The sequence below is a fragment of the Miniopterus natalensis genome, chromosome 1 (genome assembly GCF_054644295.1).
Source record: "Miniopterus natalensis isolate mMinNat1 chromosome 1, mMinNat1.hap1, whole genome shotgun sequence".
Classification (NCBI taxonomy): domain Eukaryota; kingdom Metazoa; phylum Chordata; class Mammalia; order Chiroptera; family Miniopteridae; genus Miniopterus; species Miniopterus natalensis.
Window position 1 is genome coordinate 972,084 of NC_142081.1, and position 141,723 is coordinate 1,113,806.

The following is a 141,723-nucleotide window of genomic DNA, read 5'->3' on the forward strand; positions in this document are numbered from 1 at the left end:
CCCTGCACACAGTGACAATGCCGTGGGCTCTCTGCACACCAGGAGGGCCTCCCACCCATAGTGGCTTCAGACAATGAGTGGGATGATGCCACAGTCACCAGGGCACAAGCGGACCCTCAGTTCCGACATAATCGAGGACTCGGGAGGTCTGGGCAGGACCATCAACCAGGAGCAATGACCTCAGAGAGCGGGACAGGGGACGGGCTCAGGGTGTGTTGTGTTTGGGAGTGAGGGCTGGTGGGTTCCCTGTGTGAAGCAGGGGCAACCAGAGATGGTTCCCCCTCTGCTCTGTCTCCCTCTGCACAGCCTCCTGACAGCCTTGTCCCCACGGACCACTTGCAACCTCTGGACTTAATTCCCTCCGGTAGCTCTCTCAGGAACCTCCCCTGTGCGTCTCTATCATGCCCTTTTCGATGATCATTTCCATTTTATTATATTTCACGTTAAATTTTCTAGGAGCCTAATCTAATGAAAAATACTGACTATATTCTCAAGTACTTAACATTGTAGAGTCCAATTTAATGCATTAATATTCAGACTGAGCCTCAGCCCCAAGCAAGAAAGGCTGCTCTGGCGGGTCAGAGGTTAGGAGGTCAGAGCTCAGGGACCTTAGGTGGTCCATCCAATTTTGCTCTAGTGTCTCCACTGCCATCTCCATTCATAACTGGGCTCCCTGAGGTCAGGCCCAGGAGGATGACCCAGCTCCTCCCTCCAGGACCTGAGCTGATGGGGATCTGAGAGGACACCCACCTGTCACCATGGCCCCACCATGGACTCCCCTCCAGCCATTGAAAGGGAAGCCACCTAATTCAGGCCCTGCCTCCCAGGGAGAGGGAGAGGGAGAGGTCACTCCTGACCAGCTCGAACCCTGTTACTCATGGGTGTGTTATGGCTACTGACAAGTGTCTGTTATAACTGCTCCCCAATAGGATGTTCTCTGATTCCTGACATGAGATCCCAGGGGAGGGTTTCTAAGGCCAGTGAACTTGGGGATTGTTGAGGGACAGAAGGTGGACAATGGTATCAAAAGCATGGGTCCTGTCATCCTGTGTCACTCAGATTCCCCTCACCACTCAGATTTCCTCTGTCACTTGATAGACTTCTGTGCCCAACAGAGACTTCAGTTGTACCTCCCAGATCTCAGTGAACCTGACTCACCTTAGCTACCCTAGGACCACCTCACAGGTGATGCACAACCTTCTCCATTGTAGTGAGAACTCTGGGGCCACAGCTGGATACAGCCCTGAAGTGTGGGTAACACTGGAATACAAGGGCTCATTGAGGCTCTCAACACATACAAGGAGTTCTGCTCTCTCACGGGGCAGGTGCAGCTGTGTCAGGAGTAGTTTCAGGGGAGCAATGGGAGCCAATGGGAGGATCAGAGCCTTGAGGCTGTGTCACTGTTACCAGATGTGGTCTCATCAACAAACCCCAAACCTCCTATAATTCTGTATTTAATGGGTGAAAAGCTACCAGGGCAACCAAATGCCCTAGAAACTTGTCACCTGCACTGAGTTACTGTCTTATCTGTAGGTTCTCCCCTGAGCTCTCTATATAGCAGGAAGACATGCAAATAAGGCCCTTGTGGCCATAAAAACCAGCCAGGCCCCGACCCTGCAGCTCTGGGACAGGAGCCCAGCCCCGGGATCCCCAGCTGTTCTCATTCCCTGATCAGGACTGAACACAGACCACTCACCATGGGGCTTGATCTCAGCTGGGTTTTCCTTGTTACTATTTTAAGAGGCAATTTATGGAGAACAAGAGACACGGAGTGTGGGAGTGGACATGAGTGAGAGAAACAGTGGACGTGTGAGAGTTTCCTGACCAGGACGTCTTTGTGTTTGCAGGTGTCCAGGGTGAGGTGCAGCTGGTGGCGTCTGGGGGAGCCGTGGTGAAGCCTGGGGGGTCTCTGACACTCTCCTGTGCAGCCTCTGGATTCACCTTCAGTAGCTATGGCATGGACTGGGTCCGCCAGGCTCCAGGGAAGGGGCTGGAGTGGGTCTCAGCTATTAGTAATACTGGTGGTAGCACATACTATGCAGACTCTGTGAAGGGCCGATTCACCATCTCCAGAGACAACGCCAAGAACACGCTGTATCTGCAAATGAACAGCCTGAAATCTGAGGACTCGGCCGTGTATTTCTGTGCGAGGGACACAGTGAGGGGAGGTCAGTGTGAGCCAAGACAAAAATCTTGCTGCGGGAGAGTCTACTGCCGCCAACTACACTCGGGCCCTGAGCACAAGGACCCTCCAGGAGCAGGTGCAGTGGGCGGTTTGGGCTGTTTCCTGGCTGGTTTCCTCTTCAGGTCACAGTTTCCCTCAGTAAACTCTGTGGATTCCTGATCCTGCAGTTTCCTCTGAGGTCTGTCATCTAGAAATGTCTGTTGTAAACAGAGACGACTTTCTTGCATGGACAATAGGCAGAGTGTCTTCTTTCAGGGACTCGTTTCCCCAAATGAAATTAATCGTGAAATCCTCTGACCACTGTCACCTAAACCAAACAGGGGGCTTTGCTGACTCCCCAGAGCAGCTCAGCCCCTCACAGCTCAGGGTCCCAACTATCCAGCAGCAGAACACGTGGGTTCAGGACAGCAGGCACCTGAGGGGTGTGAACAGAAAGCTAGAGAAGAAAAACCGGGTGGTGACACTCATTGACCTGTCGTCATGCTCACAGCACCAAGACTAGGCGACATCAGGCAGAGGGAGGGGGACCCAGGACAACATGGTGCAAATGTCCAGGTTTAGGACAAACCCACAACCAAGGGACAGGATGTTTATCACGTACAGAGTTTAAATCCCTGGGAAGCACAGGGAAGGCCCTTCAGCAAGTCAGGGGGGCTCTCGTGGAGCCTGGAGAGGGGACTGACTCAGGGCTTTGACCTTGGCGAGGTGGTGGGGAGGGAGGAATTCTGCTCCCAGGGGCTGGTGTGCTTTCATCTCCCCAGGACATCTACAGAGGAGACCCCACCTTTCTTATCAGATTCCCAACTAGGGCAGACGGAGAAGAGGGCGGTATGAGCCATCAGTTGTGAGCACTCACAGGAGAAGGAAAATAGAGTCTGGCTACAAATTTCAATGAACGATTATAAAAATAAGCAAAAATTGAGATAATGGCTCATTATGTGTGTACAATACAAGGTCTACAGAACATGAGAAAAATGCTAATAAATAAGTAAATGATGATGATGGTGATTATGACGGTGATGATGCTGATGATGATGGCAATGATGATGGTGATGATGGTGATGATGATGATGATGGTGATGATGATGATGGTGATGATGGTGATGATGGTGATGATGGTGATGATGATGAGGACACTGTTGGACTGAGACACAGGCTCTGGCCCAATAATATCATGACCCATCCTACAGAAACACAATGACCTTACGTCCTCTTGGGAGGGGTGTCCCTTCTTCCCTCTTTGAGTTGAGAGATTCATAAGCGAGACCCCGATGAATTATGCTCCTGGGTGACCCATAAAGAGACCATGTGAGTAATGACCCCAACGATACCCAAGTGCTATTCCCTTAGACCTGTGGAGTTGTCACCTTGTAGACAGAGACACTGTGAGGATGAGTGTAGATAACAGGGAATCTCATTCCCACCAGTTTGCAATGACCATTCCTTATGTCACTAGGTCCCATCCTGCAGCATCATTAACGTTTTTATTTCTAAGCAGCTCCTGTTCATAATTTTTCAGGGATTTCCTAGGATGAAATAAGTTGTCTCCATCCTGCCCTGTGCTTCCTTCTGGGTTGTCACTGGAAGAGGTGCTAAACCCATAGGTCCAGTAACACTTTTTCCATGAGAACCAGGCATATTTCTCTTGTGTGATTCAAAACAAGTCCACCATCCTCCCTTCACCCAGTTCCAAAGTCACGTCCAGATTTATGGGTACTTTTCTAGCAGCCTCCACTCTGGTAGGGATGGGTTCCTGGAGGCGCTCAGGACACCAGGGGCGCACTGGAACCACCACTCTATGTTTCAGCTTCAGCAGCATCTGCAGGTGGTGTTTAAGGCTGATTCCTCTGAGGGCTCATAGCTTCCTCTCCTTAGAACAGTCTCTACAAGAGTCTCTAGACCTGTGAATCTCTGGCTACCACTGATGGCTCTGCATTTCAACAGTTTTACTATATTAGCAGCAAAGTCCTCACATGAAACACAGGGGACATATCCTGTTTGTAGGAACTAAAATGCAGAGGGCGAGGTCAAGGTGATGTAGGAGTAGGTGCACCTTTCTCTCAGCTGCTCCCCGAACCAAGTGGGAATGACCACAGAATGGGGATCAATCACCATGAATTACCAACTACAGACTCTCTGAAGAGGAGACTTTTAACCAAGAATTGGGAGCAGGAGCCACCTCAGGATTGGAAGGAAGTCCTGACAGCTGAAAGGGGTTGGCCCTGCTCCCATGGGAGACAGGCTGGGATTTCCAAGGGATATATTAGGACAGAGGTTCCCCCTGAGAGGTCTGGAACCGTGACCCAAAAATATGCCACAGCCCAGCTCACCAGAGCTGAGACTAGGCACCCACATAGCGCCCAGCTGTGAAATGCTGTAGGGCTTCCCTCTGCCCATGGAATGAAGGGTCTGGGGTTGAATTACCTGTCAAGGCCTTCTACCTTGGTTGCAGTCTGGATCCCAGGTCCAGGTTGTCTGTGGGAGACAATTAATTGTTGTGTCTCTTTCACATGGATGATTCCATCTCTCTCTCTCTCACTTCCACTGTCTCTGAAAAGCAATGGAAAAAATAACTTCATGTAAGGATTTATAAAAAAGAAAACACTGGAAGGAATAAAAAGTAGGTTGGATGCAGCACAGGATTGTATCAGGAATTTGAATGAAAGGGTAGAAAACATGTACAATCGCAGAAGCAAAAAACATAAACATTTTAAAAGAATGAGGTAGTTTAAGGGAACTTTGGGAATCATTAAATAAAACAATATCCACATCATAGAAATTCCAGCAGGAGAACACAGAGACCAAGTGATTGAGAACAGATTTGATGAAATAATGACAAGAACTTTCCTAACTAGCTGAAGGGGAAAGACACACAAATCCAGGAAGCACACAGAGTCCCAAAGAAGACGAACCCAAATAGGTTCACACCAGGACACCGCACAATTACAGTGTCAAAGGTTGAGAACAAGGAGAGGATTTTAAAAGAGGGAAGAGAAAAGCAGTTACTTCCCCACAAGGCAGCTCCCACTGGACTGTCAGCACATTTCTCAAGAGAAACATTTCAGGCCAGAAGAGACAGGCAGGAAATATTGAAAGTGATGGAAAGGGCCCCTCGTTGACCAAGCTTCCGTCAGGCCCCTCGGAATCTCTTCCCAACTAGGCTGCAACCTCTGCACATTAAGGTCCAGCTTTGCACAGCCCAATATTAGCAAGAACCCTGGGAGGTTGGTTTGGCTAGAAACCCCTGCACTTAGTATATGATCACCCTGGATGCCTCATTGGGTCCCCACCCAGCAACACCCCAGGTGACGGGGAATCACCCTGGCCTGTCTTCAGCAAGAAGCCTGTCAGGAGGATTGACCAGTCCTCTCACCCCTGCTGGTCCCTTAGTACTTTTCCATCCACTGACCCCACCCTGCTCCCCAACCCTGATTCCAACATGTCCTTGTTGTATTCAGAGTTGGCCCCTGTCTCTCCTACAGAAAATCTCCATGGAACATCCCTGAACCCAGGCTGCCTTCTTGTTCATGAATATCTGTGAGAATGGAGGTTTCCTTCAGCACTCCTCCCACTGAGAGCCTCAGCCGATTATGAAACACATCAGTCCTGCCTGCCCCCTCCGCCCCAGCCCGAGATATACCCACCACAGGTTGGCGTCTAGGTGATCACTTCAGACCACGTCCACCTGGGAGGTGAGAATCAGTCCCAAGCAGAATTCACCTAGATTCTAATGGGGGTGTCCTTCTGCCAGGACCAGTCTGGGTGAGAGTGTCACCTTCCCTCTGGGGAGGCTCAGACCAGCACCTCTCCCTGAGCCCTGGAACTTCTGGTTAAGAACCATCAGAAGTGTCACCTGGAGGGCAGGGCAGTTAATATGCAAACCCATGTTGGGGCACCATCAGTTTAAATCTTGGGTCCCCCTCCACAGTGCAGTGTCCCTCCCCACCCAGCTGGGTCCTCAGCTGTGTCCCTCACTGTCCTCGTACAGGATGGGCTCTCCCACCATCCTCACTAAGCTCCTGGCTGTCCTCCCAAGCAAGTCACAGGCCACGTTTTGGGGTCACAGAGGAGAGAGGGCAGGAGGCAGCCCTGACCTGAGTCATGCTCTCCCACACAGGTGTCTGCGCCCAGGTGCAGCTGGTGCCGTCTGGGGCATAAACGAAAAGACTTGGGGAGTCTCTGAGGATCTCCTGCAGGGCTTCTGGGTACAGCTTCACCAGCTACTGGGTCAGCTGGGTGGGCCAGTCACCTGGGAAGAGCCTGGAGTGGATGGGAATGATCTGTCCTGGTGACTCGCACACAAGATACAGCCCTCCTTCCAAGGCCAGGTCAGCATCTCCACAGACAACTCCATCAGCACCAGGTACCCGCAGTGGAGGAGACTGAAGGCGAGTGACCCAGCCGGGCATTACTGTGGGAGGGACACAGTGAGGGGAAGGCTGTGTGAGCCCAGACGGCTGTGAAGTCTGCAGTAAAGAGAACCAAGATTCTCAGGGGGACAACAGGCAGAGTCTCAGACACTCTTGTGTCCAAATGACAATTAATCATCAAATCTTCTACCCACAACACCTAAATCTAACAGGAGGCTCTGATGACTGCACCCTGCAGCTCATCTCCACACATCTGAGGGTCCCAACCAGACAGAAGCAGGAAACCTGGGTGCTGGAGAGAGGGTACCGAGGGATGTGATCCCAAAGCTAGAGAAGAGAGGTCGTGGAGGTGACGGTCCTGACTTGGCATCATGCTCACACCACCAAGAGAAGGTGACACCAGGTAGAGGCAGAGGGACCCACCCTCCTGGGGAATGGTTGTCTAGGCTGATGATGTCACACACACAGAAGGACGAGTCAAAGATTTATCAGTTCATGGGGGTGCTGATGAGAGAGTACAGGCTGTTCAGCAGGAAATGGTTGGATTCGCCAGGTGATGACACTGGTTCTGGTTTTCCCTGTGGATCAGGAGTGGAGACCAAGTGGGTCCTATTCACAGGGTGCATGTGTGTGGTTTGTATGTCCCACCTGCAGGACACAAGGGGTTCCCCACTTTCTCTTCAGATTTCACACGTGTGCAGGAGATGGAAGAGGGGTGAACCCTGACGTGTCAGCATCAGCCATCAAGAGATAGGGCCTGACTACTTATGCCTCTTAAGACCCAGAAAACATGTGGTGATGATGGTGATGATGATGGTGATAGTGATGATGGTGATGGTGATGGTGCTAATGAAGATGATGGTGATGGTGATGATCTTGATGGTGATGATGAAGATGATGGTGATGATGAAGATGATGGTGATGGTGATGATGGTGATGATGAAGATGATGGTGATGGTGATGATGGTGAAGATGGTGATGGTGATGATGATGATGATAATGGTGATGATGAAGATGATAGCCGGAGACAGGGGCCCTGCACAATGACATGATCATCTCTCTTACAGACACACCATCATCGTGGTTCCTCCGGTGACGCTCTTGCACATGGGTGTGCTATTGCTATTAAACAGTGTCTGTTATCACTACTCCCCAAGAGGCTGATGTCTCATTCCTGACATGAGGACCCATGGGAGGGCTTCTATGGCCAGTGAACCTAGGGGATGTCCTCTGAACAGCAGGTCCATAGTGCTCATGCTGGAAAGGACCCGACAGGCAGCTGGATGAATGGAGGGGTCTCTAGACCTCTGTGGGCCTTGCAGGAAAATGGGCTCTCATGAACCCTGGGTGCTGAGGATGCACTGAGCTCATGTCCCACATGAGGACGTGGGTTAGGGGCATGTCTAAAGTTTAGGTTTTATGTCCATGCTTTGAAAATATATTTTAACACATTTTTATTCATTTCAGAGGGAGAAAGAGAGAGGGAGAGAGAGAAAGAAACATCAATGATGAGAGAGAGTCACTGAAGGGCTGCCCCTGAGACGCCCCCTACTGGGAATCGAGTCTGCGACCAGGACATGTGGTCCTGTCAAGAATCAAACCACGAACTCCTGGTTCATAGGTGGACACTCAACACCTGAGCCACACCAGCCGCACTGAGAATATTTTTATTACATGTAGATTCAACAAAACAGTTATCTAAACACTATAGAAAGACACACCTGTCCTCTTTTCACAATAAACTCTCAGAATTCTAATAACCAAACTGGCCAACACCTGGCTGTTATCAACTTAACTCCTATCAGCATGACATTGACTGAATTTACACTGCAAAGTCCTCCATCTCCTAGAGGAGTAATTAACCTGAAGTTCGAGCAACCTCACTGATTATAGGTATCCTGACTTAAATTTATTTCACTAATTATTGATTTTATTATTTTCTAGAAGGATATTCATAACTAGGCAGAGAGACCCCCCTGTAAATGTCCTTCTGGTTCTTGGAAACACACAGCCCTCCATGACCTCCATAAATCTCTCTAACTTCTCAGTGTCTCTGGGTCCCCAGGATAGAAAAGCATCTAATCAACACTCAGTCTTGTTTGTCTCCTTGAAGGTCAGGAAGCCAGAGATGCTCAGGGCCAGGGAAACCAACACACCACGTACACGGAGTCCACTCTCCAAGACCTGCAGCCTGAGGTCTCTTTCCCAGGAAGGTGCTTGTCTCCAGCCCTGAAGTGTGGCTAACACCAGAAGACAGACTTTCATTCTTCCTTTCATTAAATACATGGGCTTCTGCACCCTCATTGGAAGGACCCCTATCTGCCCTTAAGATGGCTTAGTGGAGCAGCAGGGGCCAGTGTGGAGGGGCCCAACCAGATACTCAACTCACTGGTACCACATATGGTCTGTTGGACAAGAATAAACCCTTGGAATTCTTTATTTAGTTAATTAAAATCTCCCAGGGACATCCCAAGCCACACGACACTCTCATCCGCACAGAGGAACTGCCCTTTCTGTATGTTCCAGCCCAGAAATGCTCATATGGAAGAAGGACATGCAAATAGGGCCCCTCTGCTCATGAAAAGCAGCCCAGCCCCGACCCTGCAGCTCTGGGACAGGAGCCCAGCCCCGGGATCCCCAGCTGTTCTCATTCCCTGATCAGGACTGAACACAGACCACTCACCATGGGGCTTGGGCTCACATGGGTTTTCCTTGTTGCTATTTTAAGAGGTAATTTGTGGAGAACAAGAGACACTGAGTGTGGGAGTGGACATGAGTGAGAGAAACAGGGAACGTCTGAGAGTTTCCTGACCAGGACGTCTTTGTGTTTGCAGGTGTCCAGGGTGAGGTGCAGCTGGTGGAGTCTGGGGGAGCCGTGGTGAAGCCTGGGGGGTCTCTGAGACACTCCTGTGTAGCCTCTGGATTCACCTTCAGTAGCTATGACATGCACTGCGTCGGCCAGGCTCCAGGGAAGGGGCTGGAGTGGGTCTCACGCATTAGTAATACTGGTGGTAGAACCTGCCCCTCCCCACCTGCAGGCTCATCCAGGCCATTTCAAGGGGCTTTTCTATGCAAGTGGCCTTTCTACCATCATCCTCAGGACTTTCCTAAACCTCTCAAACAAGCACCAGCAGCAGTCCCCATACACCTTGATAAGTGGCCCCAGGCCTGTCGCTAGTGGCAGCTGCATTGGTTGATAGCTTGGCCTCAACTGGACACCTCCAAGCCCAGCACAAGCACCAGCCATATAGGGCCTGATGTGGAGCTCATGCTGGGTGGTCCTGGGCAAGGCACAGACACAGGCTGACTTTCCGCCTCCCGGGAGGCCCCAGAGACAGTGCACCTGGTGGTCAGACTCGACCACGCTGGATTACTGCCCTGCCACATCCACGAGTGACACTCAAGGAGCCCACTTGGTGATCACCAAAGCTCCACTGAAGTAATCCTGCTCCATGGGGGTGTCTCTAGTGCAGCAGCTGGCCCTCACACCCGGTTGGCCTGGGGGTCAGTTCCTCCCAGTGATGCCAACAGCAACCAAGGCTCAACTACAGTAGGACACTGCACACGGCCCACACAGGGCAGCACCTAGAAGGCCCAGCTCAGGGGACTGGGGAGGCTGAGCCACTGGGCCCTACAGGACACCTACTGCACACAGCCACTCTACCAATTCCAGGAGACACAGCAGCTCTACTTAATACATAGAAACAAATACCCAGAAGCAGCCAAAATGTGGAGGCAAAGAAACATGTCACAAAGGGAAGAGCAGAAGAAATCTCCAGAAGAGGACCTAAATGAGATAGAGCCAAGCAAGCCCTAGGGGAATTCAGAACAGTGGTTATAAGGATGCTCCGGGACCTGAGTGAGACCATTAAGGAAACTAGTGAGACCATCGGTCACATAATAAAGCACCAGTCAGAAGGGAAGGCCACAGGACTGAGAGGAAGAATAATTTACGGGAATCGAGACCAGAGCAGAGGACACTGAGAATCCCATCAGCAATTTGGAACATGAGGAACCAGAAAACACCACCCAGAAGAGCAAGAAGAACAAATCCAGGAACGCGAAGGTGGTAGGAGGGGTCTCGGGGACAACTACAAGGGGTCCTACCTTCCCCTGTAACACTGTGTGAGGGACACAGTGAGGGGAGGTCAGCGTGAGCCAGACACAAGCCTCCCTGAGGGACTGAGGGGGGCCGGGGTGCAAGAGGTTTGAGAACACCGGGGGGTGCTCAGGAGACAGAGATAAGAGCATGCAGCCCAGGAGTAGGTGCAGGAGAGGTGAAGTCCTGGGTCCCTGTTGACTCAGCAGCTTCCTCGGCTTCTGAATTTTGCTCCTCGATCTTGTCCAGAGCCATGGTCGGGACACAGAACAGAAGACTCAGCACCAAACTGCTGGTCAATCTCAAAGAAGGTGACAGGCCTTGGGGGCCATAGTCCCAGCTCCCTGCACACAGTGACAATGCCGTGGGCTCTCTGCACACCAGGAGGGCCTCCCACCCTTAGTGGCTTCAGACAATGAGTGTGATAATGCCACAGTCACCAGGGGACAAGAGGACCCTCAGTTCCGACATAATTGAGGACTCAGGAGGTTCCGGCGGGCCCATCAATCAGGAGAAATGACCTCAGAGAGCAGGACAGGGGACTGGCTCAGGTTGTGTTGTGTCAGCGAGTGAGGGCTGGTGGGGTCCCTGTGTGGAGCAGGGGCAACCAGAGATGGTTCCCCCTGTAGTCTGTCTCCCTCTGCACAGCCTCCTGACAGCCTTGTCCCCACGGACCACCTGCAACCTCTGGACTTAATTCCCTCCGGTAGCTCTCTCAGGAAACTCCTCTGTGCGTCTCTATCACGCCCTTTTCTGTGATCATTTCCATTTGATTATATCTCATGTTAAATTTTCTAGGAGCCTAATCTAATGAAAAATACTGGCTATATTCTCAAGTAATTAACACTCTAAAGTATAATTTAATGCATTAACATGCAGACTGAGCGTGCAGCCCCAAGCAAGAAAGGCTGCTCTGCCAGGTCAGAGGTCAGGAGTTCAGAGCTCAGTGACCCGAGGTGGTCCGTCCAATGCTGCTCCAGTGTCTGAAGTGCCATCTCCATTCATAACTGAGCTTCCTGAGGTTGGGCCCCACAGGCTGAACCAGCTTCTCCCTCCAGGACCTGAGCTGATGGGGATCTGACAGGACACCCACTTGTCACCATAGTCCCACCATGGGCTCCCCTCCAGCCATTGAAAGGGAAGCCACCTAATTCAGGCCCCACCTCCCAGGGAGAGGGAGAGGGAGAGGTCACTCCTGACCAGCTCGGACCCTGTTACTCATGGGTGTGCTATTGCTACTGGCTAGTGTCTGTTATAACTACTCCCCAATAGGATGTTGTCTGATTCCTGACATGAGATCCCAGGGGAGGGATTCTAAGGCCAGTGAACTTGGGGATTGTTGAGGGACAGAAGGTGGACAATGGTATCAAAAGCATGGGTCCTGTTATCCTGTGTCACTCAGATTCCCCTCATCACTCAGATTTCTTCTGTCACTTGATAGTGGCCCAGAGCCCAACAGAGACTTCAGTTGTACCTCCCAGACCTCAGTGAACCTGACTCACCTTAGCTGACCTAGGACCACCTCACAGGTGATGCACAACCTTCTCCATTGTAGTGAGGACTCTGGGGCCACAGCTGGATACAATCCCGAAGGGTGGGTAACACTGGAATACAGGGGTTCATTGAGGCTCTCAACACATACAAGGAGTTCTGCTCTCTCACGGGGCAGGTGCAGCTGTGTCAGGAGTAGTTTCAAGGGTCAATGACAAAGACAGAATTTTACATGCAGCAAGAGAAAAGCAGTTAATTACCTACAAGGCAGCCTCCATAAGGCTGTCAGCAGATCTCTCAAGAGAAACATTTCTGGGCAGAAGAGACTGGCACGAAATATGCAAAGCTATTGCATTTATCTTGACCTAGACACACCTGCTCATGACGGAGCTACTTCTACATCCCCAGGTTAGGAAACTGGTTTCCATCAGGGTCTAGAGGAGAAACACAGCACATGAGGTAGTGCAGCTACCCCTGAAGGTCATGGCCCGGACGCTCTGCCTGTGCCTCTATGGTTCATGCTTCTGTGTCCCAGGGGCCCACACAGACCCTCCACTCTCCCCAGAAATTGATCACCTGCTCTGGGTTCACACTCTGGTCTTAATTCATCCTCTGAACACTTTGTAGAGAAATAGTGTCAGGTGCAGTTTCCCGTCCCCTGAACATGAGCCGCCTGCACTTTTCATTCTTCCTCTGGGTTTGAGGGATGATTTCTCATCTTTTCATTACTGGAGACTCTAAAAGCCATCCCTCATTTTAAACACCTCACTTTTTCTTTAATGGCATTTTCTCTCCTGATTGTTTTTACAGGTCTCTTGGAGGCTTTGAGGGCAGTGAGGAGGTCAGAGGACAGGACATCAGGAGTAATTTTTACAGACATGCACAAAAGGACATGTCACAGACTAGGATGTGTCCTTAATGTCAGGGTCCAACCACAGAGCTGCCTTTATAGCAGAAGGACATGCAAATAGGGGCCCCTCTGCTCATAAAAACCAGCCCAGCCCCAACCCTGCAGCTTGTGGACAGGAGCCCAGACCCGGGATCCCCAGCTGTTCTCATTCCCTGATCAGGACTGAACACAGACCACTCGCCGTGGGGCTTGGGCTCAGCTGGGTTTTCCTTCTTGCTTTTTTAAGAGGTAATTTATGGGGGACAAGAGACATCGAGTGTGTGAGTGGACACGAGTGAGAGAAACAGTGGATGTGTGAGAGTTTCCTGACCAGGACGTCTTTGTGTTTGCAGGAGTCCAGACTGAGGTGCAGCTGGTGGAGTCTGGGGGAGCCGTGGTGAAGCCTGGGGGGTCTCTGAGAGTCTCCTGTGCATCCTCTGGATTCACCTTCAGTAGCTACTACATGCACTGGGTCCGCCAGGCTCCAGGGAAGGGGCTGGAGTGGGTGGCAACAGTGAGTAGCCCAACTGGAAAAAATCAGTGGTACCAGCCAAGGAAGATTCACAGTCTCCAGGGACAACCCTACAAGCACAATCTCTTTTAAAATGAACAGCCTGAGACCCGAGGACTCGGCCATGTATTTCTTTGCAGCAGACACAGGGAGGGGAGGTCAGTGTGAACCACACACAACCCTCCCTGCAACCTCTGGAGACCGGGCTGAGCACCCAATCGGGACACCAGGGGGCGCTCAGGACCCGCAGGCTCTGTGCTGCACCCACAGGACCAGGGGCAGGTCATGTTTGTGGCTCATTTCTCCCAAGGTCCCGGTTCCTCTCCATAGGACATTTCCTCCAAGAGTCTCTACACCTGTCTCTCTGTGCCTACCACTGATGGCTTTGTTTTTTAATAGATTTACTCCACTGGAAGAAACATTTATTCGTGTAAACAGACAGTGTATCTTAGGGAGGAAGAAAAATCCAGACGGCTTGGGGAGCCCAGGAAACCGTCAGATACCATGGAAGTGTGTCCACAAGAGGAAGACCTTGTGTAAACCCCCTGCAGTTCCCGAAGGCCCCACAAATGCCTCGGAGGTGGCTGGAGCCAGGACCTTCCTCCAGGTGACTCCTGTCTCCCAGCAGTGGCCCTGCCTTGGTGCCACTGCCAAGCTCAGCCAAGGTCTGGGGGTCGGGCACAGCTGTGTCCCCAGCACAAACCACAGCTGCGGCCTGTCCCTTGTGCTGCTGGAGCTGGAGGTGAGGGAGGTCCATTCTCGGGACTACGACACTTTATGAATTCTATACCAGGGAGCGTGTTCGAGTTCATTCTCTTGGATGGCATGTGATACAAACACGTGGTCTGCACACACCATTATTTCAGCACTTACTACACTCTCTGAAGGTCAACAGTTATATTTCTCTGTTCCCATAATAGGTGCTAAATCAGGAATTTAAATGTGACATTGCAGATTGGTACAAAGTCTAAAAAATAAATGAAGTATTCATCAAAAACTCTAAGCGGAGGAAAGCTCGTGTCCAAATGGATTCAAGGATGAATTCTACACACACTTCAGAGAAAATCAACTACCTTCTCAGACAGTCCCTCTTGACCACTTCCAAGAAATGCAGGAACAGGGAAGGATTCCAAACTCATCGGCTCAGAGGGCATTTCAGAAGCTGGAGGAAGCAGGGAGGGTGTGTTTCAAATGAGCAGAGTCCAGTTCTCCCACCTGAGAGGGTGACTCTGGGTCTCGGGAAATCATCTCAGGTGAACATGGTCAGTCCGGCTCCAGGTCCCATTAGAGACCAAATCTCAGGTCACCAGAGATGGGTCCACCTCTGCTCTGTCTCCCTCTGCACAGCCTCCTGACAGCCTTGTCCCAACTGACCACCTGCAACCTCTGGACTTAATTCCCTCCGGTAGCTCTCTCGGGAACCTCCCGTGTGCATCTCTATCACGCCCTTTCCTGTGATCATTTCTATTGGATTATATTTCATGTTAAATTTTCTAGGAGCTTAATCTAATGAAACATACTGTCTAACCTCTCAAGTACTTAACATTGTAAAGTGCAATTTAATGCATTAATATTCAGACTGAGACTGCAGCCCCAAGCAAGGAAGGCTACTCTGCTGGGTCAGAGGTCAAGAGGTCAAAGCTCAGTGACGTGAGGTGGTCCATCCAATGCTGCTCTAGTGTCTCCAGTGCCATCTCTGTTCATATCTGGGTTTCCTGAGGTTGGGCCCAGAGGCTGACCCAGATCCTCCCTCCAGGACTTGAGTTGATAGGATCTTACAGGACACCCACCTGTCACCATGGCCCCACCATGGACACCCCTCCAACCATGGAAAGGGAAGCCACCTAATTCAGCCCCCGCCTCCCAGGGAGAGGGAAAGGGAGAGGTCTCTCCTGACCAGCATGAACCCTGTTACTCATGGGTGTGCTATGGCTACTGGCAAGTGTGTTATGACTACTCCCAATAGGATGTTCTCTGATTCCTGACATGAGATCCCAGGGAAGGGCTTCTAAGGCCAGTGAACTTGGGGATTGTTGAGGGACAGGAGGTGGACAATGGTATCAAGAGCAGGGGTCCTGTCATCCTGTGTCACTCAGGTTCCCCTCATCACTCAGATTTCTTGGGTCACTTGATAGACTTCTGTGCCCAACAGAGACTTCAGTTGTACCTCCCAGATCTCAGTGAACCTGACTCACCTTAGCTGACCTACGACCACCTCACAGGTGATGCACAACCTTCTCCATGGCAGTGAGGACTCTGGGGCCACAGCTGGATACAGCCCTTAAGTGTGAGTAACACTGGAATACAGGGGGGCTCATTGAGGATCTCAACATATACAAGGGGTTCTGCTCCCTCACGGAGCAGGTGCAGCTGTGTCAGGAGTAGGTTTAGGGGAGCAATGGGAGCCAGTGGCAGGATCAGAGCCTTGAGCCTGGGTCACTGTTACTGGATGTGGTCTCATCAACAAACCCCAAACCTCCTATAATTCTGTATTTAGTGGGTGAAAAGCTACCAGGGCAACCAAATGCCCTAGAAACCTCTCACCTGCACTGAGTTACTGACTTATCTGTAGGTTCACCCCTGAGCTCTCTATATAGCAGGAGGACATGCAAAAAGGGCCCCCTCTGGTCATAAAAACCAGCCCAGCCCTGAATCTGCAGCTCTGGGACAGGAGCCCAACCCAGGGATCCCCAGCTGTTCTCATTCCCTGATCAGGACTGAACACAGACCAGTCACCATGTGGCCTGGGTTCAGCTGGGTTTTCCTTGTTGCTATTTTAAGAGGCAATTTATGGAGAACAAGAGACACTGAGTGTGGGAGTGGACATGAGTGAGAGAAACAGTGGACGTGTGATAGTTTCCTGACCAGGACATCTTTGTGTTTGCAGGTGTCCAGGGTGAGGTGCAGCTGGTGGAGTCTGGGGGAGCCGTGGTGAAGCCTGGGGGGTCTCTGAGACTCTCCTGTGCAGCCTCTGGATTCACCTTCAGTAGCTATGCCATGAGCTGGGTCCGCCAGACTCCAGGGAAGGGGTTGGAGTGGGTCTGTCTAATTTATCCTGATGGAAGTAGCACATACTATGCAGACTCTGTGAAGGGCCGATTCACCACCTCCATAGACAACGCCAAGAACACGCTGTATCTGCAAATGAACAACCTGAAATCTGAGGACTCAGGCGTGTATTTCTGTTAGAGAGACACAGTGAGGGGAGTTCAGTGTGAGCCAAACACAAACCTCCCTGCAGGAGACAGGAGGCTGGGCTGCAGGGGACCCCCAGGACACCAGGTGGCGCTCACTGCCTCAGACTCTGTCTCAGTTTCAGGAGCAGCTGCAGGTGGAGTTTCTGGCTGTTTCCTCTGAGGGCTCAGGGCTTCCTCTCCACACAACAGTCTCTCCAGAGTCTCCAGACCTGTGCTCTGTGCCTACCCCCAATGGGTCTGCATTTAAAGTAGTTATTAGTTTAGTAGAAACGTTCTCACGTGCAGAAAAGGATTGTATCACTTGTGGGAGAGAAAACTGCAAAAGGGTTGGTGAACCTGGGGAAGCCGTCAGCCCACAATCAAAGTCGGTCCACAAAAAGTGGGACTTGCCTTAAGCTCCCTGCATTTCTCGACCTCCCAACAAATGGGTCACAGATTTCTTCACTCTGTGTTCCCTTCCAATGACGCCTGGGTCTCCCAGCCATGGCCCTGCCTTAGTGTCACTTTCAAGCTCAGACATGGTCTGTGGGTCGGGCACAGCTGTGTCTGCAGCACAAACCACCTTGGAATTCAGAGACCAGCAGCTGGGACATGTTCTCTGTGCTCCCTGGAGATGGAGGCCAGGGAGGTGCATTCTCAACACTAAGTCATTTTATGAAATCTCTGTAAGAAAGTGTGATTTTAGTTTATTCTCTTGGATGGTTTATAAAATAAGCATGTGGTCGGCAAACAACTGTAATTTCCTCCTTGGACCCAAATACATTGTCCCTTAACTCTGTGGGTGTCCTGGCTGAGTTTTGCCTCTCACAGGAGGAATTGCTAAATGTGCTGAGAACTCTTGTTCCCATGTCCAGCATGTTCCCTTAATACCCAGAAATCTTGAGGGGAATGACTTTGTCCCCTTTTGAGAAAATCCCTCCAACTTCAGGGGGAAGAGCAGACATGCAGTTGCTGAGTCTCAGGTAGGAGCTGGTCCTGCCCACCTCAGAGCCTGCAGAGACCAGCCCCTGGCTGCAGTTCACAGAGGCAGGTCTTTCCCTAGGCGGGGACCTCTATTGGTTCCCAAGTCAGTTCATGTTGCTCAGGTCGACCTGAGGCGTCCAGACTTAGGACACCTGTTAGGGTTTCACTGCTCAGTCCAGGTGTGTCCATGTGGGAATTACAATGCCCTGTCCACACCCTGTGAAGATCAACAGTTGTATTTCTCAGTCCATAATTTGGTGTTTAAATTAAGAATTTGCCCCTGACATTCCTAGATGGGTTCATGTTTATTTAAACAATTGAAGTATTAATCTAAACCTGTCAACAAGAAAATCCCATGTTCAAGTGGATACAAGAGTAAATTCTAGCCAAATTTCACAGAACAAATAGTATTGTCTCAGTCAGTTCTTCTCAAACACGTCCAAGACTTTCAAGAAGACAAAAGTCTTTCTAATTATTTTATTGAGGTGACCACTACACTCCTACCAAAGCCAAATAAGAGCAATCAAAAATTGACAGGCCATGTCCCTGATGAGCATAAATGCAAAAATCCTCAATGATACTAGGAAACTCAACAGGCCTTTGGAGGGTCATTCACCATGATCAGTGCGTCATCCTCCAGGAAGGCAAGGACGGTGCAACCCAGGGAACCAGTAAATGTGCCACAGCTCATCCCCAGCATGAAGGACTAACTGTATCAGCATATAAATAAATGGCAATGGATTATATTAAAGCCTCTTTATGATCAAAATTCAAAATGCGTTACATAGAGAAGTGAGGAACCTCCGTATAGTAAATGGTACATTGGAAAAGAAAACAGTTAGCATTGTGTGTGGGGAGCCCTTGTGGCCCCAGGCACGGAGGAGCTGCCTGGGTGAGCTGCAGATGTGCCCTACTGCTTCCTGACCCGGTCCTTGTGGCACCAAGGGGATACCGATTTAGCTTGTGGCCATGTATTCCAGAAAGGCTTTTCAGGATGCTGTCCCAGCCTGAAGGATCAAAGGGCAGTCAAGCCACACACCTAGCCTAGGACAATCCTCCCCAAAAGGTCCCATTAGAAGCCGAGACAAAGATAGTTAATAAGATCTGAGCTCCTGCTGGAGGCAAGATATTTACTCTCAAGAGCATTCATAGGGGCAAGGTAAAGGAATGCAGGGCAGGGTGCTATTTAGCATAATCGACAGTGTCTGTATAAACTGAGCTGGGAAATAAACTCGGGGCTGGCAGCTGGCAGGAGTCACGAGCTGCAGCCCTCCCGATCCCATCTTTTTCGTGTCTGTCTTTTCTTCATCCTCACCCCTTCCTCAGGACCGTTAGACTCTGCCGGCGGGCTCCGGCAATTGTGCTACACAGAGAAAATTTCAAAGCAATTCTTGTAACATGAAGAGCAACACTAGGGCACCCCAGTAACTGCTTCTATTCCACAAGCTGCATATCGTTGTCAGAATAATTAGATTTTTAAAAAAGTAGAATAGACAGTGTCTAAATCAGAGAGGAGCAGAACAAAATATCACTTCCCATCGGTACGCAGATGACATGATCTTACATGTAGAAAACCCTGGAGATTGCACCAGGAGATTCACAGAACTAGAGAGTGAGCCCAGGAGAGATGGGAGCTATGAGGTCAGCACACACGGGGCTGGTGCCCTGCACACTCCCCACAGTGTCTCATGACTCTAGGGAACATGTGGGGCTATTTCAGAGGAAAGTGAGGAGAGGAAACTTGAACTGGTCACACAACAAGGAGAGTCAGAGGCGAATGGAGCAGGAACCCTGGATGGTGTGTCCTCAGTCTGGGTTAAGCCCCCATTCGTGATCCCAGGTGGCTTCCCACAGTGTTGCCCTGAGTCAGGCCCCTGTTCCAGTTCCCTCCCATCATGTGGGGACATGGAGACAGGGTTCCCCGGGTCCCATGCAGACAGCAAGGTTTCCAGTACTAACATTCTCATTGCTCACAAATCATTACCCACATCTTCACCCAAACACACCTGTCATGACAAAGCTACTTCTCCATTCCCAGGGAAGGAAACTGGCTCCCATCAGGGTCCAGAGGAGAAACACAGCACATGAGGCAGTGCAGCTGCTACACAGTCAGCACCGACCCCTGAAGGTCATGGCCCGGGGGCTCTGCCTGTGTCTCTAGGGTTCATGCTTCTGTGTCCCAGGGGCCCACACAGACCCTCCACTCTCCCCAGCACTTGTCCACCGCCTCTGGGTTCACAATCTGGTCTTGATTCATCCTCTGAACACTTTGAGGGAAATAGTGTCAGATGGGGCTCCCGTCCCTTGAACATCAACACCCTGAACTTTCACTTCTTCCTCTGGCTGTGATGGTTGATTTCTCCTATGTCATTACTGTTGAATCTGAAAAGCATCTCTCATTTCAAACTATTCTCCACTCTCTTTATGACAATTTTCTTTCCTGGGAATTTGTACAGGTCTCTGGAAGCAGCTAAGTGCAATGAGAATTGCACAGGCCCAGATGTGGGCCCTAGTTCTTAGCAGACATGCACAATTGGACATGTCACACTCTTAGACAATGTCCTTCATGTCAGTGTCCAACCCAAGAGTCCCTACATAGCAAGATGACGTGCAAATAAGGCCCCTCTGGTCATAAAAACCAGCCCAGCCCCGACCCTGCAGCTCTGGGACAGGAACCCAGCCCCGGGATCCCCAGCTGTTCTCATTCCCTGATCAGGACTGAACACAGACCACTCACCATGGGGCTTGGGCTCAGCTGGGTTTTCCTTGTTGCTATTTTAGGAGGTAATTTATGGAGAACAAGAGACACTGAGAGTGTGAGTGGACATGAGTGAGAGAAAGAGTGGACGTGTGAGTTTCCTGACCAGAAATTCTTTGTGTTTGCAGGTGTCCAGGGTGAGGTGCAGTTGGTGGCGTCTGGGGGAGCCGTGGTGAAGCCTGGGGGGTCTCTGAGACTCTCCTGTGCAGCCTCTGGATTCACCTTCAGTAGCAGGGATATGAGCTGGGTCTGCCAGGCTCCAGGGAAGGGGCTGGAGTGGGTCTCGTACATTAATCCTGGTGGAAGTAGCACATCCTATGCAGACTCTGTGAAGGGCCGATTCACCATCTCCAGAGACAATGCCAAGAACACGCTGTATCTGCAAATGAACAGCCTGAAATCTGAGGACTCAGTCGCGTATTTCTGTGCAGCAGACAAAAGGAGGGGAGGTCAGTGTGAACCACACACAACCCTCCCTGCAGCCACTGGAGACAGGGCTGAGCACCCAATCAGGACACCAGGGGGCGCTCAGGACCCGCAGGCTCTGTGCTGCACCCACAGCACCAGGGGCAGGTGGTGTTTGTGGCTCATTTCTCCCCAGGTCCCGGTTCCTCTCCATAGGACATTTCCTCCAAGAGTCTCTACACCTGTCTCTCTGTGGCTACCACTGATGGCTTTGTATTTTAATAGATTTACTCCATTGGTAGAAACATTTATTCGTGTAAACAGACAGTGTATCTTAGGGAGGAAGAAAAATCCAGGGGGCTTGGGGAGCCCAGGAAACCGTCAGATATGATCGAATGTGTCCACAAGAGGACGACCTTGTGTAAACCCCCTGCAGTTCCTGAAGGCCCCACAAATGCCTCGGAGGTGGCTGGAGCCAGGACCTTCCTTCAGGTGACTCCTGTCTCCCAGCAGTGGCCCTGCCTTGGTGCCACTGCCCAGCTCAGCCAAGGTCTGGGGGTCGGGCACAGCTGTGTCCCCAGCACAAACCACAGTGGACGTCAGAGACCAGCAGCTGGGGCCTGTCCCTTGTGCTGCTGGAGCTGGAGGTGAGGGAGGCCCATTCTCGGGACTACGACACTTTATGAATTCTATACCAGGGAGCGTGTTCGAGTTCATTCTCTTGGATGGCATGTGATACAAACACGTGGTCTGCACACACCATTATTTCAGCACTTACTACACTCTCTGAAGGTCAACACTTGTATTTCTCTGTCCCCTTAATAGGTGCTAATATAGGAATTTGAATCTGACATTGCAGATTGGTATAAACTCTATAAAATAAATGAAGTACTGATCAAAAACTCTAAGCGGAGGAAAGGTCGTGTCCAAATGGATTCAAGGGTGAGTTCTACACACACTTCAGAGAAAATAAACTACCTCCTCAGACAGTCCTTCTTGACCACTTCCAAGAAATGCAGGAAGAGGGAAGGATTCCAAACTCATCGGCTCAGAGGGCACTTCAGAAGCTGCAGGAAGCAGGGAGAGTGTGTTTCAAATGAGCAGAGTCCAGTTCTCCCACCTGAGAGGGTGACTCTGGTTCTCGGGGAATCGTCTCAGAAGAACACGGTCAGTCCGGCTCCAGGTCCCATTAGAGACCAAATCTCAGGTCACCAGAGATGGTTCCCCCTATGCTCTGTCTCCGTCTGCACAGCCTCCTGACAGCCTTGTCCCAACTGACCACGTGCAACCTCTGGACTTAATTCCCTCAGTAGCTCTCTCAGGAGCCTCCCTGTGCGTCTCTATCACACCCTTTACTGTGATCATTTCTATCTGAGTATAATTCATGTTAAATTTTCTAGGAGCCTAATCTAATTGAACATACTGGCTAAACTCTCAAGTAATTAACTTTGTAAAGTCCAATTTAATGCATTAATATTCAGACTGGGCCTGCAGCCCCAAGCAAGGAAGGCTGCTCTGCGGGGTCACAGGTCAGAAGGTCAGAATTCAGTGACCTGAAGTGGTCCATCCAATGTTTCTCTAATGTCTTCAGTGTCTTCTCCGTCCATATCTGGGCTTCCAGAGGTTGGGACCAGAGGCTGACCCAGCTCCTCTTTCCAGGACCTGAGCTGATCAGGATCTGACAGGACACCCACCTGTCACCATGGCCCCACCTTGGGCTCCCCTCCAGGCACTGAAAAGGAAGCCACCTAATTCAGGCCCCACCTCCCAGGGAGAGAGGAGAGGTCACTCTTGACCACAACTGACATTCTTGGTCATGGATGTGCTATTGCTCTTGGTTGTTGTCTGTTATCACTACTCCCCAAAAGGCTGAAGTCTGATTCCTGACATGAGATCCCACAGAAGGGCTTCTGGGCCAGTGAACCTGGGGGTTCTTGTGGACAGGAGATGCACAAAGGGAACAGACCATTAGTCCTGTCATCCTGTGCCACTCAGATTTCCCTCATCACTCAAATTTCTTGTGTCACTTGACAGTGGCCCAGAGCCCAAGGGAGGCTTCAGTTATACCTCCCAGATCTCAGTGAACCGGACTCACCTTAGCTGACCTAGGACCACCTCACAGGTGATGCAAAACCTTCTACATTGTAGTGAGGACTCTAACACTACAGGTAGATACAGACTTGAAGTGTAAGTAACACTGGAATACAGGGGCTCATTGAGGCTCTTATTATACTCAAGGGGTCCTGTACCCTCCCTCAATGGGCTGGTCCTGCTCTGTCCAGAGGATGGTTTCCGGAAGCACTGGGGGCTACTGGGGAAGATCAGAGCCTTGATGCTGGGTCGCAGTTACTAGATGTGGTCTCATCAACAAACCCCAAATCTCTCTATAATTTGTGTTTGGTGAGTGGAAAGCTCCCATGGCAAAGAAATACCCTGGAACAGTCTCACCTATACTGAGGTACTGACTCTCCATAGGCTCAGCCCAACACCCTCTATATAGTAGGGCGACATGCAAATAGGGCCCCCTCTACTCATAAAAAACAGCCCAGCCCCGACCCTGCAGCTCTGGGACAGGAGCCCAGCCCCGGGATCCCCAGCTGTTCTCATTCCCTGATCAGGACTGAACACAGACCAGTCACCATGGGGTTTGGGCTCAGTTGGGTTTTCCTTGTTGCTATTTTAAGAGGTAATTTATGGAGAACAAGAGACACTGAGTGTGTGAGTGGACACAAGTGAGAGAAACAGTGGACATGTGAGAGTTTCCTGACCAGGACGTCTTTGTGTTTGCAGGTGTCCAGGGTGAGGTGCAGCTGGTGGAGTCCGGGGGAGCCGTGGTGAAGCCTGGGGGGTCTCTGAGACTCTCCTGTGCAGCCTCTGGATTCACCTTCAGTAGCTATGACATGAGCTGGGTCTGCCAGGCTCCAGGGAAGGGGCTGGAGTGGGTCTCATACATTAGTTTTGGTGGTGGTAGCACATACTATGCAGCCTCTGTGAAGGGCCGATTCACCATCTCCAGAAAAAATGCCAAGAACACATTCTATCTGCAAATGAACAGCCTGAAATCTGAGGACTCGGCCGTGTATTTCTGTGTGAAAGACACGGTGAGGGGAGGTCAATGTGAGCCAGACACAAACCTCCCTGCAGGAGACAGTAGGCTGGGCTGCAGGGGGCCCCCAGGACACCAGGGGGCGCTCAAGGCCTCAGACTCTGTCTCAGCTTCAGAAGCAGCTGCAGGTGGAGTTTCTGGCTATTTCCTCCCAGGGCTCAGGGCTTCCTCTCTGCACAACAGTCTCTCCATAGTCTCCACACCTGTGGCTCTGTGCCTATCCCTGATGGGTCTCCATTGGAAGTATTTATTAGTTTAGTAGAAATATTGTCACGTGCAGAAAGGGAGTGTATCACTTGTGGGGAGAAAATTGCAGAGGGTTTGGTAAGCCTGGGAAACCATCAGCCCACAGTCAAAGTCTGTCCACGAAAAGTGGGACTTGCCTAATGCTCCCTGCACTTCAGGACCTCCCAACACATGGGTCACAGATTTCTTCACTCTGTGTTTCCCTCAGATTTCACCTGGGTCTCCCAGCCATGGCCCTGCCTTAGTGTCCCTGCCGAGCTCAGCCATGGTCTGGGGGTTGGGCACAGCTGTGTCTGCAGCACAAACCACCTTGGATTTCAGAGACCTGCAGCTGGGACATGTTCTCTGTGCTCCCTGGCGATGGAGGCAAATGAGGTACATACTCAGGACTAAGTCATTTTGTGAAATCTCTGTAAGAAAGTGTGGTTTTAGTTCATTGTCTTGGATGGGACAAGAAACAAGTGTGTGGTCTGCTAACTAGTGTAATTTCCACATTGATCCCAAGTACATTGTCCCTTAACTCTGTGGGTGTCCTGGCTGAGTGTTGCCTCTCACAGGAGGAACTTTTAAATGTGCTGAGAAGACTTGCTCCCATTTCCATCTGGTTCCCTCCATGCCCAGAAATCTTGAGGAGAATGACTTTGTCCCCTCTTCAGAAAATCCCTCCATCTTTAGGGGGAAGAGCAGACATGCATTTGCTGAGTCTCAGGTGGGAGCTGGTCCTGCCCACCTCAGAGCCTGCAGAGACCAGCCCCTGGCTGCAGTTCACAGAGGCAGGTCTTTCCCTGGGCAGGGACCTCGAGCTGCTCCCCTGTAGGTTCATGTTGCTCAGGTCGACCTGAGGGGTGCAGACTTAAGACACCTGTTAGGGGGTCACTGCTCAGTCCTGTGGTGTGCATGTGGGAATTACAATTACCCTGTGAAGATCAACAGTTGTGTTTCTCTGTCCATTATTTTGTTGCTTAAATTAAGAATTTACCCTGACATTCCTAGATGTGTTTGTATTTATTTAAATGATTGAAGTATTCATCCAAACCTGTCCACAAGAAAACTCCACGTTCGAGTGGCTACAAGGGTAAATTCTACCAAATTTCACAAAACAAATAGTGTTGTCTCAATCGCTTCTTCTCAAACACTTGCAAAATTTTCAAGAAGAAAAAAGACATTCAGACTCATTTATTGAGGTGACCAGTACTCTCATACTAAGGGCAAATAAGAACAGTAAAAAGAGAGAGGCCGGGTCCCTAATGAGCATAAATGGAAAAAATCTCAACAATATACAAGGAAAGCCAACAGCACATTGAGAGGATCATTTATGTTTCCAGTGGGATAGGGACCTGGAAGGCAAGGATGGTTTAATGTATGTAACCGGTCAATGTGCTACAGCTCACCCAGAGCATGAGGGACAAGTAATATTCCATTTAAACAGATAAAAGGACACATATTTAAGAATTCAAATTCCTTTCATGAGTAAAGATGAAATAAATTAGTTATTCAAGGCTTGGCCCTCGGCATAACAAAGGCCACATGAAAGAAGCAAACAAGTGACATAATTACAATAGGAGAGAAGAGAATTTATCTTCTGAATCCAGAACAAAGACAAGGTTCTCAGTGTGACAACTTCTATCAACAGAACTGTAAGTCCTTGTCAGAATAAATAGGCAGGAAAAGAAATGAAAAGTATATAAAAAAAAAAATCATAAGATGTTCTCTCTTTCCTGTATGCAGACGTCATGATCTTCTATATAGAAACCCTGGAGACGGCACCAGGAGATTCACAGAACTAGAGAGTGAGCCCAGGAGAGATGGGAGCTATGAGGTCAGCACACACGGGGCTGGTGCCCTGCACACTCCCCACAGTGTCTCATGACTCTAGGGAACGTGTGGGGCTATTTCAGAGGAAAGTGAGGAGAGGAAACTTGAACCCATCACACAACAAGGAGACTCAGAGCCGAATGGAGCAGGAACCCTGGGTGGTGTGTCCTCAGTCTGGGTTACGTCCCCCATTCGTGATCCCAGGTGGCTTCCCCAGTGTTGCCCTGAGTCAGGCCCCTGTTCCAGTTCCCTCCCATCATGTGGGGACATGGAGACAGGGTTCCCCGGGCCCCATGCAGACAGCAGGGTTTCCAGCAACAACATTCTCATTGCTCACAAACCATTACCCACATCTTCACCCAAACACACCTGTCATGACAAAGCTACTTCTCCATCCCCAGGGAAGGAAACTGGTTCCCATCAGGGTCCAGAGGAGAAACACAGCACATGAGGCAGTGCAGCTGCTACACAGTCAGCACCGACCCCTGAAGGCCATGGCCCGGGGGCTCTGCCTGTGTCTCTATGGTCCATGCTTCTGTGTCCCAGGGGCCCACACAGACCCTCCACTCTCCCCAGCACTTGTCCACGGGCTCTGGGTTCACACTCTGCTCTTAATTCTACCTCTGAACACTTTGTAGGAAAATAGTGTCTGATGGGGCTTCCCATTCCCTGAACATGAGCCTCCTGCACTTTAATTCCTCCTCTGGCTGTGAGGGTTAATTTCTTCTGTGTGTCATTACTGGTGACTGTCAAAGGCATCTCTTCTTTTAACTCCTCTCTTTTCCTTTTTATGAAAACTTTCCCTCTGATTCTTTGTACACGTGTCCTGGAGCAGTTGATTCCAGGGGGAGATCATAGGCCCCGATGTGGGCAGCAATTCTTACAGACGAGCACAATCGGGCACGGCACACACTAGGACAGGGGCTTTCTCGTTTGGACACTGCCACATCATTTCCACATTAGAAAGATGCTCAGTGGTGCAGATGCATAATCACAGTGTTTATTTGTAATCTTTTCTCCAGGTTAAAACAAGATTATTTGTGATGTGATTAGTTTGGGGACTCTGCTATATGCCAAGGGCTCGCATAAGGGAAACGTTTGCACAGAGTTTGAACGCCATAAAAAAATGATCCAACATCAAGAATGAAGGGTCTCCCCTTATCCTGTGCTTGGAAGAAGTCACTCAGATCAAAGTATCCTCCTAAATGAAGAAAACATGATTTAAAAATGGCTGTGCTTTCTAAAATATTTTACACCAAGTTAAACATTACTTTCAAATAACAAGACGATAAAAATTTGGTTATTGTAGACTTATTGAAGTGTTGGAATTATGGAACTGTCTCTACAGATGCTAACCCCTTTTAAATGTGTTTCAAAAGTTAAAAGTAAAACCTACTCATCACCCCATCATTCCTTCCTATGCTCAGAGAGGGGAGTCTGTCCTTAATTTAATTCCAATGTTCCCCATAAACCAGGTGACCCCCTATCCTTGACTTACATGCTGAGTGAGGTCCAGGGAAGAGATGCCCCCAAGGGTCCCAGAAGGACCAGGGCAGCCTGACCTCAGTCCCCGCACTTATAAGGAAAAGGCTGCCCCACATGCAAATGTGCCTTCAGGCTCCAGGGTAAAAGCTCCCCTGGGCTGTGGGGCTCACAGCTCCCTCCTCACACAGGGCTGAGGACTCTGGGGAAGGCAGGGCCTTGGTGTAGAAGAAGATGAGCCTGCTGGGTCTCCTCCTGTGCCTGGTGACAGCCCCCCAAGGTGAGGGTCTCAGATGTCAGGCATCATTTATGGGGGGATTGTGACTGCACGTGACTGACAGGGACTGGTGCCCCTTGTCCCCAGGTGTCCTGTCCCAGTTGCAGCTGCAGGAGTCGGGCCCAGGACTGGTGAAGCCCTCGCAGACCCTCTCCCTCACCTGCACTGTCTCCGGGGGCTCGGTCACCAGCAGTTACTACTGGAGCTGGATCCGCCAGAGCCCTGGGAAAGGGTTGCAGTGGATGGGGTACTGGACAGGAAGCACCAGCTATAACCCAGCCTTCCAGGGCCGCATCTCCATCACTGCTGACACGTCCAGGAACCAGTTCTCTTTAGAGCTGAGATCTGTGACCACCGAGGACACGGCCGTGTATTACTGTGCGAGACACAGTGAGGGGAGGTCAGTGGGAGCCAGACACAAACCTTCCTGAGGAAGTGGGGGGGCTGTCCTGCAGGGGAGCCTCAGGACACCATGGGACCCTCAGGACACCAGGGGGCACTCAGGAGACAGAAGTTAGAGCATCCAGCCCAGGAGCAGGTGCAGGTGGAGGTGCAGGTGCAGCCCTGGGCCCCTGTTGTCCTCTGGGGATTCCTCTTCCTCTGACACTTGCTCTTGGATCTTCTCCATAGTCACCACTTATAAATTATTCAAACCTGACAAGGTCCCATTTTCCATAGAACCTCCACAGGCTCCCAGCCTGAGCCAGACAACCACAGCCACCCTCAACCTTCCCCAGACTCACATCCATCCCTCAGGACACTTACCTTCATCACAAACCTACATCCCCCAAAATGCAGACTCACAAAATCCTGAACTCAGGTCCTAAATCCCCCCAAAACCATCCTCTGACAAGTCTCCAACCCCATCTACAAGTCAGGTATGGGTGGCAATTTCGGGGGATTCATCCCAAGAAAATATTCCCTCCACCTGTAGACCTGGGATACTAGACGGCAACTTACCTCCTAAAGTACAGCTGAGAGGCAGGTGTAGGATAGTTATTGACATTTCCATTCCCAGGATATCAATGGAGTTTAGGAAGAAATCACCATCCTGAGGCAACCGTGACATCCCCCTGAGCTTCCTCCCTCCACACAGGCCTGGGATCAGCCTTCTGAGGCTCAGACCCCAACCCCGGGCCTGGGCTCTGCTCTCGGATCCCCCCTCCTGAAGGTGCAGGGGTTGGAGCAGAGCACGTCCCTCAGCGTGTCTGCTGCCTGTGGATTATTGAGTCTGAGCCCCTTTCACTGTGTTCTCTCTGTTACTACAGAAAAGCTCTTCTGACAGTCGCTAAATTGGAAAGGAGATTCTGTCCAAGGCTCTTGCAATAAGGTCGTAGCCACAGGACAGACACAGGGCTCACCTGGATGCAGCAGAGACCCCTGGGCATTGACCGCCAAGGAGCAGCGGGAGGGGACAGTGGATGGAAAAAAGTCAGGGGGGCGTCCTGTGAACAGCAGGGTCCATAGTGCTCCTGCTGGAAGGGACCCTACAGGCAGCTGGATGAGAGGAGGGGCCTCTAAACCTCTGTCAGTCTTGGAGGAAAACGTGCCCGCAGGACCCCTGGGTGCTCAGGATCCACTGAGCTCATGTCCCACACAAGGAAGGGGGTTACAAGAATGTCTGTGTCCAGTTTTTATGTCCATACTCTGAAAATATACATTAATGTGCTTTTCTTGCATGCAGGTGCTACAAAACAGTTACCCAAATGGTATGGAAATGTAGAGCTGTCCCCTTTTTACAATAAACACCCTAAACGGTAATAATTGAACTTCGCAAAATACAGGCCATGGGATCAATTTCACTGCAATCGCCATGGCATTGACTGAATTTTAACTGCAAAGGTCTCCATCTCATACATGAGAAATTCACTTTAAATTCACACAATCGCACTGGTCATAGGTGTCCTGGCTTATATTTATTTCACTAATTATTTATTTCATTACTTTCTTTAAGGTTTTTCCTTAGTGTCTGCAGAGAAACTGGTCATAGGTGTCCTGGCTTATATTTATTTCACTAATTATTTATTTCATTACTTTCTTTAAGGTTTTTCCTTAGTGTTTGCAGAGAAACATCCTGTAAATGTCCTTGTGGTTGTTGGAAACCCAGAGGACCCCATCAGCTCCATGAATCTCTCTAACTTCCTAGTGTCTCTGGGTCCTCAGGATAGAAAAGCATCTTCTCAACACTCAGTCTTGTTGGTCTCCTTGAAGGTCAGGGAGCCAGAGATACCCAGGGCCAAGGACACCAACACACCAAGTACATGGAATCCCCTCTTACAAGACCTGCACCCTGAGGTCAATTTTCCAGGAAGGTGCTTGTCACCAGCCCTGAAGTCTGGATGACACCAGAATACAGACTTTCATTCATGCTCTTCTTAAATACATGGGGTATTGCGCCCCCGCTGGGCAGGTCCCATTCTGCCTTGGAATTGGATTATGGGAACAGTCGTGGGCAGTGTGGAGGAGCAGAGGTCAGATCCTGGGCTCACTAGGATCAGGTATGGTCTGTTGGGTTGAGTGAAAACTTATGATTCTGTATTTAGATAATTAAATCTTTCATGGCCATCCCAAGGCCACAGGACACTCTCACCCGCACAGAGGAACTGCCTTCTCTGTAGGTTAAACCCGGGGTCCCTATATAGTAGGAAGCCATGCAAATAGGGCACTTTCTATTCATAAAAGCCAGATCAGCCCCGACCCTGCAGCTCTGGGACAGGAGCCCAGCCCCAGGATCCCCAACAGTTCTCATTCCCTGATCAGGACTGAACACAGACCACACACCATGGGGCTTGGCTCAGCTGGGTTTTCCTTCTTGCTATTTTAAGAGGTAATTTATGGGGGACAAGAGACACCGAGTGTGTGAGTGGACATGAGTGAGAGAAACAGTGGATGTGTGAGAGTTTCCTGACCAGGACGTCTTTGAGTTTGCAGGTGTCCAGGGTGAGGTGCAGCTGGTGGAGTCTGGGGGAGCCGTGGTGAAGCCTGGGGGGTCTCTGAGACTCTCCTGTGCACCCTCTGGATTCACCTTCAGTAGCATCTGGATGAACTGGGTCCGCCAGGCTCCAGGGAAGGGGCTGGAGTGGGTCTCACGCATTAATACTGATGGAAGTAGCACATCCTATGCAGACTCTGTGAAGGGCCGATTCACCATCTCCAGAGACAACGCCAAGAACACGGTGTATCTGCAAATGAACAGCCTGAGAGCTGAGGACTCGGCCGTGTATTTCTGTAAAACACACAGTGAGGGGAGGTCAGTGTGAGCCAGACACAAACCTCCCTGAGGGAGACTGAGGACTGGGCTACAAGAGACTCTCAGGAAACTAAGGGTCGCTAAGGACCCAACAACTCTGTATTTCCACTTCAAAAGCATCTGCAGGTGGCGTTTTCGGCTGATTCCTCGGAGAGGTCTGGGCTTCCTCTCCACACAGCTGTCTCTCCAAGAGTCTCCCGCGAACAATGACTCTCTGGCTACCACTGAAGTCTCTGCATTTTAACAGGTTTTTACATTAGTAGCAATATCCTCACATGCAGCACAGCTGACGTTTCCTGTTTGTACAAAGAGAAATGCAGAGGGAGGGGTGAAGGTGAGGGTGGTGTAGATGGATCTTACTCTCAGTAGTTCCCACAACCAAGTGGAAATTATAAGTAAATTGGTGATCAACCACCGTGAATTACCACCTACAGACTCTACGAAGTGGAGCTTTTAAACCAAGGACTGGGGAGAGGAGCCACCTCATAACTGGGAGGATGTGCTGACAGGAGAAAGGGGTTGGCCCTGCTCCCACAGGCGGGACCCCGAGGTTACCGAGGGATTTCTCAGCTGCGGGGTCTTCCCCTGAGAGGTCTGAAGCCGTGACCTAAGATTGGGCCTCAGGCTATAGCACCAGTGCTGAGACTGGGCACCCACATAGCACCCAGCTGTGACATGCTGTAGGGTTAATGTCTCCCTGGGGACTGAAGGGTCTCGGTTTGAATTCCCGATCAAGGGATTTTGCCTGAGTTGCCGTCTCGATCCCAGGTCAGGGGTATCTGTGGGAGACAACCGATTGCTGTGTCTCATTCACATAGAAGTTTCCATCTCTCTCGCCCTCTCTCTCTTCCACTATCTCTGAAAAGCAATGGAGAAAATACCTTCAGGTGACTAATTATAAAAAAGAAAACACTGGAAGGAATATGAAGAACACTGGACGCAGCAGAGGATTTAATCAGCAATGTGAATGAGAAGGTAGAAAAAAACGTACAATCACAGAAGCAAAAAGATAAAGATTTAAAAAGGGACCTGAAGCTGGCGGCCCTGTGAGAAGCGGCAGAGGCCCCCGCTCCCAGCCACGGACTTGATTTACTCCTAAAATCCTACATAACCGGCTTGAAAAAACCAGAGAAACTTACCTGAGTGGACAGAGTGCGAGTGGGGAGCACTGAAGAGACATCAGGGAGTCCGGTAAGAGAGGGGGCCCTTGGAAGGCGGAGTCCCCCTGAAGCCTGTGCTGGGCTCCCAGCCTGAAGGCTTGGAGGCTGCAAAGCTCCGCAGACGGCATCCAAAACCGGGGATCCCACACCCAGAGTAACGAGGGGAAGGTGCGCCCCGCCACAGGAAAGAGGGTCCCAGGGGAGCAGTGAGGCCGCGAGGAGGGGATGGCCCCTTCCTAGGAAGCAAAGCCTCTAGGGGCGGCTGTGACCAGCGTCTGCTGCTCAGGGTGCCGACCATAGGGAAGGCTGTCCCAAAGGGTGTGGCACCCGAGTGGTAAGGGACCAGAGGACTGCGCTGAGCAGCCGCACACGGGGACCCTCTGCCTCCCTGTGGGGCATTGTGTTGAGCCCCAAAAGCGCAGAATCTGTGAGGTGCAGGGGAGGGGAGGAGCCCTCCCGCCCTGAGCTCCCGGTGCCAGGAGGCTGGGACCTTCGACCAGCCCTGAGGGTGTCCTCCCGCCCTGAGCTCCCGGTGCTGGGAGGCTGGGATCTGTGACCAGCCCTGAGGGTGTCCTCCCGCCCTGAGCTCCCGGTGCTGGGAGGCTGGGATCTGTGACCAGCCCTGAGGGTGTCCTCCTGCCCTGAGCTCCCGGTGCTGGGAGGCTGGGATCTGTCACCAGGCCTGAGGGTGTCCTCCCGCCCTGAGCTCCCGGTGCCAGGAGGCTGGGACCTTCGACCAGCCCTGAGTGTGTCCTCCCGCCCTGAGCTCCCGGTGGGAGAGGCTGGGATCTGTGACCAGACCTGAGGGTGTCCTCCCGCCCTGAACACCCGGTGCTGGGAGGCTGGGATCTGTCACCAGGCCTGAGGGTGTCCTCCCGCCCTGAGCTCCCGGTGCTGGGAGGCTGGGATCTGTCACCAGCCCTGAGGGGCCCCGTTGGTGGCCGTGAAGCCGCCCCAGCTTGGCTGAGACCAGCGGTGCAGGGAGCTGCTTGGAGCTGACTTTGGATCCCCTCCCGCTGGGGGCCTTGGTGCTCGGGCGGTGGGACTTTGCAGGGCGGACTCTCTCCCTGTGTGTCGCTTTGTGCGTTTGCAAGTTTGATCCCAGAACTGGCCCCCACCTTCCCAGCGTGCACTGGGGGACAGACCAGCGGAGGCTGCCATTGGGGTCTGCACAGTAGACGGGCTGAGGGGCGGGCCTGGTGCGACCAGCCAACCAGAGCTGAGCAGGGAGGGGCGGAGCCCGCAGGCCTCTCCTGCAGCCGGGAGCACCACCCCCAACTGGAAAGGGGCGCGTCCCACTCACTGAGGCCCCAGACACCCCCCCAGGGCACAGACCTGAGGGGGAAGGAAGAGCAGCTCACAGGAGGACTTTACAAGAATAAGACTCTCAGGGACTGTCCTTTGGGAGCTGGAGGAAACGCTGAAAACCCCTGCTGGGGGCTGGGCAGGCAAAGGGCTCACTGGAATGTTCTTTATTCAAACCCACTGAGCCCAGGCTGCTGGAACGGCCCAGACAGTAAAAGCAACAGATGGAAATCAATCTGAAGCTGCAGCAGGTCAGAGCCTGGGGAACTAGAATCAGAGGACAGGGGAGGGACTGAGGAGCTGGCAGTGGAGCAGAGTCTAACGCCCACACAGTGAGCGCCTGACAGCGACACCTCTAAGGGGAGTGACGCCCTGAGCTACACTAGCCACCCTGCACCCTGAAGACTCTACAGAAGACTCTGGAGCAAGACCAGGCAACTACAAGGCTGCAAAATAGCTGACCAGAGGAGGTAGTCCACGGAGAGCCTCAGATCAACCATCTACCTAAGGACACCAGAGCCAAACCTAGACAACTCTTCACATTGGGTGACACACAAGCACCTCCCAGGAGAACGGAAACCAGCCCACGAAACAGTGGCCCTCAGACAACAAGCTGCCCAGAAGAAACCCACCTGACTGACTGCCTTTTCTTTCTGCTGTTTTTTTCTTGTGTATGGTTTTGTGTTTTTTTGGTTTGGGGGATTTTTGTTTGTTTGTTTTTTGTTTGTGGGCTTGTTTATTTTTTCTCTTTTTTCCTTAGGAAGAAGAAAAAGGGGAGAAAACTTGTTTTTCCTTCTTTTTTAAATTTTATAATAATTTTTTTTCTACATTTTTTTAACTAAATTTTTTTTCTCCTTTTTATAAAAGAATTTTGTTTTGCTTTGCTTGTTTTTAGTTTTGTTTTGGTTATTTGCTTTGTTTTCTTGTATCCTTGCTTCTACTATCAAGACTTCCTTGATATCCCTGCTCAACGACTGGGACTTTATCATTATATCCAAGTGTACTGCTTCCCTCTATAGTTTCCCCCAAATCTCTTACTGGACTCCCTCCCTGCTGGGGCTATATCTCTCTCTCTCCTCTCAATCCACTGCCATAACGTTTTTCTTCTGTTTCTTTTTTCTTTTTCTACTTTTCTTTCATTCTTTCATTTTGCTCCCTTCTGTCATCCTGTCTGATTGTTAGTTTCTCTTATTATCCTTATTGTATTTTTGTTTTCTCATTTTCAACTACTATCTTATTTCTATTCTCTCCCTTAATTCTTTGCTGGCCCGTCTTTCAGAATATTTTCTCTGCTTCTGTTACCTCCCAGTAGCTTCTCTATTTTTTACATTTTAGTTTATTATTAGTTTCTAAATTTTCCCTAGTATCAACAACTATATAAATCTCTCTCTCTCTAAGCGTTACTTTTCTTTTTCTCCTTTTTTTTGTTTTTGTTAAGCTTTATTTTTCTTTCTTTTCTCTGTATGTGTGCGTGGGGCGGGGGGGGTGTTCTGTTCTCCCTTCACTCTCCCAGTTCTATTTTCACGTGAGTTGTTTCCATTGTTACTGTCAAGATATTTTGTAAAATACCTCGTTTCCTGGAATTTTAGTTGTGCATTGGCCTGCCTTGCCAGCACCTCTACAATAGCTTACATGACGAGTTGGGCCTGAGACACAGTTAGCCAACCTGAGAGAAGGGTCCTCCCAAGGACTGATCAACAACAATCTAGACCCAACCACAACAGGAGAACATAAAGAAACCACAAAAGGGGCACCCACAACAGGGTCACGACTAGAGCAAAGAGCTCAGAGGTATAAGGAAAACACACCTCTGGGCTCCACTGGACCCACAAGACAAAATCCCATCCCACAAGACTGGGGGTCAGCAAATATATCTAATATATAGATACAAACACTAAAACTTACCAAAATGGGGAGACAAAGAAACAAGACCCAAATTAAAGACAAGGAAACATCACCAGGAAAACACGTTGATGAGATGGAGTTAAGCAAGTTATCAGAAACGGACTTCAGAGTATTGATGATGAAGATGGTCAAGGAACTTAAGAAGACTCTAGATGATAAGATCGAGGACCTTAGTGAAAACATGAAAAAAGAATTAAAACCATAAATAAAACTCAGACAGAGATCAAGAATGCTGTATCTGATATCAAGAATGCACTGGAAGGAATTAAAAGCAGGCTCAATGAAGCAGAGGATAGAATAAGTGACTTAGAAGACAAGGTAGAAAAAATCACACAATCAGAGCAGCAAAAAGAAAAAACACTTAAAAAGCATGAGGACAGTCTAAGGGAGCTTTGGGACAACATTAACCAAAACAACATTCGCATTATAGGAGTGCCAGAGGGGGAGGAAAGAGAACAAGTGATAGAGAACTTGGTGGAGGAAATAATTATAGAAAACTTCCCTAGGCTGGTGAAGGGGAAAGCCACACAAGTTCAGGAAGCACAGAGGGTTCCAAACAAGAGGAACCCAAAGAGACCCACTCCAATACACATTGTAATTAAAATGGCAAATGTCAAGGACAAAGAGAAAATATTAAGGGCTGCAAGAGAGAGACAAGCAGTGACCTACAAGGGAACCCCCATAAGACTGACAGCTGACTTCTCAACAGAGACTCTTCAGGCCTGAAGGGAGTGGCATGAAGTTCTGCAAGTAATGAAAAGCAAGAACATGCTACCAAGATTGCTTTATCCAGCAAGGTTATCATTTAAATTTGAAGGTGAAATAAAAAGCTTCCCCGACAAAAAAAAAAAAAGGCTAAAGGAGTTCAGTTCCGCTAAACCAGCATTGCAAGAAATGCTAAAAGGACTGCTCTAAGAAAAAGAAGGAATAGTGAGAGAAAGGTACATCAGCATAAAGGGGGAAAATGGCATTAAATAAGTTGATATCAATAGTAACCTTAAATGTAAACGGAATAAACGGTCCAATCAAAAGACATAGGGTAGCTGAATGGATAAGAAAACAGGACCCAAATATATGCTGTCTAAAAGAGACCCACCTGAGAGCAAAAGACTCACACAGGCTAAAAGTGAAGGGTTGGAGTAAAACTATCCATGCAAATGGAAAGGAAAAGAAAGCTGGAGTAGCCATTCTTATTTCAGACAAAACAAACTTCAAAATAAAGACCATAACAAGAGACAAAGATGGTCACTACATATTATTAAGGGATCAATACTTCAGGAGGAAATAACCCTTATAAACATTTATGCGCCCAATGCAGGAGCACCTAAATATATAAAAAATTTCTTGGGGGACTTTAAGGGGGAGATTGACAGCAACACAGTCATAGTGGGGGACTTTAACACCCCACTGTCAGCATTGGACAGATCTTCAAGACAAAAAATCAACAGGGAAACGCAGACCTTAAATGACTCACTAGACCTAACTGATTTAATTGACATTTATAGAACATTTCACCCCAAAACAGCAGAATACACATGCTTCTCAAGTGCACATGGAACATTCTCAAAAATAGACCACATGTTAGGGCACAAGGCAAATCTCTACAAATATGAGAAGACTGAAATCATATCAAGCATCTTCTCAGATCACAATGCCATGAAACTAGAAATCAACCACTATAAAAAAACTCAAAAATATTCAAGCACATGGAGGCTAAATAGCATGTTATTAAACAATGAATGGGTTACCAAGGAGATCAAGGAAGAAATCAAACACTTCATGGAAAGTAACGAAAATGAACAAACAACCCAAAACCTATGGGACACAGCGAAAGCAGTCCTGAGAGGGAAGTTCATAGCATTACAGGCCTATCTCAAGAAACAAGAAAAAGATCTAATGAACCATCTAACACAACAACTAAAAGAACTAGAATGAGAACAGCAAGAAAAGCCCCGAGGAAGTAGAAGGAAGGAAATAATAAAAATCAGAGCAGAAATTAATGACATAGAGACTAAAAAAACAATACAAAAAATCAATGAAACCAAGAGCTGGTTCTTTGAAAAGGTAAATAAGATTGATGCACCTTTAGCCAGACTCACTAAGAAACAAAGAGAGAGGACCCAAATAAATAAAATCAGATGAAAGAGGCAATATAACAACTGACCCAACAGAAATACTAAGGATTGTAAGAAAATATTATGAGCAACTGTATGCCAACAAATTGGACAACATGGGGGAAATGGACAAATTCCTAGAAGCATCCAAACTTCCAAAGCTGAATCAAGAAGAGGCAGCAAACCTGAATAGGCCAATAACAACTAATGAAATTAAAGCAGTAATCAAAAAGCTCCCAGCAAACAAAAGTCTTGGACCAGATGGATTTATACAGGCGAGTTTTACCAAACATTCAAAGAAGAATTAACACCTATTCTATTCAAACCAGTCCAGAAAATTCAAGAGGAGGGAAAACTCCCAAACTCTTTTTAGGAGGCCAGCATCACCCTAATCCCAGAGCCAGATAAAAACACTATAAAAAAGGAAATTACAGGCCAATATCCCTGATGAACATAGATGCTAAAATCCTCACTAAGATACTAGCAAACTGGATCCAGCAATACATGAAAAAGATCCTACATCATGACCAAGTGGGATTTATTCAGGGGATGCAAGGCTGGTACAACATCCGCAAATCAATAAATGTGATACATCACATAAACAAAATGAAGGACAAAAATCACATGATCATCTCACTAGACGCAGAAAAAGCATTCGACAAAATCCAGCACCCGTTTCTGATAATGGATGGGGCGCATATGTCAGGGTGGGAGCACTGACTACAGGCCGTCCCTCCAGAGCCGCACGTCCATCTCCAGAGACACGTCCAAGAACCAGTTCTCCCTGCAGCTGAGCCCTGTGACCCCCGAGGACTCGGCCGTGTATTACTGTGCGAGGGACACAGTGAGGGAAGGTCAGGGTGAGCCAGACACAAGCCTCCCTGACGGAGGGGCTGCGGCCACCAGGGTGCTCAGGGGCCCTGGACACAAGGACCCTCCAGGAGCAGGTGCAGTGGGCGGTCTGGGCTGTTTCCTGGGTGGTTTCCTCTTCAGGCCACAGTCTCCCTCAGGAACCTCTGTGGATTCCTGATTCTGCGCTTTCCTCTGAGGTCTCTCAGAAATGTCAGTTGGAACCAGAGACGACTTTCTCACCTGACAACAGGCAGAGAGTGTTTGTCAGACACTCTTGTCCCCCAATGACAATTAGTCATCACATCTTCTGACCCCCGTCACCTAAACCTAACTGGAGGCTCTGCTGCCTCCACAGAGCAGCTCAGCTCCTCACAGCTCAGGGTCCCAGCCAACCCGCAGGACACGGGAGCCGGGACAGCGGACGTCTGAGGCTCTCCCACAGCAGAGGCCAGTGTGAGAGCCCACAGGCGACCCCATCTCAGTGCTGAAGAGAGTGGAGCTTTTCACAGACGCTCAGGCGCCAGACAAGGTCGCCCCTCCCCACGTCCCTCAGCCTGGTGCAGGGGCCCAGCCAGAGCACCTCGGAAACAAATTACATGAGAAGACCCAGACGGGGAAGGAATGTGTGGAGCCCCCCCGCGCACGCAGTGACCGCGTGCTGGCCGTCCCTGCGCCCCATAGTGCAGTGAGGTTCCCTCTGCAGGACAGTGAATGGCTGTGGGGCCCGTCTGGCTCTGTGTCGGAGACTCCGCGGCACCTGTGTGCACAGCAGGCACTCGGGCACGTCCGAGTGAGCGGTGTCTGTCCCTGCCTGCGCGTCCAGTGCTGCTCTAGTGTCTCCAGTGCCATCTCTATTCATATCAGGGCATCCTGAGGTTGGGTCACAGAGGCTGACCCAGATCCTGCCTCCAGGACCTGAGCTGAGAGGAGTCTGACACTCATCCCATGTGTCGCTCTCGCTCCACCATGGGCTCCCCTCCAGCCATTGAAAGAGAAGCCACCTGCCCACCCGGGCGTGGCTCAGTGGTTGAGCATCGACCTAGAATCCAGGGGATCAGGGTTCGATTCCCGGTCAGGGCACATGCCTGGGTTGCGGACTGCAGCGGATCAATGACTCTCTCATCATTGATATTTCTACCTCTCTCTCTCCCTCTCCCTTCCCCTCTCTGAAATCAATAAAGATATATTTAAAAAAGAAAGAAAGAAAGAAAGAAAGAAAGAAAGAAAGAAAGGAAGAAAGAGAGAGAGAGAGAGAGAGAGAGAGAGAGAGAGAGAGAGAGAGAGAGAGAAAGAGAGAAAGAAAGAAAGAAAGAAAGAAAGAAAGAAAGAAAGAAAGAAAGAAAGAAAGAAAGAAAGAAAGAAAGAAAGAAAGAAAGAAAGAAAGAAAGAAAGAAAGAAAGAAAGAAAGAAAGGAAGAAAGAGAAGCCGCCTCCCAGGGAGAGGGAGAGGTCACTCCTGACCAGGAAAGACCTCTAACTCATGGGTGTGCTACTGCTACTGGCAAGTGTCTGTTATAACTACTCCCCAATAGGATGTTGTCTGATTCCTGACATGAGATTCCAGGGGAGGGATTCTAGGGCCATTGAACTAGGAGAAGCTGGAGGACAGGAGGTGCACAAGAAAAACAAGACCATGGATCCTGTCATCAGGGTCACTGAGATTTCCCACATCCCTCAGATTTCTTGTGTCACTTCATAGTGGTTCTGGGACCAACAGAGACTTCAGTTGTACCTCCCAGGTCTCAGTGAACCTGACTCACCTTAGCTGACCTACGACCATCTCACGGGTGATACACAACCTTCTCCACTGTAGTGAGGACTCTGGGGCCACAGGTGGATACAGCCCTGAAGGGTGAGTAACACTGAAATACGGGGGTTCATTGGCTGCTCTCATTACATACAAGGGTTCTGCAGCCTCACTGGGTAGGTCTTGCACTGACCTGAAGTTCGTTCAGAGGAGCAGTGGGGGTCAGAGGAGAGGATGAGGGCCCTGATGCTGGGTCAGTGTAACCAGATTGGGCTCCTCCACAAGCCCCAAACCTCCTATGATTCTGTATTTAGTGAGTGAAATGTTCCCATGGTTAGCAAATATCCTAGAACCCTCTCACCTGCACTGAGGCACTGACTCTGTAGTTTCACCCCAAAGCTCTCTATATAGCAGGAGGACATGCAAATAGGGCCCCCTCTGCTCATAAAAACCAGCCCAGCCCCGACCCTGCAGCTCTGGGACAGGAGCCCAGCCCCGGGATCCCTGGCTGTTCTCATTCCCTGATCAGGACTGAACACAGACCACTCACCATGGGGCTTGGGCTCAGCTGGGTTTTCCTTGTTGCTATTTTAAGAGGTAATTTATGGAGAACAAGAGACACTGAGAGTGTGAATGGACATGAGTGAGAGAAATAGTGGACGTGTGAGAGTTTCCTGACCAGGACGTTTTTGTGTTTGCAGGTGTCCAGGGTGAGGTGCAGCTGGTGGAGTCTGGGGGAGCCGTGGTGAAGCCTGGGGGGTCTCTGAGACTCTCCTGTGCCGCCTCTGGATTCACCTTCAGTAGCTACTGGATGAGCTGGGTCCGCCAGGCTCCAGGGAAGGGGCTGGAGTGGGTCTCGTACATTAATACTGATGGAAGTAGCACATACTATGCAGCCTCTGTGAAGGGCCGATTCACCATCTCCAGAGACAACGCCAAGAACACGCTGTATCTGCAGATGAACAGCCTGAAATCTGAGGATTCAGCCGTGTATTTCTGTGCAAGAGACACAGTGAGGGGGGGTCAGTGTGAGCCCAGACACAAACCTCCCTGCAGGAGGGACTGAGGCCACCAGGGTGCTCAGGGGCCTTAACACAAGGACCCTCCCAGGAGCAGGTGCAGTGGGCAGTTTGGGCTGTTTCCTGGTTGGTTTCCTCTTCAGGTCACAGTTTCCCTCAGGGAACCCTGTGGATTCCTGATTCTGCGCTTTCCCCTGAGGTCTGTCATTTAGAAATGTCTGTTGTAAACAGAGACCACTTTCTCACATGGACAACAGGCAGAATGTCTTTTGCATGCACTTTTTTCCCCAAATGACAATTAATCGTGAAATCTTCTGAACACCATCACCTAAATCTAACAGGAGGCTCTGCTGACTCTACAGAGCAGCTCAGGCCCACACAGCTCACGGTCCCAACTATCCAGCAGCAGGACACCTGGGTTCTGGACAGCGGGCACCTGAAGGGTGTGAACAGAAAGCTAGAGAAGAAACAGCCCGGTGGTGACACTCACTGACTTGTCATCATTCTCACAACACCAAGAGTAGGTGACACCAAGCAAAGGGAGAGGGACCCAGGATAACATGGTGCAAATGTCCAGGTTTAGGACAAACACACAACCAAGGGATTGGGATGTTTATCACGTACAGAGTTGAAATCTCTGGGAAGCAGAGGAAACGCCCTTCAGCAAGTCAGAGGGCATCTCGTGGAGCCAGGAGGGGAGCCTGGCTCATGGCTTTGATCTTGGCGAGGTGGTGGGGAGGGAGCAAATCTAATCCCAGGGTCTGGTGTGGTTTCAATCTCCCCAGGACATCTACAGAGGAGACCCCACTTTTCCTATGAGATTCCCATGTCGGGCAGACTGAGAAGAGGCAGGAATGAGCCATCAGTTGTCAGCAGTACATGAGAAGGAAAATAGAGTCTGGCTACAAATTTCTCTAAACAAATACAAAAAATGAGCAGAACTAGAGATATTGGCTCATGTGTGCACAAAAGACGGTCTACAGAAAATGAGAAACATGATAAAAATAAGCAAATGATGAGGATGGTGATGATGGAGATGATGATGATGGTGATTATGATGGTGATGGTGATAATGATGATGATGATGGTGATCATGACGATGATGATGATGGTGATGATGATGGTGATGATGGTGATGATGATGATGGTGATGGGCTGAGACACGGGCCCTGGTCAATGAAGTGATGACCCCTCTTGCAGACACACCATCACCATTGCTCCTAGAGATGGGTGCCCCTTATTCCCTCTAAGAGTTGAGAGATTCATAAATGGGACCCCAATGAATTATGCAGCTGAGTGACCCATGGAGACACAATGTGAGTAATGACCAAAATGTGATCAAGTGCTAATCCCTTGGACCTCTGAACTTGTCACCTTGTAGACAGAGACACTGTGAGGATGTGCCTGTAGGTCACAGGGGATCCCCTTCCCACCAGTTTGCAATGACAGGTTCCTTATGTCTCTGGATCCCTGCCTGCAGCATCGGTAACGTCTCTAATCTAAGCAGCTCCTGTTCACAGTTACTCAGGGATTTCCTGGGATGATATAAGCTGTCTCCATCCTGCCCTGGGCTTCCTTCTGGGTCTTCACTGGAAGAGACTCTAAACCCATATGTCCAGTAACACTCTGTCCATGAGAATCAGGCATATTTCTGTCGTGTGATCAAAACAAGTCCAGCATCCTCCCCTCACCCAGCTCCAAAGTCATGTCCAGATCTATGGGCAGTTTCCCAGCAGCCTCCACTCTGGTGCCAGAACCTGCTCCAGTCCCTGTGGCTGCTGCAGAGAATCAGCATGGACAGTGGGGCTCAGCATTACCTTGGGAGTTCTCTGTAAAAGACCCGAAATAAGATCCATTCAAGAAAATATTTTAAAATTGGCCCTTGTTAAAATGACACCCATTTTCTCACTAAAGACTCCATTGAGCAACTGAAAAGACAATCATAAATATAAAGAATATATTTCCAAATCCCGTGTCTGGTGGGTGAATGTGGTCATTACACCCTAAGGACTTTGTATGTTATGGGGAAGAGACCAGCATCCTGTGAGCACAGTGACCATCCCCAGGGGCAGGACAGAGGGAGGCTGGGAGGGAGGGTCACCTGGCAGGGTTGAAGTTCCCTTTCCTGTGAGAAGATCTATGAGAGGAATTCTCCCCATTTCCCTCACTCTGAACCCCGACATCACTGACATCACTAGACTGAATAATCAGGTCCGTCTCCTTCTATAATCATTTCAACACATGTTATTCTGAGCTGCACACATTCATAGTCACTGTTTTCATTTGTCTCTTCTCCACCTGAAACCAGGACCAATTCTGACGTAACGAGTTGGGGGTCTCTGCCATCGGCCGTGGGCTTGCATAACGGAAGAGTTTGCACAGGAAGCTCTGGACACGACAGAATTTCCAACAGCAAGAAGCAGAATCTCCCTCCTGCCTGTGCCTGGGAGGGAGCTTCTCAGATCAAAGGAACCTCATAAATTAATACTGAAGACATTGATAATGGATGTCCTTTATCTTTTACATTGCCATAAACCTAAAAGTTGTATGAAAATATGAAATAAAAACTTGGACATTATAAATATACTACTGTTGTGTTTCAGAAACGGCCTCAACAAATGCTAATCCCTCTAAAATCTGTCTGAAAGATGCAGGAGAAGTTAAAGGTGTGACCTGCTCATCTAGTCCACACTTTCTTCTTGTGCTCACAGAGGGGACTCTGTCTTTAATCTAATGCAATGTGCCCCAGGTGACCCCCTATCCCTGACTTACATGCTGAGTGAAGTCCAAGGAAGAGATGCCCCCAAGGGTCCCAGAATGACCAGAGCAGCCAGACCCCAGCCCCTCCACTTATAACGAAACGGCTGCCCCACATGCAACCTCTGGACTTCATTCCTTCCTGTCGCTCTCTCAGGAACCTCCCCTGTGCGCCTTTATCAGGCCCTTTTCTGTGATCATTCCTATTGGATTATATTTCATGTTAAATTTTCTGGGAGCCTAATCCCATTAGCCATACTAGTTAAACTATCAAGTAATCAACATTGTAAAGTCCAATTTCATCCATTAATATTCAGACTGAGCCTGCAGCCCCAGGCAAGGAAGGCTGCTCAGCAGGGTCAGAGGACAGGAGGTCAGGAGGTCAGAGCTCAGTGACCAGAAGTGGTCCATCCAATGCTGCTCTAGTGTCTCCGGTGCCATCTCCCTTCATATCTGGTCTTCCTGAGGTTGGGCCCCAGAGGCTGACCCAGCTCCTACCTCCAGGACCTGAGCTGATGGGGATCTGACATCCCACCCTCCTGTCACCATGGCCCCACCATGTGCACCCCTCCAGCCATTGAAAGGGAAGCCACCTAATTCAGGCCCCTCCTCCCAGGGAGAGGGAGAGGTCACTCCTGACCAGCTCGGACCCTGTTACTCATGGGTGTGCTATTGTAGCTGGACCTCATCTATCATAACCACTCCCCAAGAGGCTGATGTCTGATTGCTGACTTGATATCCCGTGGGAGGGCCTCTAGGGCCAGTGAATTTGGGGATTATTAGGGGACATGAGCGGCACCAAGGAATCAAGAGCATGGGTCCTGTCATCCTGTGCCACTCAGATTCCCCACGCCACTCAGATATCCTGTGTCACTTGATAGTGATCTGGAAACAACAGAGACTTCAGTTGTACCTCCCAGATCTCAGTGAACCTGACTCACCTTAGCTGCCCTAGGACCACCTCACAGGTGAAGCACAACCTTCTCCATGGCAGTGAGGACTCTGGGGCCACAGGTGGATACAGACCTGAAGTGTAAGTAACACAAGAATACAGGGGCTCATTGAGGCTCTCAACACAGACAAGGGGTTCTGCAGACTCACTGGGTAGGCCTTGCTCCATCCTGAAGTTGGTTCAGAGGAGCAGTGGGAGCTTTGGGCTGTTTCCTGGCTGGTTTCCTCTTCAGGTCACAGTTTCCTCAGGGAACTCTCTGGATTCCTGATTCTGTGCTTTTCTCTGAGGTCTGTCAGTTAGAACAGCCTGTTGTAACCAGAGAACTTTCTCACATGGACAACAGGCAGAGAGACTTTTTCTGACACTATTGGACTCAAATGACTATTAATCATCAAATCTGACCACCGTCACCTAAATCCAACAGGGAGCTCTGCTGACTCCACAGCTCTGCACACCTCAGGGTCCCAGCCAGGCAGCAGCTGGACACGTGGGGGCTGGACAGCTGGCACCAGAGACATGTGACCCCAAAGCTAGAGAAGAAAGAGCATGGAGGCTACGGTCATTGACTTGGCATCATGCTCACACCACCAAGAGTAGGTGACACCAGGAGAGGCAGAGGGACCCACCCTCCTGGGGAGTGGTTGTCTAGGCTGATGACGTCACACACACAGAGGGATGAGTCAAAGGTTGATCAGTTCATGAGGGTGCTGCTGAGAGAGTACAGGCTGTTCAGAAGGTCGGAAATGGTTGGACCCTGCAGGTGAGGACACTGGCTCTAGTTTTCACTGTGGGTGAGGAGTGGGGACAGCGAGGGTCCTGCTCACAGACCCTCACGCTGACCTGCTCCTTCTCTGGGTTCTCCCTGAGCACAACTGGTGTGGGTGTCGGCTGGATCCGGCAGCCCCCGGGAGGCCCTGGCGTGGCTGGCACATGTGTGGTGGGAGAATGACCCGCAATATAGCCCATCTCTGAAGGGCAGACTCACAGTCTCCAAGGACACCTCCAGAGCCAGGTGGTTCTCACCATGACCAGCGTGGACCCTGCAGACACAGCCACGTGTTACTGTGCAAGGCTGGCTCAGAGGCACAGCCCGGGGGCCTCCTGGACAAGAACCTGGGGTCTCAGCGGGGCCCCCGAGTCCAAGGAACAGGAAAGGGGGATGGCATTTCCTTCCAGGCTCTGCGGGTCCTGCCCCCTCCTGCAGCCTCGGAGCCCCACTTCCTTCTCTCCTCCCCCAGGAGACCCAGGGCCCTGTGGGTGGTGCAGACACATGAGGGGCTGAATTCTGTTTCATGAATGTTCCCCTGACACGGTCAGTACATAGGGCGGCAGTGTCACCCACCGGGTGTCACAGCCTCATGGGACCCTGTCCCTCCCCTGAGAGAACTCAAACACTCAGTCCACCTGAGTTCAAAGATGGGGTGTCATGTTCGAGGAGCCCCAGCAGATAAGGGAGCTGGGGGAGCTCAAGGACCTCAGAATGAGCTCCTCCTGCTGTGCAGACGGACACAGAGGCCCAGGAGCCCCGGGAGGGGAGCAGCTTATGAAAGGGGGACCCACAGGGACGCTGTCCTCGCCGGGGAGTGTGCTGGGTGGCCCTGCACAAATGCACCTTGAGGGACCGACACGGGAGCCGTGACTGACAAACCCCGTTCCCAGGACTTCCCTGGGGCCCAGAGAACCCAGGAGGAGCCTCGGTAACGACTCGCCCAGACCTGGAAAGGGAGCCGCCAGCTCTGACTCCAGAAGCACCTGCATCCAGTCTGACCAGCGATCGGGCAGAAAGGCAGCGAAGCCTCTCTCATGAGGTCTCAGGGTCGAGTAGGTGTGAAAAGAGAATCGTTGGGTTTTATGAAAACCCTCCCAGGACTAAGAATCACTGGAGTCTGCAAATTACTAAACATGCAGAGAAAGAGAGAACTGGCCTGGTAGAGACCATGAGTGAGCCGGTGAGTCCACGGACCCAGAATCACAAGATTTTCAGGAAAGGTGCAAATCACGAAATGTGTCACAGGAAACAGTGATCATGACAATGAAAGTTTGGTGGAAAACCTAGATTTCTAGAAGAAAAGCAAACTAAAAATCAGAATTAATGAAAATTTAAAGGGTTATTGGCCTAAACGACATTAAAGAGAGTGAGGCAAAGATCCTGCAATGTCCTCACTCCAACAGGACTGTCTCCAGGACGGATGGGACGTCCCCAAACATAAATGCAAAAACCCTCAACAATGCCCGAGGAACCGTGACAGCACATTGGGAGGATGGTTTCCCTGGTCCAGTCGGGCTCGGTCCCGGAATGCAGGGACGGCTCACCTAGGGAACCAGGAACCGGGCCGCACCTCCTGCCCAGAATGAACCACAAACTGCACCCTCAGGTTCCTGGTACAGAGACAAGAGGTGGGCGCGTAGGTAACCGGGGTACCTGCTGCCTCCCAAACCACATCACATTACACCTAAAACAGAGCAACCGGCACTCAGAGCCTCCTGAGGTCTAGCTGCACAGAGCCCTGCAACCAGGGGACTGAGAAGGAAGGAGACCAGGAGGAGGCGGAGACGCGGGCAGATCAGGGCTGAGTCACAGACAAGGCCTCGGGCCCAGAACCGGTGCCTTGGTTTAAAACCGGGAGCAATAGCTCGGCGTGGACGTTACCCAGAGGGGCACAGGGTCCCAGCCCCACAACAGGACCCCCGCCCAGGGTTCCAGGGTCGGGAAGGAACGTCCCCACGACTTTGGGCTGGGAAAACCAAGGGGACTGTCACTGAGTGAGGGGAGGGAGGTCCTCTTAAAGGGCCTCAGGGGACTCACTCAGACCCGTCCCTCTGAGCCCAGGGCCAGGCAGCAGCCTGAAAGGAGCCTGGGACGTTCGGGGAGGAAGTAACTGCCTGAATTCGGGGCCAGAGGAGGACGGGCAGCTTTCTCCCAGGCAGAAGAGCTCAGAGGCCCCGGCTCCTTTGGGGAGTCCTCCCCACACAGTCAGCAGGCAGGAGCCAGGCTTGAATCTCCAGCACCTGGCTCACTCCTTTGGCCCCACCCAGGTGACTCCCTGAGCACCTGCTCCTCCCACCTGCAGGCTCCTCCAGGCCATTTCCAGGGGCTTTTCTATGCAAGTGGCCTCTCTCCCCTCATCCTGGGGACTTTCCTAAAATCTCTGAAACAAGCAGCAGCATGTTCCATGCACCTTGATAAGTGGCCCCAGGCCGGGCACTAGGGGCAGCTGCATTGGTTCATATCCTGGCCTCAACTGGACACCTCCAAGCCCAGCACAACCACCAGTCATCTAGGGACTGCTGTGTAGCTCATGCTGGGTGGCCCTGGGCAAGGCACAGACACAGGCTGACTTTGCACCTCCCGGGAGGCCCCAGAGACAGTGCACCGGGTGCTCAGACTCGACCACGCTGGATCACAGCCCTGCCACATCCACGAGTGACACTCAAGGGGCGCACTTGGTGATCACCAAAGCTCCACTGAAGTAATCCTGCTCCATGGGGGTGTCTCCAGTGCAGCAGCTGGCCCTCACACCCGGTTGGCCTGGGGGTCAGTTCCTCCCAGTGACACCAACAGCAACCAAGGCTCAACTACAGCAGGACAGTGCACATGGCCCACACAGGGGAGCACCTAGAAGGCCCAGCTCAGGGGACTGGGGAGGCTGAGCCACTGGGCCCTACAGGACACCTACTGCACACAGCCACTCTACCAATTCCAGGAGACACAGCAGCTCTACTTAATACATAGAAACAAATACGCAGAAGCAGCCAAAATGTGGAGGCAAAGAAACATGTCACAAAGGAAAGAACAGAAGAAATCTCCAGAAGAGGAACTAAATGAGATAGAGCCAAGCAAGCCCTGGAGAGAGTTCAGAACAGTGGTTATAAGGATGCTCCGGGGCCTCAGTGAGACCATTAAGGAAACTAGTGAGACCATCGGTCACATAATAAAGCACCAGTCACAAGGGAAGGCCACAGGACTGAGAGGAAGAATAATTTACAGGAATCGAGACCAGAGCAGAGGACACTGAGAATCCCATCAGCAATTTGGAACATGAGGAACCAGAAAACACCACCCAGAAGAGCAAGAAGAACAAATCCAGGAACGCGAAGGTGGTAGGAGGGGTCTCGGGGACAACTACAAGGGGTCCTACCTTCCCCTGTAACACTGTGTGAGGGACACAGTGAGGGGAGGTCAGAGTGAGCCATACACAAGCCTCCCTGAGGGAGTGAGGGGGGCTGGGGTGCAAGAGGTTTGAGGACACCAGAGGGCGCTCAGGGGACAGAGATCAGAGCACCCAGCCCAGGAGCAGGTGCAGGGGAGGTGAAGTCCTGGGTCCCTGCTGACTCAGCAGCTTCCTCGGCTTCTGAATTTTGCTCCTCGATCTTGTCCAGAGCCATGGTCGGGACACAGAACAGAAGACTCAGCACCAAACTGCTGGTCAATCTCAAAGAAGGTGACAGGCCTTGGGGGCCATAGTCCCAGCTCCCTGCACACAGTGACAATGCCGTGGGCTCTCCGCACACCAGGAGGGCCTCCCACCCTTAGTGGCTTCAGACAATGAGTGTGATAATGCCACAGTCACCAGGGGACAAGAGGACCCTCAGTTCCGACATAATCGAGGACTCGGGAGGTCTGGACAGGACCATCAACCAGGAGAAATGACCTCAGAGAGCAGGACAGGGGACTGGCTCAGGTTGTGTTGTGTCAGCGAGTGAGGGCTGGTGGGGTCCCTGTGTGGAGCAGGGGCAACCAGAGATGGTTCCCCCTCTAGTCTGTCTCCCTCTGCACAGCCTCCTGACAGCCTTGTCCCCACGGACCACCTGCAACCTCTGGACTTAATTCCCTCCGGTAGCTCTCAGGAACCTCCCCTGTGCGTCTCTATCACGCCCTTTTCTGTGATCATTTCCATTTGATTATATCTCATGTTAAATTTTCTAGGAGCCTAATCTAATGAAAAATACTGGCTATATTCTCAAGTAATTAACACTCTAAAGTATAAATTAATGCATTAACATGCAGACTGAGCGTGCAACCCCAAGCAAGAAAGGCTGCTCTGCCAGGTCAGAGGTCAGGAGTTCAGAGCTCAGTGACCCGAGGTGGTCCGTCCAATGCTGCTCCAGTGTCTGAAGTGCCATCTCCATTCATAACTGAGCTTCCTGAGGTTGGGCCCCACAGGCTGACCCAGCTTCTCCCTCCAGGACCTGAGCTGATGGGGATCTGACAGGACACCCACTTGTCACCATAGTCCCACCATGGGCTCCCCTCCAGCCATTGAAAGGGGAGCCACCTAATTCAGGCCCCGCCTCCCAGGGAGAGAGAGAGGGAGAGGTCACTCCTAACCAGCTCGGACCCTGTTACTCATGGGTGTGCTATTGCTACTGGCTAGTGTCTGTTATAACTACTCCCCAATAGGATGTTGTCTGATTCCTGACATGAGATCCCAGGGGAGGGATTCTAAGGCCAGTGAACTTGGGGATTGTTGAGGGACAGAAGGTGGACAATGGTATCAAAAGCATGGGTCCTGTTATCCTGTGTCACTCAGATTCCCCTCATCACTCAGATTTCTTCTGTCACTTGATAGTGGCCCAGAGCCCAACAGAGACTTCAGTTGTACCTCCCAGACCTCAGTGAACCTGACTCACCTTAGCTGACCTAGGACCACCTCACAGGTGATGCACAACCTTCTCCATTGTAGTGAGGACTCTGGGGCCACAGCTGGATACAATCCCGAAGGGTGGGTAACACTGGAATATAGGGGTTCATTGAGGCTCTCAACACATACAAGGAGTTCTGCTCTCTCACGGGGCAGGTGCAGCTGTGTCAGGAGTAGTTTCAGGGGAGCAATGGGAACCAGTGGGAGGATCAGAGCCTTGAGGCTGTGTCACTGTTACCAGATGTGGTCTCAGCAACAAACCCCAAACCTCCTATAATTCTGTATTTAGTGGGTAAAAAGCTACCAGGGCAACCAAATGCCCTAGAAACTTGTCACCTGCACTGAGTTACTGACTTATCTGTAGGTTCCCCCCTGAGCTCTCTATATAGCAGGAGGACATGCAAATAAGGCCCTTGTGGCCATAAAAACCAGCCAGGCCCGACCCTGCAGCTCTGGGACAGGAGCCCAGCCCCGGGATCCCCAGCTGTTCTCATTCCCTGATCAGGACTGAACACAGACCACTCACCATGGGGCTTGGGCTCAGCTGGGTTTTCCTTGTTACTATTTTAAGAGGTAATTTATGGAGAACAAGAGACACTGAGTGTGTGAGTGGACATGAGTGAGAGAAACAGTGGACATGTAAGAGTTTCCTGACCAGGACGTCTTTGTGTTTGTAGGTGTCCAGGGTGAGGTGCAGCTGGTGGATGTCTGGGGGAGCCGTGGTGAAGCCTGGGGGGTCTCTGAGACTCTCCTGTGCAGCCCCTGGATTCACCTTAAGTAGCTGGGAAATGAGCCGGGTCCGCCAGGCTCCAGGGAAGGGGCTGGAGTGGGTCTCATACATTAGTTTTGGTGGTGGTAGCACATACTATGCAGACTCTGTGAAGGGCGGATTCACCATCTCCAGAGACAACGCCAAGAACACGCTGGATCTGCTAATGAACAGCCTGAAATCTGAGGACTCGGCCGTGTATTTCTGTGCGAGACACAGTGAGGGGAGGTCAGTGTGAGCCAGACACAAACCTCCCTGCAGGAGGCAGGAGGCTGGGCTGCAGGGGTCCTCCAGGACACCAGGGGGCGCTCAGGACTTCCAGGGACACTCAAGACCCCCAGGGACACTCAGAACAACAGCGGGGAGGGAGGGTTCAGGGTCCACTAAAAAGAATCCAACCCCAGAAGCAGGTGCCATGAGAGGGGAAAGACGGGTCTCCTTTCCAAGTTTGTTTCCTCTTCATAATAAAAAATAAAACACTGAATCTGCAGGAGCTCCGTTTATCCCTCTGCCATGGACACGCCGTTGCCTGGATCCCGGCGTGAAAGAGCAGGGTGTTCAAACTCTGCCGTGATGGGCACCGGCAGGAGCCCAGTGCCTGGGTAACAGGCAGACCCTGCGGCGTCCCCCAGCTTGCGGGCGCCTGCAGTGCGTCAGGTCCACTCCCCCGTCCACTGCCTCCATTCCCTGTCACTGCCTCACCCCACAGCCGCTGCTGCGTTCCCTCCGATCCCAGCCTTGTGCTGGGCCCTGGGAGGGGGAGCCAAGGCCGGGGCTCTCGCAGTTCCCTCTGGCTGGGTGTCCCGAGCCTCGCTCAAGCCTGAGAGGAAGACCAAGCCACGCCCGGCCAGGGAGGAGGTATAGAGGAGCCGGAGGGAGTACTCTCACCAGGAATTCGTTTTGGGAAGAAAGTGGAGATCTCTTCTTAGTCACCCACTCTCAGTGGTCCCCGTGGGGCTCAGGGTCACCCAGAGACCTGTGGAGAACTCGGACTCTTGCTTCTGTCTCCATCCCCCCAGCTTCACGCTGTGGTCGGGAGACTCCAGGAGTACTGAGCTCAGAAAGGAGATGACGGGTTGCCAGCAGCTCGCCACGAGACGCATCACCCTAGGGTGTGCAGGCCTGTTCCGCGTCCTGGTCTGATGCCATATAGCACTAGTCACAGGATTTCTTCATTCAGGGAAACGGCTTGTCCCGAGGAGAACGAATGGCAGAGAACCAATGTGCCAGTTTCCAAATGACACACCAAGATGAGCCTCCAAAGGTACGTGTAATAAGCAAAAAAGTGTCATGTGATGTGCATGTCATTGGTGACGTGTGTCGTAAGCAACATGCATGTTTTGTGTCATGTACCTGTTGCATCCAGCACACAAGTCGTAAGTGATGTGTGTCACATGTGGCCTCTATTGGGGGAACACATGTGTCATAATTGACATGTTTATTTTGGGCTGATACATACAATGTTTCTAGGAGCAAACTTTTTCGTGGCTGATAGTGACTGTATGTAACTACTCTTGTCAGTTGCCTGCGTTAAAAGCAGGGGCACTTAACTGTTTGACCTGCTAGAAGACAACGTCATGTTTCGGCCTCATTTCCAGGCGGGGTACTTGTGCACCGCGGAGTCCAGCTCTTTCCAGCATCAGGGGATATTACCAAGCCAACTGTCTAATGTTCACGTCAAATTTACTTTCACATCCAAAGTGCATGAAAGTTCTCACGGTCCTGCATCGTCCCCAACACTGGGCATTTTTCTTTTTTGTTTGGTTGGGGGGTTTTTTTATTGATTTTAGAGAGAGGGAGAGAGAGAGAAACATCAGTGATGAGAGTGTCACCCATCAGCCGCCTCCTGCACACCCCCTACTGGGGGTCGAGGCCTAAACCTGGGTATGTGCACTGACCGGGAATCAAGCCATGATCTCCTGGGACATAGGTGCATGTTCAACCACTGAGCCACACCAGCCAGGCGTCGTTTGTTTCTTACCCTGGGTCATCCCGGCGGACCGTCGTCCCAACTTTCCCTAGAGGAGGTGGAGGCAGAGGGGGATGTGACACAGCAAGACCAGGGGAGGAGGGAGCAGAGGGAAGCAGAGAGGGGCTCCAGCCACTCTGAAAACAAAGAAGGGCCTGAGCCAAGACATGTGGATGCAGCTCTAGGAGCTGGAGCCGGACAGGACCAGACCCCTGGGGCCTCTGAGAGGGCAGCCCTGCCCCTCAGGCCTGGTCCCTTCCTCTTGGGGCCAGACACCCACTCTCAGGCTTAGGCCTGTTCCCCCATTCCCTTGGGCAGGGAGGCCCTGGAAGCGGGGTTGGGGTCTTGGTTCTAAGCAGAGCTGACATCCCTGGGGCTGCCTGAGCCTGTGAGAAACCCCAGGGGTTGCCTCCGATTCCCTCAGGAGCCGCCAGAGTCCCCGCAGGCCCCTCCTCCCTCCCTGGGCCTTGTGCCCCAGTGTCCCACCCGGCGAGGCCCTCCGGGGTCCCAGCAGCAGGGCCCCTGTGGCGCTGACATCTGGCTGTGACAGCAAGCGGGTCCCCTCAAGCCCAGCACACACAGGACGGGGCCATGGCCATACTGCCACCACCGGGGCGCCCAGGAGGGGGCACCCGGACACCGCCCCTCGCTGCTCGTGTCACCTCAAACATTTACTGAGGGCAGACGCTGCGAATGTAACGAGATTGTTCTTTAACTGATGTAAATGTAATTTTAAAACTTACCGCCAGACGGTGCTGGGAACCGCACCAGGTCCTGGGCCTGGGGTTCCTGCCCCTCCCCAACCTCCGTGGGGGACATGGGCAGGGTCCCAGGACAGGCCCACCCCGAGACCAAAGAGGGACGGTACCATCATGCTCCCCCGGGCCGGGCCACAGAGCGTCAGGGGACGGAGGCATTCAGGGGACCCGCCATCCAGGGGCAGAGGTGTGGAGGCCCAAAGACCCGCAGGGACCGGGGACAGGGTCCAGACAAAGGGCTGGCCCTCGGCTCCAGGATCTCATGGGGGACTTGAGAACAACGATCCCCAGCACCAGGCCCGGGCAGCCCCCCAGGCAGGAGGGCGCTGGTGAGGCGCTCAGGTGGGACTACACACAGACAGGCGTCCATTCTGCAGAGGGAGACCCCACTCAACAGGCCAGAGCTTTGAGGCCTGATGACAACCAGTCACCCAGAATCACACAGACTCCATGCCCGGAGGGCTCAGGAGGGCGTGTCCTCGGGCGGGCAGTGCCAGTGCCGCCACAGCCCAAGGCCCCCCTTGGAGGAGCAGGAGGGTAGGTGTCCCGGAGGAGAAGCACACGGCCTCCCTGCACCTGGGCCTCCCCGCACCTGGGCCTGCCCTGCACCTGGGCCGCCCCGCACCTGGGCCTGCCCGCACCTGGGCCTCCCTGCACCGGGGCCTCCCCGCACCTGGGCCTCCCCGCACCTGGGCCTCCCCGCACCTGGGCCTCCCCGCACCGGGGCCTCCCCGCACCTGGGCCTCCCCGCACCTGGGCCTCCCCGCACCTGGGCCGCCCCGCACCTGTTCCAGGACCTCCTGGGGCAGATAGGACTGAAGCTGCGTCAGGGAGGCAAGGCTGTGCCATCCTTTCAGATCTCCCACGGGACAGCAAGCACATTTCGGACCCGGAGTCCCCAGGTCGGCAGCAGCAGGAGCCAATTCCCAAGTAAGGGTCACCCGCTGGCCCCAGGAGGACCAAAGTCCCCATGGTGACCCCTACAAAGACTGAGAGCAACCCAGAAGGCCGCCACAATGGAGTTGGGTTCCAAACTGGGCACCGACAGCAGGCTGAGGTGGTCGCGCCTTGCCCAGGAGCCTCATGAGGGAGCCGGGCCTGGTCCCGTCCACCAGCCGAGTGGCCCCAGCCCTGAACCCACCCACAGCCTCCCTGGGGCCCTGGCTCGGTCCACAGGTCATCCCCGGCCCTGGGTGGGATTAGGGACGGGTCTGTGTCACTGTGCTATGTGTACTGTGATTATAGTGGATGCTACAGTCACGGTGTCACAGGGCCCATCAAAAACCCCACCAGAGCCCAAGCCTGGCCCCACCCTCGGCCGAGTGACACCGCCCCTGGACCTTGAACGGGGCATGTCAGCATGGGCATGGTGGCACCACAGCCGTGCATCCCCAAACCCAAACCCACAGGCGGGCAGCACAGTGAAGGCGTGGCCCCCACAGCTCCCCCAGCCAGGGCCTGTCCTGCCAACTCCAGGGGACTGTGAAACCCCTGTGCCTCTTGCAGACCGGCCCCCGACACTGGGCCAGGACCTCAGGCAGGGCAGGGCCCCCCCCACACCCAGGAGCTTTTTGCCAAGGGCCCTCCCACTGTGTTACTATAACGACTATTACCACAGTGACAGACCTGGCACCAAAAACCCAGCCACACTGCCAGGCCCGGGCCACGAGGGGTGCTCCCAAGGTGGTGGCCCTGAGCTTACTCCTCTGGGGCCGCTTTCAGCCAGCTCAGCCCCTGAGCCGGGCACCCACCTGCAGCCGGGGGGCCTCCCTGACCCCACAGGCACATGCCCACAAAATGATAGAAAGAGCCCTGGGGCTCAACACCAGCAGGAGTCAGCAAGGCCAGGGTGGCACTGGGCAGACGTCCGAGGTCAAGCTCCCAACAGGAAGGACCCCGGACTCCCTCAGGGAAGCTGAGGCTGGGAGTGTACTGGACGGAGCCGTGGCTCACTGATAAGCTGGGGCGGGGCGGGGTTCCCGGGGTGGGGGCACTTCCCAGCCCACAGCCAGTCCCGAAGCTGGTGGGTCGGTCCCTGGCGCGCCCTGAGGGGCTTCCAAGGGCCTCCCCCCCGGGAGCCAGGCTGTGCAGGTCTTTGGCAGGGGTGTGTCTCACGCACCAAGTAGAAATCCAACCACAGGGACTGGCTTCCAAGGAGAGCCCCTCCAAGGAGCTGGCCCACCCCTCCTCAGCAGCATGGGCACCCACTGCGCCCGGTCAGGCCGAGCCAGGTTGGTCTGAACCGGGCTGCCAGGTTCCTGGGGAGGACGGCGTCCAGGCCTCCCACTGTCCTCAGCAGGGCCACCCCTGCTCTGGCTGCACATCTCGGCTGCCACCCACCCGCAGCACGCAGACCCCGTCCACATCCCGGCTTCCGTCTCAGGGGCCGCCCCACGAGTGGACCTTCCCGGGAGGGCGGCTCCAGACAGTAGGGTTGTGACCAAGGGTTTGTCATCCTGGGTCAGACCCCAGCACCCACCTCAAAGGCCCAGCCAGCGGCCCTCAGGACAGTGGCTGTGGGGACAGTTCCTCCAGCCAGAGCCTGTCTGGGGGCTGAGATCTTACGGCCCAGCCCTAAGCCTCCCTCCTCCCAGCCACTGTCCCACCCCTGTCCCCTGATCCCGACCAAGGCCTGCCACTCAATGCCCCCCCCAAGGCAGATATGGGCCCAGGTGAGCCCTCGGGGTGGCCCAGACCCCTGTGTAACTCGCAGAGGGTCCCTGAGGGGCTGTCCGCCCCATCCAATGGCCCGCAGACCCGCGGACCCTGGACATCAGAGACACACGCGATCCCCACTTGAGCCCCGAGCTCAGCCCAGGCCCCCACAGGCAGTTCTCACAGGCCAGGTCGGGCAGCTCCACCCTGTCCCCACCCTGGGCAGTGGCTGGAGCCCTGCTAGTGCCGCAGACCCCAAATCCCTATGTTTAGTCCTCTCAGCTCCCCTGGGTCTACGAACAGGGCATTCACCTTGAACCAACCCAGGCGTCCTGAGCACCTCCTCTCCCCGCCCAGCCCACCCCAGGGGCCGCAGGCCCCCCCAGCGCCTGGCGGCCTGGCGGGTCCCAGGGCAGCTCCCAGCCTCCTCGGCAGCCCTGGCGGACCCTGGTGCACGAGGCCCCGCCTCCAGGCCCCAGTTATTGTCACAGGGCGTCAGACCGTGGTCTAGGTGCCTACAGCTACCACCGTGACGCCACCCATAGCAACAACTGGGACCCACTCAGCACCGTCCCCCAGCCCAGGTCGCCCAGGGCCCTGTGCCTGCCCTGCACCCTGCCTGCACCAGCCACAGGGACCACTCCCAAAGGTGAATCTGCAGGTGCAGCTCAGGACCCCGGGGCACCCAGAGGCCCCTCAGTTGCGCCCCAGCCCTCAGCCTTGTCTGCAGCTCAGCTTCCTGAGGCAGCACCTGCTTTGGCTTATCCCTTTGAGGACGGCAGGCGGGGCCGTGACCCCAGCCAGAACCAGGTGGGCAGCTGTGACCATAGGCCTCTACCCGGGTCCTGGGACAAGCCATATTGCCCGGCACTCTGTCACTGTGCTCAGAACTCACTGCCCCCACCTGGCCACAGTGCCCCTGCTCGGGACAGGTCACAGCCACTCCTGCGGTCCTCCCAACTGTCATAAAGGCTGGTGACCTCACAGTTGGCTTGAGAGCAGGCACAGGGAAGCTGCAGGTGGGGAGGTCATTCCCCACCTCGCTGGTGTCCAGTGTGTGAGCCCTGGGCAGCACTGACCAGGCCTCCAGCAAACCTGAGGTGTCCACCCCTCCTGCCCAGAGCTGGCCCCGCTCCCCATGCCTAGCTGCCCAGGCCCAGCCCCAGAGGCTCCTGGCCCTTGAAGCCCATGCCCCATCCAGAGGCCACGGGACAGGACGGAGCTCCGGCCACAGGGGAGTCCCTCCGGGCACCCAGCCTCAGGCCTGGACACACGGACTAAGAGCCCAACCACAGTGCCCCTTCCCAGGGTCCCAGTCCTCGCCCCCTCGCCCCCCCCCAGCCCCTCCATTTTCCACTGGACAGGGACAGGGATGTACCAGGACCCCCTCGGTGGGGAGGGGGTGTGCAGAGGATCTGGAGCTGAGCTGATCCCCCACAAGCTCCAGGACCCCACCCGCTCCCCTGGCAGCTCCAGGCAGCGTGGCAGGGCCAGTGTAGACAGTGTGCCTGGGTGCAGGGAAGGGGCTGGGCAGCTGCAGGAGGAGGGGCGCTCAGCAGATGGCCCGCCCCCACCCCACCCTGCCCGGCACAGGGGAGACTCTGCATGGGTCCCTCTCGGTGCGAATACCTCCAGTGGCTCAGGCCGGACCCAAAAGCTCCCGTGTGAGCCTCTGCTCCCCAGCCCTCAGGGGTCCCCTGCCACAGCACCCCAGTGATGCCCGAACACCAGGCCTGGGCTCAGGCTGCCACTCCAACCCAGGGCACCTTTGCCACAGGGTCCATGCACCACGGGGCTCCTTCCGGCACGGGACCAGGCTGAAAATGCCCGAAAAACCCAAACGTACTGGGACTCGGGGCCTCCAGAGCTCAGGAGACGCGTCCAGCAAGGACGGAGCCTGCCCCGCCTACAAGGCCAAAGACCACGGAGGTGTGCTGAGCCCCCAACAGGCCAGGGGGTTTCTGGTCCTGCCTGTGTCACCGTGGTACAGTAGCAGGTGGTACCACAGTGAGACTCACTCGGCCAGAAACCCTCCCCGGGAAGTGGCAGAACAGCTAAGCCTGCCCTCGGGGCCTGAGGGCAGCGCCCCCTTCCAGCCAGGAGATGCCCCACGCTCTCACCCTCCATCCCCAGGGGACTCCACAGCCTAAGGAGGGGTCCCGGGCCAGACAGGGGCCTCCGTGGCCTAGGCGGGGCCCCTACACAGCCAGGCGCAATGTCCACACCACCCCGGGTCCTGGCAGAATTTGTGCGAGCCTCAGACAGTGTGGGATATAGCAGCGGCTGGGGCTCACAGTGCCACAGGCCACTCATAAAACCTGCCCGTGGCCACCCAGAGCCCACCCCTGCTGGTCCAGCCCTGCCCAACAGGAAACTGCTCCCGGAAGCCCAGTCCCCACCTCAGAGGCCCCCAGGCCAGGACCCAACGAGGGGATTCTGAGCAGCCCTGAGTCACAGTGGGTATAGTTGGAACTACCACTGTGAGACAGGCTGTAACTCGAACTGCCCAGGGCCTTCGGGGAGCCAGCGCCCGGCCGGAGGTCAGAGATGGAGCCCGGCTGCTGGCCAGGCAGTCACAGGCTCCATGGGCAACCCCACAGCCTGGGATGCCCCTCGATGTCCCACTCCACGGTGAGGGGGGAGCTGGGCTGGTCAGTGGAGGGCTGCGTCCTGTCCTCACCCTCCTGAGGCAGCTCCAGGGGCCCTGGCCAGAGCTGACCTCTGAGGTGAGCATCCCAGTCCTGCCACCAGTGCCCCAGGCCAGGGGCCAGCAGGCCTGAGCCCCCACTTATGTCATCCAGAGCCAGCAGCAGGAGCACAGACACCCCAGGCTCGGGATCAACACCCAGGAAGCCCAGAGCACTGCCGGCCCCAAACGTCCACCCAGACCACAGACCTCCTAAGCGAGGCCTTTCGCCAGGGCTGGCTGGGCAGGAGCTCACAGAGGGCTCACGGGGTCTCAGCTCTTTCAGAAAGCCAGGCCAGGCGGCCAGCACACAGCTGACACTCAGCCGTCAGCAGAGCCCACGGCCCTCCCCTCGTGGGGGACAGCCACCCAGGTGGAGTCCTCCATGGAGCCCCCATGACACAGCCCCTCCCAGGTCCACACCGGGCAGCAAGTGCCCCAGCCCACAGCTGGACCCCAGCAGCCAGTGCACACCCCTTCACAAGTGTGTCTCCTGTGAATCCCCTGTCCCTAGACAGTCCAGAGCCCCAGGCAGGGGCTTCAGGGCCGCACTCACCGGGCTCCCTTCCTGGCCAAAGGTGCCCAGGGGCCAGGTCCCAGCGGGGGAGCGCTGGTCACCTGTTGGGCAGTGGAGCCCCAGACCACCTGTTCTCCATCGGTGACCGAGAGGGCCTGGCCACCCAGCCTTCAGGAAGCAGATAAGCTCCGGCCCAGCTCCGGTCTCCAAACCACTAACCCTGGTGGTTCCTGCCCACACATCCTCTCACAACACAGCCCAGAGGTTTTCAAATTCTTTTAACGTAAAGCTGGGGTCATGCTGGGTGGATTCTCTGCAATTTGCTTTTTCTGGTCAACGATATATTTCTTCACGCGCTTCGGATGCCACGCTGTTAGACACAAAATAAGACCCAAGAACTTTATGGCCAACACAATAGTCGTTCAAATATATTGTCCACATGAATGAACTCGGATTGGCTCCCACGTCCTTCTTTAGGGAGTAAACTTATACACATTTACACTTGTTAATATTTAATTATAGTAAATATAATTTTACCTTTAGTGGTCAATGTTATACATAGTCACTATTGAACAGGTGTGTCCATGTGCATATGTCTATATACATGTATTCAGTATTTTATGTGTATAAAATGGACTACTGCAAGTAAAATTATTTATCTGAACAAAGGTAGACTTTATCCAACCAAGATGGAAATGGAAATAGACTCCCAACACAAAAGACCCACCACTTAGAGTAAAACTTGGAGCCCGCGCTCTGGGCATCTGATGTGTGTGCAGAGAGACGTGAGCTCAGGCCGATGGAGCCGCCGTGGTGCCCACGAGGCCTGCGGCTGTCGCTCCAGGTGACCCTTGTAAACCCTGAGAAAGAAGATGCCCACGAAGAAGGGCTCCTGCTGGCTAACCGGGCTCAAATTCTTTTAAAAAACCGGAGCCTAGCAGCCATTTCTCCTTCCCCACCCAGTAGGAGCTGTGCAGCTACATCCCCACCAACATCTTCACCCAACAATCAGAGCAGCTCCATTCTGACCAATCAGGACAGTGCCTTTTGGACCAATCAAACTGTGAGGATTTGGAGTCTTCATTTGCATGAGGATGGACCAATCAGGGAGCAGGGGCAGGGACTCCTGTCCACATAAGCCCACTCTCCTGTGGGTCCCGCAGCAAAACCTTTCCCTGGGAGGGCGCGGGCCGTGTTCCCCTGGCTGAGCTGGACCACGGACGGCGTGTGGCGGGAGCGGAGGCTCAGCCCGAGGGGCCTGGCCCCGGGGTGCCGCCGGGGATGCTGTATCCCAGCTGAGCTGTTTTGCACGGAAGAGTTTCCTTCGCCGCACCCCAACTTGGAGACTCCTGTTGGCTCTGAGCTGGTGCCCACGACCATCACTGGTTGACGCTGTTGGGCTGAGGGGCCGTATTACAATCTCGAGAGCACACGCTCGAGACAATGCAGAGGAGCACAGCTGAGAGGACCGCAGACGAATGCAAATGAAATAGTAAAAAAAAATTAAACCCCTGGCTGGCGGGAAAGGATGAAGACAGAAGAGTTTTGTAAAGGACTGTCGATGATGCACGGAGCTCAGGGGACCCACACGGCGGTCCCCAGGCCATCCCATCTGAGCCTGAGGGAGCAGAGGGGTGTCCCAGGCTGAGTTGCCTGGGGCTGCACCTGGAGGGAGTGGGGCCAAGAGTGCCGACAGCACTGCCCTGGCCTTGGGGTCCTCAGACCAGGCTGTCCTTGGAGGCAGGCTGCCCCCAGGATGAGCAGCCCATGCAGGTCACCTCCGGTTCGCAGCCGGAGAAGGTGAGGAAGTGGGTTGAGCGACAGGAACACCTGGGTGTGCCTGAAACTTGCAGCATTCGCCCATCTCCGTTCCTCCTGCTCCAGGCACAGCTCCCCACACAGCTGTTTTTCCCTTATGGTCCCAGAATTTGTGCAAAAGCAACACGCAGGATTTCTTTTAATGGCAACTTCCATTTTTAATGAAACTAGGAAGGCAGGCAGAAGCCACAGAAGCCAAAATCTAAATCAAGGTGCCCAAACAGCTGGCGTCGGGCCAAAGGCCACGTGGGAGGAAGTGAGAGATAACGAGGAGACAGCGGTGAGAAGCCCCAGGGGCAGCAAAATACACTTTCTGAAGACGAGAAGCTGTCCTTCCAGCTCTGAAGTTCTGCCCCTGTCCTCAAGGACCAGCATGGGAGCTGGAGAGAGGAAGGTCACCGAGAAGCCCTGGGGCGTGTGTGCTGCAGAGAAGCAGATGGTGCTGGGCCAGGAAGGGAGCCCCACGTGCCACAGTGCTGCCGGGCACGCCCCCTCCCTCGCAAGGAAACACCTATAAACAGCAGGTCCAGGGGAGTTTAATTCACGAAGCAATGAGTTACAAATTTGAGCTAGAACAGTACTGATTTAAAAATAAAAAGCCCTGGCCGGTGTGGCTGTGGTCAGAGTGTCGGCCTTGGAACTGGAGGGTTGAGGGTTCGATTGCTGGTCAAGGGCACGTACCTGGGTTGAAGGTTCAGTCCCCAGCCCCAGCTGGAGCATGTGCTGGAGGCAGCCAATCAATGTGTCTCTCTCGCATCAATGTTTCTCTCTCTCGCTCTCTCCCCCCTCCTTCCTCCCTTCCACCTTCTCTGAAAATCAGTGGGAAAAATATCCTCAGGTGAGGATTAACAACAACAACAAAAAGGCAGCAAAATGTACCAACAGATGAAGACTGCTCACCAGAAAATATTGCCAAAGGATAAGGTGAACATTTCAGCCAAACAAATCCTTCATGAATAAAAAGAGTTAAGGCCGTTGCCCAGCCAGGCGTGGCTCAGCGGTTGAGCGTCGACCTAGGATCCAGGCGACTGGGGTTCGATTCCCGGTCAGGGCACATGCCCGGGGTGCGGGCTCGATCCCCAGTCGGGGGCGTGCGGGAGGCGGCCGATCAGTGACTCTCTCATCACTGATGTTTCTGTCTCCCTCTCCCTTTCTCTCTCTGAAATCAATAAAGATATGCTTAAAATATATTTTTTTTTAAAAAAAAGAGTTAAGGATGCAGTTGGATTTATGGAGGAAAGCACAGCACCCAAACACAAGTCTCAGAAGAGAGGGAGCGTTAACGGGGCGTGAGGCCGGGTCTGGCCAACGTGACAGAAGAATCGTTTTGAAAGTTCAGACCTTGACGAAGGCAAGTGGACAGAGCACAGTGAAACAGAGACAGCTGAGGACACAGACAGGGACCCGAGGACAGAGGGGAGAAGACACGAGTCCAACCGCAGGGATCTGGTGCTGCCACGGATCCGAGCAGATGCAGCCCAGTGGCTCCCCGCCCCCCGCCCCTGAGAAGCAATGGAAAAAATATCCTCAGGTGAGAATTAACAGCAACAAAACACTAGAGGAGTTCTGTTTCTCTCCACTTAACCACCCCTCTTGCCCTTGGCAACTTCCTACACCTGTGGATTTATCCACCTGTGGATTTATCCACAGGCACCTGCTCCTGAGCTGCTGCTGACCTGAGAGGAAGGCACAGACTTCTTCCGCTTGTGTGTTTTCCCACAAGGACCTTCCTTCCCGAATCAAGCACCCAGAGACCCCCAATGGTGGAGGCCTGGGGAAGTCCTAGGAGTGTCTTCCTCACCTGCCAAACCATACCTGCACTCGGGCCAGCTGGTCTACCTCTCGCCCGGTCCCAGGGAAACACGATGCTGGGCTGTGAGAAGCTCACAAGGTACGGTGACACCACAGGCCTGGAAGGCCACAAACCCACAGGGCTTACTGGCAGCGCCCTGTCCTTCAGCAGGACCCGTCCTCCCAGTCACCCACACAGATGCCAGGTGTCATCTCTGACTTCTCCATCTGCTGGGCTTCGTGATCCGAAGTTCACTGAGCAAAGTGGGTGTCCCCCCTGCCCACCTTCCATCATCGTCAACCCAAGGCCCTTTCCCTCTGGCTTGGACAGCAAGGCCCAGGCCAGCCGGAGAGCCACTGCTAGCTCACTGACTGTTTTCAGAAGCTGTTGCATGAACCTGTCCTGACTGACCTCAGGGCTTCAGCCCTCAGCTTGGCTCCAAGTCCTGCTCCGAGCAGCCAAGCCAGGAGACATCTTTCTAGTCACCTGCTCCGGAGGGAGTAGGGCCCCCCCAAGAAACAACAGCCGTGGGCAGAGGCCAGAAAGCCAAGTCGGCGTAGCTGGTAGGCTCAGTCCTGGCCACCCTACTGCACCATCCAGAGACCATAGCTGGCACCCTCTGGGGCACATGCCTGTAACACCATGTCCTTCCCCTGACCTGCGTATGTGACGGGGAGGGGCGGGGAGGGGTGCCTTCCAGGCTGGGCTGTGGATGCTACAGAAGGAGTCCAGCAGTTGCGTGGTCTGTAGGCTCTGGGCCCACCACAGCTGCCCTGACCCAGCTATGCTCAGCATTGCCCGGAGGAGACAGGTGGGGCAGGCAGGGACTGCCTCTGAAGGCTCGGAGAGCTCTGTCAAGGCCAGCTCCTGTCACATGTGGGGACCCAGGAGAACGCATGGTTTGCGAGAGCTGAATGGGTCCTCTGCAGCCTGACAGTGCCTGCAGTCTGGCTGTCCTGTGCCTTGATGGGCGGGCAGGGCAGGAGCTGGGGCTGGGACTAGGGGCCTGACCTGGGACTGAAGATGGGGTTCGGGGCTGGAGCTGGGGGCTGGGGGAGGGGCAGGGGGAGGAGGTATGGGGAGCTGGGGGCCTGGGAGCAGGACTGAAGATGGGAGCTGGGGCTGGGGGCTGGGGGGTAAGGGCTGGGGGATGGGAGCGGGGGCCTGGGGGATGGGACTGGAGCTGGGGAATGGGGATGGGGGAGCTGGGGGCTGAAACTGGGGGCTAGGACTGGGGTTGGGAGCTGGGGATGGGGGCTAAGGATGGGGGATGGGGCTAGGGATTGGGGCTGATGCTGGGATCTAAGACTGGGGCCTGGGCTGAGCTGGAGGAAAGGGTTGGCAGGGCATAGCGGCCACCTCCCCTCCCCCAGCAAAGAACCAGGGGCATAGAGAGCCAGGCAGGTGCTTCCTGAGGGCCTAGGGCAGCCCTACCCCTTGTTCCCTGAAAGGGAGACAAGAGGCAGGCCCCAGAGCAGGGGCCTCAGCAGGAAGAGCCTCCAGAGGGGGCTGGGAGTTTGAGGGAGGAGCCCAGCCATGGCCTGTGAGCCACCCCTTACCACGAGCCCTGGAGGGCAGGCTGGGACACCAAGACTCTCCCAGGAGCCAGGGCCCCAGCCCAGGAGGACAGGGCAGGCCGTACCCTTTCCCTTCACCCACCCACAGGGCTCAGGAGGGTAGCAGCCATGAGGCCATAACCCACACCTCAACCTGCTCTCCCCCAACCCTGACTGTGCCCCTCACTGTACCTGCGACCCCACCCCTAGGGGCATCTCCCATCTCTCCAAGACCCAGGGACAGGAACCTGGGACCCCACTCTGTCTCAAGTCCTTGGAGTCCTGCCCAGAGACCCTGTTCTCCCTGCCCCCGTGGGAGCCCCTGTGGTCCTGCTCACCATTCCCATGGGCTCCCTAACCCTTTCTCAGCACTCAGGCTTCCCACCCCTCACACCCCCAGCCCAACCCAAATCTGTCCACACTGGACCAAGGGGAACCTTCTAGAGCGAGACTTTAAGCAAACCCCCCACATGTCCAGCCTCTTCACTGGGCACTTAGGTCACCTTTAAATGCAGCCACAGCAAACCACCTGAGTTCTCCAGGCACACAACCCAGCCTCTGGATCTTCACTCAGCTGTTCCTCTGCCTAGAGTTACACACATGTCCACTCACATACCCATGTACACATGCACACACAGGTGCACACATGGACGCTCACATACTCGTGTACATATGCACACACAGGTGCACACATGGACGCTCACATACTCATGTACACATGCACACACAGGTGCACACATGGACGCTCACAGTCTCTTGTGTACAGGTGCACACGTACATATGGACACGTGTGTGCACAGTTACACACACACACACACGTGGACCTCTCAACATGCTGGGCACTCACCCTCCCTCAGCCGGTGTCCAGGGCACCATCATGACCTCCCAGTCCTCGGGGTTGTGAGGCTGCTTTCATGCCCCGTCTCCCCCCAGCAGAGGCCTGCACCTAAGCCCACCTGTCAAGCTGGCACCCGGCCCCAAGGGGCCTGTGTGCATCTACCTCCCCACACCTGGTGCCCCTCTGAGCCCTGGTACCCAGTCCCAGGCCTGACAGGCGGTGAAGGAGTCTTCCCTCCCCCTCCCTGTGGCCCCCAGAGTGGGGGGAGAGCAGACCGTCAGGTGTGGGAGAGGGGACCCTCTCCCTGCACTGCCCTCCTGAGACCCCTCTCCAAGGACCAGCAGCCCCAGGGGACTGGGAGGGAACCCACCCTTGTGGGGACACAGAGGTTCAGCAGTCACCCCCAGGAGCCCGCGCTTGTGGAGGACAGTGAACAGGTAGAATTAACAAGATGGGACCAGAGAGAGAAAGCAGCCTCTCAGGCTTAGACCCTGACAGACCCCAAGGGGCTGCCCTACAGATCATCCTTGGACTGGGGGTTCCACCAGCCTCTCCCTAGCACAAGGCCTTTTTCCAGCTGAGAACAACCCAAATGTGGGGGCGGGGAGCATGAGAGACCCTCAGGCACAGCCTCGAAGTCTGCTCTTATTTCTAAAGAAAAGGGAAGAGCAGCACTGGGTGTGGGGGTCTCCTCTGCTCCGTGCCCCCCCCCAAGGGGAGATCTGCCTCCACCCACCTGCCCCGCACTCCAGCCTGGGGGTTTTGGCTGAGCCGGCAACCACAGTGCTAACTGGGGCCACAGTGATTGACAGCTCTACAAAAACCCAGCCGGCGGGGACCCCAGGGCTCAGTGCCAGGCGCTCCAGGGTGTTGGGCAGGGGCATGAGATGGGGACGCCTCCCAGGCCACGAGGTGGGGGAGGGGTGGGGTGGGCGGTAGCCTGGGTGCTGGGGAGCAGCCTGGTCAGGGGCGGCAGGGAACGGGACCTGAGGGACCCAAGCAAGCCGGGTGTCAGGAAGGGTGCCCAAACGCAGACCTGAGGACTGAGGGTGGGGGAGCCTGCCAGGGACAGCGGGTGGGCGGGCCTTTCAGCGGAGCAGGCTGTCCAGCTTCGGGGCTCCTGGCTGCAGGGATTTCTGGGGCCTGGGCGAGGGGACCCTCTCACTGTGCCTATGCTTACTTTGAGCACTGGGGCCGAGGCACCACAGTCACCGTCTCCTCAGGTGAGTCTGCTGTCTGACCAGGGACGGGGGGACTCTGGTGTGCCGGACCCAGGTGTAGTGTTTGGTCTCAGACGTGGGACAGGAGGGAGGGGGCCATTTTTGTGCTACTGGGGCCAGGGAGCCCCGGTCACAGTCTCCCCAGGTAATGACACCCCTGCCTGCCTCCCTCATAGCCCTGGGGTCTGTGTGGCTGTGGGCAGGGCAGCAGGCCTGGCTGGTCCGAGGGCCGAGGCAGGTTTGCTTCTGGGGGGGAGCAGGGACTGACTGTGTCACTGTGCAATGCTTTTGATCCCTGGGGCCAGGGGACCCTGGTCACCGTCTCCTCAGGTAGGACGGCTTCCTCTCTCCTCTGTCCTGGGGCTGAAAAGGAATTTCCAGAGATTTTTTGTGCTCTATGCGGGGCCCTGGGGAGTCCCCAGAGGGGAGCTCCTGAGGCTGGTTGGGGACGGGGCCCTTTGCCGCGGAAGGGACAGTGGCCTGGGTGTCCGGGGGCGCGGAGACCTGAGACGGTTCTCTGGGGTGGCCGGCGCCGGGCGGGGGCCCCGGGTTTTTGTACACTGCCTGACGGGGCCCCTGGCAATGTGACGACTTTGCTAACTGGGGCCAGGGGACCCTGGTCACCGTCTCCTCAGGTAAGACGGCTTCCTCTCTCCTCCTCTGTCTTGGGGCTGGAAAAGGAATTTCCAGAGGCTTTGTTTTTGGTTCTATGGGGGGCCCTGGGGGCTGCTCCTGAGGCCCTTCGGGTGTCGGCTGGGCAGACAGCCTCTGGTCTGGTTGGGGACGGGGGCCTTTGCCGTGGGAGGCAGAATGGGCTGCATGTCCGGGGGCGCGGAGGCCTGAGGAGACGGTTCTCTGTGGCGGCCGGCGCTGGGCGGGGGCCCCCGGTTTTTGTGCACTGCCTAACGGGGCCCCTGGCAATGTGACTACTTAGAGTACTGGGGCCAGGGGACCCTGGTCACCGTCTCCTCAGGTAAGACGGCTTCCTCTCTCCTCTGTCCTGGGGCTGGAAAGGAATTTCCAGAGACTTTTTGTGCTCTATGCGGGGCCCTGGGGAGTCCCCAGAGGGGAGCTCCTGAGGCTGGTTGGGGACGGGGCCCTTTGCCGCGGAAGGGACAGTGGCCTGGGTGTCCGGGGGCGCGGAGACCTGAGGAGACGGTTCTCTGTGGTGGCCGGCGCCAGGCGGGGGCCCCGGGTTTTTGTACACTGCCTGACGGGGCCCCTGGCAATGTGATGACTTTGACTACTGGGGCCAGGGGACCCTGGTCACCGTCTCCTCAGGTGAGTCCTTGCCACCCTCTCTCCTCTCTCTCTCTCTGACGGTTTTTGATGCTTTTGGGGGGGAAATGAGGGTGTCTGGGTCTCGGGTCCAGAAGGACTGGGGCCAGCCTGGGGGCTCAGGAAGGGAGCCATGAGGGGACGTGGCCCTCAAGGGCTCGGAGAGGACGACCCAGATCCCTCTCCTCCGGGGCTCTGCAGCCAGGGGGGTCTCTCTGGGGCCTCGGCCACCTTGGCCCCCCTCTGCCCTCACTGGGCACAGCCTGAGGTGGACCTGAGGCCGGAGCCGGGCACCAGATTTTGCCTAAGACCCTGGCCTAGTTGTCACAATGTGACAGCTGGTTAGACTACTGGGGCCAGGGGACCCTGGTGACCGTCTCCTCAGGTGAGTCCTCACTCTGTCTGCACTGTAAGTGCACTTGGGGGATCGGGGTGTCAGGGCTGTATGTCAGAGACGCCGAGGTGTTTTGGAGGTCAGGGAAAGGAGCGTTGCTTGGACGGCCGCGTTCCACTTAGGGTGTCAGTTCATGGCCAGGGGCCAGGTTGGGGGGAGTCGGCTGGTGGAGGGGCCCAGGACCCTCCGGATCATGGCTACGTGGACAGTCGGCTTCCATGTGGCTCCGGGCAGCCTCCGGCAGTGCGGGGCCAGCCCCCCGGTTTTTGTGAGGTGAGAATGGAGGTTGCACTGTTGTGATTACTATGGTATGGAGTACTGGGGCCAAGGGACCCTGGTCACCGTCTCCTCAGGTAAGAATGGCCCTTCTCAGGCCTTTATTTTCTGCTCCTCTCTCCGGGGTTCTCTGGTCCTGGGGACGTGTGCCCGGGGGGCCTGGGCAGGCTGGCCGGGGCGGGCAAGGGCCGGGGCTCCGGGACTGCAGAGCCTCTTGACTTTTTTCTGATGCCTTTCGGAGATTGAAATAATGCCGGCATGTTGGGGAGTCACTGAGCCCCCGAAAGAGGGGCTGCCGGCGTGAGGGGCCACGCCGGGGCGAGAGGCCCGGGCCCCGGCCAAAGGCCAGCGGGGCTGCGGTGGGCACCCTCGCGGTCAGAATCAGGTGTTTGCAGAACCAGAAACAGGGCAGGCAGTGAGCTCGGGGAAACGGTGGAGTCAAGTTCTAGGCTAGATGGGATTTGTTTTTCAAGTCCATTACTTTTATACAATTTAATTTAAAAATTGCTAGATTGTATTTAGACTTCTCTATTGGTTAGGAAGAGCCCTGTCCTGGCCGGGAGGGACTTGTGGCCCCCGTCCTGGTGACGGCGGCCCCCGGCCCCTGGCACGGCCAAGGCCAGAGGGCTCAGCCCAGGGAGGCAGCTTCTCAGAGGAAACGTTTTGCTCCTCTCAGGAGGCTGACCGAGTATTGGGAGGGCATCTCGGAAATCGTTTCTGTGGAAAGTGGTTAAGACTAGTGTGATTTTAAAATGTGAGAGGTCTTTCGGTATCTTAAATGTTTTAATCTTATTATTTAATAATAATCAGGAATCGTGTTTTTCTGGAGTTGATAGTGGTGCGAATTTGGCCAAAAAGTGGTGACTCGGAACCGTGGGCCCCGATTCGGGGCTGAGTTTCAACAAAGATAAATTAAGCTTATTTTTTTTAATTCGTTGAGGGAAGTTCGGACGCGGCGGAGCTGGCAGCGAGGGCTGCGGGCGCTGCGCACCTGCAGCCAGTGGCCGGAAGCCAGCGGGCCAGGGTCTATTTTAGGAAGCGAGAAAACACGGCTGACAAATTTATAGCTTATGGTTATGAAGAAGTGGTTTCGGGTGGTTTTGCCCACAAATCTAAAAGTGTTGCTCTGAGCAAAACAACACCTGGGTGATCTGAGCTCTAAAATAAGTCACTGACAGAAACTAGGAGTTTCCTTTTTTAAACTGCTTGGGTTTAATTGTTCGGTCCTAGCTTCCCAACGTCTCCTTTGTATTTTTTCAAAGTAAGATGTTTAAGAAATTAAACAGTCTTAGGGGCGTTCATACAACTTTTTTCAATCGGCTGTCCCTTCAGATGGAAATTAGTCTCCCCCTGGGTCCCTGTCCCCAGAGCACTGTTTTTACAACAACCATCCCAGGTTTTCAAGTTAGTGGTTTTCTCTCTGCAGTAAAGAAACACTTTGATGTTCTGATAAAGTTGCCTGCATTTCAGTATTTTTCAAGACCACTTTTCAAGTATTCCTTTGAGGACAGATTTTAAGTGAGATGTGTGTAATTGTCCTGAATTATTGCAGTGAAGCTGTTTGTCAGGGGATCCAGAGGAGACCAGTCAGGTCTCGAGTCAGGAGGGACCCAGGCATGTTGCAAGGAAACGTTCTGACTTGAACTTGTTCCTGTGGAGGGTCTGAGAGTGGTCCCCGGCCCCAGGCCCCGGGATGCGGAGGTGCAGCGCTGGCTTCTGCCACCTGCCCGCGTCCCGAGTGAGTCCCAAGTCGAGCGAGTAGAGAATTTGGAGGAATCGTTGCATGAGAAAGACCCCACGGCACTTTCCAGTGACCCTGCAGACATGGTAAGAGGCAGCCTGCTGCCCACTTGCTGGAGGCAGTTGGTTTGATGGTTTTGCTTCCACCTGAAGGCAGATCTTGAGTGGTTGATGCTCAGCGAAGGCGAGAGGCTTGAGTGATCTCCTTGAGCTGCCCTGGCCTGAGTCCCTCACATTTAACTTTCCCTGAAGAACATTCCAGGGAAACGTGGCAAGTGCTGCCCCATTGCTACCCAGGTATGGGTGGTGTGGCTCAGACAAGCCCCCACTTCTGTTGTCTTTTTGTGACTCGAGGCGGCTTTGGCTTCTGGTCATTGTTGAGCATTAGAAAGTGGCCCGAGCCTTCTAAAGAGCTGTGTGCTCAAGAGCAGGATTCTAGGTGGCAAATTCAGAAAAGCGCGTGTCCTGGCCATTTCTAGTGATGATCTATCTTTCTCGAGGGGGAACATGGTTAGAGTCGGGGGCTGGTTGTAGGGATTGTGCCGGGAGGGAGAAACAGCACTGCCGATTCCAAGGCTCCCCACGTCCCGCAAGATGTTTTAATGACTTAAAGCTGCAAGGGAGTATTTTAACCAGGTCGCTGAAGGAGGGTAGTGCTTGGTAGTGCTTGGGAGCCGAAAGCAGGTTGGAGCAGGGGCCGGGGACTGGGAACTGGGGTACCCAGGGGTGAGAGGCAGAAAGAGGCCCAGGGAAGGAGCTGCCCCTGGCCTGAGTCCAGCTGTACAGAACTCCTGGATGAGACAGCTTCAGCTGAAGCAAGCAGGTCTGGTGGTCTGGCCCTTTCGTGCCAGAACCACTGGGCTTTCAGGTCTATCCAGGGCTGCTGCACTGGGCTGCTCAAGGCAGGTCAGAGCTGAGCTAAACTAAACCAGTCTGAACTGAGTTTTCTGAGCAGAGTTGGCCTGGGTGAGCCAGGCTGAGCCGGGTGAGCTGGGCTGAGCTGGGCTGAGCTGGGCTGAGCTGGGCTGAGCCGGGCTGGGTGAGCTGAGCCGGGCTGAGCCGAGCCGAGCCGAGCCGAGCCGGGTGGGCTGGATGAGCCGAGCTGGGCTGGGTAAGCCGGGCTGAGCTGGGCTGAGCTGAGCTGAGCTGGGTGAGCTGAGCTGGGCTGAGCTGAGCCGGGCTGAGCTGAACTGGGTGAGCTGAGCTGGGCTGGGTAAGCCGGGCTGAGCCGGGCTGAGCTGAGCTGAGCTGAGCTGGGCTGAGCTGGGCTGGGCTGGGTAAGCAGGGCTGAGCTGGGCTGAGCTGAGCTGAGCTGAGCTGAGCTGAGCTGAGCTGAGCTGAGCTGAGCTGAGCTGAGCTGGGCTGGGCTGGGTAAGCAGGGCTGAGCTGGGCTGAGCTGAGCTGGGCTGAGCAGGGCTGAGCCGGGCTGAGCCGGGCTGGGCTGGGCTGAGCTGAGCTGGGCTGGGCTGGGCCGGGCTGGGCTGAGCTGAGCCGGGCTGAGCTGAGCTGAGCCGGGCTGGGTGAGCTGAGCCGGGCTGGGCTGGGCTGAGCCGGGCTGGGTGAGCTGAGCCGGGCTGGGCTGGGCTGAGCTGAGCCGGGCTGGGTGAGCTGAGCTGGGCTGGGCTGGGCTGGGCTGAGCTGAGCTGAGCTGAGCTGAGCTGAGCTGAGCTGAGCTGGGCTGAGCTGGGCTGAGCTGAGCTGGGCTGAGCTGAGCCGGGCTGAGCTGAGCTGGGCTGGGTGAGCTGAGCTGGGCTGGGCTGGGCTGGGCTGAGCTGGGCTGAGCTGGGCTGGGTGAGCCGGGCTGAGCTGGGCTAGGTAAGCCGGGCTGAGCTGGGCTGAGCTGAGCCGGGCTGAGCTGAGCTGAACTGAGCTGGGCTGGATGAGCTGAGCTGGGCTGGGTTGGGCTGAGCTGGGCTGGGCTGGGGTGAGCTGAGCTGGGCTGAGCTGAGCCGGGCTGAGCTGAACTGGGTGAGCTGAGCTGGGCTGGGTAAGCCGGGCTGAGCCGGGCTGAGCTGAGCTGAGCTGGGCTGAGCTGGGCTGGGCTGGGTAAGCAGGGCTGAGCTGGGCTGAGCTGAGCTGAGCTGAGCTGAGCTGAGCTGAGCTGAGCTGAGCTGAACTGAGCTGAGCTGAGCTGGGCTGGGCTGGGTAAGCAGGGCTGAGCTGGGCTGAGCTGAGCTGGGCTGAGCAGGGCTGAGCCGGGCTGAGCCGGGCTGGGCTGGGCTGAGCTGAGCTGGGCTGGGCTGGGCCGGGCTGGGCTGAGCTGAGCCGGGCTGAGCTGAGCTGAGCCGGGCTGGGTGAGCTGAGCTGGGCTGGGCTGGGCTGGGCTGGGCTGAGCTGAGCTGAGCTGAGCTGAGCTGAGCTGAGCTGGGCTGAGCTGGGCTGAGCTGAGCCGGGCTGAGCTGAGCCGGGCTGAGCTGAGCCGGGCTGGGTGAGCTGAGCTGGGCTGGGCTGGGCTGGGCTGAGCTGGGCTGAGCTGGGCTGGGTGAGCCGGGCTGAGCTGGGCTAGGTAAGCCGGGCTGAGCTGGGCTGAGCTGAGCCGGGCTGAGCTGAGCTGAACTGAGCTGGGCTGGATGAGCTGAGCTGGGCTGGGTTGGGCTGAGCTGGGCTGGGCTGGGTGAGCTGAGCTGGGCTGAGCTAGGCTGAGCTGGGCTAAGCTGGGCTGGGCTGGGTGAGCTGAGCTGGGCTGAGTAAGCTGGGCTGAGCTGGGCTGAGCTGGGTGAGCTGAGCTGGGCTGGGTGAGCTGGGCTGGGCTGAGCTGAGCTGAGCTGAGCTGGGCTGGGTGAGCTGAGCTGGGATGGGTGAGCCGGGCTGAGCTGGGTGAGCCGGGCTGAGCTGGGCGAGCTGGGCTGGGCTGAGCTGAGCTGAGCTGAGCTGAGCTGAGCTGGGTAAGCTGGGCTGAGCTGGGCTGAGCTGGGCTAGGCTGGGTGAGCTGAGCTGGGCTGAGCTGGGCTGGGTGAGCTGGGCTGAGCTGAGCTGGGCTGGGTGAGCTGAGCTGAGCTGAGCTAAGCTGAGCTGGGCTAAGCTGGGCTGGGCTGGGTGAGCTGAGCTGGGCTGAGTAAGCTGGGCTGAGCTGGGCTGAGCTGGGTGAGCTGAGCTGGGCTGGGTGAGCTGAGCTGGGCTGAGCTGGGCTGGGTGAGCTGGGCTGAGCTGAGCTGGGCTGGGTGAGCTGAGCTGAACTGAGCCGGGCTGAGCTGAGCTGAACTGAGCTGGGCTGGGTGAGCTGAGCCGGACTGAGCTGGGCTGAGCTGGACTGAGCTGGGCTGAGCTGGGCTGGGCTGAGCTGAGCTGGGTGAGCTGAGCCGGACTGAGCTGGGCTGAGCTGGGTTGAGCTGACCTGAGCTGAGCTGTGTAAGCCGGGCTGAGCTGGGCTGGGCTGGGCTGGGCTGGACGAGCCAGGCTGAGCTGGGCTGAGCTGGGCTGAGCTGAGCTGAGCTGGGTGAGTTGAGCTGAGGTAGGGTGAGCTGAGCTGGGCTAGGGTGGGGTGAGCTGAGCTGGGTGAGCTGGGCTGAGCTTGGTGAGCCAAGCTGAGCTGAGCTGGGCTGGGGTGAGCTGAGTTGGGTGAACTGGGCTGGGTGAGCCAAGCTGAGCTGAGCTGAATGAGCTGAACTGAGCTGGGCTGAGCTGGCTGAGCTGAGCTGAGCTAGGCTGAGCTGAACTGGGTTGGGTGAGCCGGGCTGAGTTGGGTGAGACAGACTGAGCTGGGCTGGGTGAGCCAGGCTGAGTTGGTAAGCCTGGCTGAGCTGAGCTGGATGAGCTGAGCTGGGCTGGGTCAACTGACTGGAGCTGAGCTGGGCTGGGCTGGGCTGGGCTGGGCTGGGTGAGTTGAACTGAGCTGAGCCAACCTGGGCTGGGTGAGCTGAGCTGAGCAGAGGGAGCCAGACTGAGCTGAGCTGGGTAAGCTGAGCTGAACTGGGCCGGGCCAAGCTGGGCTGGGTGAGCCAGGCTGGGCTGGGTAAGCCGGGCTGAGCTGAGCTGTGCTGGATGAGCTGAGCTGGGCTGGGTGAGCTGAGCTGGGCTGGGTGAGCTGAACTGAGCTGGCTGGGCTAAGTTTAGCTGAATTAGGATGAGCTGAGATGAGCTGAGCTGGGCTGGCTGGGCTGAGCTTAGCTGAATTAGCATGAGCTGAGATGAGCTGACTGGATGTCTGAGCTGTGTAAGCTGAGCTGGGCTGGGTGGCTGAGCTGAGGTAACCACAGTGGCATGAGCTGGGTTCAGCAAAAATGGCCTGGGTGAGCTAGCTTATCTCAGTCTACTTTGATGGTTGCTGTGGGCTGCACTAAACTGGCTGGGCCATGTGGGTCTCTTTGGGCTGAGCTGGCCATGCAGGGCTGTCCTGGCTGACTTGGGCTGACCTCAGTGACCTGGTTGTGCTCAATATGTGTCAAGACTGTACTTGTCCCACCCGTCACACACACACCGTTCTTTGGAGCCCAGACACACAGGGCTGGGCTCTAGTATGGCTGAGCCGGGGTCAGGGAGGGCTGGGCTCACAGGGGCTCATCCTGCTGGCAGCTGTCTAGGGCACACTCACTGTGCTGGGGCTGAGCGTGCTGGCTCCAGTGTTCAGAGGGACCACAGAGCTGGCTTGGGCTTGGGCCGTGCTGAGCCGGGAGCCAGGGTACAGTTGCTCCTGAGTATGGGGAGAGCATTCTTGGGGGAGGAAGGGCCAGATCTGCCAGCTCCAACAAGAAGCATTTTCCCGTCTTCCCAGTCTCAGGGACGGCGTCTGTTTCGGGATGGGAGCTATGGCAGCCTTCCCATACCCCGCAGCTTTGTGCCAGGGCTCTGGCCTTGCCATGACTGCCTGCCACACAGATGGCCAGTCCTTGGAGGCCTGTCGTGGGTTTGGCCCCGGAGGGGCAGCCACAGGGCTATGGGGCCTGACCCCTGACTAGCAGAGTGGAGGAAGCCACCTTCTCACTCCCCTTTCTCTTTTGTCCCTCTCGGGTTCTCAGAGAGCGAAACTGCCCCAAACCTCTTCCCCCTCGTCTCCTGTGAGAGTTCCCTGTCCGATGAGAGCCTGGTGGCCATGGGTTGCCTGGCCAAGGACTTCATGCCCAACTCTGTCACCTTCTCCTGGAGCTATAAGAACAACAGTGACATCAGCAGCCAGGCCGTCAATACCTTCTGGTCGGTCCTGAGTGAGGGGAAGTACTCGGCCAGCTCCCAGGTGTTGCTGCCCTCCGCTGACATCCTCCAGGGCACAGACGAGTTCGTGACCTGCAAAGTCAAACACCCTAAAGGGCAATCAGATGTGCAGGTGCCCATCCAAGGTGAGACGGGGTCCCCCCAGCTGAGCGGGTGAGGTGGGTCCTAGCCTGGCCAGGCTGACACATGTCCCCTCTCAATAGCAGTGCAAGACGTTGCCCCCACCGTGAATGTCTTCATCCCGCCCCGGGACTCCTTCTCTGGCACCAGCGTCCGCACATCCAAGCTCGTCTGCCAGGCCACGGGCTTCAGCCCCAAGACAATCTCCGTGTCCTGGCTGCGGGATGGAAAGCTGCTGGACTCTGGCTTCACCACGGACAAACCACAAGTTGAGCACAAAGGGTCAGGACCCGTGACCTACAAGGTCACCAGCACACTGACCATCACCGAGAGTGACTGGCTCAGCCAGACCGTGTTCACCTGCCAAGTGGAGCACAGACAGCTGACCTTCCAGAAGAACGTGTCATCCATGTGTCTCCCCAGTGAGTGGTCCTGCCCCTCTGAGGGAGGCTCCCCAGGGAGAAGACTCCCCAACACACAGGTGTCCACTCAGGCCTGCAGACACTGCCCCAGATGAGGCCAGCTACTCCCTGAGCCTTGGCTTCCTGGAGAGGCCAAGGACAGGGAGGGGGCCATGCAGGGCAGCTTGGGGCCACTTTTCAGGTGGGGCTCCAGTTGCCCCTCCATCAGGACCCCAGGGCTCAGGAGAGGTTGAGTAAAGTCCATTCTCCCCCGACATTTACCCAATCTCACATCCGACCAGTCGCTCACACCCCCTCTCTTGTCTCAGGTACGTCCACCTCCATCCGAGTCTTCCCCATCGCCCCCACCTTCGCCAGCATCTTCCTCACCAAGGTAGCGAAGCTGTCCTGCCTGGTCACAGACCTGGCCACCTATGACAGCCTGAACATTGCCTGGACCCGCCAGAACAAGGAGGAACTGAAAACCCACATCAACATCTCCAAGAGCCATCCCAATGCCACTTTCAGCGCCACAGGGGAAGCCACAGTGTGCGTGGAAGACTGGGAGTCAGGAGATGAGTTCACGTGCATAGTGACCCACACAGACCTGCCCTCACCGCTGAAGCTCTCTGTCTCCAGGCCCAAGGGTAAGCCCCACCCCTCCCTGCCCTTCCTGCTGCCCCAGACCTCCCACAGCAGCCTCCAGGGTCCAGAGATGCCGCCGGCAGGTCCCGGAGCAGCCCTCTGCGTCCCCTGTTGTCGGGAGACGAATCCCACTGCCCCCCGATCTGAGCTCATCACCACCTCTCTCCACAGATTTCGCCAAGCACATGCCCTCTGTCTACCTGCTGCCACCCAGCAGGGAGCAGCTGAGCCTGCGGGAGTCGGCCTCCATCACCTGCTTGGTGAAGGGCTTCTCGCCTGCAGACGTGTTTGTGCAGTGGATGCAGAGAGGGCAGCCCATGTCCCCCGACACATATGTGACCAGCGCCCCGATGCCTGAGCCCCAGGCCCCCGGCCTGTACTTCACCTACAGCATCCTGACCGTGACTGAGGAGGACTGGAGCGCCGGGGAGACCTACACCTGCGTTGTGGCCCACGAGGCCCTGCCCCACTCTGTGACCGAGAGGACCGTGGACAAGTCCACTGGTAAACCCACCCTGTACAACGTGTCCCTGGTCATGTCTGACCTGGCCAACACCTGCCACTGACCCCCAGGATGCCCCTCAAGGGTGGTCCCCGGAGCCTCTTGCTGACCTGTCACTGTGTGTGCGCATGTATGCAAACTGACTGTGTCCACGAGGTGGGATGTTGCATTCTATAAAAATTAGAAATAAAAAGATCCGTTCAAAAGATGCTGGTCCTGAGTGAGCAATGCTCTCGCCTGCTGGGGCCACAGCTATGCTGCCCCATCCCGCAGACCACCCTCCACCACCATCCCCACCACTGCCTCACCCGCTGGCCTTCCACCCGCCTCTGGAAGCCCTGAGCACCTACAGAGTGCTCACGGCAGACAGAGCCAGTGCTCATCGCTCCTCTACTGCTGCTATGGGCTCACAGGAACACAGATGTGAACACACATGCACACAGGCAGGCATGCAGTGGACATGAGCACACATGCGCACATGCAGAGACATGCATGCATGCACACAGACATATACATACACTTACAAAGACATGGACACACAAACTCAGGTGCATGCTCATACATGCATGCACACTTGCACATAAATGTACACAGTGTTGCATACATGCAGGCAGACACATGCACAGGTATGGACACACACAAAGGCACACATGCACATGGACACAGGCACACACAGACATGCACGCACAAGGACATGGACACAGAGACACATGCTGTGGACAGGGGCACATAAACACATGCACATACATGCAAAGACAGGCACACATGTGCATGCTCATACACACGTTAATACATACACAGACATACACACAGAGACACACATGCACAAGCATGTGTGCATGCACAGTGTACACAGAGAGACATGGAAAGATATTGGCATGTACACACAGCAGCACACATGCACATGGATACAGGCACACACACAGGCATGCACACATGGACATGGGCACACAGCTAAGAGCGCACACATCAAAAACACGGACACATGCACACAGACACACAGATACTTGCACACTCACACACAAGCGCAGGCATGTACACACAAAGACGCATACATAAGTGTATGCCGGCACATGCATGGACACATACACGGACACATACACACAGAGGCACAAATGCACATGGATGCAGAGACACGCATGCAGAGGCACACACCCAGACACATGTACACATGCACACACAGGCAAAGGCATGGACACATGCACACAGAGGTACATGCACACTCATACGCGCATGCACATATGCACACACAGGCACACACACAGACAAGTCATGAACACATATGTACACTGACATGCACACACATGGACACATAGGTGTTTTCACACACAAACACATGCACATGCAGACACACATGCATGCATGTACACACACGGACACACACTCACATGGATGCCCACCCTGTGCACCCTGGTCACTTGGTGCCTTTGCAGACACTCCTGCCTCTCTGCACCACGCTTGCTGCAGGGCTTCCTGCCCAAGGCCTGCTTGTCCTCTGTCTCAGCTTGGAGGGGCATCCATGGGACAGCACAGCCAGGACTTTGACCATCCCAGGCCCAGGGCTAAAAGCTCAGAGGGCCACCCTGGGCAGGCTGGCTACAGTTCCTCAGGGACACCCCGGCTGTGTCCAGGCTGTTGACGAAATCAGCAGGGCCCTCACCCATCTATGAACAGAAAAAGTAGGGACGTCCTGGAGGCAGGGAGGCCATTCTGGCAGGCTCTGCCCTGCAAACACCTGGCCCTGGAAATGGAGGGAAGAGGGACAGTCTGCAGCAGGGAGTGAGGGGCACAGGGGCCCAAGCAGGTCTCCATTCCCAGCAGATCAGAGGGCACTGCCCCTTGGGGTCACTTCCTAGACACCCTATGTTCCTGGCCCTTTAGGGACCTGGGCTCCAGACTCCACTGTATGTGTCTGTCCATCCCAATGTTACTCTCCCCAGAACCTCAGGTGTCTGCCTGACCCCTTGGTCCCAGAGACATATTCTTAATGGGGAAGACAAGCCAGCCAGGGCCCCACATAGCTTCTCACAGGTGCCCTCCACTCCGAGAAGGAGAGAGAGCAAGAGTCCCACTGAGGCAGCAAGGGATGGGTCCCTCAGGCCCAGGCATCTACCTGCCCCCACTGCCACCCCCCACTGCAGGTGACAGGAGGCCCCACTCCCAGCTTTGTCACCCCAAGTGGCCCTGGCTGTCCCCCACCCCGTCTAGGAGAGTCCAGGACCCTGGAAGCACTCCACTGGGGTCCCCACTCCCCATCCCAGCGCTGCTGCACCCACCCCCTGTGTCTGTGAACTGCTCTGTCACCACCCCTGCACCCCAGGGCTCTCAAGACAGGTGTCTCTGCCGGGCCACCCGTCAGGCTGTTGGAGGCCCAGCTTGCACTTGGCTCAGGCTGCCCCCCCCACCCACCTCTGAGATACAGTCTGCGCTCCGCAGGTCCCCTCCCTGCTGCCCCCTGCTTCTGCCACCCCGCCCTGCCCTCCTGGGGGGCACAGCCAGGAGCTGAGGGCAGCGAGAGGGTGGGTGGCCGGAGGAGGAGGTTTGTCTTCCCCGGCAGAGCTCGAGCTGTGTTCTGTCCCCTGCAGAGGGGGAGGTGAGCGCCGAGGAGGAGGGCTTCGAGAACCTGAACACCATGGCCTCCACCTTCATCGTTCTCTTCCTCCTCAGTCTCTTCTACAGCACGACCGTCACCCTGTTCAAGGTAGCCGGGGGGCGGGCCGGAGGGCAGGGCTGGGGCGCCAACACCCGCTGGGAAGGGTGCCTCACACTGCGTCTGTCGTCTGCAGGTGAAGTGATCCGCAGGACAGGACCGTGGACGCCAAGGAGACGAAACCGAGAGGGGTGCTCGCCGCCTTGAGCCTAGGGCCCGGGCCCGAGTGGTGGGTCCGCTTGTACTTAAATCTCCCCTGTGCGTCCCCCCCGCGCCCAGCGCTGAGAAGCGGCTTCTCTGGACACAGCCCACGGCCGAGGGCTCTGCCCCCTGTGTTGCTTTGCAATGTGTGCACTTTTTGCCCTGAAATAAATATGTACATTTTATCTTGTGAAATGGCTTCCTCGTGGAGGTTTTTTTCCCCGAAACCACACCCCTGTGTGTTGTGTGAGCCTCTGGAAGGGTGACCCTAATTCCAACGGGTACGAGGGAAAGGGTGGTCCCCTGGACACAGGCCTGGGGTGGGGGCTGATCTGCCTGGTGAGGGAAGCCGGCTGAGCTGAGAGAATGCAGGCCTGGTCTCCCCAACACAAGCTCAGCAGAGCTGGGCTTGGGCTCCGAGCGATCGATCGGTAGGGCCTGCGCTGGGGACTCCGGCTGGGGATGCCGGCAGGATGTGCCGTCACTGTCTGTCGCCGGTCCGGGAAAGCCCAGACACTCCAGGGTCTTGTCCCCGCTCTCAGTGTGTCTGGGGTGTGCCGGTGGGACCCAGGGGGCAGACTGTGCTGGGTGACCTGTCAGGAGTGTGTGTGCATGACCCGGAGAGAGGACAGCAGCGAAAGACTCGATCCACTATGTCACCAAAAGAAGGGCAGGCGGCAGCCAGGCCCAGGAGCAACGGCAGGGTGTGAGGTGCCGGGAGACAGGAGCCATGCAAAGGGCACAGGGGGGCCGTGTCAGGGGCTCAGGGTGGCTATGCAGCGTCCAGGCCAGCTGTGGTGGCCAGGGTCTGAGCAGACGCAGCTCAGGAGCAGGCAGAGACGACGCAGCGGGCCAGAGTCCCGGGAAGTGAGGAGGGCAGGAGGCTGCTGGGCCAGGCTCTGGAGGAGGCACCTCCTGGAGCTCGCAGGGCGGGCGGGCGCGGGGTGTCCGGGGCCTGAGTGTTAGCCTGGCCCTGAGGGCTGACTGTCCCAGGCAGAGCTGGAAAAGGGCATGGGTCCCAAGGGAAATCTGTTCCCTGGCTATGGGCTCCAAGTGGACAGCTTCCAGGCTCTGGCTTTGTTTTGGTTAAATGAACGTTGTCCTGGGCTAACCTCGCGGGCTGTGGGGACGCAGGCAATGGAAAAAATATCCTTGGGTGAGGATTTTAAAAAAACAAGTAGAACAGAATTCAGCCATATCCTCGGCCACTTTACAAGGGCCTGCCGTCCTCCAGTCTCCAATGCCCGGGTCCTGTTCCCGGCCGAGGCCTCACCACAGGCACCCTAAAGGTCAGTGTTAGTGACCCTGTGCATGTTTTCTGAGATGGGACAGGCCTTCTCCTCCCCTTCCAGGGCCCACACAGAATCACTGTTTATGTCCACGGTTCTACTGACCTCTTTGGACCAGTTTAGACTTTTCTTTTTTAAATTCTTTTTATTTTATTTTATTTTTATTGTTAAGGTCTTGCATTGTAGATGTCTCCCATTTTCCTCCTTTTGCCCCCTTCCACCCACCCCAGGCCTTCATTACACTATTGTCTGTGTCCTTGGGCTGTGCATATATGTATGTAAGTTCTTTGGTTAATCTCTTCCCAACCCCCCTCTCGCCTTCCCTCTGAGATTCATCAGTCTGTTCCATGCTTTTATGTCTCTGGATCTATTTTGTTCGTCTGTTTATTTTGTTTATTAGATCCACATATGAGTGAGATCATGTGACACTTGCCTTTCTCTGCCTGGCTTATTTCACTCAGCATAATACTCTCCAGGTCCCTCCATGCTGTCCCAAAGGGTATGAGATCCTTCTTTTTCACGGCTGCGTAGTATTCCATGGTGTGAATGTCCCACAGCTTTTTATCCACTCATCTACTGATGGGCACTTGGGCTGTTTCCAGATCTTAGCTGTTGTAAATTGTGCTGCTATGAACATCGGGGTGCATAAATTCGTCCTGATTGGTGCTTTGGGTTTCTTAGGATATAGTCCTAGAAGTGGGATCACTGGGTCAAATGGTAAGTCCATCCTTAATTTTTTGAGGAACCTCCACACTGTTTTCCACCAGCAGCCACTCCCACCAGCAGTGCACCGGGGGTCCCCTTTCTCCGCACCCTCGCCAGCACCTGTCATGTGTTGATTTGTTGACAGCAGCCATTCTGACAGTTGTGACGTGGTTGTGGTTTCAGTCTGCATCTCTGATGATTAGTGACATTGAGCATTTTTTCACGTGTCTCTTGGCATCTGTATGTCCTCTTTGGAAAAGTATCTATTCAGGTCCTCTGCCCATTTTTAATTGGATTGTCTTCCTTTTGTTAAGTTGTATGAGTTCCTTATATATTTTAGATATTAACCCTTTATCAGATGTGTTGTCAGCAAATATGTTCTCCCACACAGTGGGCTCCCTTTTCATTGTGTTGATGGTTTCTTTTGCTGTGCAGAAGCTTTTTAGTTTGATGCAGTCCCACTTCATTTTTTTCTTTCTTTCTCTTGCCCTAGGAGATGTATCGGCAAACATATTACTACAGGAGGTGTCTGAGATTTTGCTGTCTATGTTTTCCTCTAGGATTTTTATAGTATTGTGACTTGTATTTAAGTCTTTTGTCCATTTTGAGTTTATTTTCGTGTATGATGTAAGTCGGTGGTCTAGTTTCAGTTTTTTGCATGTACTTGTCCAATTTTCTCAGCACCACTTATTGAAGAGACTGTCTTTACTCCGTTGTATGCTCTTGTCTCCTTTGTCAAATATTAACTGACCATAGTGGTGTGGGTCTATTTTTGGGGGTCTCTGATCTGTTCCATTCATCTATATGCCTGTTCTTGTGTCAGTACCAGCTTTTTTGATTACATGGCTTTGTGGTATAACTTGGTATCTGGTATTGGGATCCCTCCAACTTTGTTCTTCTTTCTCAAGATTTCTGTGGCTATTCAAGGTCTTTTTCGGTTCCATATAAATTTTTGAAGTGTTTGTTCTAGATCTGTGAACTATGCTGATGGTATTTTAACAGGGATTGCAGTGAATTTATAGATTGCTTTGGGTAATATGGACATTTTAATAATGTTAATTCTTCCAATCCATGATCATGGTATATTTTTCCACTAGTCTAAATCTTCCTCTATTTCTTTTTTCAGTTTCCCATAGTTTTCCTAGTAAAGGTCTTTTAAATCTTTGGTTACGTTTATTCCTAAGTATCTTATTTTTTTAGTTGCAGTGGTAAATGGGGTTGCTTTTTTAGTTTATCTTTCTGAGAGTTCACTATTGGTATATAAAAATGTCGTTGCCCAGCCGGGCGTGGCTCAGCAGTTGAGCATCAACCTAGGATCCAGGAGATCAGGATTTGATTCCCAGTCAGGGCACAGGCCCGGGTTGCGGGCTAGGCAGCCGATCAATGACTCTCTCATCATTGATGTTTCTATTTCTCTCTCTCTCCCTCCTTTCCTCTCTTTGAAATCAATAAAGATATGTTTTTAAAAAAATGCCGTTGATTTCTGGGTGTTAATTTTGTATCCTGCTCCTTTGCCTAATTCATTTATTAAATCTAGGTTTTTTTGGTGGCATCTTTAGGGTTTTTATGTACAATATCATGTCATCTGCAAGTAATGACAGTTTTACTTCCTCCTGTCCAGTTTGGATGCCCTTTATGTTTTCCTCCTGCCTGATCACTGTGGCTAGGACTTCCAGAACTATGTTAAATAAGAGTGGTGAAAGTGGACACCCCTGTCTTGTTCCTGCTCTTGGGGAAAACTCTTTTAGTTTTTGCCCATTGAGTATGGTGTTGGCTGTGGGTTTCTCATACATGGCCTTTTTATGTTAAGATATGTTCCCTCCATTCTCACTTTGCTGAGAGTTGTTATCAAAAATGGGTATTGGATTTTGTCGAATGCATTTTCTGCATCTATTGATATGATCATGTGATTTTTGTCTTTCATTTTGTTTATGTGATGTATCCTGTTTATTGATTTGTGAATATTATACCAGCCTTGCATCCCTGGAATAATTCCCACTTGGTTGTAGTGTATGATCTTTTTAATGTATTGCTGGATCCAATTTGCTAATATTTTTTGAGGATTTTAACATCTATGTTCATCAGGGATATTAACTTGTAATTTTTTTTTCTTGATAGTGTCTTTATCTGGTTTTGGAATTAGGATGATGCTGGCCTTATAAAAAGAGCTTGGAAGTGTTCCTTCCTCTTGAATTTTTTGGAATAGTTTGAGAAGGAGAGGTGTTAGTTCTTTGAATGTTTGGTAAAACTTGCCTCTGAATTCATCTGGTCCAGCACTTGTTTGCTGGTTGTTGTTTTTATTGTTGCTTCAATATCATTAGTTTTCATTGATTGTTATCAGTCTATTCAGGTTTTCTGATCCCTCCTGATTGAATGTTGGAAGATTGTATGTTTTCAGAAATTTGTCTATTTCATCCAGGTTGTCCAGCTTGGTGGCATGTAGTTGCTCAAAGTATTTTCTTACACTCTCTTTGTATTTTGTTGGGTCAGTTGTTACTTCACCTCTTTCATTTCTGATTTTATTTATTTGGGTCCTCTCTCTTTGTTTCTTGGTGAGTTTGACTAAAGGTTCATCAATCTTGTTTATCGTTTTGAAGAACCAGCTCTTGGTTTCATTGATCTTTTGTATTAATATTTTAGTCTCTATGTCATGTATTTCCACTCTGATCTTTATTATTTCCTTCCTTCTACTTACTCTGGGCTTTTCTTGTTGTTCTCTTCCTAATTCTTTTAGTTGTAGGGTTAGAGAGTTTATTTGAGATTTTTCTAGTTTCTTTTTCAATATATCTTTATTGATTTCCAAGAGAGGAAGGAAGAGAGAGAGAGAAATAGAAACATCAATGATGAGAGTCATTGATCGGCTGCCTCCTGCACGCCCCTTACTAAGGATCAAGCCCACAACCTGGGCATGTGCCCTGACCAGAAATTGAACTGAGATCTCCTGGATCCTAGGTCGATGCTCAGCCGCTGAGCCATGCCAGCCGGGCTCTCGTTTCTTGAGGTAGGTCTGTAGTGCTATGAACTTCCCTCTCAGGACTGCTTTCACTATATCCCATAGATTTTGGGCTGTTGTGTGTTCATTTTGTTTCCAGAAAGTTTTTTATTTCCTCCTTGATCTCATTGGTAATCCACTCTTTGTTTAATAACATACTATTAAAACTTCAGGTGTTTGAATGTTTTTAGTTATTCTATTGTAGTTGATTTCCAGTTTCATGCCATTGTGATCCAAGAAGATGCATTATATGATTTCAATCTTCTTGGACCTGCAGAGACTGGTTTTGCATCCTAACATGTGGTCTATCTTTGAGAATGTCCTGTGTGCACTTGAGAAGAATGCATATTTTGTAGCTTTGGGGTGAAATGTTCTGTAAGTGTCAATTAAATCCATCTGATCTAGTGTGCCATTGAAGGTCGCTGTTTCCTTGTTGATTTTTTGTCAGGAAGATCTATCCAATGATGTCAATGGGGTGTTAAAGTCCCCTAGTATGACTGTATTGCTGTCAGTCTCTCCCTTAAAGTCCTCCAGAAGTTTTTAATATACTTAGGTGCTCCTATATTGGGTGCATATATGTTTGCAGGGGTCATATCCTCTTGTTAGATCAATCTTTTTAGTATTATGTGGTGACTTTTCTTGTCTCTCATTATGGTCTTCATCTGAAGTCTATTTTGTATAATAGGAGTATTGTTACCCCAGCTTTTTTTCTTTTCCATTTTCACAGAATATTTCTTCCACCCCATCCCTCTCATCCTGTGTGAGTCTATTGTTCTGAGGTGGTCTCTTGTAGACAGCATATATTTGGGTCCTGTTTTCTTATCCATTCAGCTACCCTACGTCTTTTGAATGGAGCATTTAATCCATTTACATTTAAGGTTATTATTGATAAGTACTTGTCTACTGCCATTTGATTCTTTATGCCTATGTTTCTCTCTCTCTTTCTACTTCTAATTACAGCAGTTCCTGCAATGCCTGTTTGGTGGTGATAAACTCTTTTAGCCTTTTTTGTCTGGGAAGCTCTTCATTTCACCATCAAGTTTGAATGATAGTCTTGCTGGATAGAATAGTCTTGGTTTCAAATCCTTGCTTTTCATTACTTTGAATACTTCTTACCATTCCCTTCTGGCCTATAGAGTTTCTGATGAGAAGTCAGCTGACAGCCTTATGGGAGCTCCTTTGTAGGTAACTCACTGTCTGTCTCTTGCTGCCTTTAGGATTCTCTCTTTGTCTTTAATGTTTGTCATTTTAATTTTGATGTGTCTCAAAATTAAAAAAATGGGACTCTCTGGGCTTCCAGAATGTGTGTGACTTTTTCCTTCACCAGGTTAGGGATGTTTTCTGTCAATCTTCAAACAGGTTCTCTAACCCTTGCTCACTTTCTTCTCCCTCTGGCACACCTAGGATGCAAATGTTCCATTTCTTGTTGTCCCGCCGCTACCTTCGACTGTCCTCCTGGTTTTTGTTTTTGTTTTGTTTGTGTGTTTTTTTTGTTTAATTTTTATTTTTGTTTAAAATATTACAGATGTCCCTTTTTCTCCCCAATGACCCGTTCCACCCCCTCCCACCCCCCTCCCCAGTCCCTCTCCCCACCATTGTCCGTGTCCTTGGGTTGTGCATATGTGCATATAAATTCTTTGGTTACTCTCTCCCCCTCCACCCACCCTCCCTCCTCCATCCCTCTGACATTTGTCAGTCTGATCTATGCTTCCATGTCATTGAATCTATTCTGTTCATCAGTTTATTAAGTTCTTTAGATTCCACGTATAAGCGAGATCATGTGATGTTTGTCTTTCTCTGCCTGGCTTATTTCACTTAGCATAATTTTCTCCAGGTCCATCCATACTGTCCCAAAGGGTACGAGATTCTTCTTCTTTACAGCTGCGTAGTATTCCATGGTGTGAATGTCCCACAGCTTTTTTATCCACTCATCTACTGATGGGCACTTGGGCTGTTTCCAGATCTTAGCTATTATAAACTGTGCTGCTATGAACATCGGGGTACATATATTCTTTCTGATGAATGTTTCAGGATTCTTAGGATACATCCCCAGGAGTGGAATCACTGGGTCAAACGGCAGCTCCATTTCTAATTTTTTGAGGAACCTCCATACTGTTTTCCATAGTGGTTGCACCAGTCAGCATTCCCACCAGCAGTGTTCTAGGGTTCCCCTTTCTCCACACCCTCGCCAGCACATGGCGTTTGTTGACTTGTTGATGGAGCCATTCTGACAGGTGTGAAGTGATACCTCATTGCGGTTTTAATTTGCATCTCTCTGATGATACATGACATTGAGCATTTTCTCATGTGTCTCTTGGCCATCCGTATGTCCTGTTTGGAAAATTGTCTATTTAAGTCCTTTGCCCATTTCTTAATTGGGTTGTTTGTCTTCCTCTTGCTGAGTAATGTGAGTTCTTTGTGCACTTTGGAAATTAGCCCCCTATCAGATACATCCGTGACAAATGTGTTTTCCCAGACCGTGGGGTTCTTTTGTATTTTGAGGCTGTTTTCTTTTGCTGTGCAGAAGCTTTTTAGTTTGATGTAGTCCCATATGTTTATTTTTTCTTTTGTTTCTCTTGCCCTACGAGATGTACCAGTGAAAATTCCACTACGTGGGATGTCTGTGACTTTCCTGCCTATGTTTTCTTCCAGGATTTTTATGGTTTTGTGACTTACATTTAAGTCCTTTATCCATTTTTAGTTTATTTTTGTGTATGGTGAAAGTTGGTGGTCTAGTTTCATTCTTTTGCATGTATCTGTCCAATTTTCCCAGCACCACTTATTGAAGAGACTGTCTTTACTCCATTGGATGCTCTTGCCTCCTTTGTCAAATATTAACTGACCATAATGGCATGTGTCTATTTCTGGGGTCTCTGTTCTGTTCCATTGATCTATATGCCTGTTGTTGTACCAGTACCAGGCCGTTTTGATTACAGTGCCTTTGTAATACAGTTTGAAGTCTGGTAATGTGATCCCTCCCACTCCGTTCTTTTTTCTCAAGATGGCTGCATCTATTCGGGGTCTTTTTTGGTTCCATATAAATTTTCAAAATGTTTGTTCTAGGTCTGTGAAATATGCTGTTGGTATTTTATAGGAATTGCATTGAATTTATAAATTGCTTTGGGTAGTATGGACATTTTAATAATATTAATTCTTCCAATCTATGAGCATGGTATCTTCTTCCACTTGTTTAAATCTTCCTCTATTTCTTTTTTCAGTGTCACATAGTTTTCTGAGTGCAGGTCTTTTACATCCTTGGTTAAGTTTATTCCTAGGTATCTTATTTTTTTACTTGCAATGGTATTGCTTTTTTAGTTTCTCTCTCTGAAGGTTCATTGTTGGTGTATAAGAATGCTATTGATTTATGGATGTTGATTTTGTATCCAGCTACCTTGCTAAATTCGTTTATCAAATCTAGTAGTACTTTGATGGAGTCTTTAGGGTTTTCTATGTACAATATCATGTCATCTGCAAATAATGACAGTTTTACTTCCTCCTTTCCAATTTGGATGCCTTTTATGTTTTCTTCCTGTCTGATGGCTGTGGCAAGGACTTCCAGTACTATGTTGAATAGGAGTGGTGAAAGTGGACATCCCTCTCTTGTTCCGGTTTTTAATAGAAATGGTTTTAGTTTTTGCCCATTGAGTATGATGTTGGCTGTAGGTCTGTCATACATGGCCTTTATTAGGTTGAGAGTTTTTATTAGAAATGGGTGCTGGATTTTGTCGAATGCTTTTTCTGCGTCTATTGATATGATCATATGATTTTTGTCCCTCATTTTGTTTACATGATGAATCACATTTATTGATTTGCGGATGTTGTACCAGCCTTGCATCCCCGGAATAAATCCCACTTGGTCATGATGTAGGATCTTTTTAATGTATTGCTGGATCCAGTTTGCTAGTATTTTGTTGAGGATTTTAGCATCTATGTTCATCAGGAATATTGGCCTGTAATTTTCTTTCTTTGTAGTATCTTTACCTGGTTTTGGGATTAGGGTGATGCTGGCCTCATAAAAACAGTTTGGGAGTTTTCCCTCCTCTTGAATTTTCTGGAAGAGTTTGAATAGAATAGGTGTTAATTCTTCTTTGAATGTTTGGTAAAACTCGCCTGTAAATCCATCTGGTCCAGGACTTTTGTTTGCTGGGAGTTTTTTGATTACTCCTCAGTTTCATTAGTTGTTATTGGCCTATTCAGGTTTTCTGCCTCTTCTGAATTCAGCTTTGGAAGGTTGTATGCTTCTAGGAATTTGTCCATTTCACCCATGTTGTCTAATTTGTTGGCATATAGTTGCTCATAATATTTTCTTACAATCCTTTGTATTTCTGTTGGATCAGTTGTTATATCACCTTGTTCATTTCTCATTTTATTTATTCAGGTCCTCTCTCTTTGTTTCTTAGTAAGTCTGGCTAAAGGTGCATCAATCTTATTTACCTTTTCAAAGAACCAGCTCTTGGTTTCATTAATTTTTTGGGGTTTTTTTTGGGTTTTTTTTTTGTCTCTATGTCATTAATTTCTGCTCTGATTTTTATTATTTCCTTCCTTCTACTTCCTCGGGGCTTTTCTTGCTGTTCTCGTTCTAGTTCTTTTAGTTGTTGTGTTAGATGGTTCATTAGATCTTTTTCTTGTTTTTGAGATAGGCCTGTAATGCTATGAATTTTCCTCTCAGGACTGCTTTCGCTGTGTCCCATAGATTTTGGATTGTTATCTGTTCATTTTCGTTACTTTCCATGAAGTGTTTGATTTCTTCCTTGATCTCATTGGTAACCCATTCATTGTTTAATAACATGCTATTTAGCCTCCATGTGTTTGAATATTTTTGAGTTTTTTTATAGTGGTTGATTTCTAGTTTCATGGCATTGTGATCTGAGAAGATGCTTGATATGATTTCAATCTTCTCATATTTGTAGAGATTTGCCTTGTGCCCTAACATGTGGTCTATTTTTGAGAATGTTCCATGTGCACTTGAGAAGAATGTGTATTCTGCTGCTTTTGGGTGAAATGTTCTGTAAATGTCAATTAAATCCATTAGGTCTAATGAGTCATTTAAGATCTGTGTTTCCCTGTCGGTTTGTTGTCTTGATGATCTGTCCAATGCTGACAGTGGGGTTTTAAAGTCCCCCACTATGACTGTGTTGCTGTCAATCTCCCCCTTAAAGTCCCCCAAGAAATTTTTTATATATTTAGGTGCTCCTGTATTGGGTGCATAAATGTTTATAAGGGTTATTTCTTCCTGTTGGGTTGATCCCTTTAGTATTATGTAGTGACCATCTTTGTCTCTCGTTATGGTCTTTATTTTGAAGTCTGTTTTGTCGGAAATAAGAATCGCTACTCCAGCTTTCTTTTCCTTTCCATGTGCATGGAATATTTTACTCCATCCCTTCACTTTTAGCCTGTGTGAGTCTTTTGCTCTCAGGTGGGTCTCTTGTAGACAGCACATATTTGGATCCTGTTTTCTTATCCATTCAGCTACCCTATGTCTTTTGATTGGACAATTTATTCCATTTACATTTAAGGTTACTATTGATATCAACTTATTTAATGCCATTTTTCCCCTTTATGCTGATGTACCTTTCTCTCACTATTCCTTCTTTTTCTTAGAGCAGTCCTTTTAGCATTTCTTGCAATGCTGGTTTGGTGGTACTGAGCTCCTTTAGCCTTTTTTTGTCTGAAGGTCACTGTTTTGTGAGCCGATTTCCGTTCTCCTGGGAGGTGCTTGTGTATCACCCAATGTGAGGAGCTGCCTAGGTTTGGCTCAGGTGTCCTTAGGTAGATTGTTGATCTGAGGCTCTCCGTGGGCCACCTTCCCTTGTCAGCTATTTTGCAGCCTTATAGTTGCCTGGTCTTGTTCCAGAGTCCTCTGTAGAGTCTTTAGGGTGCATGGTGGCTAGTGTAGCTCAGGGTGTCACTCCCCTTAGAGGTGTCGCTGTCAGGCGCTCACTCTGCGGGGGTTAGTCTCTGCTCCAGCGCCAGCTCCTCAGTCCCTCCCCTGTCCTCTGATTCTAGTTCCCCAGGCTCTGACCTGCTGCAGCTTCAGATTGATTTCAGCCTGTTGCCTTTTCTGTCTGGGCTGTTTCGGCAGCCTGGGCTCAGTGGGTTCAATTAAAAACACCTTCTGGTGAGCCCTGTGCATGCCCAGCCCCCAGCAGGGGTTTCAGCGTTTCCTCCAGTTCCCAAACAACAGTCCCTGAGAGTCTTGTTCTTATAAAGTCCTCCTGTGAGCTGCTCTCCCTTCACCCTCAGGTCTGTGCCCTGGGGGGGTGTCTGGGGCCTCAGTGAACAGGACCCCCCCCCTTTCCTATTGGGGGCAGTGCTCCCGGCTGCAGAAGAGGCCAGCGGGCTCCACCCCTCCCTGTTCAGCTCTGGTTGGCTGGTCGCACCAAGACCTCCCCTCAGACCATCCACTGTGCAGACCCCAACCCCAGCCTCTGCTGGTCTGTCCCCCAGTGCACCCTGGGAAGGTGGGGGCCAGTTCCGAGATCAGACTCACACACACACAAAGCGACACACAGGGAGAGAGTCCGCCCTGCAAGGTCCCGCCGCCCTCGCTCCAAGGCCCCCAGCGGGAGGGGACCCAAAGTCAGCTCCACTCAGCTCCCTGCACCACTGGTCTCAGCAAAGCTGGGGCGGCTTCACGGCCACCAACGGGGCCCCTCAAGGCTGGTTACAGATCCCAGCCTCTCCGCACTGGGAGCTCAGGGCAGGAGGACACCCTCAGGTCTGGTCGAAGGTCCCAGCCTCCTGGCACCGGGAGCTCAGGGCGGGAGGGCTCCTCCCCTCCCCCGCACCTCGCAGATTCTGCGCTTTTGGGGCTCAACACAATGCCCCACAGGAGGCAGAGGGTCCCCGTGTGCGGCTGCTCAGCACAGTCCTCTGGTCCCTTACCACTCGGGTGCCACACCCTTTGGGACAGCCTTCTCTATGCTCCGTACCCTGGGCATTAGACCAGCCGCCACTAGAGGCTTTGTTTCCTAGGAAGGCGCCGTCCCCTCCTCGCGGGCTCACCGCTTCCCTGGGTCCCTCTGCCCTGTGCACGGGGCACACCTTCCCCTCGTCGCTCCGGGTGTGGGATCCCCGCTTCTGGAGGCTGGTCCACACTCCTGAGAGGAGGGAGCTTTGCAGCCTCCAAGCCTCAGGGCTCGCACCCAGCACAGGCTTCAGGGGGGACTCCCCTTCCTACGCCCCTCTCTTATGGGACTCGTGATGTTTCTTCAGTGCTCCTCCCTCTCACTCCATCCACTCAGGTATGTTTTTCTGATTTTTCCAAGCTGGCTACGTAGAATTTTAGGAGTAAATCGAGTCCGTGGCTGGGAGTGGGGGCCTCCGCTGCTTCTCACAGTGCCACCAGCTTCCCAATCTGTCCTCCTGTTTTTTAATTGTTTTTTCTTTTTGGATCTGTTGTGATTGAGTGATTTTTTTTCTACCCTGTCTTCTAATTCACTGATCCAGTCCTCAGCTTCCTCTAATCTGCTGTTTATTCCTTCCAATGTGTTCTTTATTTCTGCTGTCATTCTTCATTTCCTTCATAGTTTCTGTATCTTTCTTCATGCTGTTGAGCATCCTAACAATCCTAACGATCAGTATTCTGAACCCTATACCTGATAGGTTGCTTATCTCCATTTCATTTAGCTCCTTTTCTGGAGACTTCTCTTGTTCCTTCATTTGGAGCTTGTTTTTTTGTCTCCCCATTATGACTGTCTGTTTAGGTTTGTTTCTATGTATTAGGTAGATCTGCTAGGACTCTCAGTCTTTTTGGAGGGTCTCTGGTGCAGGCCAATGTCAGACGCAGTTTGTGACTGGCCTTGAGCACCCTGTTTGGAGCTATCAACAGCTCTCAGCTTGAGGTCCCCTCTGCTGGGGCTGGGTGGGGTTGGACAGGACCAGGATGCACACCAAAGTCTGCTTTTCCCAAGGCCCAGGTCCAGAAACATATCAGGCAAAGACTCAAAGCACGCTGAGTTCTGCCTCTGGCTGCAGACTGATTAATCGGATTCTCTTAATGAGCCTCGGGCTGTAGAAACTCCACAGGGTGGGGCAGCTGGTTGTTAACTATCTCTCAATGAGCCTCAGGCTATAGAAATTCCTCTGGGCTGGGTGAGAGCTTTTCCAGCAGGGTGAGGCAATTGCTTCCCCCTCAGGCAAAAGCTGCTTGGAAGGTAAATATCTATCTCTGCAGCATGGAGGAATGACTTGGCACAGGAATCCAGAGGGGTGCCCTCTGAGCTCTATCTCCAAAGCCCACGACCCCAGACTCTCCCCACACAGCTCCGGTCCACTCTGCCCTCCCTCTGCCGGAGCCCAAGGTGAGTGGTGCACACGAAACTCTGTGCCTTGGCTCTTGAAGAGGGGGCCTGCATTTCCAGCCATCCCTCCCTGGCAGATAGAAACCCGGCTGCTTTTCACAGCCACATGTTTTGTGGGCACCTCTCTCAGGGCTGGTGCTCTGGGCTGGGGAGCCCCACGAGGGGTTGAGGCCCCAGAGTCGTCAGTGGGAACCCCCCACAGCTGAGCTCTCCCTCCGGACCTTCAGCTGCTGCCTGTGGGAGCCCAGCCAGCCCTCTCGTGCTCCCGCACTTCCTACCCGTCTCTATGTGGCCTCCCCTTTTCCTCCTGGATTATGAGGGTGCTCCCCAGCTCGTCTTCAGTTGAAGATGGTTTTTCTATAGTTTAGTTGTAGTTCCAGTTTGGTCCTGGGAGAGCGTCAGTGTCGCTCCCACTCAGTCCACCGCCGTCTTTGACCCGCTAAGTTCAATCCTTAAAACCATTACTCTGAACTCTATGTCTTATAAACTGCTTACCTCCATCTCATTTACGTCTTTTTCTAGATAGTCCTCCTTTTCTTTCATGTGTGGGCTGTTTCTTTGTCTCCCCATTTTAATTGTCTCTTTCGTTTGTTTCTATTAGGTAGACCTGCTATGGCTCCCATTCTTTGCAGGGTGGGCTTTGTAGTAAGTGTCCTTTGGGACCCAGTGGCACAGTCTCCTTGCGGCCCTGAGCTGGATGCTCCAGAGGTGCCTTTTTTGTGTGCTCTTGGGGTTCTGTTGTAACTGAGTCTTGATTACTGCCTTGTTCGTGGTTGGGATCTCCTCTCAGGTTGGCTAACTGTGAGGCTCAACCCGGACCACGGCACGCGAGCTGTTGTACGGGCCCAGTCTCGAGGTAGTTTCTGCCCTTCCTTATTTAAAAGTCTCCTCTTCGGTCAATCTTCAGCTGGTATTTCAGGATGAATGCTCTCCAACTTAGCTTAGTTCCAGGTATATTCTCGGAAGAGGTGGGAGAAAAATCTCCCTACTGCACCACCGTCTTCCAGACCCCCTCTGTAGAGAATTTTATAAAAATTTATTTGAGCCAACTTGATGACAATGCTGAGACGCAAGGTCTCCAGTGCTCCCCAGTTTGGGTTTTTCTAATAGTCACCTCAGACTCTCCAGGCCTCCACACTCCTAGGTGTTGGTGCCATCACACCCCACTTCTGGTACTAAAGTCTGCATTTGTTTCCTACAGGTGGCTGTACCCAAGTCCCACAGGCCCAGGGGCTTAAACAACAGAAATTCACTGTCTTAGTCCTAGAGGCTGGGAGTCAAGGTCAAGGGTCACAGGGACAGTGCCCGGAGGCCATAAGAGGACAGCCAGGGCCTCCCCACCCCTGCCCCAGGGGCTCTGGCGTCCTTGGCTTGTAGAGCTTCCTCTATGCGTGGCTTCTCCCTGTGCATGTCTCTGTGCCCAAGTCCCCTCCTATAAGGACAAAGTCCTATGGGATTTGGAGCCGCCCGACTCCGGCAGGACATTACCTTATCGGGGGGTGGCAGATAGCCCTGCTGAGAAAGCCCAGGAAAATATGAGAGCAGGGTCACCAGATGCTCCGGAGAGTAGGGTGGTGAGCTCTGCCACCAGGGGACCCGCGGAGAGGGCACGGTGCCACCACCCAGCCAGACGGCCTCCATGCCAGCTGAATCACAGGGACATGTGGCCCTGTCCCAGCACTGACAGGCAGTATGGTGGTGGGGAAACGGGGGCCAGAAGAAAAGGCAGAATGAGACTAAGAGCAGTGCCCTCAGGCGCCCAGCATTGGCTCATCCACCTTGGTCACAGGGTCCCCATGGGAAGGACGAGGGAGCTGCCAGCCCCAGAGCCCAGCGTCCATGAGTGACAGCTCTACAAGGGTCCAGACCTAGAGCACGTACAGGGTGCCACCAGCCTGGACATTGGCTGCTGGAGCCATGCACCCCACCTCACCCCAGGACAATGCTGAATGCCTCCTCTGAGACCAAAGACCCACGGGCTGGTCCCCAAGTAGCAGAGCCCTTGGGAGCAGGAGTTGGGGACAGGAAGGTCTGATGTCAGTGCTGCTCAGGGGATGACACACAAGTCCAGCCACACAGTGCCTCCCCTGCCGGACAGCTGAGGGCCCCAGGGCCCATCTCCCAGGGTACACTCTGAACTGGGGTATCTCTCCACCCCTCAGTGGGCCCCATGGCAGGGGTTAGAACAGGAGATGCATAGAACAGGGGGACTGAGGGTCCAAGGGACTGAGCAGAGGGTTGTCTAGACCTCCCCTCCAGGGCCCTCCCAGGTCCCCAGGACCGGGGCCTCTCCCTCCCCCACCACCCTGTGCCCTTGGGGGTGCCCAACCTCAGAAGCACCATTCTGTCTGTCCCCAGGTGTATCCGTATCCTTGTTAGCCATGACCCCGGGGTGCAAAGCCCCAAAAGAAGGCGCCACCGTGACCCTGGCCTGCTTTGTGACGGGGTACAACTGGGCCACCTGGCACATGGGGAGTAAGAAACTGTTTATGGATAAGACCCTGATCACGCAGATGGAGGAGAAAGTCACCTACATCTTCTACCAAATCATCGCCTGGAAGCCCGGCCTGCACAGCTGTAGCGCCGGTGGAACATCCCAGACCCTCCAGTGGCCAGGTGGGTGGCCTCCAGCATGTTCCAGCACGTCCACCAAGTCCTGACCCTGAAGACCGAAACAGGGGCTGGGCCCCGACTGGGCACCCAGCCACCCCTCAGAGCAGCTCCCTACCCCCTACCCCATCCTCAGCTGCTCCAGCACCCGAACCCAGTCCCTTCGCCCCTGTCCCCAGAGCACAGAAGGCAGCAGCTGAGCGCAAGTCTACCCCACCCAGCCCCCTCCCCTCCTCCCTACCCACGTCTTCCAGTCCACCTGGCAGCCCTTCCCACCTGGGTCCACGATGCTCTCTGACTTTGGCTGCCCACTGCTCCTCTTTTTTCAGCATCTGCGGAAACTCAAGCCCCCTCGGTGACCCCTGTGTCACTCTTCTCAGAGAGACTCACCCCAGCGTCCACCACTGCCACAGACCCAGGTGAGGAGCCCCCGGCCAGCATACCCCCACCTGCCTGCCCATGGCCCTGGCTGCCTCCTTCAGGCAGCCCTCCATGACTTCTCCTGGGAATCTCCAAGTCACATCCTGGTCAGGAAGGGTGGAGCCCTGAACTTATAGCTACCGAGCACCTACTGCCATGCCCTGTCTGGGTGCCACCCAGACCCCTCATATCTGGGGAGCCACACAGGTCACAACCGCCGAGCAGACAAGGTCCCCCAGAACCAGAAGGCACACTCAGGGAACATGAAAGAACGATACAGGCATGGTGGGTCTCAGGCCTCAGAGCAGGGAAGACAGGGCTGCACCCTCACAGGCTGGGGGCACAGAGAGGCCCAGGAGGAGGAGATCCTGCCTCACCCACCCACCCACTCCCCTCACAGTGCCCCCCAGCCGCTCCCAGCCAGAAACTGGGAAGCCCACTGGACCCCTTTCTCAGAGGCCAGTCCCTTGGGGCAAGGACTGTGGGGAGAAGGGAGGGGAACGGGCCAGAGGCCTCACATGCCCTCTCTCAACAGCCCCTCTGGCCGCCTCCCCCGCCGAGGACAGGCATTCTCCAAAGCCGTCTGGCGACCCAAGCACAACCAGGCTTCTCCCTGCAGCCGCCACGGCACCCAGCGGCCTTGTAGTCCAAGTCCTGTCCACGCCGGGCACCCATGCTCCTGCCGGGGCAGCCTCCTGGCTCCTGTGCGAGGTGTCCGGCTTCTCACCCCCAAAGCTCCACCTCAGCTGGCAGGAGGGCCAGCACCAGGTGCCCTCCTCTTGGTTTACCACCACGGCCCCCACGGCCCAGCCTGGGAATAGCACCTTCAGCATGTGGAGCGTCCTGCGGGTCCCGGCCGCCCCCAACCCTCAGCTGGCCACCTACACGTGTGAGGTCAGGCACCCGGCCTCAGGGAAACTGCTCAGCGGCAGCTGGAGCCTGAACACTGGGGGTGAGTCACCCACAGGCCCAGGGCTGGGGGTGGGCAGCCGGGCTGCGGCTAAGCGGCTAAGCGTCTGTGCCATTCCCTGGGGCAGCCCCACCCCGGCTGGCTTGGCGTCTGGGCTTTGCACTCACTGTCCCCACCCTGCGGGCGGGCCCAGGAGGGTGGGAGGTGGGGGTCTCCCCTGCCACGCCCCAAGAAGCAGCCATTTCTTGTGAAGATACAACCGGCACTGGATAGAGAGCAGGGGCCTCCCCTGGGTGGACGTGGGGGTGGTCACAACAGCTGCCCTCCCAGGGATGTCTGAGCCTCTCCAGGCCCCAAGGACCCCAAACCTGTCCCAACCAAGGTCAGCGACTCGGGAGCCAGGAGTGGGGGCCTGATCGCAGGCTGACTGTGGAGGGGACAGGGACCCACAGGGTAGGGAGCTCACAGAGAGTCCAGGGCTCACCCTCCCCTCTGAAGCTTCCTGCCAGGCCACCCAGGCAGGCACAGCACCCAGGCCCTGCCCAGCCCTTGCCCTCGTGGCCCCAGTGAGATGGGGTGGACACGCTGGGCCGGGCGGCGAGCAGGACGCCACCCTGCCGCCCAGCTGCTCACCTAGCTGACCTATGCTCGGTGTCCACAGCTCCATACTCAGCGGGTCTGCGAAGACGGCCCTGGCCCCTGGGCTGCTCATGGGAGATCCGACCACCATGCCCGGACTCCCGCCTGGGCCCCACGCCTCTCACAGTATCTGTGGCAATGGGACGCTGCCCTTGAAGGTTCCAACTCACCGTGGACCCCTGAGTGTGGAGCGGATGAGAGGAACTAATCACTGATTACTCAAAGAATAAAACTCACAGAAGCAAAGTTGTGCCAGCTTTTTATTGTCAGGGTCCCCGCTTGCCTCCCACACCCCGTGCCACCTCCAGCTGGCCCAGCAGCCCCCCCCGACTCTCCGGGCACCGGCTGCAGCCGGAAGGCCCCCACTACAAATCCAGCGGGATGGCCATGCTGTATCCCAACCCGGGCAGCATGCTCTTGCTCACAGCCCTCCCACGGCTCCCCGCTGCTTTCCGGGCCGCACCGCCCTCTCGCCCCACATTGGAGCCCCCGCACCAGCCCCACCAGCCTCCCCAGCCCCCGGGGGCCAGGCTGCCTCCCCTACAGGGCACTGCGCACGCCGTTCCTTCTGCGTGGAATGGGTTCCCTCCTCTCTGTGGCATCATCTTGTCTCCCACAGCTCAGCACAGCTCCCACTTCTGAGGGAGCCCCGCCGGCCAGCCTGCGGGCCGGTCCCTGGGTGTCCCGCCTGCTTACTGCCACGCCTCCCTCGCTCTCTGTCACACTGCACGGCCACTCACCTGCCCTGTGCAGCTCCGGCTCGCCTGCCCGGCCGGGCCGTGAGCTGTCCGGTTCTGCTGAGCCAGGCGCGGGCACAGGCCCTGCCGCGAGAAGGCCGGTCGCGGGTGCTTAAGTGGGCGACGGGGTGAGCGCTCAAGGAGGCCAGGGCCCCTGAGCAGCCGCCTGGGGCTGCCGCCGGAGGGTGCCGGGAAGGCTGCAGGACCAACCTTCTCAGCCAGTGCCGCTTCCTCCCCCCAGGACTGGTCGCGACACCCGGGGTCCCCCAGAGCGCATACGAGAACTGTGATAACTACCCGGACCTGGAGGACGCCGGCCACCTGTGGCCCACGTTCGTGGCCCTCTTCCTCCTCACCCTGCTCTACAGTGGCTTCATCACCTTCGTCAAGGTTAAGGGCAGGGACCCAGCCCCGCTGGGCGGTGCGGACAAGATGTCCTTCCAGGAGGCACGCTGGAGCCGGCCAGGGACTGTGCGGAGCCCGGAAAACCTTGCCGGGCGGCGGTGGGCCGTGGGCACCCACCCTGCCTGAGGCGCCGCCCGGGCCCTCGCAGCTCTTGGAGAGAGGACTGCACACGCCCCCTCGGCCACAGCCCTCCAAGGGACAGACACTGGTGGCCACTCTCACACGGGCAAGAGGGAGGGCCCCTGATTCCCTGGGCACATGGGACCCAGACACAGGAACCTGGGCCCATCCTCCAGAGAAGAGGAGAGGCCCCAGCTGAGCCGGATCCTTGCACCTGCTGCTCCGGGAACCCCTGCTGGGAGCCCCCCTGGCTGCCAGCCTCCCGGCCCACAGATCCCACCCTGACCCAGGCACTGTCCCCCTCCCTCCCACTGGCTGGCCCCATAAACAGTTCTGGCTCCTTGCCCTGCCTCCTGTCTCTGCCCCAGCCCTCGGGATTCGTTTCAGGCCGTGGGCCGGGGCTGCCCCTGAGGACCCAGGCAGCCCTGCGCAGGGCGGGAGTGGGCGGCAGGCCGGCCCCACAGGAAGCGCACACGTGCGGGCTCCCCCCGGGTGCGCAGATGCGTCCTCACACACAGCTCACCAGGAGCACGCACGCACAGGGCACACGAGCAGCCACGCCCCTGCACACACGGCGCACATACAGACACGCACACGCGCAAGGCACGCATGTGCCGGGCTGCGGACAACACGCACGCCTCACGCGTGTTCCTGGAACCTGTCAGCTCGGGATGTTGAGACGGGAGGTTCCCTCGTCACCGTACGTGGTCATCGCAGGGAGGAGCTGGCAGGTCACCCTGTGCTGCCGCGGCCACGGGCCAGCCGAAGCCAAGGGGCGAGCGTGCCCCAGGAGCTGGAAAGGCCACTTGGACCCTCCCGGGAGCCTGCCGGGAAGCACGACCCGCTCTCACCCCGACTGGAGCCCAGCCAGGCTGTGAGCGGACACCCCCCATCCCGTCCCTGCGATCCCCTGCCCTGGGCTCCCCCCGTGGCCGAGCTGTGGCCATGCCGGGTGGCCCAGGGTCGCACCTGCAGGGCCTCCTCCCCACCCACCCAGGAGCCCAGCTTCAAGATCTTAGATGAGACCTCAGATTCCCACAGCCCGAAAGGCCCTCACGTTTTACCAGAAATAAGAATGGGGTCCTCGGGTGGGCCCCACCTGCTCTGGCTTCCGCCCCTCGGCCCTCACCTCTGTCCCCTCGGCAGGCTGTCCCAGACTCCGAGGCTCCCTCCTCTCACCTTCATGTCCGCGCGAAGTCCCAACGCCCCTAATGGAAACCCCAGGCCCCAGCCCCTCCCCGCCGAGCTTCCTCCCCACCCTTCCAGCACATTCTGCGGCTCGCTTAGTAGACCTGTCGATTATTCTCGGTCTGCACCTAGAAATTTGCCGCTGAGAGCACAGAGCTCTCCCTTGCTCCCTCGTGGCCCCGACAGGTAGGACCCAGCCAGCAGGTGGAAAGCCCTCAGCAAACACGCATGAGAGCGTGAGGTCAGGGTGCCTTTGGCTCAGGCCCAGCCTTGCGAAAGTCCGCATCCCTGCCTGTCCACCTCAACTGCTACAGGTGCACCCTCTGTCGTAGCAATGCAACTTCCCTCTGAAGTTCGCCTCACCCACTCTGCTCACCCTCCAAGTGGACCTACAGCCCTCAGCCCACCTCTGTGCCAGGCTGACCTCCTGCACCACCACCCGCGGCTCCGTCCAGGCCCGTCACCTCCAGCCTGGAGCTCCAGGCAGCTTCACCTGCCTCCAGGTTGCCCCCTCTCTCCCCACGGCCAGTGTGGTCTATTGAAATCTGAACTGTCCTGGCAGCCACCAGTGGGCTCCCATCACGCCAGGGCTAGGTCAAGGCGCATCCAGCCCAACCCGCTGGCAGCCAGACCTGTGAACACCACCTCCTCAAGGCCCCCGCGCCCGCTCCTCTCCATCCCAGTGCTTCATGACCTGTGTGTCCCCGAGGTCGGGCCTGCCTCCATCTCCACCCTAAATCTGTGAGGACAGTGCACACCCAGCACCCACAGCCACTGAAGGGAGGAGTGAACAAATGAATGACTGAGGAGAGGGTGGAGGGGCGTCTGGCGGGGGGCTGAGAGGTCTCAGAGCCTCAAAGGCAGCAATGCTGGGCCTTCTGCCCTGAGCCACGTCCTCCAGCCCCACCCCACCCTAAAGAGACCCCCGTGGGATCACAGCTGCCACCTGGTTGTTCCCAAGGGAGCAGGTACTGACTTTTCCCTCTGCCCTTGGATTTGCACAGGAAAACCCCATCCACAGGCTGCTAGGAGGCCAGGAGGAAGGCCGGGCACCAAAGCCCCTGGCCCATGGTTCCCCTGAGCCTGTGGGCGCCTGGCTGGGCCCAGGGGTCTAGAGCTTCATTCTGTCCGGGAAACACACTTATAAAAACACCCAGTATGAAGCACGTGATCATCCACGCACGCCTGACCTGCAAACTTTCAGGTGCCGAAGGGCCACCAACCCTGGCCAGGACCCTGCCTGGGGCACCGGCCCTGCCAGCACCTTGGAGCTGTCAGGTGGTTTCAGAGAGCTAGGGGCTGCCTTCGGTTCGACTTCCCCTTTTCATCTCCAGTAAACACGTCCTGGTCTCTGCCCCCCTACGGGAACCGGTCCCCCGGAGGCATGTGAAGGTCTCAGTGGGCCCCCGGAGCCCATTTCCCTTCACAAAGCTGTGTGACACCCCCTGCACCATGGCCACAGGCCTTAACCCAGCCCTGAGACTTGAGGGCCAGGGCAGTTTTCCTGTACCCTCTGCAGCTCCCCCGAGTCACTGCGGCCTCCCCGCGGGGATGCCACCATCTCAGGGCAGAAACATCTGTTTCCAGTGGTTGTAATAAACAGGACACACACACACACACCTAAATCAAGGCTTGACAAGCCTGGTCTGCAGCATGGAATTCACTAGCCAGCACCAGCCTGGGGCCCACCTGACCCCTCTGTCTTGCTGTTTGGGGGGATCTGAGCCTGTCCTGGCCCCCAGCTTGTGCAGTGAGGCTTCCAGGACCTGGGCAGAAATCAGGCTGCGGTCTCTGGCCAAGGCTCCGATTCCCACTCCTGACTGACCCCGGGCAGCCTGCGGTGTGCTGAGTTCACTCTGGGAGACAAGGGCTGGGACGGGACCTCAGAGGAGAGTCGGGACCCCTGCCCTCGCTGTCAGGACAAAGCAGAGCCTGGGCCATGGTGACGCACGCCAGACACCTGACCGAGGGCGTTAAGGGAAATGCGTCCTCTTGGGGTAGATAAGTCCTTTCTCAGAATGATACCAAGGCCAGGAACTTTCAAAATAAAACTGATAAACCTGCCTACAAAACAAATTAAATATGTATAAGAATAAAGTTCCTATAAACAAAGTAAAATGCTATGGGAGAGAAAGTGACCAAAGTGTCTGCCATTCAAAGGAATCTGTATTAGGCAGTGCTGCTCAGAGAGAAGAGAGGTGAGATTGAAGAGATAGATAGATGATATAGATAGATGATAGATAGATAGATGCATATATATGTGTGTGTATGTGTGCATATATATATATATATAGAGAGAGAGAGAGAGAGAGAGAGAGAGAGAGTTTAAGGAATTGGCTCAAGTGATTGTTAAGTCTTCGTGAGTCCAAAATCTGTAAGGCAGATCCACAGCCCAGGAACCAGGGAAGAATTAATGTTGCAATGAAAGCCATCTGGAGGTAGAATTCCCTCTTCCTCAGGGAGCCTCAGCCTTTTTCCTCATAAAGCCTTCCACTGATTGGACAAGGCCCACCACGCTACAGAGGGCAATCTGCTTCACTCAGAGTCTACTGATTTAAATGGTAACCACATTTTTAGAATACTTCACTCTCTGAATCAGTGTCTGACCAAATGGCTGGGCACTGTGGCAGAGCCAAGCTGCCCCATAAATTCAGCCATCACAGAGTCCTAGTAAACAACACAGCGAGTGGGATAAACCTGAAAGGAAAAGCTTTCCCTGCAAGGTGGGCAGAAGACATTTCCAGTGGGCTGTAGATGCAGGCGACCAATGAAACCCATGTAATCACTGAGTCAAAAGTAATCAAAGAACACTGGCTTCAGTCAACTGGCCCTTCACTCACTGACGACCTGCTGTGTGCCAAGCAGGCGTCAAGGTGCAGACACGCAATGTGCCTGCGCAGTGGCATATCGTCCTGCTGGTGGACGCACAATCCAATTGAAAACGGATAAATGGCCTGTGAGGGGCAAAAAAGCCAGACAAGGACAGGAGCACTCACACTAGGTGTGCTTAGTAGACGTCCAGGACCCTTCCTTAGAAGGGTCAGCAGAGGGTCAGAGCAGGCACATTTTAGGCAGAAGGAGCAGGAGGCGAGAAGAGCCTGGGGCAGAAATGTGCTTTGCAAGTTCAAGGAGCAGTGGGATGGCCAGCGGGGCAGCGAGGGCAGGTGGGGAGACAGCAGGGCTGGCCGGCGGGGCTGCACTAGCCTCGGCTTGAGCTTTGGGCTTCACTCTGGGGGATGGGGGGCCCCGAGGGACCTCCCAGGGATGGGAGCAGAAGTCAAGTGAGGGACAGGCTGGGAATGGGGGGACAGGTGTTCGGATCACATCCCTGGAAGGTAGGGCCAATGGGTGTGTGGAGTGAAGGGTGACAGCCCGAATGGAGTGGCTGTTTCCTGAGCTCAGGGACTCAGGGGTTCCCCTTTCAGGGTGGTGGGTACAGCTGCTGACTAGCTGTCCCGGGGTGATGCTGGGATGGGACACAGCACAGAGACATGACTGTGGTCCCAGAGCAAGTCAGCGGGGAGGATCAGACCTGGGGGCCATCAGCACACAGGCGGCATCTGTACTCCCAGGACGGGCTGAGATGACCAAGGAGGAGAGAGCGAAAAAGAGAGGCCCAAGGAGAGAGGCCAGGAGGAGGGGGGACTCGCAGCCACGGAAAGCAGGAGCCAGAGGGACCAGGCAGAGCAGCAGGACCCCGAGCACCCGAACCAAGAGGGGCAAGTATCCCAGCTGTGCCCAGGGTTCCCAGCAGGTCTGCTCATGGGTCCAGCAAAGCTGAGGTCAGGGTGACTCCCCAGAGCAGTCTCGATGGCAGGCTGGGGTCGAGACCTGACAGCATGGGCTCAGAAGAGGAGGGAGAGGCCGAGGGCGTGAGAGCCGGACCACAAGCACGTCCAGCAGCGGCCACAGGACTCTGCCCAGAAGTCCAAGGAGCACGGCCCCATCCAGCACACAGCACACCCGGGGGAGCCGGCCGTCTGCCCTGCCCTGGGTCACAGGTGGATAAATGCCAAACCTCTTGAAAGACAAAAGGACTCCTGTACACACCTGCTGGCCAAATCAGAAGAGAAGTTGGTGGCCTCAAAGGTCGGAAAAGGCCCAGCCGGAGTCGCAGGTTCGATGCCCAGCCAAGGGCACGTGTCTGGGTTGCCCCAGGTCCAATCCCCAGCCCCGGTCGGGGCAAGTGTGGGAGGCAACCGACCAATGTGCCTCTCGCATCCATGTTTCTCTCTCTCCCCACCCCTTCCTCTCTCCCTCCCCTCCACTCCCTCTAAAAATCAATAGGAAAATATCCCCAGAAGACGGTCAACAAAAATTAAAACAAGGGGCCCTCTCAGAATCCCACCTACCACACCCAGGAGGCACCCGTTCTTCTCCGCGGGGCGCCCCTGGGTGATGCACGCAGGACTCCCAGACCCAAACGTGGGCATAGCCCGTGACCTTGAGGCACATGAGGTCGTGCAAACGGCCCTGAATGCTTTCTGCTTCTGGGAGCTCCTGCCGGCTGCCTTTTCCGCCTTTTCCACAGGAGACGCGGGTCCCAGGCCTCGGGGCTGCTGTCCAGGTGCTGCCCGCGAGCGGCTGCCGGGCCTCGGCTCTTGTTTCTCTGTGTGGCATAACCTTCAGTTTATTTTTTTTTAACACGTTTTTTAATTAATTTGAGAGAGAAAGGACGGGAGAGGGATAGAGACATAGAGACATCAAAGAAAGAAACATCAATCCCCTGCCTCCCTCACGTCCCCCCTGGGGATGGAGCCCTAAACCCAGGCACGTGCCCTGACCGGGAATCGAACCGGTAACCCCTCGGTTCATAGGCCAACCTCAACCACTGAGCCTCACTAGCTGGGCTGGGTGTGTGTTTTTGTTTTCTTTTTTAATAAGTAGGCTTTTTTCTTTTATCACTGTTTTAGGTTTACAGAGACACTAAGCAGCCAGTACAGAGAGTGTCCGCCTGCCTCAGTGCCCCTCAAACAGCCACATCTCTACCTAAAATGAATGTCTCCCGTCGGTGATCATGACTTGTCCTAACAATGAGCTGACATCAAAACATTATTATTCACGAACGTCCACGGTTAAGGCTGTGGTTCACGCCTTACGCTATACAATCTATGAGTTTCGACAAATGCATGTCATTTGCGCCCCGAGGCCCGGCTGCTGTCCGTGGTCCGGCCTCGGCTGCCCGCCGTTTAGGCGGCCGTCCCTGAGCCCCCCTCGGCAGCATCACACGGTAGCCCCTCTGCCGCTGCTCTCCCCTCTCCCACCGCACCGCCGGCGGCCACGTGCCTGCCCACTCCCTCTGTCCCTGTGCCTTTCCAAACGTCCCGTGTGTGGGACCGCAGGCCGGCAGCCTCCCCGGTCAGCCTCTTTCGCTTGGCCATACGCAGTTAAGATCCCTCCGTGTCTTTTGGGGCTGGCCGCCCACTTTCTCTCCTAAGAATGTGTTTTTTAACAGCTTTATGGGGATACAATTTATGGGGATACAAAGTAACTGCACACATTGACCGGATACGGTGAGCTTGGACATGTGCGTCCGCCTACGAAACCATCGCTACACTCAAGGCAGCAGGCGTGCCCGTTACCCCAAGGGGTCTCCTTGTGCCTTGGGGTTATTTTTATTTGCAAGTGTGTGTGTGCGTGAGGAACGCTTGACCCAGAATCTATCCTCTTAGCGGGTGTTTCGGTGCACAGGCAGGTCGGTCGTAACTAAACGTTACACACGTCGAACAACGAGCGAATCAGAGAGTTATCACGGCCAAAAAATAGTGAAACGCGGAGAAGGCGGCAAGGAAGAGGGGCATGGGGCAGACAGGCAGGAAGCTATTAACAAAATGGCCGGGCTAGGCCCTTTCTTATACATAAATAACCTAAATATAAGTGGATTAAATTCGCCAAGCAAAAGGCATGGAGTGGCTGAACAGGACAACGCTGAAGGCGAGGCCCACCTGCCAACGCACGAACACCCCAGCCTCTGGGAATGTGTGTGTCCGTTCTTCTGCCTTTTGTCTCTGTTTTATTGTCGACAGCATCACAGATGTCTCCCGTTTCCTCCCTTCCTGCCCCACCCCAGGCTCCCCACGCTGTTGTTGTGTCCACGGGTTACGCACAGACGCATGCATGTTCTATGTTCATCTGTTCCCGGCCCCTCCCCGAGGCCCCCGAGATCTGTCAGTCTCTTCCATGCGCCGATGCCTCTGGACCTAATGTGTTCATCTGTTTATTTTGTTCCTTAGGGTCCACATGTGAGATCATGTGATACATGTCCTGGGCAGCTGTGAAAAAAGAGGGGTCTCTTACCCTTCAAGACCTCGTAGGGGGCCTGGAGACCGTTATGCTAAGTGAAATAAGTGAGTTCAGGAAAGACAAATATCACCTCTAGAGAAGTTTTGTAAGAGTTTGATTTGAACCCAACTGACGCCATGCCGTTAGCAAGCTCCCAGACGCTCTGGGGACCGAGAGTTTATGCCTTTGGAGCTACGGGGGGGAGGAGGGCAGATCACAGGGAGGCGGGAGAGAGCAAGGGACACCGTAGGTCTGGCACCGTGTGCTCCCCTGAGGGTGGCTACACCTCCGAGGGGTCTGAAAAGAGGATCACTCTGGCGTTTCAACAGTATGTCAACCTCGATGCCCAAGAACAGTGGACAAGGCTGGCTTACGGCCAAGATAAGCTTTTTAGTAGCGAAGTTACAGGCCTGGGGCGTGAGGACCCACCACGACCTGCCTGGTTGGGATTCTTGATCAGATCACCCAGTGAGGTTACTGTCACCGAACCTGTCGTATTTGTTAGGGAGCCCGTTTTTCATTCCCACGAATGTGTGCCGTCTACAGGAGGCTCGCTTCAGATTTAGGGACACACGTGAGCTGAAAGTGAAGAGATGGAAAAGATAGCCCATGAAAATGGGAATCAAGAAAGAGCAGCCTGGCCCGTTTGGCTCAGTGGTTAGAGCGTCGGCCCTCGAACTGAGGGGTCCCAGGTTCGATTCCTGTCAAAGGCTTGTACCTGGGTTGCAGGCTCGATCCTTGGCCCTGGTCAAGGCCATGCGGGAGGCAACCGATCGATGTGTCTCTCTCACATCAATGTTTCTCTCTCAATCTCTCTCCCCCTTCCACTCTCTCTGAAAAGCAATGGGAAAAGTATCCGGAAGGAAGGAAGGAAGGAAGGAAGGAAGGAAGGAAGGAAGGAAGGAAGGAAGGAGGGAGGGAGGGAGGGAGGGAGGGAGGGAGGGAGGGAGGGAGGGAGGGAGGGAGGGAGGGAGGGAGGAAGGAAGGAAGGAAGGAAGGAAGGAAGGAAGGAAGGAAGGAAGGAAGGAAGGAAGGAAGGAAGAAAGGAAGGACATGGGTAGCTATACTTACACAAAATAGACTTCAAGTCAAAAAGAGTCGCAGAGACCAGGAAGGACGTTCGTTACCTGCCGACGGGGAATCAATTCAGCAGAGAGGGAGCTCAGTTCCTTTTACTGCTCAATTCCATTGTTAGACGGATCCCAGGTTCTCCATCCGCCACCCACCAAAGGGCGTCTCGGTGGCGTCCAGGTTTTGGCAACTATGAGTAAAGCTGCTAAAAACATCCACGTGCAGGTTTTGGGGTGGACACGAGTTTCCTACTCCTTTGGATAAACATCTAGGAGTGCGATTTCTGGGCCCTGCGGTAAGACTGTGTTTAGATTTTTGTTGTTGTTCATCTCTACCCGAGGACATTTTTTCCATTGGTTTTCAGAGAGAGTGGAAAGGAGAGCGAGAGGGAAACATCAATGTGAGAGAGACACAGGGACCGGCTGCCTCTCTCATGCGCCCCGGCCAGGGCCCGGGATCGAACTTACAACGGAGGGTCGCCCCCTTGACTGGGAATCGAACCCGAGACCCTTCGATCCATGGGCCGACACTCTAACCACTGAGCCGCACAGGCCAGGGCTGTGTTCCGATTTTTAAGAAACTGCTCGACTGCCTTCCAAACTGGCTGCCGCATTTTGAGCTTCCCCAGGACGAGACGAGGTTTCCGGCTGTGCCATGTCCCCCCAGCACGTAGAGCAGCAGGTTGTCTGTTATTTTTTCGGGATTTTCGCCACACTAACGGATGTGGGGCAGCACCTCAGGGCTTTAACGTCGACCCTCACGATGTCTGATGGGGGGCACCCCTCATGCCTTCTGTTGCGACCTGAGTGACCTCTGCGGTGAGGTGTCTGTTCCCACACTTTCCTATTTTTTAGTTGTTTTTGTTTCTTGCTGTGGAATTTAAACAGTTCTCCGCATATTTCGGACTCGAGTCCTTTGTTGAATACCTGTTTTGGAAATAGTTTGCCCAGCTCTGTGGCCTGTCTTTTCCACCTTAAGAGTGCCTTTCACAGAACAGACGCTTTTTATTTTAATAAATTTCAATGGGTGGATGTTCCTTTTCCATGGACTGAGCTTCCAATGTTGGATCTAAAAACTTCCTGGGGCACTTGGTGTGAGGAGGCATCTCAGTTAGAGAGAAGGGGCCCTGACCCGGGTGCTTGTCTCTATTTGCACAACCTAAGCCTGCGGCATGTTTCCCTGTTTCTCAAACTCTCCCCCACTCCCTGTGGCCCGGACAGGCGCCAGCTCCCAGGCGTTCGCTGTCTCAGCCAGAGGGGCGTTTTCAGGCAGCGTGAGCAACGTGAACTCCGTCCTTGCACGCCAGACTGTCTGTTGCCCGGAGGACAGCTTCCCTCTGGCTGTGGCTCAGCACCATCCTTTGGTCAACAATCAGGCCACGGCTAGAGCCAGAGAGGGAAGGATGGAAGAGACAGAGACCCTGAGGAGGGCAGCAGGTTCCTGGGGAGGCACCCTGGTGGGTGGATGAGACAAGCCTGGGCTGGGCTGGGCTGCAGACTGTGACCAGGACAATCTGTGCCCACACCGCAGGCTGCTTGGGGCAGGGAGAGGTGCCAGCAGTGCTGGGGACCCTAGAAGGCTCAGGGGAGGGCCCCGGCCCCATGGGAGGCAAAGCGTGTGACAGCCAGGTTCTCACACTGTCCCCTGGGTCCTGGACGCCCGCCTCGCCCCACACCTACAAACCCATGTGAGGGGACCTCGGTCGCATCTGGACTCCCCCAGGCCCCTTGACACAGAAACCACCCAGGAGAAAAGGGAACTTAGGAAGTAGGCCCTGCCACCGCTTTCAATACCGTTCTTAGTCTTTGCAGCCTGTGGGGGGCGAGGGGAGTTCACACCTCAGGGGCCCAGCTACCAGCTCCTAAGACATGGGACTGTGGGCACAGGGCACAGCCACCAAGAGCCACATGCGTCTGGGGCAAGAGCGGGCAGGCCAGGGGCACGGCCTCTATGGCCCCCACCCTTGGTGAGTGGGGTCCCTACAGAACAGGGCACAGGGACCGCAGTGGGGGCAGTGGGACCGACCACAAGATGTGAGGGGAGACTAGGCCCTCAGGGGCCCCACAGAGTGACAGGAGCAGCTGAGACAGCACAGGGGTGCAGAGGGTCTCAGGCCACGGCCCATCCGAGCACAGGAACCAAGAAGCAACCCACGTACAGGGTAGGTCTGGCCGACAGGGCGGGACGCATGGGAGGTCAGAGGTAGACAGGGGTGGGCTGGGCTGTCAGCCAGGCCTTAGAGAAACCTGAGGAACTGGAGGGCAGGAGCCCAGGGCTGAGTGTGGCCAGTGTGCAGGGGACACAGTGCAGGGCTGGAGCCGGCCATTGCTCCAGGGTGGACAATGGGTCCGAGGTAAAGACACAGGGAGGTGGGGGGCCTGTCACAGGGGAGGAAGAGGGCTCCCAGATGGCCTAAGAGAGCTGGCCCAGGAGCTCCAGGGGAACAAGCAGAGCTATGCAGGTGAGCAGGGGCCAGGTGGGAGGGCAGGAAGGCAGGGAGCTGGCCCAGGAGCTCCAGGGGAGCTAGCAGAGCTATGCAGGTGGGCAGGGAGCAGTTGAGAAGGCAGGGAGCTGGCCCAGGAGCCTGGTGGAGCTAGCAGAGCTATACAGGTAAGCAGGAGGCAGGGGGGAGAGCAGGAAGGCAGGGAGCTGGCCCAGGAGCCCAGGGGGAGCTAGCAGAGCTATACAGGTGAAGAGGGGCAGGTAGGAGGGCAGGGAGCTGGCTAGGAGCTCAGGGGGAGCTGGTAGAGCTACGCAGGTGAACAGGGGGCAGATGGGAAGGCAAGAAGGCAGGGAGCTGGCCCAGGAGCTCTGGAAGAGCTAGCAGAGCTATGCAGGTAAGCAGGGGGCAAGTGGGAGGGCAGGGAGGCAGGGAGCTGGCCCAGGAGCTCCAGGGCAGATAGCAAAACTATGCAGTGAGCAGGGGGCTGGTAGGAGGGCAGGGAGCTGACCAGGCGATCAGGGGGAGATGGCAGAGCTATGCAGGTGAGGTGAGCAAGAAGCAGTTGGGAGGGAGGGAAGGGAGGGAGCTGGCCCAAGAGCCCCGGGAGAGCTAGCAGAGCTATACAGGTTGGCAGGGAGCTGATAGGAGAGCAGGAAGGCAAGGAGCTGGCCCAGGAGCTCTGGAGGAGCTAGCAGAGCTATACAGTGAGCAGGGGGCTGGTAGGAGGGCAGGGAGCTGACCAGGCGATCAGGGGGAGCTGGCAGAGCTATGCAGGTGAGCAGGGAGCAGGTGGGAGAACAGGAGGGCAGGGAGCTGGCCCAGGGGCCTGGTGGAGCTAGCATAGCTATACAGATGGGCAGGGAGCTGATAGGAGAGTAGGAAGGCAGGGAGCTGGCCCAGGAGCCCTGGGGGAGCTGGCAGAGCTATGCAGGTAAGCAGGGGGCAGGTAGGAGGGCAGGGAGCTGGCTAGGAGCTCAGGGAGAGCTGGTAGAGCTAGGCAGGTGAACAGGGGGCAGATGGGAAGGCAAGAAGGCAGGGAGCTGGCCCAGGAGCTCTGGAGGAGCTAGCAGAGCTATACAGTGAGCAGGGGGCTGGTAGGGGGGCAGGAAGTCAGGGAGCTGACCAGGAGATCAGGGGGAGCTGGCAGAGCTATGCAGGTGAGCAGGGAGCAGGTGGGAGAGCAGGAGGGCAGGGAGCTGGCCCAGGGGCCTGGTGGAGCTAGCATAGCTATACAGATGGGCAGGGAGCTGATAGGAGAGTAGGAAGGCAGGGAGCTGGCCCAGGAGCCTGGGGGAGCTGGCAGAGCTATGCAGGTAAGCAGGGGGCAAGTAGGAGGGCAGGGAGCTGGCTAGGAGCTCAGGGAGAGCTGGTAGAGCTAGGCAGGTGAACAGGGGGCAGATGGGAAGGCAAGAAGGCAGGGAGCTGGCCCAGGAGCTCTGGAGGAGCTAGCAGAGCTATGCAGGTAAGCAGGGGGCAAGTGGGAGGGCAGGGAGGCAGGGAGCTGGCCCAGGAGCTCCAGGGGAGCTAGCAAAGCTATGCAGTGAGCAGGGGACTGGTAGGAGGGCCAGGGGATCAGGGGGAGCTGGCAGAGCTATGCAGGTGGGCAGGGAGCAGGTGGGAGAGCAGGAAGGCAGGGAGCTGGCCCAGGAGCTCCAGGGGAGCTAGCAGAGCTCTACAGGTGAGCAAGAGGCAGTTGGGAGGGTGGGAAGGCAGGGAGTTGGCCCAAGAGCCCCGGGAGAGCTAGCAGTGCTATACAGGTGAGGAGGGGGCAGGTAGGAGGGCAAGGAGCTGGCTAGGAGCTCAGGGGGAGCTGTTAGAGCTACGCAGGTGAACAGGGGGCAGATGGGAAGGCAAGAAGGCAGGGAGCTGGCCCAGGAGCTTTGGCAGAGCTAGCAGAGCTATTCAGGTGGGCAGGGAGCAGGTGGGAGGTAAGGAAGGCAGGGAGCTGGCCCAGGAGCTCCAGGGGAGATAGCAAAACTATGCAGTGAGCAGGGGGCTGGTAGGAGGGCAGGGAGCTGACCAGGCGATCAGGGGGAGCTGGCAGAGTTATTCAGGAGAGCGGGGAGCAGGTGGGAGAGCAGGAGGGCAGGGAGCTGGCCCAGGAGCTCCAGGGGAGCTAGCAGAGCTATGCAGGTGGGCAGGGAGCTGATAGGAGAGCAGGAAGGCAGGGAGCTGGCCCAGGAGCTCTGGAGGAGCTAGCAGAGCTATGCAGTTGGGAAGGCAGGGAGGGCGGGAAGGCAGGGAGCTGACCCAGGATCCCCGGGAGAGCTAGCAGAGCTATATAGGTGGGCAAGGGACTGATATGAGGGCAGGGAGCTGGCCCAGGTGCTCAGGAGGAACTAGCATAGCTCACTGCATAGCTTTGCTATCTCCCCTGGAGCTCCTGGGTCAACTCCCTGTCTTTCTGCCTTCCCACCTGCCCCCTACACAACTTCATAGCTCTGCTTGTTTCCCTGGGGCTCCTGGGCAGCTCCCTGGGACCTGGGCAAGCTAGACCAGGAGCCTGGTGGAGCTAGCATAGCTATTCAGGTAAGCAAGGGGCAGGTGAGAGGGCAGGATGGCAGGGAGCTGGCGCTGGAACCCTGGGGGAGCTAGCAGAGCTATGCAGGTGAGGAGGGGGCAGGTAGGAGGGCAGGGAGCTGGCCAGGTGCTCAGGAGGAGCTGGCAGAGCTCTGAAGGTGTGCAGAGGGCAGTTTGGAGGGCAGGAAGACAGGGATCTGGCCCAGGACCTCTGGAGGCACTGGCAGAGCTATGCAAGTGAGCAGGGGGCAGGTGGGAAGGCAGGAAGGCAGGGATTTGGCCCAGGATTCCCAGGGAGCAGGCAGAGCTGTGCAGGCGAGCAGAGGGCTGATAGGGAGGCAGGGAGCTGGCCCAGGGGCTCTAGCGGAGCTGGCAGAGCTACGCAGGTGATAAAGGGGCAAGTGGGAGAGCAGCAGGCAGGAAGCTGTCCCAGGAGCTTGGGGAACAAAGGGGCTGGGGTGAGTAGGTAAGTGGAGAGGGATCATGGTGCAGGAGTAGAGGGCATAGTTGGCCAGGAGCTCCAGTGAAAAGGGTTGGGTGTGCAGGTCGGTGGAAGACATGGCAGCCCTGGGCTGAGCCTGAGGACCTGAGTGCAGGAAGCAGGGCATCTGGCAGATGCAGGGCCAGAAGTTCTGCAGGAGCTCAGGGCAGGGGTCCAGCTGGCGGTGCCGAGGCCCCAGGGCAGGGAAGGCTGGGCCTGAGCTGGCAGAACTGGGCTTCGGGTGAGCAAAGGGAAGAGGCTGGATAATCAGGAGGCCTGAGCTCCCCTGAGGGTCTAGGAAGAAGGACAGTGGGAGGGGGGCAGAGAAGGCTTATGGGGAGCAGCTGGGAGGAGGTGGGCCTGCAGGGCACTGGGAGGGTGAGCAGCCACCGGGCTGGGAGCTCCAAGCAGCAGGCAGAGCTTGTACAGCTGAGCTGGGAGGGCAAGAGGGGCGTAGGGCAGCCCCAGGAACTCAGGGGACAGGGCAGGGCCTGAGCTAAGGGAAGCTCAGGACAAGGTTGGAGCTGAGCAGGGAGGGAGCAAAGACAGCTAAGGGCTGGGCCGGGTGAGCCTCCTGTGCAGGAGAGAGCAAGCCGCCGAGGGGTCAGGTGGGCCCTGTGCACAGCAAGCAGGGCTGGGGAGGGGACCCTGAGCAGGAAAGGCTCTGGGGAGAAGAGGCAGGGGGACCCCTGAGGAGACCAGATGGGCCGCAGTTCTTGGACCCAGAGGCACCAGTCCTGTTTCAGGGACCTGTGGGGATGTGGGACAGGAGCGGTGGGCATGCCAAAGCAGGGTGGGGTTGCACAGGGCCATGGACCCCATGGAGGGCAAGCTGGAGGGCCCACTCAGGGCCTGAGCCAGCCTGGGACGGGGGTGGAAAGAGAGCAGCAAGGCAGAGCCCTGGGGCTGAGCTGATGGGACCAGAATCAGCGGACAGACTTGGCCAGGAGGTGGGTGCGCCCTGGCCACGCTGGCGTCCAGGGCACTGATACCATGCAGAAGGATTCCAAGGCCAGTGCCAGGCTCCTGGCCATGCTGAGGAGTGGGCTGGGCCTAGGAAGGATCAGGCAGGAAGGTTCTGGACTGAGCAAAGCTAGGAGGCCGAGGGCCCTGCGCTAGGTGGGAAGGGGCATGCGTGAGCTCAGGAAGCCGCAAGGACGCAGAGACATGGCTGGGTCCAGAGGCCGAGATTTAGTGGCCTGGGCAGGGGAGCCACAGGGATGAGGGGAGGGGTTCTAGGGCAGGGATAGGGTCCTGGGTGGGAATGGGGACCAGGGCGGGTTCCAGGGCTACAGAGCTGACCCAGAAGGGCAGAGGGCAAGCATGGGAAGGGGGGACTCCAGGCTGCAGGGTGGGGGCAGAGCATGGGCAGGGGCTGGCAGAGACCCACTGCACCTAAGGAAGGGACCCCTCACCCAGAAAAGGGCCAGGCAAGGCAACAGGACAGTGGGCTCAGGGGACCTCAGGCAGAAGCAAGAGCCACCGGTCAAGGCTCGGAAGGCTCAACGAGGGCTGAGGGGCTCTAATCCAGGCAGTCATCCCGCCCTGGCTGAGCTGAGTCCAGCAGCTGCAAAGGTGTGAGGCCCTGGGTGGCAGAGAGCTGCATGGGCAGCTGGTCTGTAGCTTCTAGAAGCACATCAGGCACGAGCAGTGGGCTCAGAGCTGTCCTGGGCCTGGGCACTAGATGCCCTGCCCAGACCTTGGCAGGGGCGAGACCCTGGCAGTCACGTGGCCTCCTCTCTTGCAGCTTCCACCATAGGCCCGACAGTCTTCCCGCTGTCCACCAGCCTTGGAGACACGTCTGGCTCCAAGGTGTCCCTGGCCTGCCTAGTCTCTGGCTACTTCCCTGAGCCAGTGACCGTGTCCTGGAACTCCGGCTCCCTGACCAGCGGTGTACACACCTTCCCGTCCGTCCTGCAGTCCTCGGGGCTCTACTCTATGAGCAGCATGGTGACAGTGCCCACCAGCAGCTCGTCCAGCCAATCCTTCACCTGCAACGTACACCACCCGCCCAGCAACACCAAAGTGGACAAGCCTGGTGAGAGCACAACCACAGAGAGGTGTCCACTAGGAGACAGGCCCAGGCAGCCTCCTGCCTGCACAGACCACAGAGCATGGATGGCTACCCTAGCCCAGTGTGGTGGGGGGAAGCGAGGACTGTCTCCCCAACCTGAAGGCCTCCCAAGCTCAGGGAAGGGTCTTCTGGGCTTTTCCACCAGACTCAGGATGGGCACAGTTCAAACCTACCAAACCCCAGCCCTGAGCCCACCCCCAGGGCCATGCCCTCCCAGGCCCCAGTAACCCTCTGTCTGTTCTCTCTGCAGTGTCCCCAGGAGAGTGTAAGAAGCCTGTCACATGCCCAGGTGAGTAGACCACCCCAAGGAGGAAGCCTGACCCCCAGGCATGGCCCAGGGGGGAACACATGTCCAGGGGAGGCCTGCCTCAGTGCTGACCCCTGGCCACTGTGTCTCCCACACCAGCTTGTCCAACCCTGGGAGGGCCCTCGGTCTTCATCTTTCCCCCGAAACCCAAGGACACCCTCATGATCGGCCGGACTCCCGAGGTCACGTGTATTGTGGTGGATGTGGCCCCGGAGGACCTCAACGTTGACATCACCTGGTACGTGGACGGCGCAGAGAAGAAGTCAGTGTCCGAGAAGGCCCAGGAGCAGCAGTTCAACGGCACCTACCGCGTGGTCAGCACCTACCCCATTCTGCACCAGGACTGGCTGAATGGCAAGACGTTTAAGTGCAAAGTCAACAACAAGGCCATCCCAGCCCCCATCGAGAGGACCATCTCCAAGGCCAAAGGTGGGGCGGCGCATAGGCCAAGGACGGGTCCAGGGGGAGGCCAGCCTTGACCCGGGAGTGACCTTCTGTGCTGATCCCTTCCCACCTCCCACAGGGCCAGTCCAGGTCCCACAGGTGTACACGCTGGCCCCACACGCAGAAGAGCTCGCATCGAAGGACAAGGTCAGTGTGACCTGCCTGGTCAAAGGCTTCTACCCGGCAGACATCAGCGTGGAGTGGCAGAGCAACGGGCAGCCAGAGCCGGAGAGCAAGTACATCTCGACGCCGCCGCAGCCGGACGTGGACGGGTCCTACTTCCTGTACAGCAAGCTCACCGTGGAGAAGGGCCGGTGGCAGGAGGGAAACACGTTCACCTGCGAGGTGATGCACGAGGGCCTCCACAACCGCTACGCCCAGAAGTCCATCTCCCGAAACCCGGGTAAATGAGCAGCGCACCCGGCGCCCGGCAACCCACCCCATGTACATACCCTTGGGCACCCAGCATTAAATAAAGCACCCAGCTCTGCCCTGGGACCCTGCGACACTGTCATGGTTCTTTCTGAGGCCGAGCTCAGGCCAGGCTCTGAGGCTGGTTGGCACCATGAAGGAGAAAGGGTGGGACCCACTCTGGCAGGACCCTGAGCCTGTCGGTCTGCAGGCGCCCAGGATGGGGGACAGGGCTTCCCAGCAGAGGCCACTCACCCACCCACCCCAGCCAGAGACTCTGAGCTGGACGTGTGGACAGGGGCCAAGAAAAGCCCCTCCAATGCCCCTCAGGGATATGAGGGCCCAGTTTGTCCCGCCTCTGGATGGCTGTGGGACTGTGCCATCCTTGTCTCCAGGGTTCCCTATCCACTGGGTCTCTCTAGGGCTCCGTGAGGTGGCTCTGTGCCCACACAGGGGTCACAGCTGGCCAGTGGTGTGGGGACAGACCCTTCTTGCCCTAGAGAATAAGCCTCCCACCCTCCCTCAGGCAAGGGGGCTCTGCACGGTCTTGTCCTGCCTGGGGCTGGGCCTGTCCACTCATGAGAACACTTATCCTATTGCCCAAAGGGGCAGAGTCAGGCAGCCCGGGGATCGGGACTGTCCAGATGCCCACATGGACGCTGAGCCCAGACCAGACCCATTGAACAAATCACTCCCACTGACTGGCGCCAGCTCATGTGGCCACCTTCACACACACACATACATTTGCACACACATGCACACACACATGCACAAACGTACACACATGCACAAACGTACACACATGCACATGCAGACAGGCCTTACACTGTGGGGCATCCCACAAGGCACCCTGCCCAAGCCCAGACCAGAGGACAGAGCAGGTCCTGGGAATCCCACCATGGACACCAGCCTGGCCCCACCCCCTCCAATGCTCCAGGGGTCACTCAGCAGTTCATCCACACACTGACCAGCTCAGACACCCCCCACCCCTCCCCAGGGCACCTACACACTCCCCGACATGCAGAAGTCCTCCCCACCGCACCCAGACCAACCTCGGACTTGTCCCAGCACTCCCAACTCTGGCCTGGCCCTTCCCCAGGCAGGGGCCCCTCCTGCCCTCTGACCCCCAGGGAGAAGAGGCAGGTGGACTGGTGGGCTACAGAGCAGGCTGGACTGTGGAGTCAACCCACCTGTCCCCACAGGGCCCCGTGCAGGTAGCAGAAAGGAGATGGGGCAGCCCCCAGGCCAGGCTGAGGCCCGGAGCTGAGGTGGACAGGGAGCTGAGTGCCACTTGCCCAGCCTGGCAGGGCCCCCGGCCCTGTCAGAGAGGGAACACCCAGGCCCCACCCGCCAGCCACGGCCACCAGCACTGACCACCCCCTCCCTGTCCAGAGGTACTCTTGGACGAGAGCTGTTCGGAGGCCCAGGCGGGGGAGCTGGACGGGCTGTGGACCACCATCTCCATCTTCATCACCCTCTTCTTGCTCAGCGTGTGCTACAGTGCCACCGTCACGCTCTTCAAGGTGGGCCCGTCCCCACGTGTCCCCACGTGTCCCCACGCTGTCCCCACGCTGTCCCCACGCTGTCCCCATGTGTCCCCACGCTGTCCCCATGTGTCCCCATGCTGCCCCACGTGTCCCCATGCTGTCCCCACGCTGTCCCCATGTGTCCCCACGCTGTCCCCATGTGTCCCCACGCCGTCCCCACGCTGTCCCCATGTGTCCCCATGCTGTCCCCACGCTGTCCCCATGTGTCCCCATGCTGCCCCACGTGTCCCCATGCCATCCCCACGCTGTCCCCACGCTGTCCCCATGTGTCCCCACGCCGTCCCCACGCTGTCCCCATGTGTCCCCATGCTGTCCCCACGCTGTCCCCATGTGTCCCCATGCTGCCCCACGTGTCCCCATGCCATCCCCACGCTGTCCCCACGCTGTCCCCATGTGTCCCCACGCTGTCCCCATGTGTCCCCATGCTGTCCCCACGCTGTCCCCATGTGTCCCCATGCCATCCCCACCCTGTCCCCACGCTGTCCCCACATGTCCCCATGCCATCCCCACTCCGTCCCCACGCTGTCCCCATGTGTCCCCGTGCTGTCCCCACACTGTCCCCACACTGTCCCCACACTGTCCCCACACTGTCCCCACGTGTCCCCGCCCTGTCCCCATGCTATCCCCACGCCATCCCCACGCCGTCCCCATGCCGTCCCCATGGCGTCCCCACACTGTCCCCACGCTGTCCCCACACTGTCCCCACGCTGTCCCCATGTGTGCCCACGCTGTCCCCATGCTATCTCCACGCTGTCCCCACCATGTCATGCCATCCCCATGCCTCACCCCCGATACTCCCCTGGCCCTGAGAAGCTGACATGGGTCCTGGGCACTCGTCCCTGCAGGTGAAGTGGATCTTCTCCTCGGTGGTGGACCTGAAGAGGACCATTGTCCCTGACTACAGGAACATGATTGGACAGGGGGCTTAGCACCATCCCTCCCGGGCGGGCGTCCAGGGCTACCCCAGGACCCACCCAGGGCCCAGGGCGGCTGGTTCACGCGGCTCCACTCGTTGCCCACGCCTGCTCTTCCGCCCTCTGACCTCGCTGCCCTCCGACCGCTCCACCCTCCGGCCTCCCGGCCATCACAGGCTGCCTCCCGCACCAAGACCCACCGCCTTGAAGAACCGAGACGGCGGCAGGTTCTGCCCCCAGCCTGAGCCGACGGACACGCGCCAGCCTCTCCAGGGGAGCCACCAAGACACCACTGAGGGCAGTGTGGACACCAAGGGCGTGAGGGCAGTGTGTCCCCTCCCAAGGACGTCCCTGCCCGGGGCCGGTGTGCGAGTCCATCCTGAGGGAGGGGGAGGCCCTTTTCTCCCAGTGTCCGTCAGGTGGGAACAGGGTGCAGGGTTCCTGGGAGGGTCCTGAGCCCCCCACATGGGATGGGCCCTTATGGCCACTCAGGTGACCTCCAGCAGAGCGCACCCTTGGAGAAGGGCCTGGGCTGGGGCTGCTGCAGGGGCCCGGGGGGTGCAGGGCAGCACCACCCAGGAAAAGGTAGGCGTCTGCCCTCGAGCCTCCTGGGGAGTGGCCCGGCGGCCAGGTCCCCAGCAGGCGGATCAGTCTCGGTGAACAGAGGAGGCACTGCACGTGGGGAACACCAGGAGAGAGGGGGAGCCAAGCGAAGGGCCTGAGTTCCGCCCCTTCGCCCCTTCTCGGGGTCTCCCCTATCTGGTGGGGGGGCTGGAAGCCAAGAGGACTGAAGGGAGAGTGCCGCCTGCCTTGGCGACCCACAGGGCAGACAGATGTCCCGATATCCAGGGAGCACCAAGTGGGCGAGTCCAGACGGGAAGGAGGCAGATGACCCCGTGACTGCAGGGGATGCGCAGAGAGACCCCGCAAAGGAAACGCCACCTCGTAGCTTGGGTTGCTTTTTGTTTTCTTTTTAATTTTCTGGAGCCCATTAATTTTCTTTACTGTTTTTGTGTGGTTTTTTTTTAATGAAATAAAACATCCTTCAACATTCCATGGCTCCTGGGAGTCCTCCTGTGCCGGCGCACCTCGCGAAACCCACAGCCCGGCTCCGTCGGAGCCAGGGCCCCCCTTCTCCCGGCGCCACAACCTGCAGCCCCCGTCTCCTCCTGCCCTCCACTCCGCAGCCGGGGCTCCCGCGGGTGAGGAAGGCAGCCCAGAAACAAGGGGGTGCAGGGGGCAGGCCTGGCTGTGCTGGTGGGGGCCTGGCGGCAGCACAGACACGTGGCTGGAACTGCGCACGTACGCTCTCCGAGGCCCGGGGCTGTAGGTCCCCAAGCGGGTGTCGCAGGACCGGTCCCTCTGAGGCCTCTCTCCTGGGCAGGTGGACAGCCATCTTCTCCCTGTGACCTCCCGTGACCATCCTTCTGTGTGTCTGTGTCCTGATCACCTCTTTTTCTCAATATATTTTTTTAATGATTTTAGAGAGAGAGGAAGGGAGAGGGAGAGAGAGATACAAACATCAATGAGAGAGAAACATCGATTGGCTGGACCACAGACAGGACTCGGGGGCGGGGTGGCCAGCAGGCATCCACGAGCTCACCCTGCCCACAGGCACCCGGTCTCCATGACTCCAAGGCTCCAGGTGACAGTACTGGGGGTCACTCACCCCCTCTGTCTCCTGCACCCAGCCCAGCCACCCTCTCTCTCTGTCCCCAGGCCCTGCCCCTCACTTCCATCACCTGGACCAAGGCATCCAACTCCAGCCAGTCCACCCTTGGGTTGTCCCCACCACCCTGAACAGCAGACCCTGGCTCAGACTATAGCCTTAGCCCTCAGGGCACGAGCACCCTCAGAAACTGCCCCAGGTTCTGCCCACCAGCCCCATGGTTCTCACCCTACCCATGGCCTCCCAGAAATACTGCACCACAGGGCACCCAACCTCTCCCAGTGTCTGCCTGTCCTTGAGCCCCGTAGCTGTGCCGGCCTGAGCTCTGAAGCCCCTCCCACTGCCTCCTGACCACCTGTACCCCCAACCCTGAGCACCAGCTCTGACACCCACACATTTATCTGTGCCTTACACACTCATGAACACACACAGGTGCTTGCACACACACATACATAGGTCCTCACACACACACACACACAGGTACACACACACACACAGGTACACACACACACAGGTCCTCACACACACACACACACACACAGGTACACACACACACACAGGTCCTCACACACACACACACACACACACAGGTACACACACACACACAGGTACACACACACACAGGTCCTCACACACACACACAGGTACATACACACGTCCTCACACACACGTGCACACAGGTCTGCACACACACACACAGAGGCCCTTACACACACACACACTCACACACAGGTACACACACACACAGGTCCTCACACACACACACACACAGGTACACACACACACAGGTCCTCACACACACACACACACACAGGTACACACACACACAGGTCCTCACACACACACACAGGTACACACACACACAGGTCCTCACACACACACACACAGGTACATACACACGTCCTCACACACATGTGCACACAGGTCTGCACACACATACACAGAGGCCCTTACACACACACACACACTCACACACAGAGACCCTTACACACACAGGTACACACACACACACGAGTGCTCACACACACACGCACATAGGTCCTCACACACACACAGGTCCACACACACACACACACGGGTCCTCACACACACTTGCACACAGGTCTGCACACACACACACAGGCCTTCACACACACATAGGTACACACACACACACACACGGGTCCTCACACACACACAGGTACACACACACACATAGGTACACACACATGTGCACACAGGTCTGCACACACACACACACAGGTACACACACACACACACACAGTTCACACACACACAGACCCTCATGCACAGACTCAGGCCCCTACCACCGAGGTCCACCTTGCTGTCTCACCCCTGAGCCTTTGCTCACACTCCCTTCTCCGTGTCCCTCCCTTCCACACACCCAACAGCTCCTGCCAGAGCCCAGAAGAGCACGGCACACTCCCCGCCCCGCATGCATAGGCCCTTCCTGCTCAGGACCGTCTCCCAGGAGCCCACAGCTACTCCGGTCCTGACAACGTGGACGCCTGCAGACACCACGGCCGAGGTGCACTCAGGACCTGGCCTGGGACCAGCACAGATGGGGGTGGGTCACAGCACCGGAATGACTTGGGGCTGCGTGACCCCCCACCTTGCCGAGTACTCCAATCAAAATCCCAGCCGTGTTGGTTTTGTCTATTTGTCGGTGGGTCTGTCTGTCTGGTTTTGAGACCCATTTATAGCTTGAACAATTCTGAAGAATAAAAGCAAAGGATGTGAGGTTTAGGGAGACTCTCCCCCTAAACGATACCATATACATGAAAGATCATTGAAAAAGCATGTTGTTGCCCAGCCGGGCGTGGCTCAGCGGTTGAGCATCGGCCTAGGATCCAGGAGATGGCGGTTCGGCTCCCTGTCAGGGCTCATGCCCGGGTTGTGGGCTCGATCGATGACTCTCATCATTGACGTTTCCATCTCTCTCTCTCCCTCTCCATTCCTCTCTCCGAAATCAAGAAAGAAAGAAGGAAAGAAAGAAAGAGAAAGAAGAAAGAAAGAAAGAAAAAGAAAGAAAGAAAGAGAAAGAAAGAAAGAAAGAGAGAGAGAGAGAGAGAGAGAGAGAGAGAGAGAGAGAGAGAAAGAAAGAAAGCAAGAAAGAAAGAAAGCAAGCAAGCATGTTGCGCCCTGGCTGGGTGGCACAGTTGGCTGGAGTGTCGTCCTGTACACCAAAAAGGTTGTGGGTTCGAGCCCTTGTCCAGAGGTGTAGAGGAGGCAATGATCGATATTTTGCTCTCATATCGATGTTTCTCTCTCCCTCCCTCCATCTCCCCCTCTCTCTTTTTAATCAGCACCTGAGGGTGTTTTTTCCATTGCTTTTCAGGGAGTGGAAGGGAGAGAGAGAGAGAGACATCGATGTGAGAGACACATCGATCGGCTGCCTTCTGCACACTCCCAGACCGGGGCCGGGGATCGAGCCTGCAACCAAGGAACGTGCACTTGGCCAGAATCAAACCCGGGACCCTTCAGTCTGAGGGCTGATGCCCTAACCACCGAGTCAAACCATCCAGGGCCCGCTCTCTTTCTCTAAAATCAATAAAAACATTCTCAGGAGAGGATTGAAAAAATAAAAAGCATGTTGCTCATGCTCAGACTACCAGACCCATGCACCCAGGGGTGGGGGGCAGGGGGGCTCAGGAACAGCTGGGCTGTTCACAGGAACTTGTCCAGTGGTGGGAGCGGGTGGGACAGGTTGGGGCGCGGGAGGGAGGACTGTGACCCAGGCGTCTACCTCACACCTTGCAGCGGTGAGCCGGGGGAGCCCGGCAGGACGAGCCACGTACATCCACGTACATCCGGAGGCTGCTCCACGCTGGAGGGAAACAGAGCAGCCGAGCTGGTGGAGCCGGCGGTGCCGTCTGCCTGGCTGGCTCATTTGGAAATAGGATCTCTGCAAAGGAAATTAGGTTCAGGATCTTGAGATCATACTAGATTTTGGATGGGTCCCAACTCCAACAACTGGTGGCCTTAAAAGAAGACATGGCACAGAGGCACATGGGGCAGGAGGCCACACGAATACAGAGGCAGAAACTGGAGCCACGTCAGCGGCCTCCAGAGCTCCCCGGAGCCTTCGGAGGGACTCGGCGCTGCTCGCACCTTGACCTTGCTCTGCTAGCTTCCAGAGTGCGAGAGAACACGTTCCTGCGGTTCTCAGCCCCCATCTTTGTGGAACTTTCCTACAGGAGCCGCGGGACACCCCTCTAACTGGTCACAGAGCTCTCACACCTCCCGAGGCACAGCCTGAGGGTAAATAGATGATGAATTTGACCACATGGGAATCAAGAATTTCTATTAAATGAAAGGCATGGTAAGCAACCAGGAGAGAGAGGGATTAACTGGGGGAAGGTCACTGTAAATTTAAAACTAACCAGGGATTGCCCTGGCCAGCACGGCTCAGTGGTTAGAGTGTTGGCCAGCGCAGCAAAAGGTTGCAGGTTCAGTTCCCGGTCAAGGGCACATACCTGGGTTGCAGGTTCGATCCCTGGCCCCAGTCGGGTGTGCAGGAGGCAACCAGTTGATGTGTCTCTCTCAAACAGATGTTTCTCTCTCTCTCTCTGTCTTTCCCCTTCCTTCCCTTGCATTCTCTCTAAAATTCAATGGGTCCTGGCTGCTTTGGCTCAGTGGTTAGAGCATCGACCAGTGGACTGAAAGGCCCTGGGTTCAATTCTGGCCAAGGGCACGTACCTCGGTTGCAGGCTCCATCCCCGGCCCTGGTCTGGGAGTGTGCAGAAGGCAACCAATTGATGTCTCTCTCTCACGTCGATGTTTCTCTCTCTCCCTTCCACTCTCTCTGAAAAGCAATGGAAAGAATATCCTCGGATCAGGATAAAAAATAAAAATAAAAAATCCCATGGAAAAAATTTTCTCAGGTGAGGGTTAACCAATTAATTAATTAATTTAAAAAACTAACCAGGGGTTGGCATTCAGAATGACTGCCCAGCAGATTCCCAAGAAATTGCAAAGAACACCTTTAGAAAGCACGGTGAGAGCAAAGGTGGAGAGGTACTGTGGCTCCCAGAAGAAGAGGTAGGATGGCTACTGGGTGTCTGAAGAGACACTAGAGCTCATGTGGAATGGGGGCATTTACATCAGAACAGGGGACACCACACTGCAGCCTTCTAATGGCACTTTCGGGAGATCAGAACCCAGTATCCTCACAGGGAAGGCAGGTGTCATGTGCGGGGAGCCTGGGGTGGTTCAACCAGTCCCAGGAAGGAGGTGGGTCCAGGCCAGCCCTGGGGAACAGAAGCTATGTGAGGGGTCAGAGCTTTCTTGCGCCTGCATTTGGGGCCATAGCCAAGGTCAACAAGGGGGTCAGCTGGCCTCACTGTCTGGGAGAACTCTGGAACCTACCCCCCATCACGGGAGTTGGGGTCCCTCAGCCCCCAGCTAAATCTGGGGGTCTGAAGGCCACTGGTGTCCTGTGCAGAAGGGTCTGAGAAGCATCCGCAGCCCGGCTCCCTCCAAGCAGCCCATTCGCTGGAGCCCACATTGACCCTGGTCACCCCTCAAGCCCTAACACTAGGGCCTGGCCTCAAAACAGGCTTCAAACAGCTCAGGCTCAAAGCTCACCCATCCCGTGCTGTCTGGTCAGGCTCCCTCTGACCTCCTGCATGTCCCCACACCTCAGCTCCTTGGGAACTTCCTAACCAGACGAGGTCCTGCTCCGAGCCACCTGAACTGGGTCATTCAGGAGCAGGAAGGCTCCACCGGTCCTGTCCCAGCTCCCAGCTCCCAGCTCCAGGCTTCGCAGTGTCCTCCAGCACGGGGGACTGGGACTGAGGGCTCCTGCAGACACCGAGCAACACCACCCACCTGGGCCAGCTGCCCTCCAAAGAGCAGCAGCTCTGTCCTGGCATGTGCTGCCCTCACAGCCCTCCTGTCAGCAAGGCTTTCCTGGACTGCAGTAGGAAGGCACACCTCCCCGCAGCTCTCCCAGACATGCACATACACACACACGAAGGCACACTGAGAAATATGCACACGTGCATGTCACACAGGTGCAGGCACCCACAAATGTGTGCACAGGTATGAACACAGAGAAACGCTTTTGCCATGCATACACATGCACCCACATATATGCACAGTGCACGCACATGCATGCACACCGAGAGACATGCATGTCACACATGTGCACACATGTTCAGAGATGTGTGCACGTGTGTGTCACACATGTGCTTGCTCGTGTGTGTACATGTTGTGTGGGTGTATGTGTGCACACATGTGTGCACAGAGAGGTCTGCATGTTAAGCACATGAGTGCTCATGCACGTGCACACAGAGACACACGCTCACACAGCTGCATATGCACACAGAAAGACACATGTACACATTTGTGTCACACAGGCACATGCATTCGCACACATACACACATGTATGCACATGGACATGTGTGCACGTGTGCATGTCACATAGATTCGCGCACTCACACACATGTGCACAGATGAGACACAGCTTGTTTAGAGGCAGACTCTGTTCTGAGTCCTGAAGTTCAGTAGCAGTATGGTGGGGCCACAGCAGGGTGGCCGAGGAGGCAGGGCACATGCCTGCTGGGTAGGGGTATCCAAGCCCAGCCTTGAATAGAAGGGGCAGCTCAAGGGTGATTCCTCAAGGCTGGGGCAGGGACACAGCCCCAGGAGGGAAGGGGGCAGCACAGACCTGTGTGCTCAGAGCTGAGCCAACCTGTGGGAGCCATTCTCCTCCAAGACCAAGGGACGCCAGGGGTGGCCATGGCTGGAGACAGTGCCCACCCCCACAAGCTCCCCTGCCTTAGCACCAGCAGCCCAGCACATTCTGAGACATAAGGATGAAGCCAGGAGGCTGGCTGGACACTGAGGCCCAGACCCCACATGCCCACAGCCCAGGGAGAATTGGCAGGGGGCGCCAGGGGCCAGGGCAGCTAAGGGGAGCCCCTGGCCCCACACATTCCCACATGTGCAGGCACCACCTGGCCTGAGCCCACCATGCTGCCCAGCTGGGGCTCTACCTGCTCAAGCCCTGTGGTTTCTCTCAGAATCAAGGGTTCTTCCAAGGAACTCAATATTCCCCACTCTGCCTCCCACGCAGCATCTGTCCCTGGGGCCAAAGGCGGGGTGTGACTGACCAGGACAGTCTGCCCTGGGGATCGAAAGGCTCCAGCTGGGTCCTGCTCTGCACACCTGGTCAACACACCCAGGCCAACCTGCCATGCAGCAGTCCTCCTGGAGTCTTCCCAGGCCACCAGGCCTTATAGAGCCATCTCCACATGGCCTCCTTGCATGGGAACCACTGGCCTGAGGTGTCCCAAGTCCAGGGGACAGGGTCCTGATGCCCCCCTCTCTGAAGCTCTGCACATCTCCTCCCAGTACCCCACACTGCCAAGCTAGGCTGGCAGGTTCCCATGGCATCCCCTGTGAGTGTGTTGGGGGCCTTCAGGGGTTTCTGAGGGCACACAGGTCTTCTGGACACATCCACGGTGTGAAGACAAGGCACACATCAGTGAAGTGCCGATGGCTGGCTGACTGCCTCAACAGATCAGTCAGATGCTGTGGACACCTCTAGACTGTTCCAAAGTCCCCACACCTTCTGTGGCCACACACAGCAGGAATGTGGCACAGTGTCCCCCAGGCTCCAGCAGCTGCAGGGGTCTTGTAGAGCCACCAGCCAATCTCACAATCACAACCATCCCCCACACAGGTCTCTCTGGCCCTCGTTGACCAAGCCACCAGTCACAGCCCTGATGGGAGCTGCAGCTGCAGGACAGTGATGTAGGAGCAAGCAGGTAGGCAATGGTCACCCACCAGCAGGTGCCCAGGACCCCAGGGAGAATCAGGGCCTTCCCGTCCCCAAGTGACCCCTGGACCTGCACATGCACACCCAGAGCCTGACCCTCCAGGTGGCGAAACACATGAAGGACTGCCGGTGGGAGGCTCTGCATCCTCATTTTGACATGTGGCACCCCCGAGCCTTCATTTCTCAGGCACACATAGTCACAACCCTTCCTTCCAGGGAGCAGCGGTAGGGGGCCTGGTGCCCGGCTCCCTCCTCGGGCAGGTCGGTGACCCCGGCGTGTGCTGACAGTGCCAAGGGAGAGCAGCAGCAGACAGGCAGTGGAGGCGGGACCAGGCAGAGAGGAGAGCACCTGCACAGGAGCCTCACTGAGACCGTGGCTCCATCCACTTCCCAAGAACAGAAAGAGAAGGGAACTTCAGGGCTGCGGGGGCCCCTGGGGGTTCCCGCTCCATTTTTAGCTAAAAGCGCTGAGGCAGAGCTCCCTTCCCCCCAGGGCCCACTGTCTGGACATAAAAATAACAACAATGGTTTCGAATGAATGACCTCTCCTGGGAGCTTATCCAGGGAGCTGCAGACGGTGGGGATGGGCCACACCAGTCGCCACGCCGACCACGGCACCTGACGAAGGACTCCGGCACTCCAGGTACCCCAGCTCTGGGGCTGGTCCAGGCAACAGTGAGGGGCAGGCCGCCTGAGCCACTGCCAGGAAGAGGACACCTGGACACCCAGAGTGGACCAAGCCTCCTGGTCACTGCTTACCTCTCAGCTGTCCCTCCCCTGAATGGGAACACAGGGAAGCAAGAGAAAGACCAAAACCAACCTGGAGAAGGCAGGGAGCCAAGACCCGGGGATAGAACAGGGCAGGGTGGGGTCTGAGGCTGAGGGTTGGGGAACATGCAGAGGGTATGGACAGTGGGCTGGGTGGAGATCAGCCAGGAAGGTAGCCACCAGCCCATGGTCGGGGGGAAACTGTGGAGAATGGCCCCTGTGCTGGACTCCACAGCAGGCCAGCTTGTGGTCACGTCCTCTGGCCTGAGCTGGCCTGACTAAGGGAGTCTGGACAAGGCTGGACTGGGCCAAATGCGGCTTGAATGGGTAGACCTACTTAAAGGGAGATGAGGTATCTCCCTTTATTGGGCCAAGTTGGTCAGTCTGGACTCTCAGATATGCTGGCCTGTGATGGGCTGTGAATTGAATGGACCTTCACTTGGGGTGAGGCTGGCCAGGCCAGGCTGAGCTGGGCTATTCTAGACCCGGCGAGTTTAGACAGGCAGGTCATAGTCAGACTGGTCCAACTGAGGTAGCCTGGACTGGACTGTCCTTGGTTGGCTGAGCTGGATACCACTGAGTTCGATGATGCTGACCTGAACTGGGCATCAGTCTGCTGAACTGAGCAGGGAAGTCAGAAAAAGCTGGGCTCAGCAGAGTAGAGCCAAGCTAGAGTAAGCCAGGTGATGGAATGGGCTATGTTGGCATACCTGGGCAGAGCTGGGCTAGACTGGTCTGTTCCCTGGGCAGGGCTGAGCTGAACTGGGCTGAAATGGGATAAGCTGGACTAAACTGGGCTGAGCTGGGCTGAGCAGAACTGAACTGGGCTGAGATGAACTGGGCTGAACTGGGCTGAAATGGGATAAGTTGGACTAAACTGGGCTGAGCTGGGCTGAGCAGAACTGAACTGGGCTGAGATGAACTGGGCTGAGCTAAGCTGAACTGGGCTGAGATGAATTGCACTGAACTGGGCTGACCTGGGCTGAGCTGGGCTGAGCTGGGCTGAGCTGGGTTGAACTGGGTTGAGCTGAGCTGAGCTGAGCTGAGCTGAGCTGAGCTGAGCTGAGCTGAGCTGAGATAAACTGGGCTGAGATGAACTAGGCTGAACTGGGCTGAGCTGATACAAGCTGGGCTGAGCTGAGTTAGGCTAACTAGGCTGAGCTGAGCTGAACTGAGATGAGATGAGGTGAACTGGGCTAAGTAGAGCTGAGATAAACTGGGCTGAGCTGAGATGAGATGAACTGGGCAAGGCTGAGCTTTGCTGAGCTGAGCTGAGCTGAGCTGAGCTGAGCTGAGCTGAGCTGAAATAGGCTGAGCTGGGCTGAGCTGGGCTAAGTTAAGCTGAAATGAACTGGGCTGAGCTGAGCTGGGATGAGCTGAGATGAGATGAACTGGGCTGAGCTGAGCTAGGTTGAGTTGAGCTGAACTGAGATAAACTGGGCTGAGCTAAGCTGAGCTGAGCTAAGCTGGGCTGAACTGGGCTGAGTTGAGATGAACTGAGCTGAACTGGGCTGAGCTGATACAAGCTGGGCTGAGCTGAGTTGGGCTAACTAGGGTGAGCTGAGCTGAACTGAGCTGAACTGAGATGAACTGAGCTGAGGTGAACTGGGCTGAGATGAGATGAGATGAACTGGGCTAGGCTGAGCTCTGCTGAGCTGAGCTGAGCTGAGCTGAGCAGAAATAGGCTGAGCTGAGCTGAGCTGGGCTAAGCTAAGTTGAGATGAACTGGGCTGAGCTGAGCTGAGCTGGGATGAGCTGAGATGAGATGAACTGGGCTGAACTGGGCTGAGCTGAGCTGAGCTGAGCTGGGCTGAACTGGGCTGAGATGAACTGGGCTGAGATGGGCTGAGATGAACTGGGCTCAGCCCAGATAAGATGAGATGATGAGATGGTGAGATGAGATGAGATGAGATGAGATGAGATGAGATGAGATGAGATGAGATGAGATGAGATGAGATGAGATGAGATGAGATGAGATGAGATGAGATGAGATGAGATGACAAGATGAACTGGGCTGAGCTGAGCTGAGCTGAACTGGGCTGAGCTGAGCTTTGCTGAGCTGGGTTGAGCTGGGCTGGGCTGAGCTGGGCTGAGCTGGGCTGAGCTGGGCTGAACTGGACTAAGCTGAGCTTTGCTGAGCTAACCTGGACTGAACCAGGCTGAGCTGGGCTGAGCTGGGCTAAGCTGAACTGAGATGAACTGAGCTGAACTGAGCTGGGATGAGTTGAACTGAACTGAGATAAACTGGGCTGAGCTGAGCTGAGCTGAGATGAACTGGACTCAGCCAAGATGATGATGAGATGATGAGATGAGATGAGATGAGATGAGATGAGATGATGAGATGAGATGAGATGAGATGAGATGAGATGAGATGAGATGAGATGAGATGAGATGAGATGAGATGAGATGAGATGAGATGAGATGAGATGAGATGGGCTGAGCTTTGCTGAGCTGAACTAAGCTGAGCTGAACTGAGCTGAGCTGAACTGGGCTGAGCTCAGCTGAATTGAGCTGAGCTGGGCTGAACTGGGCTAACTGTGCAGAGCTGAGATTTGCTGAGCTGTACTAGGCTCAACTGGGCTGAGCTGAGCTGGGCTGAATTGGGCTGAACTGGGCTGAGCTGGGCTGAACTGGGCTGAACTGGGCTGGGCTGGGCTGAGCTGGGCTGAGCTGAGATTTGCTGAGCTGAGCTGGGCTGAGCTGGGCTGAGCTGGGCTGAGCTGGGCTGAGCTCAGCTGAATTGAGCTGAGCTGGGCTGAACTGGGCTAACTGTGCAGAGCTGAGATTTGCTGAGCTGTGCTAGGCTCAACTGGGCTGAGCTGAGCTGGGCTGAATTGGGCTGAACTGGGCTGAACTGGGCTAAACTGGGCTGGGCTGAGCTGGGCTGAGCTGAGCTGGGCTGAGATGATGAGCTGAGATGATGATGAGATGAGATGAGATGATGAGATGAGATGAGATGAGATGAGACGAGACGAGACGAGACGAGACGAGACGAGACGAGACGAGACGGGACGGGACGGGACGGGACGGGACGGGACGGGACGGGACGGGACGGGACGGGACGGGACGGGACGGGCTGAACTGGGCTGAGATGAGATGAGATGAGGTGAGATGAGATGAGATGAGATGAGATGAGATGAGATGAGATGAGATGAGATGAGATGAGATGAGATGAGATGAGATGAGATGAGATGAGATGAGATGAGATGAACTGGGCTGACCTGGGCTGAACTGGGTTGAGCTGAGCTGAACTGGCTGAACTGGGCTGAGCTGAACTGGGCTGAGCTGGGCTGAGGTGAGCTAGGTTGAGCTGGACTGGACCCAGATTGGTCAAACAGAACCGTGCTGTTTTCTGAGGCCCACTTGACTTAGCTCAGTTGTGCTAAATTGAGCTCAATTTACTGAGGAAGATTGCCCTTGGCTGGCAGGTTGAGATGGGCTGAGCAAGAGTGAATTTGGTTTAATTTTGTGGACTGAAGTAAGATCAGTTTCACAGCTTGACATGCTCTATTCTAGGCTAACCTGGGCCAAGATGGTCCACGGTGGGCTCTCTGGAGCTGAGCTGCACTGACACAGGCTGAGCTGGGCTGGGCTGGCTGCGCAGAGCTGGTTGGTCTCAGCTGGGGCTGGCTGTCCTGACACAGGGTCACCAGGAGTGTGTTCAGGTGGACCAGAGGAGCAGAGTGGAGCAGAATGGGTGGAGCTAGGCCAGGGTAGGGTGGGCTGAAGTCTGGGGTTTCCAGGCCAGGGGAAGGGCAGGAGGAGTTGCCTGCTGGAGGAGGAACTGAAGTGGGCTCTGAGGGCCCTCTGTCCTCTCTCCATGGAGCCTGAGTTGGACTCCCTCAGGCGGCCAGCAGGGAGAGTAGAGCACCAGGGAAGCCTGGCCGGTCAGTGAGGGGTGGGGTGAAGGGGCACGCACAGCTGCAGAGAGCAGAGCCCAGTGAGCAGGAGGTGGGGAAAGGGACACAAGAGTGATTCTTAGGGAGCTACATGCTCTGAGCCTCAGCCTGGAAAAACAGCTGGTGCCTCTACTGCTTGAGATCCCATGTTCTGACCACTACAGGCTGAGGGTGGGGACCCTGACCAAGGGTGGAGGCAGCAACAGCTTCTGGGAGGGTGCAGGGTCCATCGAAGGATGTCTGGGAGAAATGAGGGAATGAGCCCAAAACAAACCCAGGCTATTCTGTCCCCTGGGGTGGAACAAGGGTCCAGTGCTCCCTCCACTAGGCCACCCCGCCTCCTCCACACAGTGCTCCCTCCCCAGCTCCCCGGGGCCCTGGGAGTGGATGCCCCAGGTCGGAGGTCAGCCAGCACTGATGTAGCCCTGGTTCCATTCCACAGCCTCCAGAGAGGACCCAAAGGTCTTCCCCTTGGCCCTCTGCCCCAAAGATGCCCCCAAGGGGGGCGCCTCCGTGACACTGGGCTGCCTGGTCAGGGACTACAACCCAGAGCCAGTGATCGTGACGTGGGATGCAGGGTCTCTGACAAAGAGCGTCGTGACCTTCCCGGCCACCTTAGACTCGACCTCTGGCCTCTATACCACCACCAGCCAGGTGACTGCCTCTGGCGAATGGGCCAAACAGAAGTTCACCTGCAGCGTAGAGCACGAAGGGTCCACCACCGTCAACAAGACCTTAAGCAGTGAGCCAGGTAGGTCCCAGTACCGCCAGGAGGCTGCTGTCAGAGGACAACAAGGGACAGGAGGGGGCAGTGGAGGGGGCTCAGATGCTGCTATGCTGGTCACCCCCAGAGAGCCTGGGGCCCTGGGCTGGGAGGCGGGGTTCCGAGGCTCAGAGAGGCCTAAGTCAGGCTGGCCGTTCCTGCCCACAGCATGCTCCCCGAACATCACCCAGCCCACTGTGAAGCTCTACCACTCCTCCTGCGACCCCAGCGGCAACACCCACGCCACCATCCAGCTCCTGTGCCTTGTCAGTGACTTCGCTCCAGGTGACATCGAGGTCATCTGGCTGGTGAATGGGCAGAAGACCACGGACACATTCCCCTACTATGGCCCCACCAAGCAGGAGGGCAAACTGGCCTCCACCTTTAGCCAGCTCAATGTCACCCAGGGCCAATGGGTATCCCAGCACACCTACACCTGCCAGGTGAACTATCAAGGCTGCACTTTTGAGGCCCATGCCCGCAACTGCCCAGGTACAGTACCCCCAGGCCTACGGCCCCCCCAACTCTAGGGGCTGAGAGGGTCCCTGCGCAGCCTCACACAGCCCCTCCCGCACACCACAGAGTCTGAGCCCCGAGGCGTGAGCGTCTACCTGATCCCGCCCAGCCCCCTCGACCTATACATCCACAAGTCGCCCAGCCTCACCTGCCTGGTGGTGGACCTGGCCAGCCAGGATGGCACGAGCCTGCAGTGGTCCCGGGAGAGTGGGGGCACCCTGGCCAAGGCCACCGAGAAGAGCAGACTCCACTTCAACATGACGTACACCGTCACCTCCACCCTCCCGGTGGACGTCAACGACTGGATCGAGGGCGAGACCTACACGTGCAGGCTGAACCACCCGCACTTGCCCAAGGACATCGTGCGCACCATCGCCAAGGCCCCAGGTGGGTGAGCCACGGGCTGAGGGAGGGTGGCTGGGCTCCTCCCGCCCCTGGAGCCCGGGCTGACCCCATCCTGTCCGCAGGCAAGCGTGCGGCCCCCGAGGTCTACGTGTTCCTGCCACCCGAGAAGGAGCAGGGGACAGAGAGCACGGTCACCCTCACGTGCCTGGTCCAGAATTTCTTCCCTGCGGACATCTCCGTGCAGTGGCTGCGCAACAAAGACTTGCTCCCGACCGGCCGCCACACCACCACGCGGCCCCTCAAGGACAGCGGCCCCAGCCCGGCCTTCTTTGTCTTCAGCCGCCTGGAGGTCAGCCGGGCCGACTGGGAGAAGAGAAGCAACTTCACCTGCAAAGTGATCCACGAGGCCCTGCCAGGCTCCAAGACCCTCGAGAGATCAGTGTCCAAAGGCCCTGGTAATTGATGCCCCGCCTCCCGCCCCCTTCCGGGCTCCGTCCCCCCCTCTGTTGTCAATAAACAGTCCGGTGCCTGTTCCGAGCCCTGGGTGCGCCCGTTCTTGGCTGTTGGGTGAGGGTGTCTCCGCACAGAGGAAAGGGCGTCCAGGAGAGGGGCCGGGGGATGGGGCGGGGCTGAGATGTGTCTGCCACCATCCTCCTCTGTGCCAGGGGCCCTCCCCGCCAACCCACTGTAGATCCTGCCCGTCAAAGGAGTCCTAAAAACCAGAGGGTGGTCCCAGGGGAGGGACCATTGAGACCCCAGCGCAGCCCACAGCCCCTGCATCTCGGGAGGCCCTGGAGGCCTTGGCCTCCGCCCTGGGCTCCTGCTGGCCCCTCTGGACACAGAGAAGCTCCCACACCCCCAGGCCTAGCTGCATACACAGGCTCTTCTGGGCGGAGGACCGGCTGAGTGAGAGGCCAGCATGGGCGCCAACACGCAGGGAGCCAGGACAGCCCCCCCCGCCCGCTCCACGGCCGGCACCTCCTGAGCACCAGGAGACGAGGACAGGCCCCCAGCCTTGCCGAGCCCACCCCCCTCCGACTCTCACCTCACTTCACCCACATGGATCCCAGGGAAGGACCCGGCCCCCCCACAACACTCCTGTGAGCCTCACATGCCAGCCCTGCACCCACACGGTCTGCAGTGACCCCAACAGCGCCACCCACCGCCAACCATGGTGCCCCACGTGGGCAAGTGCATTGCACATACTCTCCTGACAGCCTCGCTTGGCCTGACCTCTTACCCAGGCCACCCCGAACCCTTCCTCCCCATCACCTGAGCCACAGGATCCAAGATGGGCATGGAGAGGACACCCACCCCCCTGCCGGAAGCCCGCACGCCTCACACTGCTTCATCCTGGGACCCCAGCCTCCCCAGTCCAACCCTCCCTGTCAGCTGCATCCACAGATGGACAGACAGGCACATACATGGACAGAGACACACACACTGATGCACAAGGACAGACACACACAGAGACACACACACGGACACACACGGACATACGCAGACACAGACAGAGGGACACACAGAGATACACACAGGTATCTACACATGGACACTGCACAGACACACACACAGACACAAACAGACACACAGAGACACACATATGGATACCTACACTGACACACATGGACACAGGCACACATGGCACAGACACTGGAACACATGAACACACACGTGTATACACACAAGGACACACACACAAACACACAAGGACACACACACCTCAGAGCAGGCTACTGGCCCTGTTTCAGAGCCTGAAGGCTGCAGGGATCAGAGCCAGGGACCAAGCCCCCCCCCACCCCAAGCCCCAAGCTCCTGTGCACCTCTAACGGCCCAGACCCCACGCTCCATAGTGCGCCCGCGGGCACAGCTGCACTCATGAGCCTTTCACATGGAGAGCAGCAAACACCAGCCCGCACTCGGGAAACACAGCCCAGAGTCACCCACTGGGGAGCCCACGCTGAGCCTGGGCCTGCACGGGGGCACATCTCACTCCTCGGAGCAGGAGGCTGAGGGACAGCGCAGGCCCAACACAAGGCCGGGGGCAGCTCCAGGCTCCCAGGTGGCCAGGCCAGGCCCTGGAAACAATGGCCTGTGGCTGCGGAGCTCACACCCCTCCTGAGGGCTCTGGGCGGCTGGCCGTGGGTACAGTTTAGAGGGGTCTCCAGGCCAGTAAGCGAGACGCTGAGAGCGTGCGGGGCTGGGGGCGGGTGCCATTCTCCAGGGTAGGGGTGGGTGGGGCAGAGCAGGAGCTGAGCAGAGGGGCCCACGGGACTGGCTGGGTGACCAGCCGTCAGGAGAGCGGCATGAGGAATGGAGGAGAGAAAACGCAGCCACCTGGGGTGGGGTCAGGAGAGCAGAGGACTGCAGTTCCCACGTGGTCACCCTCAGCCAGGCAGAGGCTTCAGACTCTAGCCCTCTGGGAAGCCGCCAAGGGGGCTGGACAGAGACTGCCTGAGACCCGGGCATCGGGGCCCAGGGCCCAGGCCAGAGGCTGACCGGCCCCTGCCCGCAGAGGTGGACCTCCAGGACCTGTGTGTGGGGGCGGCCGAGGGTGAGGAGCTGGACGGCATGTGGAGCAGCCTCTTCGTCTTCATTGGGCTCTTCCTGCTCAGTGTGACCTACGGTGCCTCTGTCACCCTCTTCAAGGTGGGACCCTGCCCCTCTCCCAGAGTCACGGGTGGGCCGGGAGACCCAGCAAGATGTAAGGAGGTGGGCAGAGCCCCTCATGCACTCCCTCCGCACAGGTGAAGTGGGCCTTGGGTGCCATCCTGCAGGAGACACCCCAGACCACCCACGACTACGAGAACATCATGCAGCCAGAGGCCTGGGCACGGAGCGGGAGCAGCGCCCGCCTGGCTGCCTTCCTCCCTGCATCTGAGCGCCCCTGAGGCACCTGCTCTGCCCCAGCCGAGAGAGGAGCAGACAAACTCGCAAAGGGGCCAGAGCCAGGGACGCAACCACCAGTTCGTTGGCATCTGGAAGGTCCAGGCAGCAATTGGACCCGCCAGCCACAGCCCACGCCCACCCCATTTGTCCCTTCCACAGAGAGGCCTGGGCTGGGCATGGGCAGGACCACTCTGGGCTCCCCCCAGGTCCCTGAGGTCGGGGCCACTCCCATTCTTACTGTACAACTCCTGAGACACACCAAGGCCTAGAGCCCATGGCCTGGCCCACTGCCCAGAGACCAGAGCCAAACCGAGGACTTGGAGTCCAAGTCCAGCCCAGAGTCCAAGTCCAGCCCAAAGTATCACTCCTTAGACTTAGTCCGACCCTCCCTGACCTCAGGTCTGAGTGCCCAGCCCCTGTCCCTCCGCTCACCCTTCCTGCCGTCCACCCCAACCCCTGTCCCTATAGAATGTGCAGGCAGAGAAGCCCTTCTGGGGAGAGGCCCTGAGACTGTCTGGGGCAGTGGGCAGGGCCCAATGGGTGGGAGAAGGGGTCCCACAGCAGGAGGAGGGGCTCCCACGGGGTCCACACAGGGGCCCCAACCCCATCCACCATGGCCTCGTCCTACCTCTCACTCCTGGCTTGGCAGTTCGATTTCCTTCCTTTTGGGTTTCTTAGTAAAGTTCTTTCTTACAAATTCCATGTCCCCTGAGTGCTTTAGGGGAGGTACCTGTGGTCCCGTGAGGGTGGTCAGACGAGGGGCACAGGGCACTTCTGGGCCCAAAGGGTCCAAGTGGCCAGCTGCTGTCTGCAAGTGTTCCTTCGACGCCCCCAGAAACTCCTCGGCTTGGTCTCCATCACACCTGCTCGCTGGTCTCCAGCCCAGGCTCGCTGCCCCTTCCCACACTGACACAGACGCCACAGTCCCAAGCCCTCTGTGGGGCCACAGACAGACAGCTGCACAATCACCAGGTGGGGGCCAGTGTCAGCCACCCAGGACCACCGGTCACCTGCCGCAGTCCACCCACCACTGACCACACAGACAGGCCAATCCTGGGCCCCGTCCTCCCCCAGCCAGCCTGGACATCCCGGTGAGCTGAGTGAGACAGTCCAGCAAGCAAGAGCCAAGTGGGGCTGGCCACCATCGTCCTCGAGAAGGAATCTGGTGAGCCGGAGAGAGAGGCGCCACAGGCCCCCGTGAGATGGCCAGACGGCCAAGGACAGCAGTGGGCACGAGGCTGTGCCCCTCCCCAGGATAAAGAGGCAGCTTCCCGGTGGGAGAGACTGCCCATGAGGGTCTCTGTGCAGCGCACTGGAAGTGGGAGGGAAATAAGTGAGCACACGGGGGGAAAGGGCAGGGTTCCCTCATATACAAAGAGCGCTCAGGAGCCAATAAAAAGAGCAAAGTGAGCAGTGGGTCCTGTGCAGCAAGAAGGTCCAAGTGGCCAATAACAGGAAGAACATGTTTCAACAGTAACTAGAAAAGTTACAATAGGAAGAACCATGGTGGGTCTGAGCGTGCTTTGGGGTCTCACCCTGTCTGAGATGTGGGAGTTGTTAAGACCATTCTCCCGGCCCACCAGCTGCATTGCCAGAGTACAAATGCCCAGCCCCTTTGGGCAGGAGACTCCGCTCCTCCAGATGGCCCTTCAGAGAGCCTGGCCCCGTGCTGGGTAGCATCACACAGATGACACAGACAAGGATGGGAATGGCCTCCCACGGCCAGCATGCAGCCTGCCAGGGCCCAGACCTTGGCTCAGACCCTATACTTCACTGGAGTAGAAAGCCCAAGACTGGGCAACCCTGAGGCCTGTCCAGAGACGCTGAGGATGGGCCCAACAAAACACAGGTGGTCCTGGGACCCTGGGATCCTGGGCTCCTCAAAGCACCCAGAGGTTCTGAGCCTCCCCAGCCTCCCTGCCCTCTGTCCATGTTCTACCTGCCCTGGGCCCCCTGGCCCCTGAAGAGCTGACCTCCCGCTGGGGCCCAGTGTCACTGATCAGCAGGTGTGCTCTCTGGAGGGGACAGTCAGTTCCTGTGTGTCAGTCCAGAACCTTCTGCATGTGCAGAAATGACTAGACAAATAAACACAGATGGAAACCAGGCCCAACTGCCCCTGTGTGTCTGTCCAGGCCAGGCTGCCTCATGGACAGGGCATGGGGAGCAGTGGGGTCCATGGGAAAGCCCTGGGCAGGAAAATGAGCAGAGATGGACCAAGGCAGCATGTGGCCGCCCCAACCTGCGGGGATCCAGGTTCCCAGACAGGGGCAGCCTCACACCCTACCCTGGCTTCTATCTGGTCCCCAGCTGCTCACAGGGCTACTGCGGGAGGGCAGGCACTGATCATGCCAGGCCGGAGTGGCTCCCTCCTCCTTGCCCCACCCTGTGGCCTGCTCACTGGGGGTCACTCAGGACAAGACCTGTGCCCCAATACCTCTACCCCACTGGCCCTCACAGCCTCCCCTCTAGGGTCATCGCGACCTCAGTGTCCCTCAGCCCCTAATTCATTGAGTTCGGCCTCTGCATCCCTGCAGCTCAGCCCCCAGCCCAGCCCTGTGAGCAGCCACCTGGAGACAGGACCCACCACAGCCAGGACCAGGCTCCTGGGGGGTCACAGCCCAGGCCACACACACCTGGCCTTGCCACAGCCAGACCACAGACCAGACATGACGTGCAGACGAGCGGCAGCGACTGGTGGGACAGGAAGTGGGCGAGTGACCCCATCTAGGGTCATGATACAGTCTGAAGCCCCTCCCCAGCCTGTCCCTCAGCATTAGCCTCTCATGAGTCAGCCAGGACCCAGCACGGGTCAGGGGTCTGCTGAGGCCACACAGCATCGGGCAGGGCCTATGGCCCTCCCTGCTCCAGCTCCAGCTCCCCTGCACAGGGCGTGAGGATGGACCTTCAGCCCAGGGAGGGCCTTGGTGGACCCTCCAGCAGCGCTGAGCAGGTGGGTCCTAGATGTGGTTAGGCCTCATGTCCACAGGCGCTTTGAGCCGTCCTGGGACCAGAGATGTGGAAAACAGCCACCAAGAGCCAAGAGGACCACGGGGCAGGGTGCTCCACTCAGAAATGAAAGAGCTGCGATATTGTGGCCTTGTCTGAGCTGAACTGGGCTTAAATGGGATGAACTGGGATGAATTTGGCTGAGCTGAGCTGAACTTGGCTGAATTGAACTGGGCTGAGCTGAGCTGAGCTGAGCTGAAGTGGGCTTAACAGGGCTGAACTGGGCTGAGCTGGGATGAACTGGGCTGAGCTGAGCTGACTGGACTGGACTGGACCGGACTGAGCTGGACTGAGCCGAGCTGAGTTGGGTTGAGCTAGGCTGAGCTGAGCTGAGCTGAACTGACCTTAACTGGGATGAGCTGAACTGATCTTAACTGGGCTGAGCTGGGCTGAGCTGAGCTGGGCTAAGCTGAACTGGGTTTAACTAGGCTGAGCTGGGCTGGGTTGAGCTGGTGTGAGCTGAGTGAGCTAAGCTGAGCTGAGCTGAGCTGGGCTGGGCTGGGCTGGGCTGGGCTGGGCTGGGCTTAACTAGGCTGAGCTGGGTTGAGCTGAGTTGGGTTGAGCTAGGCTGAGCTAGGCTGAGCTGAACTGACCTTAACTGGGCGGAGCTGGGCTGGGTTGAGCTGGGCCAAGCTGAGCTGAGCTGGGCTGAGCTGAGCTGGGCTAAGCTGAACTGGGTTTAACTGGGCTGAGCTGGGTTGGGTTGAGCTGGTTTAAGCTGAGTGAGCTGAGCTGAGCTGAGCTGAGCTGAGCTGAGCTGAGCTGGGCTGGGCTGGGCTGGGCTGGGCTTAACTGGGCTGAGCTGGGCTGAGCTGGGCTGAGCTGGGATGGGTTGAGCTGGGCTGAGCTGAGCTGAGCTGAGCTGGGCTGAACTGGGCTGAACTGGGCTTAACTTGGCTGAGCTGGGATGGGTTGAGCTGGGCTGAGCTGAGTGATCTGGGCTGAGCTGAGCTGAGCTGAGCTGGGCTGAACTGGGCTTAACTGGGCTGAGCTGGGCTAAGCTGGGCTGAGCTGAGCTGAGTGAGCTGGGCTGGGCTGGGCTAGGCTGGGCTGAGCAAGCTGAGTTCAGATGAGCTGGGCTGAGCTGAGCTAGGATGAGATTAACTGATTTTAGCTGGGCTGAGCTGAGCTGAGCTGAGCTGAGCTGAGCTGAGCTGAGCTGAGTGAGCTGGGTTGAGCTGGACTGAGCTGGGCTGAGCTGAGCTAAGTGAGTTTGGTTGAGTCAGGTTGAGCTGGGCTGGGCTGATCTGGTTGAGCTGGGCTGAGCTGAGCGAGCTGGGCTGAGCTGAGCTGGGCTGAGCTGGGCTGAGCTGAGCTAAGTGAGCTTGGTTGAGTCAGGTTGAGCTGGGCTGGGCTGATCTGGTTGAGCTGGGCTGAGCTGGGCTGAGCTGAGCTGACCTGGGCTGAGCAGTGATGAAATTGACTGAGCTAAACTGAGTGAGCTGGGCTGAGCTGAGCTAGGCTGAGTTGAGTGAGCTGAGTTGGGCTAAACAAGCTGAGCTTAGCTAAGCTGGGCTGACCTGGGATGAAGTGGAATGAAATTAACTGAGTTGAGCTGAGCTGGTTAGCAGTTGGTGAATGAGAGCAGGTGGGTTCAGTGTGGAAGGCCCGGAGAGCTCAGTTCCCCACCCAGGCTGCCCCCTGTGTTTCCAAGGGCACATGAGGGCCATGCAATCTCAGGTGTACCTGTGTCCCCTCTTCTTCCACCAGTGCCCCTGAAGGCAATTGAAAATATATAAGAGATGCCTTGTGTGCCCAGCCTGTCTAGGAGGGACATCTCAGAAGGGCTGATTTGGTTGGGCCTCTGGTCTCGAGACCTTCGTAGCCACGGGGTGGACCTCT

General features: G+C 55.3%; 1 long non-coding RNA gene and 4 gene segments (V, D, J or C); all 5 read left to right on the forward strand.

The window, feature by feature from the left end:
* The first annotated feature begins 27,751 nt into the window (after positions 1 to 27,751).
* On the forward strand, positions 27,752 to 77,642 carry LOC107543937 (Ig mu chain C region secreted form-like). The segment is given in 7 exon segments: positions 27,752 to 27,797; positions 27,882 to 28,194; positions 68,691 to 68,741; positions 75,722 to 76,035; positions 76,114 to 76,452; positions 76,761 to 77,078; positions 77,248 to 77,642. Coding segments are annotated over 7 exon segments (1,776 nt in total).
* A 14,893-nt stretch (positions 77,643 to 92,535) lies between these two features.
* On the forward strand, positions 92,536 to 96,737 carry LOC148093968 (uncharacterized). Its single transcript, XR_015716545.1, has 3 exons — positions 92,536 to 92,659; positions 96,077 to 96,334; positions 96,658 to 96,737. It is a non-coding gene; the product is annotated as an uncharacterized LOC148093968 (long non-coding RNA).
* Positions 96,738 to 97,011: 274 nt separating this feature from the next.
* Positions 97,012 to 99,626, forward strand: LOC107543936 (immunoglobulin heavy constant delta-like). The segment is given in 3 exon segments: positions 97,012 to 97,033; positions 97,284 to 97,700; positions 99,276 to 99,626. Coding segments are annotated over 3 exon segments (729 nt in total).
* A 14,911-nt stretch (positions 99,627 to 114,537) lies between these two features.
* LOC107543933 (immunoglobulin heavy constant gamma 1-like) lies at positions 114,538 to 119,256 on the forward strand. The segment is given in 7 exon segments: positions 114,538 to 114,586; positions 115,292 to 115,606; positions 115,869 to 115,907; positions 116,025 to 116,354; positions 116,449 to 116,772; positions 118,173 to 118,303; positions 119,173 to 119,256. Coding segments are annotated over 7 exon segments (1,272 nt in total).
* Positions 119,257 to 131,995: 12,739 nt separating this feature from the next.
* Positions 131,996 to 136,877, forward strand: LOC107543932 (immunoglobulin heavy constant epsilon-like). The segment is given in 7 exon segments: positions 131,996 to 132,005; positions 132,805 to 133,104; positions 133,294 to 133,617; positions 133,708 to 134,028; positions 134,109 to 134,435; positions 136,502 to 136,635; positions 136,734 to 136,877. Coding segments are annotated over 7 exon segments (1,560 nt in total).
* The last annotated feature ends 4,846 nt before the right edge of the window (positions 136,878 to 141,723 follow it).